The sequence below is a fragment of the Pristiophorus japonicus genome, chromosome 1, assembly GCF_044704955.1.
Source record: "Pristiophorus japonicus isolate sPriJap1 chromosome 1, sPriJap1.hap1, whole genome shotgun sequence".
NCBI classification, from domain to species: domain Eukaryota; kingdom Metazoa; phylum Chordata; class Chondrichthyes; family Pristiophoridae; genus Pristiophorus; species Pristiophorus japonicus.
Genome location: NC_091977.1, coordinates 1090462 through 1234640, shown reverse-complemented (window position 1 = coordinate 1234640; position 144179 = coordinate 1090462). Strand labels below are relative to the sequence as shown.

At 49.3% G+C, this 144179-nt stretch overlaps 1 protein-coding gene and 2 non-coding genes across 4 annotated transcripts; 2 read left to right on the top strand and 1 right to left on the bottom strand.

Annotated features, from left to right (window-relative positions):
* Positions 1-31078: 31078 nt before the first annotated feature.
* On the top strand, positions 31079-102969 carry LOC139261888 (uncharacterized). 2 transcript variants are annotated; one of them, XM_070877095.1, is made up of 11 exons: positions 31079-31165; positions 38380-38489; positions 49348-49689; positions 53468-53737; positions 60546-60887; positions 60972-61235; positions 74530-74637; positions 93454-93531; positions 94569-94625; positions 99481-99524; positions 99665-102969. In XM_070877095.1, exons 2-11 carry the CDS (start codon positions 38402-38404, stop codon positions 99734-99736), a joined length of 1665 nt encoding a protein of 554 aa, XP_070733196.1. In that variant the 5' UTR covers positions 31079-31165; positions 38380-38401; the 3' UTR covers positions 99737-102969. The 2 variants fall into 2 exon arrangements, with proteins under 2 accessions (XP_070733196.1, XP_070733195.1); XM_070877094.1 differs by having other exon boundaries at positions 60966-61235.
* A 22418-nt stretch (positions 102970-125387) lies between these two features.
* LOC139278582 (U1 spliceosomal RNA) lies at positions 125388-125549 on the top strand. Its single transcript, XR_011596309.1, has one exon. It is a non-coding gene; the product is annotated as a U1 spliceosomal RNA (small nuclear RNA).
* Positions 125550-129451: 3902 nt separating this feature from the next.
* On the bottom strand, positions 129452-129614 carry LOC139278564 (U1 spliceosomal RNA). Its single transcript, XR_011596300.1, has one exon. It is a non-coding gene; the product is annotated as a U1 spliceosomal RNA (small nuclear RNA).
* Positions 129615-144179: the final 14565 nt, after the last annotated feature.

Here is a 144179-nt window from a genome sequence, read left to right as displayed (position 1 = left end):
ACTTCCTGGGCTACCAGGGATCCCAGTGCCATCTCCAAGTCAGCCTCTGCCTCTCTGGGGAAACTACTGCTTCTGTGGCCGTGACATGGGGTCCCCCTGTACTCGGACTTCCACCCCCGTCACCCTACCACTGACGTGCTTGTGTGTGGCGAATGATGCGATGTTGTCCCGCACGTAAGCCTGGTACTTGGCCGGGGTAGTATTGACCAATTGCTCTTGGTCATAACTCCCCTTCGGCTTCATGGGACACATGTTGCCTTTTCCTTCCCCTTTCCTTGGGATCACTGCAACTTCTTTCTCCTTATCGGCACCCACTGCTCCCCAAAGGTAGTGATTCCTCAAATCCACTATAATCCTGTGGGCTAACATAAAGTCGGCCCCAAGGACTCCTGACCCGGCTGTTCCCACTTTATTAGGACACACTCCTACCTATGGCTAACAGCCTGGACATCGCCCCCACCTGCTTGTTCCCGGTGAACCCCACCAGACTGAATGGAACCTTGCTGGACCAGAGTGTATCGGTCGGGTTATTCGCATGGATAACCGTGCTCGAAGCCCCGGTGTCCACCAAGTACTTCTCCTCTACCTTCTCCACCCCCATCCTCACGCATGGTCTGCTGCACTCATCGTACGTGAGTGAACACAGTTACTCAGGCTGGGTACGTGCTCGTCAGGGTGGTGGGATTACCGGAGCGGTCGGGATTTCCCTGCTCACGGCAGCATCAACCTTTCCCTGCTCCGGCACAAAAAATGTCCGAAGGGCGGCCAAAAGAACATCTGATTGTTCCGCGGTCGGTCCCTTCACCTCGACAGGTTTTGTCTTAGGCACTGGCAGGGGAAGCACCTCAGGCATTGGCGGACAGGCTCTGGCCCGTCTACAACAAGGCCACGGGTGGGCTGCTCAACAGAGCACAGTTGCGGGGGGGGGCCGAGAAACCATTGGCTCAGGACCGTCGTGGCAAACAGTTTGCTACGAATAAGGGTAAAAGCAGAGGCCCTGGTTTGATTAGGCCTTTGCCCTGCCCCCTCCTCGGGGCCGGGCTGTCTCTCCTCCAGTGTCCCGTCTTCCCACACCCGAAACACGTCCTAGCCTTCCCTGCACTAACCCGTTCTTGACGCCATTCCTTTTTACTAGCCTCACTGGCCTTTATTTCATGTACCTTACCCTTACTTGGTTTGACCTCCTCCTCTGAGCCGTATTCACAAAGTCCTCGGAGTCAAACCAGGGCCTGTGCTTTTACCCTGTGCTTTTACACTGTTTGCCATGACGGTCCTGAGCCAATGGTTTCTCAGTCCCCCCCACCCCCCCCCCACCCACGACTGTGCTCTGTCAAGCAGCCCACCCGTGGCCTTGTCGTAGACGGGCCAGAGCCTGTCCGCCAATGCCTGAGGTGCTTCCCCTGCCAGTTGCAGTGTCCTCTCTACCCTAGAGAACGGACTACCCTGGGTGTGATCCATGGCTCTCAGGATTTCCTCCCCGTTTGGTCTCGGCGGACAGGGCCTGATACAGTTTACCATCCAGGGAAAACAGCAACAGTTTGTGAGCCTCGGCCTCACTATACCCGTTAATCCCCCCAACCTGCTCCCCCTTGGTGAAGTGAACTGAGAGGTCCCCTTCTCTCTGTAACTTGGGTAACGATTGGGCGGTATCATACTCTGCAGCTGCGGTGTGGTGAATGGAACCACAAAATCGCCCGTTATACGCAGCGCCTGATATTCAGATCCATTGCAGTCAAGTATTTTTATATAATTGTGGCCAGTAATTATTCTTCCTTTTCTCTGTACGTCAGTAATTGTGAAATTCTGTCACCTTGTTCTCTATCCCTCTATTGCAGATTTAGATGGGCAGAGTTACACACTTTATCGGTCAGGCACAGTTCATAGTGAACTCTAGCTGATTTGCTCTGATTATTATAATAATTATTTTCACTCTGCATGGACCTGGAGGTCACTTTATTTTCTGAAACTAGCATCTGCTTCGAAATCTCAACTTGTCGATGTGAACAGGGCCTACTTTGGGAGTTGACGGGTGCCCACAGTGGGAAATTTTAATGGCAAGATCTTCAGTGTGAGGATTGTCTCTGTACTGTTTGGCGATGCAGGAGTTTACACATGTTCTCGGGACCATATAAAATGGTGACCATTAAACTAGTCAGAGTTAAAGGTAGGAGACAGAATTCTGCGGTTGTTTTCAATAACATAGAATGACAGCACATTCTTTTCTCCCTCGTGGTAATCTAGCTTTCCCATAAATACATCGATACTATTTGCCTCAACCACTGCTTGTGGGAGTGAGTTCCACAGTCTAACCACTTTCTGGGTAAGGGCGTTTAACCTCAGCTCCCTTTTGCATTTATTAGTGACGATCTTGTATTTATGGCCTCGAGCGCAAGTGTAAACATCTTCTCTGCGTCTCCCCTGTCAAATCTTTTCATCATCTTAAAGGCCTTCCTCAGGTCACCCCTGAGCCTGCTCCTTTCTCGAGGAAAGATCCTCAGCTTGTCCATCCTTTCCTGATGGGTATAACCTCCCAGTTCTGCGATCATTCTGTTCATTATTTTTTGCACCTTCTCCAGTGCCTCTATATCCTTTCTAACAATTTGGAGATGTGGGGACTGAAAGTGCCCCTTTCTTTAAACCTGTTAGCACCGGAGATCGGTGGCCACACTGCAGAGGGCAATGGCCGCCCATTTATTAAATTCCGCTCCTGCGGTAACCCGGCAGTGACCCCCCCCTCAAACCGCTCCGCTGCTGCCGATCCGTCCTAAGTGCATCATCAGAGTGCGCGCCGCCGATGTTCCTCCCTGACGGTGAAATTCCACCGTGAAAATCTTCCTCCCGCCGGCGGTGCCAAAAGCTGCTTTTCTCAGGCGGTGCAGTGAGGCTGTGGCCTTCTAAAATGGTGGTGCGGCTCCCATTAAAGGGGAGGGCGTGTATACCTTCACTCTCAAACAGAACCTTCCAAACATGGCGTCCAACTTAGACTCATTCGAGGCTGATCCTGAGGAAAGTTTTCCTCCAAGGGATGCCCTTGAACATAAGAAACAGGAGCAGGAGTAGGCCTTACGGCCCCTCGAGCCTTCAATAAGATCATGGCTGATCTGATCATGGACTCAGCTCCACTTCCCTGCCCGCTCCCCATAACCCATTATTCCCTTATCGTTTAAAAAACTCTATTTCTATTTAAATGTATTCAATGTCCCAGCTTCCACAGCTCTCTGAGTCAGCGAAGTCCACAGATTTACAATCCTCTGAGAGAAGAAATTTCTCCTCATCTCAGTTTTAAATGGGTGGCCCCTTATTCTAAGATCATGCCCCCTAGTTCTAGTCTCCCCCATCAATGGAAACATCCTCCCTGCATCCACCTTGTCAAGCCCCCTTATAATCTTATATGTTTCGATAAGATCATCTCTCCTTCTGAATTCCAATGAGTAGAGGCCCAACCTACTCAACCTTGCCTCATAAGTCAACCGCCTCATCCCCGGAATCAACCGAGTAAACCTTCTCTGAACTGCCTCCAAAGCAACTATATCCTTTCGTAAATATGGAAAGTGTTGTGTATCTGTAAAGCATGCACTCCCATGTTCTGCCACCAGGGAGCGCATCCCCTGAAATCCCAAGGGATCCCAGCATCCCTTGGAAGCACGATATATAAGCCGGCCCCTAAGGCCTGTTACTCTGGAGTGACTTAATAAAGATTGATGTCACTGTTACTTTAACCTCCCTGTGTGCAGTCTCATCTGTGTTAGGAACACAACAACTGGCGACGTATACACGAATCCAACGCAAAGATGCAGCAAATTGTGGGCATCCTGGAGAAGTTCTCAGAGGGTGAGGACTGGGAAGCCTATGTCGAACGGTTAGACCAGTACTTTGTAGCCAATGAGCTGGACGGAGAAGGAAGCGCTGCAAAAAGGAGAGTGGTCCTCCTCACGGTCTGTGGGGCACCGACCTACAGCCTCATGAAGAATCTTCTGGCTCATGTGAAACCCACAGATAAGTCGTATGAGGAGCTGTGTACACTGGTTCAGGAGCATCTTAACCCGAGGGAGAGCATGCTGATGACGAGGTATCGGTTCGAGACGTACCAGCGATTTGAAGGTCAGGAAGTGGCGAGCTACGTTGCTGAGCTAAGACGACTTGCAGGACAATGTGAGATTAATGGCTACCTGAAGCAAATGCTCAGAGACCTTTTCGCACTGTGCATTGGCCACGAGACCATCCTATGAAAACTTTTGATTGTCGAGACACCGAGCCTCAGTAAGGCCATTGCGATAGCACAGGCGTTTATGTCCACCAGTGATAACAGCAAACAAATCTCTCAGCACACAAGTGCTAGCAATGTTCATAAATTAACTGGAACTGTGTTTGCGAGCAGAAATGTACAGGGCAGAAACCACGAGTCTGCAACTGCCAGCAGCCCTCAGGTGACCCAGGAGACTCAAAGTCCGCAACAAAGGATGAATGCAAGGCGATTCACCTTATTGGCATTGTGGAGGCTTCCATTCAGCCTATTCATGCCACTTCAAAGGGTATGTTTGCAAGAGCTGTGGAACAATTGGGCACCTGCAATGAGCTTGCAGATGAGCTGCAAGCTCTGCAAAACCTGCTAACCACCACATGGCAGAGGAAGATCGGTCCATGGTGGATCAAAGCAATTTCGAGCCTCAGAGAAAATAGGCAGATGCTGAAGTACACGGGGTGCACACATTTTCGACGAAATGTCCACCTATAATGCTAAATGTAAAATTGAATAGTTTACCCGTAGCCATGGAACTGGACACTGGCGCTAGCCAATCCATCATGAGTAAAAAGATGTTTGAGAGACTGTGGTGTAACAAGGCACTCAGACCAGCCCTGAGCCCCATCCACACGAAACTGAGAACGTACACCAAAGAGCTTATCACTCTCCTGGGCAGCGCCATGGTCAAGATCATCTACGAGGGCACGGTGCACGAACTGCCATTCTGGATTGTCCCAGGAGATGGCCCCACACTGCTTGGAAGGAGCTGGCTGGGCAAAATCCGCTGGAACTGGGATGACATCCGAGCGCTATCACATGTCGATGAAGCCTCATGTATCCAGGTTGTTAACAAATTTCCTTCCCTTTTTTAGCCAGGCATTGGAAACTTTTCCGCGGCGAAGGAGCGGATCCACTTGGTTCCAGAGGCACGACCCATTCACCACAAGGCGCGAGTGGTACCTCACATGATGAGGGAGAGAATGGAAATCGAGCTGCACAGGCTGCAACGCGAGGGCATCATCTCCCCAGTGTAATTCAGTGAGTGGGCCAGCCCGATTGTTCCAGTACTCAAAAATGATGGCACGATCAGGATTTGCGGTGATTATAAAGTAACTATTAATCGTTTCTCGCTACAGGACCAGTACGCGCTACCTAAGGCAGACGACCTATTTGCGACGCTGGCAGGAGGCAAGACGTTCACCAAGCTTGACCTGACTTCGGCCTACATGACGCAGGAGCTGGAGGAGTCTTTGAAGGGCCTCACTTGCATCAACACGCACAAGGGACTGTTGATCTACAACAGATGCCCGTTTGGAATTCGGTCGGCTGCAGCGATCTTCCAGTGAAACATGGAGAGCCTACTCAAGTCGGTACCACGCACGGTGATTTTTCAGGATGACATATTGGTCATGGGTCGTGACACCGTCGAGCACCAACAAAACCTGGAGGAGGTCCTCCAGCGACTGGATCGCGTAGGGCTGCGGCTGAAGAGGTCGAAATGAGTCTTCATGGCAACATAAGTAGAGTTTTTGGAGAGAAAGATCGCGGCGGACGGCATTCTGCCCACAAACACCAAGGAGGAGGCTATCAGGAATGTGCCCAGGCCACAGAACGTCACGGAGTTGCGGTCATTCCTGGGACTCCTCAACTATTTTGGTAACTTCCTACCGGGGTTAAGCACCCTCTTAGAGCCCCTACATGTGTTATTGCATAAAGGTGAGAAATGGTTATGGGGAAAAAACCAAGTAGTTGCTTTTGAGAAAGCCAGAAGCATTTTATGCTCCAACAAGCTGCTTGTATTGTATAAAAGACTTGTGCTAACATGTGATGCATCGTCGTACGGAGTCAGGTGTCTATTACAAAAAGCTAGCATTGCGGGGAGGTTGCAACCTGTTGCCTATGCCTCCAGGAGCTTGTCTAAGGCCGAGAGGGCCGACAGCATGATTCAGAAAGAGGCATTAGCGTGTGTGTTTGGGGTAAAGAAAAAGCATCAGAACCTGTTTGGCCTCAAATTTGAGCTGGAAACCGATCACAAGCCCCTCATATCCCTGTTCAGTGAAAACAAGGGGACAAATACTAATGCCTCAGCCCGCATACAAAGGTGGGCACTCGCACTATCAGCATATAACTATACCATCCACCACAGGCCAGGCACCGAGAACTGTGCGGATGCTCTCAGTTGGCAATCATTGCCCACCACGGAAAATGGCGCAGCCTGCAAACTTGTTGATGTTGGCACAGCCCGCAGACTTATTGATGGTCATGGAAGCATTTGAAAATGATAAATCATCTGTCACGGCCCGCTAGATTAGGACTTGGACCAGCCAAGATCCTCTGCTGTCCCTAGTAAAAAACTGTGTATTGCATGGGAGCTGGGCCAGCATCCCCGTTGAAATGCAAGAACTAATCAAGCTGTTCCAGCGGCGAAAGGACAGGCTATCCATTCAGGCAGGCTGCCTGTTGTGGGGTAACTATGTAGTGCTACCAAAAAGGGGCAGGGAGACTTTCATCTCGGATCTCCACAGCACACACCTGGGTTTGTAACGATGAAAGCGCTAACCAGATCCCATGTGTAGTGGCTGGTATCGACTCGGACTTAGAGTCCTGTGTACGGCAATGCAATGTGTGTGCTCAGTTCAGCAACGCGCCCAGAGAGGCACCACTAAGTTTGTGGTCCTGGCTCTCCAGACCAAGGTCGAGGACCCATGTCGACTATGTGGACCCGTTTCTCGGTAAAATGTTCCTGGTGGTGGTGGATGCTTTTTCAAAATGGATTGAATGTGAAATAATATTGGGAAGCACCGCCACCGCCACCATTGAAAGCCTGAGGGCCATGTTTGCCACCCACGGCCTGCCTGACATACTGGTCAGTGACAACGGGCCATGTTTCACCAGTGCAGAATTTAAAGAAATCATGACCCACAATGGGTTCAAACATGTCACCTCAGCCCCGTTTAAACCAGCCTCCAATGGACAGGCAGAGCGGGCAGTACAAACAATCAAACAGAGCCTTAAACGAGTCACAAAAAACTCACTCCAAACCCGCCTGTCCCGAGTACTGCTCAGCTACAGCACCAGACCCCACTCGCTCACAAGGGTGCCCCCGGCTGAGCTATTCATGAAAAGGATACTTAAAACCAGACTCTCGCTGGTTCACCCCAACCTGCATGATCAGGTAGAGAGCAGGCGGCAGCAACAAAATGTAAACGATGGTCGCGCCCACTGTGTCACGGGAAATTGATCTGAATGACCCTGTGTATGTGCTAAACTATGGACATGGTCCCAAGTGGATCGCAGGCACTGTGATAGCTAAAGAAGGGAGTAGGGTGTTTGTAGTCAAACTAGACAATGGACAAATTTGCAGAAAGCACTTGGACCAAACGAGGCTGTGATTCACAGACTGCCCTGAACAACCCACAGCAGACACCACCTTTTTCGAGCCCACAACACACACCCAAAGAATCAACGACACCACCACGGACCAAGAAATCAAACCCGTCACACCCAACAGCTCAGCAAGGCCAGGCTCACCCAGCAGCCCTGCAGGGCCAACAACACGCCAGCCCAGCGAGGTCACAGCCAACACACCAGAACAGACATTTGTACCGAGGCGGTCCACCAGGGAAAGAAAAGCTCCCGACCGCCTCAACTTGTAAATAGTTTTCACTTTGACTTTGGGGGGGGGAGTGATGTTGTGTATCTGTAAAGCATGCACTCCCATGTTCCGCCACCAGGGAGCGCATCCCCTGAAGTCCCAAGGGATCCCAGCATCCCTTGGGAGCACTGCACACAAGCCGACCCCTAATGCCTGTTACTCACTCTGGAGTGTCTTAATAAAGACTGAGGTCACTGTTACTTTAACCTCCCTGTGTGCAGTCTCATCTGTGTTAGGAACACAATAGAAACCAAATGATTTCCATTTGAACTCTCTCTAACTTCAGACTGTTTGCCTGCCTGACTCGGACTCAGACTTAAATTCTGACTTCCTCTTGGATTTGTTTCCAGTACATTGGATGTCGGATATGCTACAGGTACCTTACTTGTATCAAAACTATCTGATGAGTCAGAAATGATCGAATCATTCCCACCTTCAACTACTTTCACGTCTGTAGGTAAAATATGATCATTGTGAACAAACAGCTGACTTGGGTTCCTGATGTTAGAGCCATCTTGCAGCTTGTGTGTGTTTGTGAGTTGTACTGGAGATATAACAGGACGCACTGTCGCTGCCGCAGTGTTTTTGTTGTCGGCCTACTGCCATGTCGGGTCGACAATTATGTCCCCGGGTTCGGCCGGGCCAACGGCCGGGCACACACCCCCCTCCCCCTCCTTGGGTGCCAGGCCGTTGGCCCGGCCAGAACCCTCCCTGGTGGCCCAGTGGACCAAACTGTAAAGATCGCGGAGGCTCGCCCCTTTAAGTGAAGTGGAGAGCCGTGGTGACATGGCGCAGTGATGACCTCATCAGTGCTACGCTGATGATTAATAGCACCCGCCCCCAACTTCCGCCCCTCTGGTGTCACTCACAGCCACATATCTGCCCCCATTATGACCAAATTCCGGTCCGCCGAAAAAAAAACAAAGATCGGAATTTCGCTCAACAGGCTACCGCATCCACCGCGGCGGTGAAACCACGGGAAACGGGGTGCCGGGCAATTTCACCCCCCAGAATTATTCACAGAATTCCAAGTGTGGTCCAACCAAGGTTCTGTACGATTTAACATACATTTTCTGCTTTGCAATTCTATCCCTCTAGAAACGAACCCCAGTGCTGTGTTTGCTTTTCCTTTGCCTTATTAATGGTCATTGCTACTTTTAGTGATTTGTGAATCAGTACCCCCAGAATCCACTGTTCCTCCAACACATTTAGACACTTATTACCCAAGGAGAATGTGGCCTCTTTATCCTTCCCACCAAAATGTACCACCTCACACTTCTCTACATTGAAGTTCACTTGCCAATTACATGCACATTCTGCAAGTTTATTAATGTCTTCCAGGCGCAGTCTTAAATTCGGAGTCATTCGCAAATTTTGAAATTGTACAATGATAAAGTCATTGTATAAAATCTAAATGATTTTCCTGTTTCCACAGTCACAGCTGAAGCATCTGATGCAGTGACTGAGGGAGACACCGTTACCCTGACCTGCTCTGTCTCTGATGTCACTCAATCAATGAGACTGGTTTGGATCAGTAGTGACAGAAAAATTGTTGGAGAGAAAATGTTTAAGGACCAGAAGCAGGAAGAGGATTTGTTACGGCTGATTATTCAGAAAACCGATAGAGACAGACAGAACAGGACATGTGTTTTGTTTCATCAAAACTCGCCCCAGGTTTTAATTCCATATCTGAAGGTGGACAGTAAGTGTCTCAGGTTTTGCTCTTTGTAACCTCTATAGAAAACTCTTGTTCACTTACTGCTCTTTTGTTATGAGAACATCTTATTTTTCACAAATAAAAACAGAAAATGCTGGAAATACTCAGCAGGTCAGGCAGCATCTGTGGAGAGAGACAGAGAGTTAACGTTTCAAGTCGATGACCTTTGATCAGAACTGCAAAACGTTAAGAGATATTATGATTTGAAGCATGTGCCTGGTCAGGGGAGGAAAGAACAAAAGGTCGGGTCTGTGAAAGGGTGGAAGACAGGTCTGATTCAATGACAAAAGGTCTAATTGTAGAAAGCAAATGGAGATGGTAAAGGGACTAGTAAAGAAACAAATGATGGGCCATTCCTGAGGAAGCATTATCGAGGATGTAATGTATCTTACATTATTATATATAACTGTAGCCTAACATGCTATACATGACTGTAATAAGATATGACCTGTAACCACCAGCATATCTTACCACCAGGGGTGCACTTGCAAGAGACAGGTATATAAGGACAGGTCTCAGGCAAGTGCAGCATTCCAGAGCTGTGAAATAAAGGTGCAGGTCCAGAGTGACCTTGACTTCACTACATGCCTCGTGTGAATCTGTACTGAGGGGACAGGACTTTACAGTGGTGACGGGTTACGGGATTACAGAATCCACAGAATGGCGAACAACGGATCAGATGAAAAGTACAATGCGGGAGACAATTGGGAGGACTTTATAGAAAGGCTCCAGCAAAGCTTTGTAACCAAAGACTGGTTAGGCGACGATAATGCAGACAAGAGAAGAGCCCATCTCTTGACCAGCTGTGGCTCGAAAACATACGCTTTAATGAAGGATCTGTTGGCACCCGAGAAACCAGCAAGCAAGTCGTTTGAAGAATTGAGCACACTGGTAAGAGACCACCTGAAGCCAGCGAGCAGCCTACACATGGCCAGACACAGGTTCTACAACTACAGACGCTGTGTGGGCCAGAGCATACCCGACTTCGTGGCGGAACTTCAGAGGTTGGCTAGTTTATGTGAGTTCTCCGATGAACTGAGGAGAGAAATGCTGAGAGACTTTTTCATTGAAGGAATAGGCCATGCAGGCATATTCCGAAAGCTCATAGAGACCAAGAACCTGACCTTAGAGGCAGCAGCACTGGTTGCACAGACATTCTTGGTCGGGGAAGAAGAAACGAGGTTAATTTACAATGCACGTATGACAACTAAAGAAATATTGGAACAAGAAGTTCACAGCACTAAACAAGCTGCTACCCCCACACACAGACAAAACCAGGAGAACAGGCTCTCGACAGCAGGCAGAAGCCATCAAGGGCCACAGGAACGGCCGTTCACACCTCATCAACCCACAATGCGAGCAATCAACTACAAACTGAGAGAAGCTCAAGAGAGATCAGCCAGACGCAGCTCATTCTTTGGGAACACTTTGAACAATGGAACAGGTCTGTGTTGGAGGTGTGGGGGTGGGCACTCGGCAAGGGGATGTCGATTTCAGCAGGCTGTTTGCAGAAATTGTGAATATACAGGGCATTTGGCCTGCATGTGCAAAAAAACGGCAGCTCGGCTGGTATACGAATGGGATGGGTCGGAAAGCGGACCAGAAGATGGTGGGGACAGAACCCGGGACACCGGTGTACAGCGGGTCAACACGATCAATGGCTGCTGCTCCTACAACAGGACGCCTCCTGTAATGATGAGGGTCCTACTCAACGGGATATCTGTCAACGTGGAGCTGGATACGGGAGCGAGTCAATCTCTCATGGGGGCTCAACAATTTGAACAACTGTGGCCGCATAAAAGAGACAGACCAAAACTCACAAGGGTCGACCAAACTAAGGACCGATACCAAAGAAATCGTACCAGTCCTCGGCAGCGCCATGCTCTCTGTCACACACAAAGGGACAGTGAACCGACTTCCCCTGTGGATTGTCCCCGGAGACCCCCCAGCACTGCTGGGGAGAAGCTGGCTGGCAAAACTAAACTGGGAATGGGATGATGTCCATGCCATGTCATTAGAGGAATGGACCTCCTGCTCAACAGTTATAAAGCGATTTGAACATCTCTTTCAGCCAGGTGTGGGCACTTTCAAAGGGGCTAAAGTCAAAATCTACATCACACAGGATGCTGGACCGGTCCATCACAAGGCCAGAGCTGTAACCTATGTGATGAGGGAAAAGATTGAACACGAACTGGACAGGCTTCTGCGGGAAGGCATTATATCACCTGTGGAATTTAGCGACTGGGCAAGTCCCATCGTCCCAGTCATGAAGCCTGATGGATCCGTACGAATCTGTGGGGACTACAAATCTACCATAAACAGAGTCTCCCTACAGGACCAGCACCCGCTGTCCAGAGCGGAGGACTTATTTGCCACATTGGCTGGAGGTAAACTTTTCTCAAAATTAGACCTCACATCTGCGTATATGAGGCAAGAATTGACCGAGGAATCCAAGCTACTCACCACCATCAACACACATCGAGGCCTTTTCATGTACAATCGATGCCCATTCGGCATCAGGTCGGCAGCTGCCATATTCCAGCGCAACATGGAGAGTCTGCTCAAGTCCATCCCGGGGACGGTTGTATTTCAAGATGACATACTTATCACGGGCAGGGACACCGACTCCCATCTCCGTAATTTGGAGGAAGTACTAAAGCGGTTGGATCGGGTAGGCCTACGAGTCAAGAAATCCAAGTGCCTGTTTCTCGCACCCGAGGTTGAATTTTTGGGCAGAAGGATTGCCGCTGATGGAATCCGCCCAACAGAGTCCAAAACAAGCAATTCACCTGGCACCCAGGCCCCAGAATGTCTCAGAACAGCGCGCCTTTCTCGGGCTACTCAATTATTTTGGGAACTTTATGCAGAACTTAAGCACGCTGCTGGAGCCTCTCCACATGCTACTCAGGAAGGGGTGCGATTGGTTTTGGGGGGACGCCCAGGAATGTGCCTTCAATAAGGCACGCAACCTTCTGTGTTCCAACAATGTTTTGACTTTCTTTGACCCAGGTAAAAAGCTAGTTCTCGCATGCGATGCGTCAGCATATGGGGTCAGGTGCGTTTTGCAACATGTCAATAGTGCAGGCAAATTACAACCCATAGCTTATGCCTCCAGGTCACTTTCACGGGCGGAGCGCAGATACGAAATGGTGGAGAAGGAGGCGCTCGCATGCGTGTACAGTGTCAAAAAGATGCACCAATACCTTTTCGGGGCCAAGTTCGCGTTAGAAACCGACCACAAGCCCCTCACGTCCCTCCTATCTGAGAGCAAGGCAATAAACGCCAATGCCTCGGCGCGAATTCAACGATGGGCACTCATGCTGGCGTCCTACGACTATACCATAAGGCACAGATCAGGCACAGACAACTGTGCCGACGCGCTCAGCAGGCTACCCCTGGCGACCACGGAAGGGTCTGATGAACAGGACTGTGAGATAGTCATGGCAATCAATGCCTTTGAGTCCACAGGTTCGCCCATGACGGCTCGCCAAATCAGAGCCTGGACGGCCAGCGACCCCACGTTATCTTTAGTAAAAAGATGTGTCCTAACCGGTGACTGGGCAGAGGCTCGCGATGCCTGCCCCGAGGAATTAAAACTCTTTCACAGGAGCATGCATGAACTATCACTTCAAGCAGACTGCCTGATGTGGGGCAGCTGAGTAGTCATGCCTCTGCAAGGCAGAGCGGCATTTGTCTGGGAGCTCCACCGCGAGCACCCGGGGATCGTTCTCATGAAGGCCATAGCCAGATCCCACGTCTGGTGGCCTGGTATTGACGCGGACTTGGAGCCCGGCGTCCGAAGGTGCACCATTTGTGCCCAACTCAGTAATGCCCCCAGGGAGGCTCCACTGAGCCCCTGGCCCAGGCCTACCAAACCGTGGTCGCGGGTGCACGTAGACTATGCGGGCCCATTCATGGGCAAAATGTTCCTCGTAGTTGTAGATGCATTTTCAAAGTGGATCGAATGCACCAATTTAAACTCGAGCACAAGCTCCACCACTGTGAAGAGCCTCGCAACCATGTTTGCAACGCACGGAATCCCTGACATATTAGTCAGTGACAATGGTCCGTGCTTCACCAGCGCAAAATTCCAAGACATTATAATTGACCACGGCATAAATCATGTCAAGACGGCACCGTTCAAGCCGGCCTCCAACGGCCAGGTGGAGAGAGCAGTGCAAATCATTAAACAAGGCATGCTTAAAATCCAAGGTCCTACGCTGCAGGGTCGCCTGTCGCGACTGCTGCTGGCATACAGATCTCGTCCGCACTCACTGACTGGGATCCCCCCCACGCAACTGTTGATGAAAAGGACTTTAAAAACAAGGCTCTCATTAATCCTCCCAGTCATGCACGAAATCGTTGAGGCAAAGCGCCGTAAGCTGACTGAGTACCATAACAGAAATTCGATGGGGAGATGGAATGAGATAGGGGACAAAATGTTTGTACTAAGCTATGGCAGGGGTCCCCAATGGCTTGCAGGGACAGTAAAGGGCAAGGAAGGAAACAGGCTACTGGTAGTACAAATGGACAATGGCAAAACCTGCCGGAGGCATGTAGACCAAGTCAAAAGCAGATTTACCAACAACACTGCGGAACCAGAGGCAGACTACAATGTGGAACTCGCACCACACCTGGTGGACAGACAGAAGGAACAACCTGAGGAAAGGACAATCCCAACAGACAGCCCAGGCGAGTCAACAACAATCACACCAATCGAAACAGACAGCCCAGGCGAGATAACAGCAACCACACCCAAAGAAAAACAGACACCAAGGCAAACAACTGAACCACAACTCAGACGCTCCACGCGAGAGCATAGACCTCCTGAGAGACTGAACTTATAAAGACAATAAGACCTTGGGGGAGGGTGATGTCATGTATCTTACATTATTATATATAACTGTATCCTAACATGCTATACATGACTGTAATAAGATATGACCTGTTACCACCAGCATACCTTACCACCAGGGGTGCACTTGCAAGAGACAGGTATATAAGGACAGGTCTCAGGCAAGTACAGCATTCCAGAGCTGTGAAATAAAGATGCAGGTCCAGAGTGACCTTGACTTCACTACATGCCTCGTGTGAATATGTACTGAGGGGACAGGACTTTACAGAGGATTCATTCTTGTTCATGACCAGGAAGATATTGTACAAATTTTCTTTCCTAATTCTCTGCCAGATTTCTCCTCTTCCCTCTTCTCCTCCCATGTTGGGGTAGATCCTGACTTTGTGCGACAGTGTAAAATGGGTGATAACAAGTTGGCAGCCCGTTTTATACCTCTCTCTCCATTGTTATTCCCATCCATTTTACACTATCGCACTGAGTCAGGATCTAACCTGCTGAGTGCAGTTCTCATTTAAATAGCCACTATTCAAGTATAAGCCTAGACAGTGAGAATTTTTCACCTATTGTACAGCGGGAAGCATCACAGCTGAACCAGACCCTTTACTTACCAGTCATCTGCCCACATCTCCTTCCCAGAAGGAATCACCAGATTGAAACCAGGAACTAGAACCCTGTGTGATTTTCCCCCTGTCCCTAACTGAAGGGCACTGAGGACAGTTGTAACTCCAACGTTCCTGAGTGAGGTCAGTGAACTTGGATCAGGAATGAAACCGAGGGCCCTCTGCTCTGTATGGTTCAATGGTGAATCAGGCAGTAGGTTTATCCACTGGGTCATCAGGGCAGCCTATTTTGTGAAGAAGTTAATCTATAAACTAAATGTGAAATCGATATTTATTCTGACAGATGATTACACTTTTAAACAGACCAATGTTGGGCTTTTCCAATCATCATTATCCTGGCAGTGGTGCTGTGTCTGAGAAAGTGCAAGGTTGCAGGTAAGATCTGGAAATTGCTGCAAACTATTTCAGGTTTCAAACATGTAATAAAATGTGAATGTGGCACATGATTCCAAAAATTAGGAATGACAATTATATCCTTGTTTATAAATTAAATGATACAATCCACTCGGATTCGATAAACAGATGTGTTTGTGTTTCTATGTGTCAAATATTCTAGGAATGCAAAAGTTGCTGAACTGCTCGAATGATGGGAGTTCTATACTAAGCAATGCAACTGGTCACAGATCAATAACAGCAACAACAACCTGCGTTAATATAGCACCTGTAATGTAGTAAAACCTCCCAAGGTACATCACAGAAGTGTTAACAAAAAATTTGAAACCAATTTGGTTCCGCAGGGCTCAGTACTGGGTCCCTTGCTTTTTGTGGTATATAGCAATGATTTAGATTTGAATATAGGGAGTATGATTAAGAAGTTTGCAGATAACAGTAAAATTGGTTGATATTGAAGAGGCCACAGCTGGAGTACTGCATGCAGATCTGGTCGCCGTATTATAGGAAGGATGTGATTGCACTAGAGAGGGTACAGAGGAGATTTACTAGGATGCTGCCTGGAATGGAGAATCTTAGTTGTGAGGACAGATTGGATAGGCTGGGTTTGTTCTCATGGGAACAGAGGAGGTTGAGAGGAGACGTCATCGAGGTATACAAAATATTGAGGGGCCTGGACATGGTGGATAGTAAGGGTCTACTTCCATTGGTGGAGAGGTTTATTACGAGGGGGCATAGTTTTAAGGTGGTTGGTGGAAGGTTTAGAGGGGATTTGAGGGGGGAGCTTCTTTATACAGAGGGTTGTGGGGATCTGGAACTCGCTGCCTGGAAGAGTGGTGGATGCAGAAACCCTCACTACTTTTAAGAGATGGTTGGATGGGCGCTTGAAGTGCAGTAACCTGCAGGGTTACGGACCTAGAGTTGGTAATTGAGATTAGACTGGATGACCTCTTGTTGTACGGCTCAGATATAATGGTAAGTACTGCAGGGAATCGAATACGGCCAGGGTGATCTCCTGGTCTAGTTTCAATCACCTGGATGAGTCGGTGAGGAATTTTCCCAGATTTTTTCTCCCTAAATTGGCCTGGATTTTTATCTGTTCTTTGCCTATCCCAGGAGATCACATGGCTCCGGTTGGGGTGGAGTGTAGAATGTTTCAGTATAAGGGGTGTTGCAGTTGTGTGAGGCGGACTGGTTGGGCTGGGTGCTCTTTGCCTTTCCGTCATTGTTCACAGGTTTATATGTAACCTTCAGGGCTGCTGACCGAGGGCCGTGTGGCTCTTTGTCGGCCGGTGAGGACACGATGGACCGAAATGGTCTTCTTCTGCGCTGTAAATTTCTATGTTTCTATGTTTCTAAGCCATATGAGAAGATATTAGATATTAGCACAAGTGACCAAAAGGTTGATCGATGAGGTCGGACCTGAGGAGCGTAGTAAAGGAGGAGAGAGACACAGCGAGGTGGAGATGTTTGGGGAGTGAATTCCAGAGCTCAGTGTTGAGGCAGCTGAAGGTACATCCGCCAACATTGGAGCGATGCAAATCGGGGATATGCAAGAAGCCTGAATTGGAGGGTGCAGAGATCTCAGAGGGTTATAGGGCTGGAAGAGATTACTAAGATTGGGAGGGGCGAAGCCATGGAGGCAATTCAAAACAAGGAGAATATTAAAATGGCAATGTAGCCAGACGATTATCGGTTACAAGGGCAGATGAGTGTTGTGGATATTTTCTCAGTTGTCTTGGAAACCAGGGGAAACATAATTTGGGACAGTTAGTAAGTTGGGTGGATTTTGCAATGGAACCCTTTATACATGGTCTACAGGAGGAATGGGTTTAATGGGCCGAATGATCTTGTTAGTGACGGTCACTCCAACCCCTCCTCCCCCCGCTAGTGAGGGGTCACTCCAACCCGTCCCCTCCCCCGCTAGTGAGGGGTCACTCCAACCCCTCCTCCCCCCGCTAGTGAGGGGTCACTCCAACCCCCCCTCCCCCCGCTAGTGAGGGGTCACTCCGACCCTCTCCCCCCCCGGTGAGTGATGGTCACTCCACCCTACCCCCACTCTCTCCCCCCTCCCCCTGGCTAGTGATGGTCACTCCGACACCCCCCCTCCCCCACTAGTGATGGTCACTCCGACACCCCCCCTCCCCCGCTAGTGATGGTCACTCCACCCTACCCCCACTCTCTCCCCCCTCTCTCCGCTGGTGACAGTCACTCTGTCCTGCCCCTCCCCCCGCTAGTGATGGTCACTCTGCCCCGCCCCCACTCACGCCCCTCTCCTGACACCAGCACCACTCCAACCGGAAATATAAACCAAAGGGCTTAAAATCGGCGGAATGTCCGCCCTATGCATTCGGGTGGACACAGCAGCTAAAAAATGGTAGGTGTGCCCGTTTCGGGCTAGTCCACAAGACACCATCACTTCCTCAGGCACTTCACAACCAATGACTTACATTTGAAGTGTAGTCACTGTTGTTATCGAGGCAAACGTAGCAATCCAATTGATCCAGTGAAGATCCTGCAACAGTAAATGAGATGAATGATCATGTGCTCTGTTTCTTGGTGCTGTTGGTTGTTGGTCTTGCAGGCTGGGACTGCGCAGGCCATGGCCATTCCGAATGTACTCGGGAACAGTGGGTCTAGTGAGAAGGAGGAACTGAAAGATATCCTTATTAGGCGGGAAATTGTGTTCGGGAAATTGATGGGATTAAAGGCCGATAAATCCCCGGGTCCTGATAGTCTGCATCCCAGAGTACTTAAGGAAGTGGCCCTAGAAATAGTGGATGCATTGGTGATAATTTTCCAACAATCTATCGACTCTGGATCAGTTCCTATGGACTGGAGGGTAGAAAATGTAACACCACTTTTTAAAAAAGGAGGGAGAGAGAAAGCGGGTAATTATAGACCAGTTAGCCTGACATCAGTAGTGGGGAAAATGTTTTGGAATCAATCATTAAGGATGAAATAGCAGCCCAGTTGGAAAGCAGTGACAGGATTGGACCGAGTCAGCATGGATTTATGAAAGGGAAATCATGCTTGACGAACCTTCTAGAATTTTTTGAGGATGTAACTAGCAGAGTGGACAAGGGATGTGATGTATTTGGACTTTCAAAAGGCTTTTGACAAGGTCCCGCAAAAGAGATTGATGTGCAATGCCAAAGTGCATGGTATTGGGGGTAATGTATTGACGTGGATAGAGAACTGGTTGGTAGAGAGTTGGGATAAACGGGTCCTTTTCAGAATGGCAGGCAGTGACTAGTGGAGTGCCGCAAGGCCCAGTGCTGGGACCCCAGCTCTTTACAATAAACATTAACGATTTAGATGAAGGAATAGAGTGTAACACCTCCAAGTTTGCGGATGACACTAAGCTGGGTGGCAGTGTGAGTTGTGAGGAGGACAGTAAGAGGCTGCAGGGTGACTTGGACAGGTTAGGTGAGTGGGCAAATGCATGGCAGATGCAATATAATGTGGATAAATGTGAGATTATCCATATTGGAGGCAAAAACACGACAGAATATTATCTGAATGGCGGCAGATTAGGAAAAGGGGAGGTGCAACGAGACCTGGGTGTCATGGTTCATCTTCATCAGTCACTGAAAGTGGGCATGCAGGTACAGCAGGCGGTAAAGAAGGCAAATGGTATGTTGGCCTTCATAGATAGGGGATTTGAATATAGGAGCAGGGAGGACTTAATGCAGTTGTACAGGGCCTTGGTGAGGCCTCACCTTGAATATTGTGTTCAGTTTTGGTCTCCTAGTCTGAGGAAGGACGTTCTTGCTATTGAAGGAGTGCAGCGAAGGTTCACAAGACTGATTCCATGGATGGCTGGGTTGTCATATGAGGAGAGACTGGATCAACTGGGCCTTTATTCATTGGAGTTTAGAAGGATGAGAGGGGATCTCATAGAAACTAATAAGATTCTGATGGGACTGGACAGGTTAGATGTGGGAAGAATGTTCCCGATGTTGGGGAAGTCCAGAACCAGGGGACATAGTCTCAGGATAGGGGGTAGGCCATTTAGGACTGAGATGAGGAGAAACTTCTTCACTCAGAGAATTGTTAACCTGTGGAATTCCCTGCCGCAGAGAGTTGTTGAGGCCAGTTCATTGGATATATTCAAGAGGGAGTTAGATATGGCCCTTACAGCTGAAGGGATCAAGGGGTATGGAGAGAAAGCAGGAAAGGGGTACTGAAGGAATGATCAGCCATGATCTTATTGAATGGTGGTGCAGGCTCGAAGGGCCTACTCCTGCACCTATTTTCTATGTTTCTATGACAAGGTGGATGCAGAGAGGATGTTTCCACTGATGGGGGAGACTAGAACTAGGGGGCATTGTTTCAGAATAAGGGGCCGCCCATTTAAAACTGAGATGAGGAGGAATTTCTTCTCTCAGAGGGTGTAAATCTGTGGAATTCTGTGCCCCAGAGAGCTGTGGAGGCTGGGTCATTGAATATATTTAAGGGGGAGATAGACAGATTTTTGAGCGACAAGAGAATAAAGGGTTATGGGGAGCGGGCAGGGGAGTGGAGCTAAGTCCATGATCAGATCAGCCATGATTGTATTAAACGGTGGAGCAGGCTCGAGGGGCCAGGTGGCCTACTCATGCTTCTATTTCTTATGTTGTTATGTGGAGGTAAGGCTCTGTCTAGAGCAGTTTTCTGTTTTCCAGGGGATAAGGTAGCTGATCTCCAGGATCGTGTACATAAACTGATGAAAGGTGAGTGTAAAGATACTGTAATAGGCTTACATATTGGAACTGACGATATTATGGATAGAAGACCATTGGTTTTGCAGGATACCTACAAAAGCCTCATTAATGTCCTTCAGCAAAGGGGTGCGAGGGCAATAGTCTCTGGGCTATTACCGGCCATGTCCCGATCGATGGAGAGGAATACCCGGATCGTGGGATTCAACATCTGGCTTCGGGATCTCTGCAAAAAGAAGCTTCACTTCGATAATTGGGAGCTGTTCGCTGGGCAAGGCAAGTTGTTTCGAAGGGACGGTCTCCATCTTAACTTCGTGGGAGCACAAAGGCTGGCAGAGGATATTGAGCATGTGTTCAGAAAGCATTTAAACTAAGTCAGAATGGGGAGAGTGGCGATAAGTTCAAAGTTAGTAATAACTACATACATGCTAAGCAGAAAGATGAACCAGGTAGGGAACAAATAATGAATAACTTTAAGAAATTTGATGGAGACCTTTAAATTGCTTTGCTGTAAATGCACGGAGTGTTAGCAGCAAATGCTGTGGTGAGGAATTTAAACGTATCGTGTATTTCTGAGACATGGCTGGATGACAATGATAGGTCAGACATTCACCTAAAGGGCTACGAGGGTTTGAGAAAGGATAGGGTGGGTCAGAGGGGAGGTGGGGTTGCTATTTTTATCAGTGAGAATCTAACAGCTAGACAGAGACTTGATATTGTCTGATCAGGCTCAGCTGGAGCTATCTGGGTTCCAGTGGACCAAGCTCACGGGCAGGGATTAATTATCGGTAATTGTTATAGTCCCCCGGGTCAGACACTTGAACGTGACGAATTATTATGGAAACGGATCACTGATGTTTTTAATATAAAATGCCACCTTTGTCTGGTGGGTGATTTTAATTTTCTGCCATTCAGTGGCACCATGGTTTACCTGCTGCTGAGGTGGGAAGTGCAGCTGGAAAATGTATTGAACATTTACAGGACTGTTTCCTGAATCAACATGTGAATGAAGTAACTGGGGAAAACCATAGATTGAATCTGGTGTTCAGTCGTGAGCCTGACCTTGTATCAGGTCTCCGTATGGGGGAACATCTGGGCAACAGTGATCACATTATACATCCCAATTGGCCGGGAGAACCAAAGGGACTGAGAACCTGCAACTCAGACCACATTTCAGAAGGGCAACCTTCTCCAAAATGGCAGAGGTCGTGCAACAGGTAAATGGGCCAACCCTCCTCGTGGTGAAGCGTCCGATGTTGAATATAAATGGAAAGTTTTTAAGAATAAGATTAAAAATGTGGAAAACAAACATGTACCCAAGATCTAAAGGTGGAAATGTGGTAAGAAAAGGCCCAGGTGGCCGACTGACTCTGTACAAAGACAAATAAGATGTAAACAGAAATGTTTTTATGAACTAAAGAAATTTAACACTCAACTAAATAGGGTTGATTACAAAGAACAACTAAAGAAAACTAAGGCTGCTATTAGATCAGCAAAAAGGCTGATGGAAAAAAGGATTGTAGACAACTGTGGCAGTAATGGGAAGAGCTTGTTTAGTTATGTGAAGAGTCAGAGAACTATCAAAGACTGTATTGGGCCACTGAAGGGTGTTCAAGGACATCATCATCATCACAGGCACTCCCTCGTATCGAGGATGACTTGCTTCCACGCCAAAAAGGGATGAGTGCACAGGTGTTTCAATGAAGGACCGAATATTCCAGGTCCCAGACTCTATGTTGAAGGGTGGAAGATGTCTGTTTGTGGATTTTTTTAACGTGGGGTGACCGTTGCACACCAGCCACCACACGGGCTTGACAGAGCGAGGTCTTGGTCCAGTGGCAAGGATGAACCAAGATGACTGGAGATCAGCTCTGCTGCACGGACCCAGTGTGCACACATATCACAGTGTGAGCTGGGCCATGCTGCCCCTGGGCCCTCGCCTCTTCTGGGCCCCGAACTCTCGCCTCTCCTGGGCCCCGATCACATCGCTCCACAATCTCTCGCTGCTCCTTTGCCCCAACCTCACCGCTCCTGCTGTACCTGCCCACGCTCCAATCAGCAACCTGGACCTTGGTGATGTCCAATCCAGTCATCCTCTCCACAGCCGTCACTCTCCAGCCCGCGCTGTACCTTGAGGCGGTACGCTCCGCGCTGCTCCTTTGAAGGCCCCGACCTGTTGATGGTCCTTGCAGGTCGGGGCCGCTGTGCAGAATGCCGGATCGGGCCGCACATTCAAAGACAGGTTACTAATGACTCACTGAGTATGGCGGAAAAATTGAATGAGTAATTTGTATCAGTATGCACCTTGGAAGATCATGCTCAAATATTAGACATTAATAATACTAGTTTTATCAGTAACATTCGCAGAGATAAGCACATCTGTAATGGATCCGTTGCTAAGGATCATGGCCTGCATGTCGCCGTGGAGCAGGTGAAGGATGTTGGAAAACTTTTGGGGGCATCCGAAATGGAGGAGGACGTTCCATAGATTCTCGCGGTTGACATAGAAACATAGAAATGAGGTGCAGGAATCGGCCATTCGGCCCTTCGAGCCTGCACTGCCATTCAATAAAATCATGGCTGATCATTCAACCTCAGTACCCCTTTCCTGCTTTCTCTCCATACCCCTTGATCCCTTTAGCCGTAAGGGCCAGATCTAACTCCCTTTTCAATATATCTATCAAACTGGCCTCAACAGTTTTCTGCGGTCGAGAATTCCACACGTTAACCACTCTCTGAGTGAAGACGTTTTTCCTCATCTCGGTCTAAATGGCTTACCCCTTATCCTTAGACGGTGACACCTGGTTCTGGAACTCCCCAGCAACGGGAACATTCTTCCCACCTCTAACCTGTCTAATCCCGTCAGAATTGTATATATTTCTATGAGGATATATTTCTTCTAAACTCCAGTGGAAACAAACCCAGTTGATCCAGTCACTCCTCATATGTCAGTCCTGCCATCCCGGGAATCAATCTGGTGAACCACCGCTGTACTCCCTCAATAGCAATAACGTCCTTCCTCAGATTAGGAGACCAAAACTGAACACAATATTCCAGGTGTGGCCTCACCAAGGCTCTGTACGACTGCAGTAAGACCTCTCTGCTCCTATACTCAAATCCTCTAGCTATGAAGGCCAACATGCCATTTGCCTTCCTCACCACCTGCTGTACCTGCATGCCAACTTTCAATGACTGATGTACCATGACACCCAGGTCTCGTTGCACCTCCCCATTTCCTAATCTGTCACCATTCAGATAATATTCTGTCTTCCTGTTTTTGCCACCAAAGTGGATAACCTCACATTTATCCACATTATACTGCATCTGCCACGCCCACTCACCTAACCTGTCCAAGTCCCCCGGAGCCTTTTAGCGTGCTCCTCACAGCTCACACCATCACCCAGCTTGGTGTCATCTGCAAACTTGGAAATATTACACTCAATTCCTTCATCTAAATCATTGATGTATATTGTAAATAGCTGAGGTCCCAGCACTGAACCCTGCGGCCATTCTGAAAAGGATCTGTTTATTCTGACTCTCTGCTTTCTGTCTGCCAACCAGTTCTCAATTCACGTCAATACATTACCCCCAATACCATGTGCCTTAATTTTGCACACTAATCTTTTGTGTGGGACCTTGTCAACAGCCTTTTGAAAGTCCAAATACACCACATCCACTGGTTCTCCCTTGTCCACTCAACTAGTTACATCCTCAAAAAATTCTAGAAGATTTATCAAGCATGATTTCCCCTTCATAAATCCATGCTGACTTGGACCGATCCTGTCACTGCTTTCCAAATGCGCTACTATTCGATCTTTAATGATTGATTCCAACATTATCCTCACCAGCGATGTCAGGCTGACCGGTCTATAATTGCCCGCTTTCTCTCTCCCTCCTTTTTTAAAAAATGGTGTTACATTAGCTACCCTCCAGTCCATAGGAACTGATCCAGAATCAATAGAATGTTGGAAAATGATCACCAAAGCAGTCACTATTATTTCTGGGGCCACTTCCTTAAGTACTCTGGAATGCAGCCTATCAGGCCCTGGGGATTTATTGGCCTTCAATCCCATCAATTTCCCGAACACAATTTCCTGACTAATAACGATTTCCTTCAGTTCCTCTTTTTCGCTACACCCTCGAACCCCGAGGATTTCCAGAAGGTTATTTGTGTCTTGCTTAGTGAAGACAGATCCAAAGTATTTGTTCAATTTGTCTGCCATTTCTTTGTTCCTCATTATAAATTCACCTGATTGTGTCTGCAAAGGACCGATGTTGGTCTTCACTAATCTTTTTCCCTTCACACATCTATAGAAGCTTTTGCAGTCAGTTTTTATGTTCCATGCAAGCTTCCTCTCACTTTATTTTCCCCCTCCTAATTAGACCCTTTGCCCTCTTCTGCTGAATTCTAAATTTCTCCCAGTCCTCAGGTTTGCTGATTTTTCTGGCCAATTTATATGCCTCTTCCTTGGATTTAACACTATCCTTAATTTCCCTTGTTAGCCATGATTGAGCTACCTTCCCCTTTTTATTTTTACTCCAGACAGGAATGTACAATTGTTGAAGTTCATCCAAGTAATCTATAAATGTCTGCCATTGCCTATCCACTGTCAACCCTTTAAGTATCATTTGCCAGTCTATCCTAGCCAAGGCCTTTGTAAGCTGAAAAAGGCCAGGTATAGGGCGCTGAGCACTTCGAGTCTCAATGCAGAGAGCGTGCAGAAATCAAGCGCAGCCAGCAGAAAGAGCGTGCGGTAAACCAGTCCCACCTACCCCTTCCCTCAACAACTATCTGTCCCACCTGTGACAGGGACTGTGGTTCTCGTATTGGACTGTTCAGCCACTGAAGAACTGACTTGAGGAGTGGAAGCAAGTCTTCCTCGATTCCGAGGGACTGCCTATGATGATGATGATGATGAGATAAGCATGTTGTTTTAGAAAGAACAGGGCTCCTCAGGGCTCATATATCACAAACATTGAGAGGGTTCTGATAGCTCTGCTGTTTCTGTTTCTGTGAGGTGGATGGCTGCTGTATAATGGGTTTTACATTGAGAGAGAGAGAAAGGTGGATGACCTGACTCGGTCCCCACCCCGTAATGTGTAGCCACACGTAGGGGATTTATTACAGAACAATAACATCTCCAGCGGAGACTCTCCCCTTCCCGTATCTTCAGTGCACCATCGCATCTCAAAGCACATTGATGTTCTCCATCTTCCCTCAGCTTCGGTCGTGGCCAGTGTTGTCCCGGCAACCATAAGGCTCCGTATCATGGTCTGTGGGAAACACCATCAGTGTAGTATTTACTCTTTGGCAGTTTTTAACTGATCAATGTGAACAATGTCTTGTACTTAACGCCCTTGAACCTCCAACCATCCAACTCAGAGGCGAGAGTGTGACCACGGAGCGCAGGTCACTTGATGGTCCTTATATGAAATATTTTAACCCAGATCAGAGGTTTATTTGGTAAGTTTTAATTATAACTCAGAATACACAAATGAATAGTCACTAACTCAAATTGTGAACAGGCTCCTTGAGCCTATTAACTGCCGTTCAATTAGATTATATCTGATCTCTCGATATACTCCATTCACCCACCGTTGCTCCATATCCCTTGATACATTTACGCAACAAAGATCTTCCATCCTCAGCCTTGAACATTTCAATTGTCGCAGCATCCACAAACTATTGGGGCAGTGAGTTCCACATTTTCACCAGCCTGTGTGTAAAGAGGGTTTGCTCGCTGTAACATACGTTTTACAAATGATGCCCCTTCAGCACAGGAAGTGCTGCAGACAGGTTTCAGAGAAAAGCCAGCAACTCAGCCTGGCCATAAACAGACCACATTAGTTCTGTTCACAGATTGTGAAAGTCTGGGTGTATTCTGTAACATCAGCACGGAGTACAATGGAGGATGTACGAGGAAAGTGGAACGTTTTAAACACAAATAATTTCCCCAATTTCCCAACTTGTGAACCCGTCGTCATGGTGACTGACGTCCTGCTCCCCTCCCCTTCCCCCACACATCCTCCCCTACACTCCCCCTCCCCCCACACTCCGCCTCTCCCACACTCCCCCTCCCCCCACACTCCCCCTCCCCCAACACTCCCCCTCTCCCACACACCCCACACTCCCCTTCCCCACCATACACACTTCCCCTCCCCCACACTCCCCCTCCCCCACACTGCACCCACACTCCCCCTCCCCCACCACACACACTTCCCCTCCCCCACACTCACCCCACACTCCCCCTCCCCACCACACACACTCCCCCTCCCCCACACTGCCCCCACACTCCCCCTCCCCCACCAGACACACTTCCCCTCCCCTCCCCCCCACGCCCTACCCCTCCCCCCACACACTCCCCCTCCCCCCCCATGCCCTCCCCCTCCCCCCACACACTCCCCCTCCCCCCCCCACGCCCTCCCCTCCCCCCACACACTCCCCCTCCCCCCCACGCCCTCCCGCTCCCCGCACACACTCACCCTCCCCCACACTGCCCCCACACACTCCCCTCTCCCTCCCCCCCACACACTCCCCCTCCCCCCCGCACGCCCTCCCCTCCCCCCACACACTCCCCCTCCCCCCCGCACGCCCTCCCCCTCCCCCCCACACACTCCCCCTCCCCCCCCACGCCCTCCCCCTCCCCCCACACACTCCCCCCACCCCCCGTGTTACTGCCTGCCCGTACATCTGATGGGCAGCTCCTTCTCCACACACTTGAATGTAACTGGAAAATGATGCCTGAGACCAGGTGGACTGATGTTCCTGGTGTTTTTTTGGTATTTGCTTCTAAATTAATCCAATTGAAAGGAAATCAGACCCACAGCAATGTGGTTGACCTTAACTGCCCTCTGCAATCACAGCGCAAGACCCTCAGTTGTAACAAACCGCTACGAAAAACAAGAAGAATAAAACTGGACGGACCACCCAGCATTGACCTCGGTACCTGCTTCACACACGACAACGGCCCACCCAGCCCAGCCCACCCGGCAAAGTCCTCCTCACCCACATCTGGGGACGTGGTAAAATTGGGAGAGCAACAGCCTGACATACTCATACTTACACAATCATACCTTTCAACCAATGTCCCAGACTCCTCCATCACCATCCCAGCGGCAGGACAGACCCACCCGAGGTGGTGGCTCAGTGGTATACAGTGTAGAGGGAGTGGCCCTGGGAGTCCTCAACATTGACTCCGGACCCCATGAGGTCTCATGGCTTCAGGTCAAACATGGACACAGAAACCTCCTGCTGATTCCCACCTACCGCCCTCCCTCAGTTGATGAATCAGTTCTCCTCCATGTTCAACACCACTTGGTAGAAGCACTGAGGGTAGCAAGGGCACAGAATGTACTCTGGGTGGGGGACTTCAATGTCCATCACCAGGAGTGGCTCGGTAGCACCACTACTGACCGAACTGGCCGAGTCCTGAAGGACATAGCTGACAGACTGGGCCTGCGGCAGGTGGTGAGAGAACCAACACGAGAGAGCAACGTACTTGACCTTGTCCTCACCAATCTACCTGTCACAGATGCATCTGTCCATGACAGCATTGGTAGCAGTGACCACCACACAGTCATTGTGGAGACAAAGTCCCGTCTTCACACTGAGGACACTCTCCGTCGTGTTGTGTGGCACTGCCACCGTGCTCAATGGGATAGATTCAGAACAGACCTAGAAGGGCAAATCTGGTCATCCCTGAGGGGCTGTGGGCCATCAGCAGCAGCAGAATTGTATTCCACCACAATCTGTAACCTCATGGCCCGACACATCCCTCACTCTACCATTACCATCGAGCCAGGAGACCAATCCTGGTTCAATGAGGAGTGTAAAGAGCATGCCAGGAGCAGCACCAGACAAACCTAAAAATGAGGTGCCAACCTGGAGAATCTGCAACACAGGACTACATACATGCTACACAGCAGAAGCAGCATGCTATAGACAGAGCTAAGCGATCCCACAATCAACGGATCAGATCAAAGCTCTGCAGTCTTGCCACATCCAGACGTGAATTCATGGAGCCTCCTCCTCCCATTAGTTGTTTAGTGGTGGACCATTAAACAACTAATGGGAGGAGGAGGCTCCACGAATATCCCCATCCTCAATGATGGCGGAAACCAGCTGTGAGCGTAAAAGACAAGGCTGAAGCCTTTGCAACCGTCTTCAGCCAGAAGTACTGAGTGGCTTTCTGCTGAGGTCCCCACCATCACAGAAGCCGGTCTTCAGCCAACTCGATTCACTCCATGTGACACCAAGAAATGGCTTAGTGCACGGGATACAGCAAAGGCTATGGGCCTCGACAACAGCCCGGCTGTTGCGTTGAACACATGCTCCAGAACTAGTCTCGCCTCTAGCCAAGCTGTTCCAGTACAGCTACAACACTGGCGTGTACCTGACAATGTGGAAAACTGCCCAGGTATGTCCTGCCCACAAAAAGCAGGACAAATCCAATCCGGCCAATTACCGCCCCATCGGTCTCCTCTCAAACAAGTGTGGCAGCAAGGAGCCCTAGTAATGAAGTCAATGGGAATCAGGGGGAAAACTCTCCACTGGCTGGAGACATACCCAGCACAAAGGAAGATGGTTGTGGTGGTTGGAGTTCAATCATCCCTGACCCAGGACATCGCTGCAGGAGTTCCTCGGGGCAGTGTCTTAGGCCCAACCATCTTCAGCTGTTTCATCAATGACCTTCCCTCCATCATAAGGTCAGAAGTGGGGGATGTTCGCTGCTGACTGCACAGTGTTCAGTTCCATTCACAACTCCTCAGATAATGAAGCAGTCCATGCCTGCATACAACAAGATCTGGATAGCATTCAGGCTTGGGCTGATAAGTGGCAAGTAACATTCATGCCACACAAGTGCCAGGCAATGACTACCGAGAGTCTAACCACTGCCACTTAACATTCAATAGCATTACCATCACCGAATCCCCCACCTTCAACATCCTAGGTATCACCATTGACCAGAAACTTAACCGGACCAGCCACATAAATACTGTGGCAACAAGAGCGGGTCAGTGGCTGAGTATTCTGTGGCAAGTGTCTCACCTCCTGACTCCCCAAAGCCTTTCCACCATCTACAAGGCACAAGTCAGGAGTGTGATGGAATACTCCCCACTTGCCTGGATGAGTGCAGCTCCAACAACACTCGAGAAGCTCGACACCATCCAGGACAAAGCAGCCGCTTGATTGGCTCCCCATCCACTACCTTCAACACTCACTCCCTCCACCACCGGCGCCCCCTGGCTGCAGTGTGTACCATCTACAAGATGCACTGCAGCAACTCGCCAAGGCTTCTTCAGCAGCACCTCCCAAACCCGGGACCTCTACCACCTAGAAGGACAAGGGCAGCAGGCGTATGGGAACACCACCACCTCCACGTTCCCCTCCCAGTCACACATCATCCTGATTTGGAAACATATTGCTTTTCCTTCATCGTCGCTGGGTCACAATCCTGGAACTCCCTCCCTAACAGCACTGTGGGAGCACCTTCACCACACGGACTGCAGCGGTTCAGGAAGGCAGCTCACCACCACCTTCTCAAGGGGCAGTTAGTGATGGGCAATAAATGCCGGCCTTGGCAGCAACGCCCACATCCTGTGAACAAATAAAAAAAACATTATTTCGTGTAGATGAGACTAATTTTTTACTTTTAATTTTCACTTTAACAATAAATAGCAACAGGACCCAAAAGTGTAAAGACTGACAATAAGAGCTATGTGCAGAGAATGAGGGTAAACCAGTATTTCTGTGCCTGCCCCACACCAGCCATTCTGGACAGCAGCCTGGCTCCCATGAAGGTGAGCGCTGGGCTCAGGATTCCCTCAGACCCATTCCACTGCCCCCTGCTCATTCTTCCCGTTTGTTTTACTTTCTCAATCCCTCCTCTCTCTGGGAATGTATCGGATTCTCTCTTCATCCCCTGTCTACCATCTGATTCAATGGTCTTCCCTGTTATCTGATCCCATCACTAATATCCTTTCAGTGAAAACATTCTCCCTGCCCTCGCTTCCTATGCAGAACTTAATTTGTCTCACCCGGTATGTCGCCCCTCATCATACGGAGCAACTTGTACGGATCAATTCTGTCTGCTCTCTAAGGATCTTGAACATTTCCGTCTGACAATCTCCAGGTGTGACTTCCTGAACCTTTCCTGATAAATTACACTCCTGATCTCCAAATCATCTTTCTTGCTCATCTCTGTAATCCTCTATCGGTAATAATATCCTTCCTGTTATTGGGTGACCAAAGATGTACACAGCAGTGCAGAAAGGGTTCCACTCATTGTCTGATAGATTTGTGGCTGTAAGATTTCAGTCCTTCTGAATCTGGTTATAATGTTCCTGATTTGCCCTCTCTCATTTTCTGCTATCTGGAGCCGTCATCTCCCGATCCTTATCACCAGGAGTGGATCGAGGGGGAATCACAGATTAACCTGACAGGTCTGATGGAATCACCCAAACGTGCGAATGAACCCATCCCTGGGATTTGGGGCGGGGTCAGTGTTTATGGCTAGAGATGGCCAGGAGATCTGCTCTGTCCCTGTTCTGTCGTGGGGCTGGAACCCCTGAATTTCAACCCTGGCACTTCATGGTAAACACTCCTTTCATTATCAAACAGCAGCTTCTCCCATTTACCATGAGCTCTGCCATTTGAGATCCTCCAGTAACATTTAAATGACCAAGACTAACCCCTTTGCCTCCCACCCCTAAATGTTTTTGAGCTTGATAAGTTCCCATTTTGAGCTGCCCTGTGTTTTATTTATTGAGCCAATATTCTATCTCAGCTCGAACAGGCACAGCACCAATGATGTCTGACCCCTGAGCTGAAAGGGAAGAGGAATCTTGCCTGTCCTGTGCTTTCACAAGAGACTACGTCAGTTACTTTGTGCAGAGTAATGACTGAGACCTCAGAGTGTTGTGTATCGCTGGGAGCTTTGCTGCTCCGTCTCTGGACTCCTTCACTGGTCTCTTCCCACAAGGTAGGCAATCTTACTGCAATCATACTTCTTTTCAAAGGATTGATGTAAATGTGGTTTCAATAACTGATCCCATTTGGGCATTGCTCAAAGACCTTGTCCCTTGTTGATCTTTCACTCTTTCAGGTCACTTCCTCTGTTGCACCCTGTTCCTCTTTAGACTAAACACGGGCATCAAGTGCTTATTTATTTGGTTTGTCTCATTTTTCATAAAGCTCCAAGAAGGAGGTTTCTTACAACTAACTGACGGCCAACTTTTGTCTAAAATTAGGGTCTTAAATCTGACCAAAGCAAATTACGTAGGTATGAGGGGCGAGTGGGCTGAGGTAGATTGGGAAACGACTTTAAAAGATTTGATGGTAGTAAAGCAATGGCAAACATTTAAAGAAATAATTCACAACGAATATAAATTCGCTTAAGGAATAAAATCCCTACGGGAAACGTAGTCCAACCGTGGCTAACAAGGGAAGTTAAAGATAGTATTAGATTAAAGGAAGAGGCTTATAATGTTGCCTAAAGGAGAAGTAAGCCTGAGGGTTGGGAGGATTTTAGAATTCAGTAAGGAGGACCAAGTAAAAATAATAACAATTTTAGGCATTGCTCAACCGAGAGTCAATGTAGGTCAGTGAGCACAGCGGGTGATGGGTGAGCAGGACTTGGTGCGAGTTAGGACACGGTCAGTGAGCACAGGGGGTGATGGGTGAGCAGGACTTAAACATAGAAACATAGAAAATAGGTGCAGGAGTCGGCCATTCGGCCCTTCGAGCCTGCACCACCATTCAATGAGTTCATGGCTGAACATGCAACTTCAGTACCCCATTCCTGCTTTCTCACCATACCCCTTGATCCCCCGAGTAGTAAGGACAACATCTAACTCCTTTTGAATATATTTAGTGAATTGGCCTCAACAACTTTCTGTGGTAGAGAATTCCACAGGTTCACCACTCTCTGGGTGAAGAAGTTTCTCCTCATCTCGGTCCTTATCCTTAGACTGTGACCCCTGGTTCTGGACTTCCCCAACATTGGGAACATTCTTCCTGCATCTAACCTGTCTAAACCTGTCAGAATTTTAAACGTTTCTATGAGATTCCCTCTCATTCTTCTGAACGCCAGTGAATACAAGCCCAGTTGATCCAGTCTATCTTGATATGTCAGTCCCGCCATCCCGGGAATCAGTCTGGTGAACCTTCGCTGCACTCCCTCAATAGCAAGAATGTCCTTCCTCAAGTTAGGAAACCAAAACTGTACACAATACTCCAGGTGTGGCCTCACCAAGGCCCTGTACAACTGTAGAAACACCTCCCTGCCCCTGTATTCAAATCCCCTCGCTATGAAGGCCAACAAGCCATTTGCTTTCTTAACCGCCTGCTGTACCTGCATGCCAACCTTCAATGACTGATGTACCATGACACCCAGGTCTTGTTGCACCTCCCCTTTTCCAAATCTGTCACCATTCAGATAATAGTCTGTCTCTCTGTTTTTACCACCAAAGTGGATAACCTCACATTTATCCACATTATACTTCATCTGCCATGCATTTGCCCACTCACCTAACCTATCCAAGTCACTCTGCAGCCTCATAGCATCCTCCTCGCAGCTCACACTGCCACCCAACTTAGTGTCATCCGCAAATTTGGAGATACTACATTTAATCCCCTCGTCGAAATCATTAATGTACAATGTAAACAGCTGGGGCCCCAGCACAGAACCTTGCAGTACCCCACTAGTCACTGCCTGCCATTCTGATAAGTAACCATTTACTCCTACTCTTTGCTTCCTGTCTGACAACCAGTTCTCAATCCATGTCAGCACACTACCCCCAATCCCATGTGCTTTAACTTTGCACATTAATTTCTTGTGTGGGACCTTGTCGAAAGCCTTCTGAAAGTCCAAATATACCACATCAACTCGTTCTCCCTTGTCCACTCTACTGGAAACATCCTCAAAAAATTCCAGAAGATTTGTCAAGCATGATTTCCCTTTCACAAATCCATGCTGACTTGGACCTATCATGTCACCTCTTTCCAAATGCGCTGCTGTAATATCCTTAATAATTGATTCCATCATTTTACCCACTGCTGATGTCAGGTTGACCGGTCTATAATTCCCTGTTTTCTCTCTCCCTCCTTTTTTGAAAAAGTGGGGTTACATTGGTTACAATGGTGCGAGTTAGGACACGGGTCAGCAGAGTGTGTGATGGGTGAGCAGGACTTGGTGCGAGTTAGGACACAGGTCAGTGAGCACAGTGTGTGATGGGTGAGCGGGACTTGGTGTGAGTTAGGACACAGGTCAGTGAGCACAGGAGGTGATGGGTGAACGGGACTTGGTGTGAGTTAGGACACAGGTCAGTGAGCACAGGGGGTGATGGGTGAACGGGTCTTGGTGTGAGTTAGGACACGGGTCAGCACGGGGTGATGGGTGAGTGGGACTTGGTGCGAGTTAGGACACAGGTCAGTGAGCACAGAGGGTGATGGGTGAATGGGTCTTGGTGTGAGTTAGGTCACAGGCAGCGAGCACAGTGGGTGATGGGTGATCGGGACTTGGTGCGAGTTAGGACATGGGTCAGCGAGCACAGGGGGTGATGGGTGATTGGGACTTGGTGCGAGGTAGGACATGGGTCAGCGAGCACAGGGGGTGATGGTTGATTGGGACTTGGTGCGAGTTAGGACAGGGGTCAGCGAGCACAGGGGGTGAAAGGTGAGCGGATTCGATGCGAGTTAGGACACGGGTCAGCACAGTGGCTGATAGGTGAGTGGGACTTGGTGCGAGTTAGGACACGGCAGCAGACTTTTGGATGAATTTATGGAGCACAGGACGTGGGATGCCAGCCAGGAGTGTGTTGAAATAGTCAAGTCTAGAGGTAACAAAGGCATGGATGAGGGCTTCAGCAGTAGATGAGCTGAGATAGGGGTGGAGTTGGGCGATGTTACGGAGGTGGAAATAGATGGACTCAGTGATAGCACGTTCAACTGTATGAGGGACACCACCACCAGCGCTATTTAAAAGTATCATAAACTACTTGCGGGTTAGTTGGTGGATTATTTCTTCTGTAAGTTGCTGAAATTCTATGGTTTGGATGTTTTCCATACTGGTTAAAAGTTTCAATATTCCACATGGAGCGGTCTGTCTGGTGCTGAATTACATTTTGGTAACGTAAAGGCTTGTGCACAAACCAGTTGCTTCCAGGCATAAGTGGCCTAGTAGGGTTTCCTCTTGGCTTTGAGCATGACTGGGAGAGTGAGCAGAGGCCACGCAGAGCAGTACATCTGCTGGAAGAGGGAGGAGGAGGGAGGAGGAGGGGGTTAAGTGTGCTCAGCAGGAGGCCATATCCACAGAGAGCCTTCAGGGAGCAGGTCTGTTGATGAACAAACTCCTGGAGTGTTGTGATGCCCTGGAAAGTCCTTTGAACATTGGTAACTACGGCCACGATGGCAGCAGTCTGAGGATCCAATGACCACACGCTGAGATTGCCTGACAACAGTCTGAGGATCCAATGACCACAAGCTGAGATTGACTGACAACAGTCTGAGGATCCAATGACCACACGCTGAGATTGCCTGACAACAGTCTGAGCTGCCAATGACCACACGCTGAGATTGCCTGACAACAGTCTGAGGATCCAATGACCACACGCTGAGATTGCCTGACAACAGTCTGAGCTGCCAATGACCACACGCTGAGATTGCCTGACAACAGTCTGAGGATCCAATGACCACACGCTGAGATTGCCTGACAACAGTCTGAGGATCCAATGACCACAAGCTGAGATTGACTGACAACAGTCTGAGGATCCAATGACCACACGCTGAGATTGCCTGACAACAGTCTGAGGATCCAATGACCACAAGCTGAGATTGCCAGACAACAGTCTGAGGATCCAATGACCACAAGCTGAGATTGCCTGACAATAGTCTGAGGATCCAATGACCACAAGCTGAGATTGCCAGACAACAGTCTGAGGATCCAATGACCACAAGCTGAGATTGCCTGACAACAGTCTGAGCTGCCAATGACCACAAGCTGAGATTGCCTGACAACAGTCTGAGGATCCAATGACCACAAGCTGAGATTACCTGACAACAGTCTGAGGATCCAATGACCACAAGCTGAGATTGCCTGACAACAGTCTGAGGATCCAATGACCACAAGCTGAGATTGCCTGACAACAGTCTGAGGATCCAATGACCACAAGCTGAGATTGCCTGACAACAGTCTGAGGATCCAATGACCACACGCTGAGATTGCCTGACAACAGTCTGAGGATCCAATGACCACACGCTGAGATTGCCTGACAACAGTCTGAGGATCCAATGACCACACGCTGAGATTGCCTGACAACAGTCTGAGGATCCAATGACCACACGCTGAGATTGCCTGACAACAGTCTGAGCTTCCTCTGCAACACTCAGACTTTGGGTGGGTGCTGCTTGTGTTGCAATGGATGCTGGGACATCGGCCATCAGACGCTGCGTCCTGGTTGGTTCCACAGGTGTGCTGCTGGAGGTAGCCACCCGTTCCATGTTGGAAATGATGGGCTCCAAGCTCTGCACAAAGCCCTGTGCCAAGTTAGTGCCTGAGTTGTCCATGCTCCTTAACATTGAAGGTAGGCTTCTGGCAGGCTTTCCGGTGTGTCCACCCAGCAGCCTCTGGTGTAGCCTGGCCCATCGAAGTCATTAGCTGAGTCCTCTATATCAGAACTAGTGCGTGACCTCAACCTGCGGCGAGCTGCTACCTGAGCTGTCATTTCCCCCTGCCCTGGCTGCAGCGCACTTGTGCCCAGTGTCTCACCGTGTGCAGATCCCACCTCTTTCCTCTCGCAATTACACACAATGTCAGTATGTGAGCTGGTGGCTGCGACTGTGAAACCCAGTGACGGTGTGTCTTCCTGCTCTGCCTCCACTGTCTGGGCAGCTCGTAGTTCCTGGCTATTTCAAATGAAAAGTGACACGTGAAGGGTTGTGGTGAGGGGCGAGGAGAAAGTAAGAAGTGCTTGTTTACACCATCTGCAGCTTCTCAGTCAGAAGAGATTGTGGGATGGGACAGAGGTGGGATGAGAGAAGGAGGATTAGGAATGTGGATACCCTTATCTTCAATGGTCTCAGCCCCGCTGGTGGCCACGGCCTCAACAATGGCCCTTCCCAAAATGGCCAGCATCGTATCTCCATAGAGGTTCCAACATGCAGACACGCCTCACCCTCTCCGGTTAGTCCCTGCTGCATCCGGTTCTGCATTACCTTCTCCACCGAGAAAGATGGAAGTGTGTCAGTGAGTATTGTGCAATCTGTCCGGGTGATGTGACTGACATGGTTGAATAGCTGCCTGTGTGTGCAAGCTGTGAGATGTAGGTTGGAGGCTTGCAAAAGTGCTAAGTGTGTGAGGGTGAGGTGAAACACATGAATGTTTGGGTTGAGTCCTGATTGATAGAGATTAGAACGCTCTATCACGTTCTCAGGGGTTATTCAATTTAACCCCTACTGCCTTTCAAGAATTCTGTTTGGAAATATTTAAACGGAAGGATTACTTCCCATTTACAGTTATCTGGGCCTTGACAGTTCAGTGAAGGATGTAAATGTGGTTAATGCGAAACAGTGACACTAAGATAACTATCTACTGCTTTGGGTCTCTCACATGACCAAAGTCAGGACCAATTAAACAAGCCCACCACCATTTCACTATTGTCCGACATTTCAAAGATTCATAAGAAAACATTTTAGCTCGTGTTTCGGAGTTGGTATTCTACGTTTTATTTGTAACACGAAATATAAAAATGATTAGTTTCACCTAACTTTCTGACACAAGACTCTGTATATAAGGTGTCAGCCGTGGCTCAGTGGAACACTCTCACAGATACGTTTGTGCATCTTTAAGGGAAAATTGGATAAATATTTGAAGCGGTGTAAGATTTAGGGCTGTGAGAGAGTGGGGCAGTGGGATTAGTTTTTGGATTGTTCGAGCAAAGTGTTGGCACAGACACAACGGGACAACTTCCTCTGATGTAATCTTCAATGTCTCTATAGAAAGGAGTGACACCATTGAAGAATATAGTGAGCAATTATCATTGTATCCATCAGAGAGAACCGAATCCTGGAGCGAATCAGTTACTTGTATAGATTCTGCCTGAGATGTAGAGAACAAGAAATGCTGCTGAGAGAATAAGCACAAAGTGGGAGATCTTGTACAAGGAATGGTGTCTCTTCAGCTTCACTCCAACCCAGTTCCACACACGCACACACGTGTATGTGCATGCACACACGCATTAGAGAGAAAGAACTGGTACTTATATACTGTGCTTGAAATCAAGACAGCATTTAACCAAGTGAGGCAGTAAGGAGCCCCTGTAAAACTGGTATCAGTGGGAATGAGCGACGACGATGGTTGTGACAATTTCAAGCCAATCATCTCAACCCTATGACATCGCTGCCCACCATATTGGAAGGTTAGGGATCCAGCTTGTGCCCAAAAAATGGGCGCTGCCCCATCGAGTTTCTAGGCCTGAGTCTCAGCCTCAAGACAGCTTCCAACTCCAGGCTGCTGATTTGATACAACCTTATTTACAAAGAGTTTCATTGGTCACTGCAGAGAGCACCAACCTGAGGGAAGGCTGCCAAATAGATCACACAACTGAGGTGCAAAATGTAGCGGTGGTCAGGTGTGATGGAACTAAGTTACCTCTGATTTGGCTCAGTGTTAGTGATAGTCACACCAAGACTTTCCTTTTGCTAACTAGTTCTTTTAACCCCAATCCCGACCAGTAGTTTATGTTTTACATCAGTTTGTGAGATGGTATCCTGTAATACCTTTTTGCCGGGGTGCATAACGGCCTGGTAAAAGTCTTTCAAATATATTTTATTAATAATTCTTCTCGGGATATGGGCGTCGCTGGTAAGGCAGGCATTTTTGCCCATCTCTATTTGCCCTTGAGAAGGTGGTGATGGGCCGCCTTCTTGAACCGCTGCAGTCCGTGTGGCAAAGATATTCCTACAATGCCCTTAGGGAGGGAGTTCAAGAATATAGACAGGGTGACATGTGACTTGGAGGGGAACTTGGAGGCGATGGTGTTCCCATGCGTGAGGAAATCATTTGGTAAGCTGTTTTATCCGTTTTATTTTTCTTCACAGTCCGAAGTGTTAAACATATTGAAGAAATGTGCCTCAGTTTTACGTCTGGTGGTTTTCTGGTACTATATATATCTGTATCTATGTGTGTATTTCTTACAGGGAAAGAGAGTGAATCTGTGAAATGAGTCGACGATTTGTCTGCAGCAAAATGCCAGCTGGTTTGATGTTCAGTTTCTGTGTGTTTCTCCTTCCGTCTGTTCTCACACACAGTAAGTGTCTTATTTCCACCAATCACAGTTTTACTGTATCACTGTTTAATGAATTCATTCAGCGGGTATTCAGGAAGTACGTAAGGTCTATGGCCTCAAATTTCCCCAATGCCGTTTTTTTAGCGTATTGCCAGAGTTACGCCTCAACTCCAAAAAAATAAGTAGCAAGTTTCCCCGGTCTATTGTTTGAAATTGGGGCCACGCAGCCTGCCCTGTATCTTCAGGGGGTGGAGCCTAATGTCTGCGCCGAAAAAACAATGTCCCCCTTCTGCGCATGCGTGAAAAAAATGGATGTTTTTGACGTGATTGCTGTGGGCGCGCATGCACAGGACAGCTCGCGGTCTGCTCTCGGCCATTTGTAAAGGACCAGTTGGGTGTGAGAACTTTAATTCTCATTGGAAAAATCCGAGCTGCAATACAAGATGCAACGCGGCACAAGGACCTAGAATTCCTTACAGGGTGAAGTGGAGGCACTAGTTACTGTGATTGAGGCCAGATGGCATGAGCTGGACACCAGCAGAGGTCACATAAAAGTTTCACCAAAAGAAATGAAGAAACGCTGGAACCAACTTGCAGAAGATTACTGTGCAATGCTGACCACCCCGAGGTCTGGAGGTCGGTGCAGAGAGAAGTGGCAGGACCTTGGTCAAGTAGTCAGTGTAAGTAATATTTTCATTTATTCAATGGAATTGCAATTGTAAATGTGACCAGCTGCATGTCCCACACAGCAGAAAGACACCCTTCCTAAAAAGTTATGTTTTCATCTTTGCAGAGGAAGCTGGCACACAACAAAAGGGAAAGAACTCGAACAGGAGGAGCCTGGTAAACCTGCACCCACCGACACCCTTGGAAGAGAGGCTCACTGCTTTGATGGTCCTGCCTGGAGAAAAGCAATCACCACGACACAAGCTGGGCCCACACTCGAGGGAGAGGGTAAGTCCTACAAATTCCACAGTCTGCCTTTGCTAAATGTTAAGTACCGCGCGGGCTAGCCACGCTTCGGTTCATGGGGATGTCTCTATCAGCTACACTTCAGTTGATGCAATGTGCTATCATTCATCGTGGTCCTTCAAATCAGCCTGCTGCCTGCACTGTGTGAGCCTCCTCATACCCCCCACCCTGGCCCCTCCTCTGCTGCTAACCATTTGTCTGTTCTGTTATATTTTGCAGAACTTGAGGCCAACCTTGACGATGCAGAAGATTGAGACACGGACAAGCCAATCCCATCTTCCCGACCAAGAGCATGAGGGTGAGGGGGAGGGGTTGTACTCACTCTGGAGGAGGTGCAGGTGTCCCCCATTGAGGTGCCATCCCCTTTCCTGAGTGGTACGAGTGTTGCTGGGACATTCCATGGGTTCCCACAGTCCGAGGCTGTGGGTCCCAGTGGGATGCAGAGAGCCACACCCAGGGCCCCACTGTCCGAGGCTGCGGGTCCCAGTGGGATGAAGTGAGCCACAGCCAGGGTGAGGAGGGGAAGGAGAGCTCGACAGCGCTCTCCTCAGGTGCAGGATCTAACAGATGTGGTTCAGATGATGGCAAAAGAATGTGGAGAGCATTGACCTTACACGATCACTCCTGGACACCAATAGTGGGATGGGTGATGAGGTATCAGGACTGTCGGGAGAAGTAACAACACTCTCAGGAGAAATGGAAACACTGCGGGAACATGAGGGAGGGAGTTTTGCAGGTGGCTGATACATTGTCGGTGAACGTGAGGGAGGGAATGTCACAGGTAGTTGACACAATGTTAGTGAACATGAGGGAGGGAATGTCACAGGTAGTTGACACACTGTTAGTGAACATGAGGGAGGGAATGTCACAGGTCGTTGACACACTGTTAGTGAACATGAGGGAGGGAATGTCACAGGTAGGTGACACACTGTTAGTGAACATGAGGGAGGGAATGTCACAGGTAGGTGACACACTGTTAGTGAACATGAGGGAGGAATGTCACAGGTAGGTGACACACTGTTAGTGAACATGAGGGAGGGAATGTCACAGGTAGGTGACACACTGTTAGTGAACATGAGGGAGGGAATGTTGCAGGTAGGTGACACACTGTTAGTGAACATGAGGGAGGGAATGTTGCAGGTAGGTGAGACGCAGTCGGGGCACATGAGGGAGGGAATGTCGGAGTTAGCTGCTGCAATAGGGGAACGCGCTCAGACCCTGCGCCCATTGACAGAATCAGTTGCCACTCCCACTCCAATCCCCAGACCAGCCTCTGAAGGGGCCCAAGTCGGGCCTTCTACATTACCGCCCCTCCCCCCCCGACCCCCCCATCAAGAAGTGCACAATATCCGAGATGTTCGAAAGAATAAGCTTGGTACCAACCCAAGAAACGATGCGTGTCACCAACACCAAGTACAGCGGGCGGTCTGAGAATAAGGTGGAGGAGAGATGGGTGCTGCCTTTCTTTGCTGCTGCTGTTCTTTTTATTATTGCTGTTACTGTTGTCACTGTTCTCAAATTAAACATTTTTGTAAGTTATATAAATTTACAAGTTTCAAAGTTTCAAAGTGATCTTAAAGCTTTTAATGATCTTAGAGTTTGAAGTGATCTTAGATTTGTCAGCAATGTTAAAGTTTGTCAGTGATCTTAACTGAAAACTTTAAAGTTTGATACAAGAATATTTTTATTAAAGGTAAGTACAAACAAATGTTTGTTAAACTTTTGAATAAAATATATTTTAAATTATAACTGAATCATTGCCATTATTTGTTCCATTACTAACACAAGATTTTGAAGTAAACAAGAATCATTTCCATGATTTGTTCCATTAACACAATTAACATTACGGAATAGTTGCCGCTGAGCCCTCGGCAGCAAAGTGTTCATGGATGAGCTGCTGGTGCAAGGCTCGAGCAATCGTTAAAGGGGCACGAAGGCCCGCTCTCCTCCGCCATCGTACTCTGGGTTCAGGTAGTTGCATGGCTTCCTCGTCCTCCTCCTCCTCCTCCTCCTCCTCCTCGTCCTCCTCCTCCTCCTCCTCCTCCTCCTCCTCCTCGTCCTCGTCCTCGTCCTCCTCCTCCTCCTCCTCCTCCTCCTCGTCCTCCTCCTCCTCCTCCTTCTCCTCCTCCTCCTCCTCCTCGTCCTCCTCCTCCTCCTCCTCCTCCTCCTCCTCCTCCTCCTCCTTCTCCTCCTCCTCCTCCTCCTCGTCCTCCTCCTCCTCCTCTTCCTCCTCCTCCTCCTCCTCCTCCTTCTCCTCCTCCTCCTCCTCCTCGTCCTCCTCCTCCTCCTCCTCCTCCTCCTCCTCCTCCTCCTCCTCCTCCTTCTCCTCCTCCTCCTCCTCCTCGTCCTCCTCCTCCTCCTCTTCCTCCTCCTCCTCCTCATCTGCAGCTTCCTCATCATCATCAGCCACTCTCACCTCAGGTGGGTCTTCACTACCAGCTGCTGCTGCCTCATGACTAAGTTATGCAGCATGCAGCACACAACAGTGAACTGACCGACAATCTCAGGGGAGTACAGCAAGTAGCCTCCAGAATGGTCCAGGCATCGGAAACACTGTTTCAAGATGCCAATGGTCCTCTCTATTATGCTGTGCGTCGCAATGTGCGACATGTTGTATTCCCGGTCAGCTTCCGTCCGGGTTATACGCAAGGGCATCATGAGCCAGGTGGCAGGCCGTACCCTTTGTCTCCCAGTAGTCAGCTCTGCCCTTCTGGCTGCTGCTGAAACATGGTAGATATAGCGCTCTTGCATTGGATGAACGTATCATGGGTGCTCCCAGGGTATCTTGCATCAACTGACATGATGCGATTCATGTCGTCACACATGAGTTGCACATTAATGGAGTGGAAGCCTTTTCTGTTCCTGTACAACTCGCATTCCTCCCAAGATGCATGCAAGGCGATGTGGGTACAATCAATGCCGCCTTGTACCCTTGGGAAGCCAGCAATCCTGGAGAAGCCCACAGCCCTTTCTCGCATTGCCTGGGTGGACATGTAGTCATTCCTCCGGGCATATACTGCAGCAGTCACCTGCCGAATGCAGACATGTGTTGCATGTTGAGAAATGGTGCACACATCCCCAGTTGTAGCTGGAAACGATCCAGATGCATAGAATGAAAGTGCAGCTGGAACCTTCACTTCAACTGACAAAGCAATCCTCCTGACGCTTCTAGGTTGCAGGTCTGCTTTCACTAACTCACAGATCTCAGTTACAACTTTTTTGTGGAAATGCAGCCTTCTGACACAGTCTGCATCACTCAGGTGCAGGTACTAACACCTGTCTCAATATACCCGAGGTGGGTAAGGCCTCCTGCCCATCATCCTACATGTTCTGAGGTTCCTCACACGATGGCGTCGAATCAATTGTCTCCTCCGCAGCACCATCATGCAGCAGGCTTGCACGTAGTATGGCATTGTCACTATTGCCCCCATGATTAAATTGTACCTTTGCAAGAAGCTCAAAACGACAGGCAGGACAAGTTTCTTTGTTGTCTCGCTCCCCAAGGTCAATGTCCCAGTATGGACCACACCCAGGTCTGAGCATGTGCAATGGGTTTGCATAGATCGGGAACCTCCCCCCGCTGGATTTATTTGATGCAGAGTGACATAGTGTAAGGGTTCTCATCCCTTCAGTTCAGATTCCACACCCCCCGCCACCCCCCAGCCCACCCCGCTGGGCTTTTCGAGCCGAGCCCCGAGCCCCTGTGTGCGGGCGAGGGACTGATTCTGCCGGTTGACGCTCCGACCCTCGAGCCCGGTTTGGAGATGTCCGGTGGGGGCGTGGCACTTTAAAAATTATCCAAACTTAAAGAATTGCACGAAAGCTCCATTCTCTGCATCTTCAGTTGGACAAATGAAGCCCGATGATGTGTATTTATGTGTTCGTGACTCCCTCCAAAACTTCACCGAAACACAACGGTGTTTTTCTGCGTTGATTTTTTGACGTGCGCTGGTTTTTTGTAAGTGCCCAGAAGGTTTTTTAGGAGTGGTCACATTCGCTGTCCTCGGAGAAATGGAAGTTGGCCAAACTTGCATAATTGTGTAAAAATGACACAGACATCAGGTTACTATGTCTCAAACAAACCGTAACTAACTGAGTTACGCTGGCACACAATCTTTGGGGAAACTTGGACTTTAAAATTTAGGTCAAAAAAACGGCACAAATCACTGGGGAAAATTGAGACCCATAATTTTCATGTCCCTGCTCCTTTAGAATCAGAGACTCATCGGGGCTGAAATTGGGGAGCACCCCGTGTGGGCTGTTAACTTTTAAAAGTTTAAAAAATTAGTTCCAAACGCAAATGATTTCAAACTTTTACAACATTTTCCGTTTGCCCAGTGGGCAGTAAGGTTCCACTTCCTTCCTGGAGCGCGATGGGCAGCGGGCAGGGGGAGGGGTCACTGGCCTGGGGAGCACACTGGGCACTGGGGGGCACACTGGGCACTGGGGGGCACACTGGGCACTGGGGGGCACACTGGGCCGGGGGGGTAGCGGGGGGGGGGCACTGATCTGGTGGGGGGTGCACACTGTGCCGGGGGGGTAGCGGGGGGGGGGACTGATCTGGTGGGGGGGGCACACTGGGCCGGGGGGGTAGCGGGGGGGGTCACTGAGTGGAGCCGTGGAGCAGAGACCTTGCAGAAAGCAACGGTCCCAATACCGACCCTGGGGAACACCACTGTGTACCGACCCTGGGTAGCACCACTGTGTACCGACCCTGGGGTACACCACTGTGTACCGACCCTGGGGAACACCACTGTATACCGACCCTGGGGAACACCACTGTGTACCGACCCTGGGGAACACCACTGTGTACCGTTCCTGGGGAACACCACTGTGTACCGACCCTGGGGAACACCACTGTGTACCGAACCTGGGGAACACCACTGTGTACCTACCCTGGGGAACGACACTGTGTACCGATCCTGGGGAAAATCATGGTGGACCGACCCGAGAGAACACCATTGTGTACCGTTCCTGGGGAACACCACTGTGTACCGACCCTGGGGAACAACACTGTGTACCCACCCTGGTGAACACCACTGTGTACCATTCCTGGGGAACTACACTGTGTACCGATCCTGGGGAACACCACTGTGTAGCGACCCTGGGGTACACCACTGTGTACCGACCCTGGGTAGCACCACTGTGTACCGACCCTGGGGTACACCACTGTGTACCGACCCTGGGGAACACCACTGTATACCGACCCTGGGGAACACCACTGTGTACCGACCCTGGGGAACACCACTGTGTACCGTTCCTGGGGAACACCACTGTGTACCGACCCTGGGGAACACCACTGTGTACCGAACCTGGGGAACACCACTGTGTACCTACCCTGGGGAACGACACTGTGTACCGATCCTGGGGAAAATCATGGTGGACCGACCCGAGAGAACACCATTGTGTACCGTTCCTGGGGAACACCACTGTGTACCGACCCTGGGGAACAACACTGTGTACCCACCCTGGTGAACACCACTGTGTACCATTCCTGGGGAACTACACTATGTACCGATCCTGGGGAACACCACTGTGTACCGACCCTGGGGAACACCACTGTGTACCATTCCTGGGGAACACCACTGTGTACTGACCCTGGGGAACAACACTGAGTACCGACCCTGGGGAACGACACTGTGTAACGATCCTGGGGTACACCACTGTGTACCGACCCTGGGGAACACCACTGTGTACCGACCCTGGGGAACACCACTGTGTACCTCCCTCCAGTGCGATAAACAACTGTTGAGTTGATCTTCTCCCTGCAGATGGTCAGTAAATGTTTAGGGACCAGTATCGCCCCCCCAGAGGTAACAACGGGAGGTGCTGAGGAGGCCAATTCCTCGACCTCTGTGTTTAAACTTCACTGTGTATACATTGAGCATGGAACACTTTTATTTTTGCTAACTGTGATGTGAATTGCTATTTAATCTAGAGTCACAGATACTTGGAATTTGTCACTTCAGCTAAGTTCATTTATGAACAAGTAAATTTTAAAATGGTAACAATGGGGATTGTACTGTTACCCTTGAGTATCCAATAATATTTGTTTACTGCTGTGCTTAGAGTGAAGGCACCTCATGAATCAAAGGTGAAAGTGCAGTTCTGTGATTGGTAGTGATGGACTATTGACTGAATGATGTGACCACTGTCACCAGAGGCCACCTGGAAGTATCGGAATACATTAACCTGAAGTACATTTGTCACTGTCACAGCCACAGTTGACCAGGAGTTGTAACAGTAACATGGGGGTACTGGTGCATGAAACACAAAAGGATAGTAGGTAGGTACAGCAAGTGATCAGGAAGGCCAATGGTATCTTGGCCTTTATTGCAAAGGGGGTGGAATATAAAAGCAGGGAAGTCTTGCTACAGTTATACAGGGTATTGGTGAGGTCACACCTGGAATACTGCGTGCAGTTTTGGTTTCCATATTTTTACGAAAGAATATGCTTGCTTTGGAGGCAGTTCAGAGAAGGTTCACTGGGTTGATTCCGGTGATGAGGGGGTTGACTTATGAGGAAAGGTTGAGTAGGTTGGGCCTCTACTCATTGGAATTCAGAAGAATGAGAGGTGATCTTATCGAAACGTATAAGATTATGAGGGGGCTTGACAAGGTGGATGCAGAGAGGATGTTTCCACTGATGGGGGAGACCAGAACTAGGGGGCATGATCTTAGAATAAGGGGCCATCCATTTAAAACTGAGATGAGGAGAAATTTCTTCTCTCAGAGGGTTGTAAATCTGTAGGATTCACTGCCTTGGAGAGCTGTGGAAGCTGGGACATTGAATAAATTTAAGACAGAGATAGACAGTTTCTTAACTGATAAGGGAATAAGGGGTTATGGGGAGTGGGCGGGGAAGTGGAGCTGAGTCCATGATCGGATCAGCCATGATTTTATTGAATGGCGGAGCAGGCTCGAGGGGTCGTATGGCCTACTCCTGCTCCTATTTCTTATGTTCTTATATTCATAGTGGTTATGTTACTGGGCCAGTAATCCAGAGGCCTGGACTAATGATCCAGAGGCCAGAGTTCAAATCCCACCACGGCAACTGGGGAATAAAATATTCAGTGAGTTAAAATCTGGAATGAAAAGCTATTATCAGTTATGGTTACCATGAAACTATCTGATTGCTATAATCCCCATCTGGTTCACTAATGCCCTACCCGGTCTGGCCTACATGTGACTCCAGACCCACAGCAATGTGATTGACTTTGAACTGCCCTCTGCGGTTCAGGAAGGCGGCTTACCATCAGCTTCTCACGGGCAATTAGGGAGGGCCACTAAAGGGTGGCCTTGGCAGTGATGCTCATATCACAAGAATTAATTCAAAAAAACATTTTTACAATTGCTGAAGTACAGAGAAAAGGAATAATCACTGGCCACAATGATCTAACAATACTTTGGGGGAAAGCTTGCCCTGTGCCCTGATTGGGGCAGTAAGTTTCTGGGGCCAGGACTTTCAGCGCCCGGAATTGCCCCACACAGGAAGTGGAACACAATCTCACGCGCTGCACTTCCTTTGGGGGTGGGACCCGGAGCACTATTGGGGAACTGAAGGAAGCTCTATGTGGATGCTCCACACAGTGCTGACACACTTCAACGCCTCTCCCCTTGCTCTCTGCAAGGCCTCAGATGTGGTTGACCCTTAACTGCCCTCTGCAATCACATAGCAAGCCACTCAGTTGTAACAAACCGCAATGAAAAACAATAATAAGAATAAAACCGGACGGACCATCCGACATCGACCTTGGCACTGGCTTCGGGCACGATAACGGCCCACCCAGCCCAGCTCACCCGGCAAAGTCCTCCTCACCAATGTCTGGGGACTTGTGGTAAAATTGGGAGAGCTGTCCCACTGACCAGTCAAGCAACAGCCTGACATACTCATACTCACACAATCATACCGTTCAGACAATGTCCCAGACTCCTCCATCACCATCCCACCGGCAGGACAGACCCACCCGAGGTGGTGGCTCAGTGGTATACAGTGCGGAGGGAGTGGCCCTGGGAGTCCTCAACATTGACTCCGGACCCCATGGGGTCTCATGGCTTCAGGTCAAACATGGACACAGAAACCTCCTGCTGATTCCCACCTACCGCCCTCCCTCAGCTGATGAATCAGTTCTCCTCCATGTTCAACACCACTTGGTAGAAGCACTGAGGGTAGCAAGGGCACAGAATGTACTCTGGGTGGGGGACTTCAATGTCCATCACCAGGAGTGGCTCGGTAGCACCACTACTGACCGAACTGGCCGAGTCCTGAAGGACATAGCTCCCAGACTGGGCCTGCGGCAGGTGGTGAGAGAACCAACATGAGAGAGCAACCTACTTGACCTTGTCCTCACCAATCTACCTGTCACAGATGCTTCTGTCCATGACAGCATTGGTAGCAGTGACCACCACACAGTCATTGTGGAGGCAAAGTCCCATCTTCACACTGAGGACACCCTCCATCGTGTTGTGTGGAACTACCACCGTGCTCAATGGGATAGATTCAGAACAGATCTAGAAGATCAAATCTGGTCATCCCTGAGGCGCTGTGGGCCATCAGCAGCAGCAGAATTGTATTCCACCACAATCTGTAACCTCATGGCCCGACATATCCCTCACTCTACTGTTACCATCGAGCCAGGGGACCAACCCTGGTTCAATGAGGAGTGGAGAAGAGCATGCCAGGAGCAGCACCAGGCGTACTTGAAAATGAAGTGCCAACCTGGAGAATCTGCAACACAAGACTACATACATGCTACACAGCAGAAACAGCATGCTATAGACAGAGCTAAGCGATCCCACAATCAACGGACCAGATCAAAGCTCTGCAGTTCTGCCACATCCAGTCATGAATGTAACAACTGGAGGAGGAGTCTCCATGAATATCCCCATCCTCAACGATGGCGGAACCCAGCACGTGAGTGCAAAAGACAAGGCTGAAGCGTTTACAACCATCTTCAGCCAGAAGTGCCGAGTGGATGATCCATATTGGCCTCCACCTGAGGTCCCAACAATTACAGAAGCCAGACTTCAGCCAAGTCGATTCACTCCACGTGATACCAAGAAACGGCTGAGCGCACTGGATACAGCAAAGGCTATAGGTCCCAACAGCATCCTGACTGTTGTGCTGAAGACTTGTGCTCCAGAACTAGCCGCGTCTCTCGCCAAGCTGTTCCAGTACAGCTACCACACTGGCATCGACCTGACAATGTGGGAAACTGCCCAGGTAAGTCCTGTCCACAAATGGAGGACAAATCCAATCTGGCCAATTACAGCCCGATCAGACGACTCTCAAGGCTTCTTCGGCAGCAACTCGCAAACCCGCGACCTCTACCACCTCGATAGACAAGTGCAGGAGGCACATGGGAACACCACCACCTCCACGTTCCCCTCCGAGTCACACACCATCCTGACTTGAAATATATCGGCCGTTCATTCATCGTCGCTGGATCACAATCCTGGAACTCCCTCCCGAACAGCACTGTGGGAGCACCTTCACCACACGGACTGCAGCGGTTCAAGAAGGCGGCTCACCACCACCTTCTCAAGGGGCAGTTAGTGATGGACAATAAATGTCGGGCTTGGCAGTGACGATCACATCCCATGAATACATTTTTTTAAGATATTTGGAGCCTTTATATCCTGTAACCTGGAATGAACTATTTCCTCTCTTTTTATGTTGATAATTGTAGTAATGCTGTATGTTTTTATAACTCTAGTAATGGATACACTGAATGTATAATGGAATTGTTCTGTTTTTCTCTGTAATAGTGACTGCAGTGAAGGTAACATGATCAGTTAAATATACAAATATGACTGTAAATAAATGAACTAATAAATAATTACTAACATTGGATTAAGGAATTGTGATTTGATATCAAAGTGCTGACATTGTTTCTTTTTCCAACAGGAAACACCAATCATATTTATTTTTTAGATGAGAGAGCTGACATTCGATTAAAAGGACCAGACAATCCTGGGGATGGCCCTGTTGTCTGGGAATGGAAAGCACACTCAGGGCAAGTAATGCAGCAGCTGCTAACTTTTCACAAGAGGAGTTCGGGCTGGTGGGACGCACAATGGAATGATCAGACTGGAGATCAGGACTTGTACAGTAAAGTACGGCAGGATTCTGGTACCATCAATCTAAGAATTTACAATCCCACATTTAAACTTGCGGGATCATTCATCTTAACTCAAACACAGCCGAGTAATAAAACCCTGAAACTGTACGAACTATTTGGGATCAAAGGTGAGTGGGACAAAGAGCAGAAAAAGGTCAACAAAACGATTCTCGGTAAATAATTTCACATGTAATGATGAGAGATTGCCAGGACCACGTGAGATTGATATCACCCAGTGCAGAGAGCAGCTCTCATTAAACAGGGGAAAGATTTTGTTCGTTGTTTCTCCTGAAATAGTCAACATGAGTAAAAATGTGTTGATAATTTCACCAGAAATAGCAAACGGAGGAATCTAGCCCACAGAGAGTATTATGGTCTGTACACTGACGCACTCTCTGTAAGATAGAAACATAGAAACATAGAAAATAGGTGCAGGAGTAGGCCATTTGACCCTTCGAGCCTGCACCACCATTCAAGATCATGGCTGATCATTCACCTCAGTACCCCTTTCCTGATTTCTCTCCATATGCCTTGATCCCTTTAGCCGTAAGCGTCATATCTAACTCCCTCTTGAATATATCCAATGAACTGGCATCAACAACTCTCTGCGGCAGGGAATTCCACTCACCTAACCTGTCCAAGTCACCCTGCAGCCTCGTAGCGTCCTCCCACCTACCCAGCTTAGTGTCATCTGCAAACTTGGAGATATTACACTCAATTCTTTCATCCAATTCATTGATGTATATTGTAAAGAGCTGGGGTCCCAGCACTGAGCCCTGCGGCACTCCACTAGTCACTGCCTGACATTCTGAAAAAGACCCGTTTATCCTGACTCTCTGCTTCCTGTCTGCCAACCAATAGGTCACTGTAGTAATAGGCCTCAGCACTGTGGGACAGGTATACGATGGGCCAGTATCACTGCTCCTGATTGGTGCCCACTGAACCCGTTAGATGTGGCACTTGGTTCAGGTCCCAGAGGATGTGGGGTGTCTGTGGAACTTGTGCTCTGCCAAAGAGTTAACGCCTTCAGGAAAGCGGGAAGGAACATGACAGAGAAAAATAGGTATATTGTGTCAATTCAATAATATTTAAAATCTTTAGTGTAAATAAATCAAAATCTTTAAATGGTGCCAACAAAAGATGTTGCTGAACAGCTTCACATCCTGGTTGATTGATGGGTGGAACATCTAAATGAGGCGAAGGTCACCGTCAAATGAACTTGACACAAAATATCATCCTATCCTGAAATATCATCATGGACAAAATATGATCGTGACGGTACTGTCCCTGGACCATTACATAGGAATACATCGGATATCATCATCATAGGCGGTCCTCGAAACGCCAAAAAAAGGACGAGTTCACAAGTGTTTCAATGAAGGACCTAATATTCCCGATCCCGAACTCCATGTTGAAGGGTGGAAGATGTCAGTGCGTGGATTTTTTAACGTGGGGTGACCGTTGCACACCAGCCACCACACGGACTTGACAGAGCTAGGTCTTGGTCCAGTGGCAAGGATTACCCAAGACAACTGGAGACCTGCTCTGCTGCACGGGCCTAGTGCGCACACATATCGCAGTGTGGGCTGGACCGTGCTGCCCCTGGGCCCCTGGCCCTGAACTCATGCCTCCCCTGGGCCCCGATCACCTCCCTCCACAGTCTCTCACAGCTCCTTCACCCCGACCTCGCTGCTCCTGCTGTATCTGCCCACGCTCCAATCACTGACCTGGACCTTGATGACTTCACTCTTGGTTGCCGTCGCCCTCCTGCACCAGCTCGCGCAGTACCTTGCCGTGGTATGCAGCCACACTGCCCATGGCCATCGCTCACTGCTCCTTTTATGGCCTGACCTGCCGCTGATGTTCCCTCGCAGGTCGGGGTCTCCACACTGCCCATGGCCATCGCTCACTGCTCCTTTTATGGCCCGACCTGCCGCTGATGTTCCCTCGCAGGTCGGGGTCTCCACACTGCCCATGGCCATCGCTCACTGCTCCTTTTATGGCCCGACCTGCCGCTGATGTTCCCTCGCAGGTCGGGGTCTCCACACTGCCCATGGCCATCGCTCGCTGCTCCTTTTATGGCCCCGAGGGGTCACTAAGGGGTTTCGGAAACATAGAATGAGCCATTGATCTCCAACCACTAAATTGATTGTTAATATCAAACATCCATCTGCCCCCTGTGGTTGTATGGTGGCTATATATCAGTTACAGATAGAGTATCCCTTCCACTTCTGCAATACCGCCCGACTCTTCCCCTACTCCAGCCTATCTGCCGCTAAAACTCTCATTCGTGTATTTGTCACCTCCAGACTTGACTATTGCAATGTTTTCCTGGCCGGCATCACACCCTCTACCCTCTGTAAACTTCAGCTTGTTCAAAACTCTGATGTCCAAATTCTATCCAACACCAAGTTCCACTCATCCATCACCCTTGTTCTTGAGGACCTACATTGGTTCCGGATCCCACAATTAATCTAATTGAAGATTATCATCCCTGTGTTTAAATCCTTTCATGGCTTCACCCTTAGGTCACTGTAACCTTCCCTAACCATGCAACCCATCCCTTCCATGCCCCATAACTGCATTCCTCTAACTCTCGCCTCTTGTAAATCCCCTCCTTCATCTCACCATCGGTGACCATGCCTTCAGCTATCGGATATACAGAACATAAACAGGCCATTCGGCCCAACCAGTCCAGTTTATGCTCCACTGGATCCTCCTCCCGTCTTACCTCATCTAAATCTATCAGCATAACCCTCCATTCCCTTCTCCCTCATAAGCTTATCCAGCCTCCCCTTAAATACATCGATACTATTCACTTCAACCCCTCCCTGTGGTAGTGAGTTCCACATTCTCACCACTCTCTGGGTAAAGAAGTTTCTTCTGAATTACCCATTGGATTTCTTGGGTGACTATCTTATATTGGTGGCCTCTAGTTCTGCTCTTCCCCACAAGTGGAAACTCTCTCTCTGTATCTACTCGATCAACACCATTCATCATTTTAAAGACCATTATCAGGTCACTCCTCAGCCTACTCTATTCAATAGACAAGAGAAAAGAAAATTGTTCCTGAGGTGTTGGCCCAAACTGCACCAGCACGAGTTGACCATGATAGAAAGTCCACCCATTTACACGTGTTAGTGGCACTCATGGTACATTGTGCGTGGTACATGGGGAATGCCACATGGGTCGGGCACCAGTGTGTTGGGTGCCAGCACCGAATGGATGCCACCATTATATTTGCCTGGCATTGGAAATAAAGTCCCTGTTGAAGATTTGATTTTTACTTGTTATGTTGTCGGTGGGACTGAACGTCAGGGTGAACATTTTTAGAACAAGTGTCTCCTGAAGTTCCATTCCTCGTGGAGGCTCAATGATTGGAGCTCTGCTCAGGAGCATTCTGGGAGCACACTCATTTAAATAATGTCTGGGACTGTAATGACCTTTGAGGTGGGTTTTGTGAACAGGCTCCCAGTGCATGTGTTGGCTGGTCTTACTGCAGTGTGCTCGGCCCATAGAGAACTGAGTAGGACTGGAGCCCTCTCCATGTCTGATAATATGGTGCTACATTTCCAGCACACCCTCCTCTGGTGAGTTTCTTCACCTGACCATCCCCAAATACCATCCATACTGTGTAACCTTGACCTGACCCCGGATACTCCAGCAGGGTCAGGGGTAAAGTTCATCGACCCCACTCTGCCTCACTTACATTGGTGGAGCAGGACCGAGAGATTTCGGGCCCAATATTTTACTGATTAAAATGCACTGTGTGTAACCTGGCCTGACTCTTTAATGCAGCAAGTTACAAGTATTGATAATGGGCACATTCTACTGTCAGTTAGAACCTAATCATTGGATTGTACATGTCACGACGTACACTAAATCTTATTGATCTGTTTTTCACAGTTGAGAGAAGTCCACAGAGAGCTGTGGTGGGCAGTGACGTTACACTCAGCTGTACCATCTCCAAACTCTCAGATACAGTCAGTCTTCAATGGAAACCCAGAGATTCATCTCAGCAGGACAGGAGGAACACTGATCAGATCCGACTAAATAACACAGTCTATCTGATAGTCAGACACGTTGCAGTAGAGGATCAGGAGTTGTACACGTGTGAAGTGCAGGAAAATGGATCCAGTATTCTCACAGGAAAAGCACATTTCTCTGTGGCCAACAGTAAGTGCAGTTACCTCACAGTGGATATTAAAGAGTTACTAATATAAAACTGTTACATATAAAGTGGAACCATACATTACAACCATCAGCACCATGCCCACAGTCAGCATGTGGGGGCCTGGTGCACATATCAGCATTGAACACAAACTGGCCTCTCTCCCCTCAATGTCACTTCTAACCCAGTTCTGCTGCTATTGGAAGTGATTCCAGGCGCTGCATACTCTCAGCTTCAAATAAGCATTGAGCCAGGAGCAGGATTAAGGGAAGAGGGAAGGGCAGGGAATCAGTGGCCATGAACGGGAGAGGGAAGGATGGAAATGTTGGGAATGTAGAGGAGAGATGGTGGGCAGGGGGAAACGACAAAGGCTGGGAGTGGGGCTTTGGGGGAGGGAGAGAGGAAAAGCTGGGAGTGGGGCTTTGGAACAGAAGATAAGAACGTGTATTTGTGTGAAGTGTAGAAAAAATACTCTTATTAAAATAGCATCAAAACTATTGATGTGGATCTGGGTAAGCCCAGAACTACCTTACAGTAGATATTAAAGAGTTACTGAAATAACACTGTTCCACACAATGTCCAGGGAGCACAGAGACATCAGATGCTTTTACTACAGACTGGGCTGTATTTTCTCTTTGGAACATTGGTGTAAATATAACATTGCAATACACTGGGCAAATATCAACAACCAGATCTTGTTGGATTGGATAATAAATAGCTAAAGGGTTAAAGGTGAACAGAAACATTCTCACACAGCTCATCAGTGACCATAACACAGAGACAATTATTTTCTAAATATGGTTCACTTTACTCACTGCACAGGCACAGAATTACAGTCCAGCCCTGACTGACTACTCAGTGCTCTCCCAATACACACACATAGGGGACAATACTGAGTGACTTTGGTTGAACATCATTGGTCGTACCAGAAGTGTACAAACAGTTATGGTGCTGTGTGGTCGTTAGCATCTGATATCAATAGATTGGGAGTGGAGGGAGGGTGGGTGGTTATAATGTGGCCGGTTCTGTACAGGTAACTGAATGGGGAACCACTTCACCAGCTGTTGAGAGGCAAGTGGAGGAGAGTGACAAGGCTGCAGTCAATGTTGGTTTATCTTGTCTAGAATTGTTAAAGTAAATGAAGCAGTTCAACACTGGAAGGTAGAAAATCTGAATTGCAGCGTTTTTTTAATAAATGGTACCGGAGATAAAACAAAAACAGAAAATGCTTTCAGTAACAGCACCTTGAAGAAAGAAATAAAACGATGCTTCACTGAGGAAGAATGAAGTGGACATCGGTATTAGTGAGAAAGAGAGGTGACTGAAAGCTTGGTCAGAGATAGGTTTTCAGTGTGTGTGTAGACAAAGTAGGAGGTTTTAGTGTGGGAGAGAATGTGGATGGGTCATTTTGACTTTGTGCAATAGTAAGTTATCTTTGTGAGATGTAAAATGTGTTTCCAATTCACTACCAGCTGTTTTACACTATCACATAATAGAGCTCAACCTGGTGGACTACTGATCCACCTAGTGGACTACTGTGGTAATGTAACTACTCACGTATATACAATAAAAGCATCATGTGACAAGGTCACCTGACAAGTTCCAGTACAGCCATCTTGTGTATGTGTGTGTTTGTGATGTTGTAAGGAAGATATCACATTGGCGATGTAGGATGGGATTTCTGGATTCCCGAGCTGAAATTTTTTTGGTGGCTGTTCCAGCCAACCAGCAGAGAGACTTTGAGAGGTTCTTTGATTTGCAACACAACTAAAAATCCAAGGTAAATTTCAAGCACACTGTTAACATTGCCAGAGTCCAGATGGCCACACCTATGGGAATAATAGGGTGCTTGGGTGAGTTCCATCCTGACTGAGAGACTTTCGAGCATACATGGAGTGGCTAGAAATGTTTTTCACCGCGAAAAGTATCATCGAGGTCCCCGATGATGAAAACCGTAACCGGGTGGTGTTAGAAAGAAAACGGGCTATTTTCCTGACTTAATCAGGCCTGGAGGTGGATGCAACCCTGAAAAATGTGCTTGTTCCTGACAAGACAAAGGGCCCGCCACTGACGGAGATTGTTAGCACGACAGTCCTGAGCCCCTGGAAGTTGCTGAAAGTTAATGTTTTGGAATATGAAATCAATTCATTGACGAGAGTATCAGTGAGTACATTGTAGCTTTAAAAAAGCTTCCCATTCACTGTCATTTCGTAAACTTTCAGGACCAAGCATTGCGTGACCACATTGTTTGTGGAATGAAAAATAAAGCAATCAGAAGAAAGTTGTTGACAACCCCTAACTTGACTTTTGATTTAGCTTGTAAGACAGCTATGTCGATGGGTATGGCAGACCAATATTCCCGAGAATTTCACGCCATTTCCAGTCTTCAGACAACCGAAGTGACTCGGCTTCAGGCTAGAAGTAAAAGGCAGTTGGACCTCAAGGCCTCTGCAACTGACCAAGGTAACAGCGCATTGAAGTCATGCTATCGGTGATTGGGACAACACATCGCTCAAAATTGTACGTATGTGAAGGCAGAGTGTTTCTTCTGCAAGAAAACTGGATATCTTGCGAAGGCATGCCGACTGAAGGGTAAACTGCTGTTTTATGCTATAAGTAGAAATCACCAGAGATTATGTAGCATTGAACAGAAGCCTCAGGATGAGGAGGTTCTGAAGACACACGTCATCAGGAGCACAACGGTACCTAACAATAATTCATGAAGTATCGTCATCCAAGTAGACGTTGCAGGAACCAGGATACCCATGGAAATCAACACTGGTGCATCCGTGAGCGTAGTACTGGAATTGTTATATCTCGACAAGTTGAGTGATTTTTCACTGGAAAAGTCAAACATAGAACTGCGAGGCTACTCAGGAGAGCAAATCCCTGTGGTAGGATGTATCACCGTACCGGTAAAATACAAGGATCAGTTTCAGAGCTTACCTCTCTTAGTCATAGCAGGAGACAAGCCTTAATAGGTAGAAATAGGTGGGGATCATTGAAACTGGATTGGAGTGAGATTTTTTGAGTTGAAACGAGATTTGCATCGAAGGATGATGTCATCAAACAGTATCCAAAGGTGTCCGTGAAACAGGCAGTGCAATCCTAGGTTTCAAGGTGAATGTCAGGGTACAGAAGAATGCTTGACCAGTTTACTGCAAGCCATATCCCATGCCATACGAACTCAAAGAGAAAGTTGGTCAAGTACTCAAAAGACTAGAAACTGAGAACATTATCTCTAAAGTAGACCTAATTATTGGGCTATACCCATTGTTGTTGTACCTAAGTCAGATGGTAATGCTGATGCTATGTCCAGGTTGCCATCCCCATCACAAGTTACACCCAATGAGGAAGAAGTGTTCTATTTTTCATACATTGATCAGTTGCCTGTCACAGCTGAAGAGCTTGGTAGAGCTACTAAGCATGACTCAGTTATGTCAAAGGTGTATGATTGTATAGCAAATGGCTGGCCAAACCAGATATCAGAGGAAGATATTCATCCATACTTCGTCCATAGGAATGAATTATCAGTCGATAAAGATTTATCATGTGGGTGCAAGAGTAGTTATCCCAAATAAGTTCAGGTCCAAGTTGTTAGGAGATCTTCATGACCAGCACCTGGGAATGTGCCTGACCAAGAGTTTTGCACACAGTTACTTATGGTGGCCAGGTCTAGATAAAGATACAGAGTGCATCATCAGTCAGTGTACAATATGTCAATCGGTAAGCAAGATACCACCATCAGTACCATTACAGCCATAGAAATGGCCTCCCAGGGTGTGGCAAAAGTTACAAGTAGATTTTGCTGAGCTAGAAGGACAACAATTGTTCATTGTGATTGATAATCATTCGAAATGGGTAGAAGTATTTCCGATGCAGAAAATAACAACAAATAAAATAATAGACAATTTGCAAAGATTGTTTTCTTCATATGGTGTCCCAGAAGAAATTGTTTCTGATAATGGGCCGCAATTTTGTTTAGAAGAATTTTCACAGTTCATGAGCAGGAACAGTGTGAAACATACCAAGGTTCCACCATACCATCCTGCTTCAAATGGTGCACCGAGTGCACAGTACAAATTGTAAAACCCTGTCCTCAACAAGCAAATATTGGATCCAAATCCAAAGAAATGGCAGTTGTCATTGGATCACAAACTAGCAAATGTTCTGATTATGTATCGTAATACTCCTGATACAACTACTGGTAGAACACCAGCAGAATTGTTTCTCAAACGACAACCACGAATCAGGTTCTCGTTGTTGAAGCCAAACTTGGCACAGTTAGTAGAAGAGAAACAACTAAGACAGAAAAAGAATCATGATAGAGGTAAAATAAGAGAGAGAAGTGTGAAATTAAATCAGAAGGTGAGAGTGAAGAACCATCACCATAATTGGTTAAAATGGTTACCAGGAAGCGTAGTGAGGATATGCGACTCTCGAACATATTTGGACAAGATGTTTGATCATGGAAAGGTTAGGTTTGTTCACATTGACCATATTTTACCTACAGATGTGGAAGGAGTTGAAAGTTGGAATGATTCGATTATTTCTGATGAGACAGATAGTCTTATTACAAGTAGAGTACCAGTAGCAAATCCTACATCAGATGTTCTAGAAACAAGTCCAAAAGAAAGTCAGAATTTAAGTCTGAGTCTGAGTCAGGCAGACAGATAGTCTGAAGTTGTAGAGAGTCAAAATGTAGATCAAGGGTTGCCCTTGAAGAAAAACTCTCCTCAGGCTCAGCCTAGAATGAGTTTAAGTTCGACATCAAGTTTGGAAAGATCTGTTCGAGAGTGAAAGTATCCTCTTCGAAACAGAAAACAAGTGGTAAAGTTTGATTTGTAAAAATGGAAAAATAAGTCTATATTTGTTGTGTTTAACCATGCAAATTATGTATGGTGATTGTTTAGAAACATAGGAAATAGGTGCAGGAGTAGGCCATTCGGCCCTTCGAGCCTGCACCACCATTCAATATGATCATGGCTGATCATACAACTTCAGTACCCCATCCTGCTTTCTCTCCATACCCCTTGATCCCTTTAGCCGTAAGGGCCACACCTAACTCCCTTTTGAATATATCTAACGAACTGGCCTCAACAACTCTCTGCGGTAGAGAATTCCACAGGTTCACCACTCTCTGGGTGAAGAAATTCCTCCTCATCTCGGTCCTAAATGGTTGCCCCTTATCCTTAGACTGTGACCCCTGGTTCTGGACTTCCCCAACATCGGGAACATTCTTCCTGCATCTAACCTGTCCAGTCCTGTCAGAATTTTATATGTTTCTATGAGATCCCCCTCATTCTTTTAAATTCCAATGAATATAAGCCTAGTCGATCCGATAAGATTACTGCACAAGAGATTACTCCAGAAGATTAAGGGGTGTGGAATTTGGAGGAGGATAGCAAACTGGATTAAAAGGAAGGTGAAAAAAAAAGTAGGGGTTAAAGGCAATGTATTTTTATTTGTTCCCAATGATGTGGGCGTCGCTGGCAAGGCCGGCATTTATTGCCCATTCCTAATTGCCCTCAAAGTTGGCGATGAGCCGCCTTCTTGAACCGCTGCAGTCCGTGTGGTGAAGGTGTTCCCACAGTGCTGTTGGGGAGGGAGTTCCAGGATTTTGACCCAGCGATGATGAAGGAACGGCCGATATATTCCCATGTCGGGATGGTGTGTGACTGGGAGGGGAACGTTGAGGTGGTGGTGTTCCCATGTGCCTGCTGCCCTTATCCTTCTGGGAAGTAGAGGTCGCGGGTTTGGGAGGTGATTTTGGAGAAGCCTTGGCGAGTTTCTGCAGTGCATCTTGTAGATGGTACACACTGCAGCCACGGTGCGCCGGTGGTGGAGGGAGTGAATGTTTAACGTGGTGTATGGGGTGCCAATCAAATGGGTGCTTTGTCCTGGATGGTGTCGAGCTTCTTGAGTGTTGTTGGAGCTGCATTGTTATGATTACTTCTTCATTAAGAAGGGAGAAGTGTAATAGAGCTCCACTTAGTGGACTACTGTGGTAATGCAACTTCTCATGCAAATTCAATACAAGCATCATGTGACAAGACATAACAAGTTCCTGTCGAGCCATCTTGTGCATGTGTGTGTCTGTGATGTGGTAAGGCAGATATCACATTCACTATCACCTCTTTTACACTATCGCACAAGGCCAAATTACCCCCATGTTTTTGAAAGAAAGTATCGTGATTGCCCCTTGGACAATAAGGAAAGGTTTGCCAATTTTCCCATCTTGTCAACTGCCAAGTTGTATTGCAAAAGCAATTAAAATGACTCTGGGTTAGTCTTGCTGAGAAAATGTGAAGGCTTTAGTGGAAATAGTGAAAGAAATATCAGGAGAAAGAAAGAAAGCAACAAAGAAAGAATAGAAAAGGCACAGGTATAAAGTCTGTGCAGAATGTTCAATACAGAAGGAGACAGATGCTCACTGTGAATGAACCACTCCACTGAATACAAACTGAGTATCGTGAGCAGGTTATTGGTGAGTAAGGGCTGCTTGATAGCTCTGTTGACGACACCTTCCATCACTTTGCTGAAGATTGAGAGTAGACTGAAGGGGCGGTAATTGGCTGGATTGGATTTGTCCTGCTTTTTGATTGTAGGACATACCTGGGCAGTTTTCCACATTGTCGGGTAGATCCCAGTGTTGTAGCTGTACTGGGACAGCTTGGCGAGAGGCGTGGCTAGTTATGATAATCAAAACACAAAATAGTTTTATATAATTTTTGCCAATAATTATTCTGGCTTTTCTCTCTACCTTAGAAACTGTTAAATTCTAACACGTTGTTCTCTGTCTCTCTATCACAGATTTATATCAAGAGAGTTACACACTTTATCGGTCAGGCACAGATCGCAGTGAACTCGACCTGATTTGCTATTCTGTTGCCTCTACTTACAATGCTGCTGCATGGACCTGGAGCTCACATCATCTTCCAAATCAGGAGAAAAAAATAGCAACTGCTTCGAAATCTCAGCCTATCGATGTGAACAGGACCGACTTTGGGAGTCGACTGGTGCCCACAGTGGGACATTTTAATGGCAGGACCTTCAGTGTGAGGATTGTCCCTGTACTGTTTGACGATGCAGGAGTTTACACATGTTCTCTGGGATCAAGTAAATTTGTGACCATTAAACTAATCACAGTTAAAGGTAGGACACAGAATGTTGCTGGTGTTTTCAATGATAAAGTCATTGTGTAAAAGCTGAATGATTTTCCTGTTTCCACAGTCACAGCTGAACCATCTGATGCAGAGACTGAGGGAGACACCGTTACCCCGACCTGCTCTGTGTCTGATGTCACTGAACCAATGAGACTGGTTTGGATCAATAGTGACGGCAGAACTGTTGGAGAGAAAACATTGAATGGACGGAATGGGGAAGAGAAATCATTGCGACTGATTATTCAGAAAGCTGACAGAGGCAGAGGGAACTGGATATGTGCTGTGTTTTATCAAAACCAGCCCCAGGTTTTAGTCCCGTACTATCTGGAGCCCAGTGGTAAGTGACTCAGGGTTTGCTCTTTAATCTTATAATCTCCACAGGAAATTCTTGTCACTTATTGTTCTTGTTGCCAGGAGTAACCCCTCCTTTATATCCTGTGTGTGAAGCTGTACAGTGGTTCAGAGCCTCAGGAAATCTACCCTGAGATAACTCAGCACAGCCTGGGATCGAGCGAGGAACTTTCCTGGTCTGTGTGCCTCAACTACGCTCTTGGTAAACTCACTGAGACAGGACAAGCATTTAAGTTTGACAATCCAGTGGTACAGAAGTCATTTCTGTTGGTTTTCTGACACAGAATCAATCAGAATGCTCCGAAAAATCAGAGCAAATAATTCCCAGCTGCAAATATTGCAATTGGAAGTCTTCCCAAAGCCCATCTTGGAGAGCACGCCCATCAGGTACGTGTGCGATATCCTGTCAAAGGCCTTCTCCTGGTCCAAGCTGATTAAACAGGTGTCCACCCTCCTGTCCCGCACGTAGGCGATCGTATCCCTGAGTAGCGCCAGGCTATCAGAGATCTTCCTGCCGGGGACAGTGCAGGTCTGGTCCGGGTGGATCACCAGCTCCAGAGCAGACTTGACCCTGTTGGCGATGACCTTTGACAGGATCTTGTAGTCCACATTGAGCAGCGAGATGGGCTGCCAGTTTTTGAATTCCTCCCTCTCCCGCTTCTGCTTGTAGATGAGGGTGATGATGCGTTTCCTCATTGATTCTGACATGCTGCCGGCCAGAAGCATACCCCCGTACACTTCCAGCAGGTCTGGGCCTATCCAGTCCCACAGAGCCCAATACAACTCGACCGGTAAGCCGTCGCTTCCGGGAGTTTTACTCGTCGCGAGGGACCGGACGGCCTTTGTCAGATCGTCCAGAGTTAGCGGGTGGTCCAGACTCTCCCGCTCGCTGTCGTCTAAGACCTCTGAGATAGACGATAGGAAGGACGGGAGGCCACACGGTCTGTGGGCTTGACGTCGTACAGCCCGGCATAGAAGGATTTGCTGATCCTCAGCATGTCGGGCTGTGAAGACGTCACAGAACCATCTTCTTCCTTTAGGCTGGTGATCACAGAGCTCCCCGTGTGTACCTTTTTGGAAGAAGAAACGCGAACACGTCTCATCCTGCTCGACGGAGCGGACTCTGGAGCGGAAGATGATTTTGGAGGACTCTGAGGCAAGGAGCGAGACTTGCTGGCCCTTCACCTCTTGGAGTCCCTCCGCGACATCAACCCCCATCGACTGCAGCAGGAACAGGTTTTGCATACTCTTCTGGAGTTGGGACAATTCCCTCTGTCTCCCTCTCGCCTCCTGAACACCTTTGAGGATGAAGAGCCTCTTGATGTTTGTCTTGATTGTTTCCTACCAGTGCATCGGGGAATCACAGAGGGGTTTTACAGTTCTCCAACCTTTGTAATCCCTCTTGATTCCTCAATGTTTTCCGGAGTCAACAGTTTCATGTTGAGCTTCCATATCCCCCTGCCAACTTTCTGGTTTTCCTGTGGGAGGCAGTCGGCCAGTAGGAGGCAGTGGTCAGAGAAGAACACCGGCGTGACGTATGTGGATCGACCTTGAGCGTGTGGGACACAAACAGGAAGTCTATTCTGGAATGGACGGACCCGTCTGGTCTCGACCAGGTGTATCTGCGCGGTGCTCCGTCTGCAGGGTTGCTGAAGACATCGCACAGCTTGGCATCTTTTACCGCGTCCATCAGGAGTCTGGACGTGGTGTCCAGTTTGCTGTCAGCTCTGCTGGATCGTCCAGCCACATCGATGGTACAGTTGGAGTCACTGCCCAGAACGACCGGCCTGGATGTCGCCAGCAGCAGTGGGAGCTGCTGGAGGAGGAACAGTCGCTGGCTTCTGAGATGCGAGGCATACACGTTAATTAGCCTTAGAGGAACATTTTTATACAATACATCTGCTACGAGGAGGCGGCCGCCCACCACCTCCTTAACTTCGGTGATGGTGAAGTGACCTCCCCGCAGCAGAATGCCCAGGCCGGAGGAACGGCAATCGTTGCCTCCTGACCAGACGGATGGTCCATTGCGACCACTGCCGGTAACTGCTGAAGTGCGGCAGGCCACACTCCGGCAAGAACAGCAGGTCTGCCTTGACCTTGGCGAGGTACCCCAAGGTGGAAACACATCGCGTAGATGACTTAATGCTACGCACGTTAATGGATGCTATCTTTAAACCCATTTTTAAATTGGTGATTACAATCCAAACATTACATTTCAAACACACAGTCCTTTGGCCCTGTGGCCTGTTCCCGTATACATAGGTTAACTTTAAACTTTTCTACTGCACCTTGGCTGAGATATGGGTTGTCCTCTGCCTTGGGGATGGTTTGACCAGGGGACACCAGCAGTATGGACGGGGGACCTCCATGTTAACTGGGCTGCCCTTGCCTGGTGTTGGTTGTTCCTTGTGTGCATCCCCTGTGATGTCGTCGCTCCCAGAGATCCGGAGCGGGGGTGTATCTGTCACTTCATCGCTCCCAGAGATCCGGAGCGGGGGTGTATCTGTCACTTCATCGCTCCCAGAGATCCGGAGCGGGGGTGTATCTGTCACTTTGTCGCTCCCAGAGATCCGGAGCGGGGGTGTATCTGTCACTTTGTCGCTCCCAGAGATCCGGAGCGGGGGTGTATCTGTCACTTCGTCGCTCCCAGAGATCCGGAGCGGGGGTGCATCTGTCACTTCATCGCTCCCAGAGATCCGGAGCGGGGGTGTATCTGTCACTTCATCGCTCCCAGAGATCCGGAGCGGGGGGCATCTGTCACTTCATCGCTCCCAGAGATCCGGAGCGGGGGGCATCTGTCACTTCATCGCTCCCAGAGATCCGGAGCGGGGGTGCATCTGTCACTTCATCACTCCCAGAGATCCGGAGCGGGGGGGTATCTGTCACTTCGTCACTCCCAGAGATCCGGAGCGGGGGGGTATCTGTCACTTCGTCACTCCCAGAGATCCGGAGCGGGGGGCATCTGTCACTTCGTCACTCCCAGAGATCCGGAGCGGGGGGTATTGGTGACATCACTGCTCCCAGGGTCCCGGAGCTGGACTGCGCTGGTCACATTGGTGTTTTGCCCCTTCTGCTGGTGGTAGTGGGGGCTTTTGCCTCGCCCTTCGTCATCGGGTGAGCTGCAGCCACTGCTGTCCGTCGTGGACAGTAGCTGTCTTTTGCCTCTCGTTTCTGCAGGAGGCCTCTTTTCCCTTGACTTGTGGGCCGCCTTCTTCTTCATCTTGATGAGCTGCCATTCCTGTTTTCCTTCTGCTCCTGCTCCCTCCTCTTCCATGGACTCGGTGTCTCGGGGGGAATTTCACTGCTGGGTGTTAGTGTCTGGCGGCTTGCTGTGGCAGACTGCCCTTCCTCCTCTCGGTCAGTGTCGACTAGGGCAGTGGTTTGTTCGCACGGTGTGTTGGGAGGGAGGGCGGTGTCGGTCTCCTCTGGAGCATTGTGTTCCTCAGCTTTCTCCTCACGTGTCACCATGTTCTTTGCCGCCTGCGCAGAGCTGACATTGTGCTTGGGGCAGGCCTTGTACAGATCTCCAGCCTGACCACAAAGGTTGCAGCACTTGGTCTCCTTACAGTCCTTTGTCTGGTGGCCTTCCTTCTTGCAGTTGCAGCAGATGACAGTTGTGCAGCTTGCCACCACGTGGCCTGCCTTCCCGCAGGTCCGGCACACGTTGGGTTGTCCGGCGTACACCATGTAGCCCCGACTTCCTCCGATGGTGAAGCTGGAGGGAGGGTGCAGGATGGTTCCGCTGGCGTCCACTTTCATGGTGACCTGGATCTGGCACTTGCTGGTCTATATCCCGTGGAGGTCTTTCAGGTCGATGCTGTTTCCTGCCCCATCGACATACCTGGCGAGGAATGTCAGCACATCAATGACCGGGATGTGGGGGTTGTACATCTGCACTGTGATAGTGCGTCTTCTCTGCGACGGGAGGATGAACAGTGGTTCCCAAGTCAGCATTGACCGCAGTGGTTCACTCACCTCCTTCAATCCCCTCAGGAACTTCAGGCATTGGGTGACGTTTCTGAAGGTCACATCAAAGTAACCTCTCTTCGGGATGTCCTGCAAGGTGAAGACATCAGCGACTTTCATGCCACAGGTTCCAAGCAGGACTTTCTTCACGAAGAGGTCCCGGTGCATCGTTGTCTGTCCTTCCACTTTCTTCACCCTCACTCGGATGGTGTTTCGGACGCCCTGGTTCACCGCTCGGTTGGCCACCATCCATTTGCAGATTCCTCCTTTCAGCTTGTGTTTTGGCCGAAGCCTTCAATCTTTCGTGGTGCCAGTCCGGCACCTTGGCTGACCGTTGGTCGTTCGACGTGCAGATTTCTACAATTGGTGCTTGTCCCGAGCAAAAAGACCAGACCCAGCCAAACTGGAAAGATGAGTTTCTGCAATTAGTCAATTAGCACATGAATGGCCAATCCACAGAGAGTGCCACTGAGCAGCAACACTTCAAAGCACTCAGCTCCCAAAAGGGACTGCCTATGATGATGATCCCTCCTTTTTTTTAAATTTCAAAATGTACTTTATTGATATAAAAATGTGCACAATACATTGGAGGCAGTTCAGTACATTTGGATGTGGTCAGTAATTCCATACAATACATTTGGGTGCTGACGGCAGTTCAGTTCAATACATTTGCTTGCTTTACATTTCGAGGTATATTTCAGTACAATCCAGGATACATTGTAATACAGTCATCATATTACTTTACTAGTGACACTATACGGTACACGGAATGGGTGAGGGTACAGTTACATTTCTTTGCAACATACATTACTAAACAGAACTTGCATTATACATGGCACTACACAGGTGTTTTCAGATCATGGTGCTCTATGTATACAACAAGTTTACAAGTACAGCCCGAGGGGAGTTTTATACTGATTCCTGCCCCTTGGTTTACCGTGGTGGAAGGGCTTTAAACTGTGGCCCTTCCCCACCGTGCCTTTGCGGCGACTGCACCAATTGTTAGTGTGACCCTCAGCACGTACTCCTGGATCTTGGATTGTGCCAGTCTGCAACACGCAGACGTGGACATCTCCTTGCTCTGGAAGACCAGCAAGTTTCGGGAAGACCAAAGTGCGTCTTTCACTGAGTTGATGGCCCTCCAGCAGCAGATGATGTCTGTCTCGGTGTGTGTCCCTGGGAACAGCCCGTAGAGCACAGGGTCCTGTGTTACCTCGATGAACCTCGACAGCAACCACTGTATCTCCATCCAGACCTGCCTTGCAAAGGCGCAATCCCGAAGGAGATGGATGACTGTCTCGTCCGCACCACAGCCAACTCTGGGGCAGAGGGCCGTGTCTCTGAAACCCCGGCTGTGCATGAAGGATCTGACGGGTAGGGCCCTCCTCACCGCCAACCAAGCCACACCTTGGTGCTTGTGTGAAAGCTCTGGCGATGAGACGTTCTGCCAGACGAGTTCGACAGTCTGCTCGGGCTTGTGCACTGTGAGATCAAAAGCAGGAAATTCAAGGCTGCAAATCCACTGGCCCTCCTTATAATGTATGTAAATGAGCTAATTTGGGAACACCACAGGCAGATTGTGGGAAGGGACATTCCCGGGGATTAACGTTGGTATGAAAATTAAACAACTTCTTCTGCATTTCACTGTCAGAAACATTTACACTGGGAGTGTGGAATTGCTGAGTTTACTCTCAGTCAGTGAGCACTGGTTGGGAGGTCCCCCTCAGGTACAAATCTCTTCACTTGTGCAGCCTTCTGTAAGCAGGTAGAGAAGAGACATTTTCTGGTATTGTGAGCAGAGACAGTGCCACCCTAGACCGAGCCTAACATCCACCGTTTGTGAGTCTGTGAACACGCAGTGTGCAGATATCTTGTGTTGGCAGTGTGCTCGGGTGTACAGTGTTTCTGTGTATTTGCAAAGTGGGTGAACAGTTGTCAGAGAGCTGTACATTTTCCCACCTTGATGCCCCATTAAACTTGCAGTGAAGTGCTGACAGCCTGTGTTGGAAGGTCAGATTGTAAAAGGAGGCAAAGTGTAAGCACAGTTACCATAGCAACCCTTGGGCGATTAGTGAATGTCTTCCTCCTCGGATCACGAAGCAGTGTGTAAGATGGGGGAGAGGAGGGAGCAGAGGAGCCACAGGCTGCCTAGATTTTGGTCAAAACGTTCCATTAACTCATTGCACAACAACAATAACACAACAACTTGTATTTATAGAGCGCCTTTAACGTAGTGAAACATCCCAAGGTGCTTCATAGGAATATTATGAGACAAATATTTGACACCGAGCTGCATAAGTAGAAATCACGGCAGGGGACCAAAAGCTTGGTCAGAGGTATGTTTTAAGAAGTGTTTTGAAGGAGGAAAGAGAGCTAGAGAGGCGGGGAGGTTTAGGCAGGGAGTTCCAGAGCTTGGGGTCTAGACAACAGAAGGCATGGCCACCAATGGTGGAGCGATTCTAATCAGGGCTGTTCAAGAGGGCAGAAATAGAGGAGCGCAGACATCTCGGGGGATGGGGGGCGGGGGGTGAGGGGCTGGAGGAGATTACAGAGATCGGGAGGGGCGAGACCATGGAGGGATTTGAAAACAAGGATGACAATTTTGAAACCGAGATGTTGCTTAACTGGGAGCCAATGTAGGTCAGCGAGCACAGAGGGTGATGGGTGAGTGGGACTTGGTGCGAGTTAGGACACGGACAGTCGAGTTTAGGATCATCTCTAGTTTACGTAGGGTAGAATGTGAGAGGCCAGCCAAGAGTGCTTTGGAATAGTGAAGTCTAGAGGCAACAAAGGCAAGGATGAGGGTTTCAGCAGTGGTTATCATGGCCAACAGTGGAGGCTGTGGGAAGGGAGGTCTGAAGAGGTAGTACAGTATGTGGTAGAGGAGGAGAGTTTGCAGGGGTCCAGCATGAACCTGGAGTGTTGGGGATATTTGGTCACAGGGCGATGCCATGAAAAGGTCCAGAATGTGCTGCCAACCCTCTGGAGGGTAAGAAAGCCCACCTAAAGTTCTGGAGTTTTTCTCTGCCCTGGTACATAGATAGACTAGATACCTGTGGAAAAGCAAAAACATAGATGAGGTTGAAAAAAGCAGCTGGTTGTTTCCGAATATAATGTTCCTTCCTTTTCCTAATCTACATGTTGCGTCTCGGTGACATCATGCACGGGGTCACTGCCCGTGTGTTGAGGACACCCAGCTCTCCCACTCCACTATTTCCCCTGACTGCCGTGACTACCTTTGATCTTCAGCCTTCAGCCAGAGTCTGGAAATACCACAAAACTTTCCTCCTCTTCATTTCTCCGCGCTGCTTTAAAAACATTCTCCTATTTTTTTTAATATTGAGTCTCATCTCCTAATTTTCATATCGAGGTTGGATGAAACCCTCCGAGATCTCTGCTCTCCTACAATGTTGGCATTTTGTGCAAGCCTGATTTTCATTGCTTCACAATCGGCGGGTGTGGCTTCAGCTGCCTATGCCCTGAGCTCTGGAATTCCCTCTCTGTCATGTATGTACTTTTGGGCTCACTAGCCACCAGATGGCGTCACTGTTGGAGGCCATTGGGCTGCATGCGCGTGTGTGCAGCCCAAGTATAAAAGGCCAGCCATTTTGTATATGAGTCACTTTGGCCTTAATAAAGCAGAGCCAAGGTCATACCTCTTGGAGTTACACAGTACTCAGTCTAACAGTTATTGCATACACAACACTCTCTAAGGCCAGAATTTCTATCAGGAGGTTGGGTGGGAGAGGGGGGTGCTAGAAGCTGATAACTTAATGGTTTTCCTTGCATGCAGTGTTGCTATGTGGCTATTTAGATGCTCAGTTCAGTCGATTCTCCCCTTAAATGTTTGGGAACATTTTTCTTTTGGTATCCCATCTCTTGCACCATATCGTGTGGAAAATGCTAGAATCTATTATTAAGGACGTGGTAACGCCATTTAGAAAATAATAATAGGAGTGGCAGATTCAACAAGGATTTATGAAAGGGAAATCATATTTGACAAATCTGTTGGAATTCTTTGAGGTTGTAACCAGTAGAATAGATAAGGGCGGACCAGTGGATGTGGTATATTTGGATTTTCAGAAGGCATTTGATAAGGTGCCACACAAGAGGTTATTAAACAAAATTAGGGTTCATAGGACTGGGGGTCATTTTTTAAATTCCTGGGATGTGGGCGTCGCTGGCAAGGCCGGCATTTATTGCCCATCCCCAATCGCCCTTGAGAAGGTGGTGGTGAGCCGCCTTCTTGAACCGCTGCAGTCTGTGTGGTGAAGGTACTCCCACAGTGCTGTTAGGGAGGGAGTTCCAGGATTGTGACACAGCGATGATGAAGGAACGGCCGATATATTTCCAAGTCAGTATGGTGCGTGACTCGGAGGGAAACTTGGAGGTGTAGGAATAAACGGGTCATTTTCGGGTTGGCAGGCAGTAACTAGTGGGGTACCGCAAGGATCAGTGCTTGGGCCCCAGTTATTCACAATCCATGTCAATGATTTGGATGAGGGGACAAAATGTAATTTATGTAAGTTTGCTGATGATACAAAGCTCGGTGGGAATCTAAGTTGTGAGGAGGATACAAAGAGGCTTCAAGGGGATATAGAAGGCTGGGCAAGAACATGGCAAATGGAATATAATGTGGAGAAATGTGAAGTTATCCACTTTGGTAGGAAAAATAAAAAAACAGAGTATTTTTTAAATGGTGTGAGATTGGGAAATGTTGGTGCTCTTGTACACGAATCACTGAAAGTTAATATGCAAGTACAGCAAGCAATTAAGAAAGCAAATGGTATGTTGGCCTTTATTATATAAGGATTTGGGTATAAGACTAAAGACATCTTACTGCAATTATATCGGGTCCTGGTGAGACCACACCTGGAGTATTGTGCACAGTTTTGATCTTTTTACCGAAGGAAGGATATACTTGCTGTAGAGGGAGTGCAACGAAGGTTCACCAGACTGATCCCTGGGATGGGGGGATTGTCCTATGAGGAGACCTTGAATAAACTAGGCCTATATTCTCTAGAGTTTAGAAGAATGAGAGGGGATCTCATTGAAACATATACAATTCTAACAGGGCTTGACAGGGTAGATGCAGGTAGGATGTTTCCCAGGCTGGAGAGTCTAGAACCAGGGGTCACAGTCTCAGAATAAGGGGTCGGTCATTTAGGACTGAGCTGAGGAGAAATATCTTCACTCAGAGGGTGGTGAATCTTTGGAATTCTCTACCCCAGAGGGCTGTGGAGGCTCAGTCGCTGAGTATATTCAAGGCAGTGATCGATCGATTGTTGGATATTAAGGAAATGAAGGGATATGGGGACAGTGCAGCAAAGTGGAGTTGAGGCATGATCGACTCTCGAGGGACTGAATGGCCTACTCCTGCTCCTAAACCTTATGTTCTAGGATCTACCTGAGACAGTGTGGACAGTCTCTACCAAAGGTGCCCTCCAACCTGCCACAGGGAGGTGCATGAGGTGAGTTGTTGCCGCTGCATTTTTTCATCCTCCCTGGGGAATGCTCATCCACACTTTTCCCACCTTCTGAAACTTGGACTGAGATTGTATGTTTGGGTTGTGACACATCGTGGTCACAATCTCATTCCATGGTCGTGTCTTGCTGCTCTAATATACATTGTCAGGCCATACCTGAGGGAGCACTGTCATGGATTAATTATTGCTCAAAATTATAGCCAGGAAGATATTGTACAAATTTTCTGTCAAAATTATCTGTCTGTTTCTCCTCTTTCCTCTTCACCTCCCATGTTGGGGTAGATCTTCATAGAATCATAGAAATTTACAGCACGGAAGGAGGCCATTCGGCCCATCGTGTCCGCGCCGGCTGACCAAGAGCTACCCAACCTAATCCCACTTTCCAGCTCTTGGTCCGTAGCCCTGAAGGTTACGGCACTTCAAGTGTATGCCCAAGTACTTTTTAAATGTGGTGAGGGTTTCTGCCTCTACCACCCTTTCAGACAGTGAGTTCCAGACCCCACTACCCTCTGGGTGATAACATTTCCCCTCAAATCCCCTCGAAACCAATTACTTTAAATCTATGCCCCCTGGTTGTTGACCCCTCTGCTAAGGGGAATAGATTTTTCCTATGCACTCTATCTAAGACCCTCATAAGTTTATACATCTCAATCAGGTCTCCCCTCAGCCTCCTCTGTTCTAAAGAAAACAGACCCGGCCTATACAATCTTTCCTCATAGCTAACATTCTCCAGTCTAGGAATCAGCCTCGTAAATCTCCTCTGTACCCTCTCTGTGGCAATCACATCTTTCCTGTAATGTGGTAACCAGAAATGCACATAGCACTCCAGCTGTGTCCAAACTAGTGTTTTATACAGTTCAAGCATAACCCCTCTGCTCTTATATTCTATGCCTTGGCTAATAAAGGCAAATATTCTGTATGACTGTCCCTGATTAATCTATGTCTTTCTCAATGAAGATTTATTCTGTCCCTCAGTATTTTCTCCAATAATTTTCCCACCACCGAGGTTAGGCTGACTGGCCTGTAATTACTCGGTCTATCCCTTTCTCCCTTTTAAATAAGGGTACCACATTAGCAGTCCTCCAGTCCTCTGGCACCTCACCTGTGGCCAGAGAGGATTGGAAAATGATAGTCAGAGCCTCTGCTGTTTCTCTTAACAGCCTGGGATACATTTCATCCGGGCCTGGGGAGTTATCCACTTTCAAAGCTGCTAAACCCCTTAATACTTCCTCTCTCACGATGTTTATTTCATCTAATATTTCACACTCCTCCTCTCCGAATGCAATGTCTGCATCGCCCCTCTCTTTTGTGAAAACAGACGCAAAATATTAATTAAGAACCAAACCCAGGTCTTCCGCCTCCACACACAGATTACCCTCATGGTTCCTAATAGGCCCTCCCCTTTCTTTAGTTATCCCCTTACTCTTAATGTATTTATAAAACATCTTTGGATTTTCCTTGATTTTACTTGTCAAAATGTTTTCAAGGTCTCTCTTGGCTTTCCTAATTTCCTTTTTAATGTCACCCCTGCACTTCTTATGCTCCTCGATGGTTTCTGCAGTATAGAGCCCTCGGTATCTGTCATAAGCCTCCCTTTTATTCTTTATCCTACCCTGTATGGCCCTTGAAATTCAGGGGGCTCTAGATTTGTTAGCCCCACCCTTTTTCTTTAAGGGAACATACTTGCTCTGAACCCTCAGGATCTCCTCCTTGAATGCCTCCCACTGCTCTGTCACTGATTTACCTCCCAGGAGCTGTTTCCAGTCCACTGTGGCTAAATCACCTCTCAGCTCAGTAAAATTGGCTTTCCTCCAATTAAGAACTTTTATTCCTGGTCTATCTTTGTCCTTTTCCATAACTACCCTAAATCTAACTTAATTATGATCACTAGCACCAAAATGCTCTCCCACTGATACACCTTCCAGCTGCAAAAGCAGAAGGCATTTGACAAGGTGCCACATAAAAGGTTACTACACAAGATAAAAATTCACGGGTTTGGGGGTAATATATTAACATGGATAGAGGATTGGCTAACAACAGAAAACAGAGAGTTGGGATAAATGGTTCATTCTCTGATTGGCAATCAGTAACTAGTGGGGTGCCGCAGGGATCAGTGCTGGGACCCCAACTATTTACAATCTATATTAATGACTTGGAAGAAGGGACTGAGTGTAACGTAGCCAAGTTTGCTGATGATACAAAGATGGGAGGAAAAGCAATGTGTGAGGAGGACACAAAAAATCTGCAAAAGGACATAATCAGGCTAAGTGAGTGGGCAAAAATTTGGCAGATGGAGTATAATGTTGGCAAGTGTGAGGTCATGCACTTTGGCAGAAAAAATCAAAGAGCAAGTTATTATTTAAATGGAGAAAGATTGCAAAGTGCTGCAGTGCAGCGGTACCTGGGGGTAATTGTGTATGAAACACAAAAGGATAGTATGCAGGTACAGCATGTGATCAGGAAGGCCAATCGAATCTTGGCCTTTATTGCAAAGGGGATGGAGTGTAAGAGCAGGGAAGTCTTGCTAAAGCTATACAGGGTATTGGTGAGGCCACACCTGGAATACTGCGTGCAGTTTTGGTTTCCATGTTTAGGAAAGGATATACTTGCTTTGGAGGCAGTTCAGAGAAGGTTCACTAGATTGATTCCAGGGATGAGGGGGTTGACTTATGAGGAAAAGTTGAGTAGGTTGGGCCTTTACTCATTGGAATTCAGAAGAATGAGAGGTGATCTTATTGAAACGTATAAGATGATGAGGTGGCTTGACAAGGTGGATGCAGAGAGGATGTTTCCACTGATAGGGGAGACTAGAACTTGGGGGCATAATCTTAGAATAAGAGGCCGCCCATTTAAAACTGAGATGAGGAGGAATTTCTTCTCTCAGAGGGTTGTAAATCTATGGAATTCACTGCCTCAGAGAGCTGTGGAAGCTGGGACATTGAATAAGGGGTTTTGGGGAGCGGGCTGGGCAGTGGACCTGAGTCCATGATTGGATCAGCCATGATTGTATTAAATGGCGGAGCAGGCTCGAGGGGCCGTATGGCCTACTCCTGCTCCTATTCCTTATGTTCCTATTATTCCCTAGAACAAATCCAGAACTGCCCCCTCCCTTGTTGGGCTTGCGACATACTGGCTAAATACGTTCTCCTGAATGCATTTTAGGAATCCCGCACCCTCCATACCTATCACATTACATCTATCCCAGCTAATATTAGGGTAGTTGAAATCCCCTTCGATTACAGCCCTATAGTTTTTGCACTTCTCAGAAATTTGCCGACATATTTGCTTTTCTATCTCCCTCTGACTACTTGGGGATCGATAGTATACACCCAGCAGTGTGATCGCCTCTTTTTTGTTCTTCATTTCAACCCATATGGCCTCATTTAATGATCCCTCTGACATATCATCCCCCTCACAGCTGTAATTATTTCTTTAATCAATACTGTGACTCTCCCTCCTTTTCCCCTCTCTATCCCGTCTGGAAACCCTGTAACTGGGAATGTTGAGCTGCCATACCTGCCCTTCTTTCAGCCATGTCTCAGTAATAGCGATAATGTCGGACTCCCAAGTGTCTATCTGTGCTGTCAGCTCACCTGCCTTATTCCCCAGACTCCTTGCATTGAAGTATATACCATGTAGCACGGCCAAACTCCATTGTTGTCTATTTTCTCTTCGTTTCCAGGAATGAAACCGAGGGCCCTCTGCTCTGTATGGTTCAATGGTGAATCAGGCAGTAGGTTTATCCACTGGGTCATTGGGGCAGCCTATTTTTGTTTAAGAAGTTAATCTATAAACTAAACGTGAAATCTATGCTTATTCTTCTGCCAGATGATTACACTTTTAAACACACCAATGTGGTTATTTTCGGGAGTCTGGCTCTTCTCCTCGTCATTGTCCTGACAGTGGTGCTGTGTCTGAGAAAACGCAAGGTTGCAGGTAAGATCTGGAAATTGCTGCAAACTATTTCAGGTTTCATACATGTGATAAAATGTGAATGTGGCACATGATTCCAAAAATTAGGAATGACAATTATATCCTTGTTTGAAATTGATAATTTAATCCATTAGGATTAGATTAACCAATGTGTTTGCATTTCTATGTGTCAAATATTCTCGGGAGGCAATAGTTCCTGAACTGGCCAGAATGATAGGAGTTCAAGACTGGGTTATCCAACTGGTCACAGATAAATAACAACAACAACTTGCATTAATATAGTGCCTTTAATGTATTAAAATCTCAAAAGGCACTTCACAGAAGCAGTATAAAATAAAATTTGATACTCAGCCTGTTGTGGAATGTTACAAAGATACTCAACACAAGTCTGTTTTGGAGAAAAGAATTGTTTATTATAAAGTACTCGATCAAGGGAGAGACAGCTTCTACACAAGTTTAGTAACTCGGTGACCCAAACCAGCCGTTCTCTTCGAACAATCATCGGGTTACTGTTTTTATACAGTCAAAATACATACAAAATCATGAAGTTCCACGCGGAGGCTTTCCATTTGTTGTTTCCCTGCCGCATCACAAAGTTTCGACTAACTACTATGATTACAAATATTAATTGGGTAATACAATTATATTGACAGCAAGCTTCATTACCTCCCCTGTGCGCCTTTTATCTGATCAGTTACGTGCTACATCATTACTTTTCTATGGTTAAGCAATTCCTGTGAAAGTACTTTTTCCCAGACCTATTTGTCCTTGGCCAAATCTTCTGTTAATAAACAGACAAAGCTGGGGTGTTTATCGATATCTCGTGTAATTCTGTCTATGCTAGGACATCTGCCAAATACTCCCTTCTCGAGAGTTATACGTTCTGGTCCCACGCTCAATTTAAGCTTAGCCACAAACTTTTTAGAAATACTAAATGATTTTTAATTCCTTCAGATCCACACAAGGAGATATTGGGATAGATGACAAAAAGCTTAGTCAAAGAGGTCGGTTTTAAGGAGCATCTTAACTCAAGATAGGCAGTTGGCACGGCGGAGAGGTTTGAGGAGGAAGTGCCAATGCTTAAGGTCTGGGCACGGCGCCATGATGCAGAGATGATCATTGGGGATACGCAAGCGGCCAGAATTGGAGGAGTGCAGAGATCGCGGAGGTTGTAGGGCTGGGGGAGTTTACCGATGTAGAGGGGGCGAGGCCATGGAGGGATTTGCAAACAAGGATGAGAACTTTAAAATCAAGGCATTGCCAGACTGGACATTGTATCGGTTACAAGATTTGACGGGTATTCTGGATATTTTCTGTTATCTTTGAAACCAGGGGAAACATAATTTGGGATATTTAGTAAGTTGGTTGGATTTCACAATAGGACCATCTGCACATGGTCTGCCGGAGGAATGGGTTTAATGGGCTGAATGGTCCTCATATTATCTTTGGCACTTATTTTGGTTATATCTGGTAATGAAAAGATTTGTATGGCACTGGAATAAACCAATATATTATAATATTCTCTCTAGCTCTGTTCATTTTCTGAAGTTTATCCAGGAGATGTAGAATGTTGCCTTGAATAATGTTGATTATGTCCTCGAGTTTTTCATGAAATGTGTGGATGGGCACATTTGTAGAGAAGAAGATTGGGCCCAACAGTGAGGCTCCAGGTTCACACATGACGGCCGGTTGCTCAGTTGAACAGGTCCCCTGGTGAGAAAGTGGAAGCACACAGGGGTCGAGATTGGTTATGGCCGTTTTTGGAGCGGTGTCACCGCCTGAGTGCTGATTTTAGTGCCGGACGTTAGGCGCAGCCTCAGAGTCCTCAGTTCAGTTTTTACACCCAAGGATGAGAGAGCAGCACCAACAAGTGGCGTTGTACACTGATCCTCGAACAGGAGCTCAGCAGGCCGACTGAATCTCTCATCGGGAGGCTGCCAACATGCTAGAGAAAAAAGGGAAGAAAAAATCACTCACACTTCTACGATCCACACACACACACTTTGTCACTCTTAAAACTAATGAAAACACGCAGAAACGAATAAAGATTCTGCCCGAGATCCACTCGTTTATGACCACCTTTTCCTGGCTGTACAGCCGCCTCCTGTTACACCAGCCGTACAAAGCAAATCTCGCGACAGAGGCGACAGAGGGATTGTACGCTGGATGATGTCACCTCGGGGGTGATGTTGGCTGGTGTAGCATTGCCTCTGGCACCTCTGTCAAAGAGCCGACTGAATTTAGGATGCAGCGTCGATGCCGCTTACTGTCGAAGGAAGTCCTTTGCCACCCGTTAGTCACCTAACACCGGGTGTTAACAGGCAGCGTTATCAAGCAAGTTTCACCCTGTTGTGTTCATACTCCGTTTGTTTGTTACACGAACCCTCACTAGGCAGGCATTAGGACCCTGCAGGAGATATTCACATACTGCTGTAAACATGCTGGTTCATGCTGGTTTGGGGACAACCATTTTGGGAGTTGCTTTAAAGGGCACAGTTAAGTTACATTACTCCTGTTTCAGTTAGTCTGTTATTTATGTACACAACATAGTTTGGTGACGAGGATGTGTTATGTATCTGGACTTGTATATATTCTGTACAGCCACCAGAGGGCTCATTCCCCAGAGTCCCAAGGGATCTGATAATCCCTCAGAAGCACAGGTATTTAAGAGTGCTTCACAGGTTGGAGAGGCACTCTGGAGACCTGCAATAAAAGGCTAAGGTCACACTTTACTTTGAGCTCACAGTGTTCAGTCTGACTCTTTCTCCATACACCACAACTGTCAACGAGACACAGATAGCGAACCCAAAGATGCAGAGAACAGTGGGCATCCTGGAGAAATTCTCGGAGGGAGATGATTGGGAAATTTTTGTGGAGCGACTCGACCAATACTTCGTGGCCAACGAGCTAGATGGGGAAGGGAGCGCTGCCAAACATAGAACGATCCTCCTCACCCTCTGTGGGGCACCAACGTATGGTCTCAGGAAGAATCTGCTCACTCCAGCGAAACCCGCAGAAAAATCGTACGATGATTTGTGCACACTGGTCCGAGAGCATTTGAACCCGAAGGAAAGCGTTCTGATGGCGAGGTACCGGTTCTACACCTACAAAAGGTCTGAAGGCCAGGAAGTTATGTCGCCGAGCTTAGACGTCTTGCAGAACATTGTGAATTTGAAGGACATTTGGAGCAGATGCTCAGAGACTTTTTCTTACTTGGCATTGGCCACGAAATCATACTTCCCAAACATTTGACTGTAGAGACCCCAACCTTGAGTAAGGCCATAGCGATAGCCCAGGTGTTCATTGCCACCAGTGACAATACGAAGCAAATCTCTCAGCACACAAGTGCTGCTCCAAGTACTGTGAACAAAGTGATGTTGTTTTCGAATTGTAACGGACAGGGCAGGTCACACTTACCTGCTGCTACACGTCCGCAGATGTCTCAGAGTTCACCATCAAGGGTGATGAATGCAAGGCCATTAACTCCTTGTTGGCGCTGCGGGGGTGATCAGCGTTTTCATTCATGCTGATTCAAAGGATACATTTGCAAGGGCTGTGGAACAATGGGACACCTCTAACGAGTGTGCAGGCGAGCTGCTCGGCCTGCTAAACCTGCAAACCACCACGTTGCAGAGGAGGACAGATCCACTGAGGGTCACGATGAAACAGAACCTCTGATAGAGGAGGCAGAGGTACATGGGGTGCACACATTCACCACGATTTGTCCCCCGATAATGCTGAATGTTGAACTAAATGGACTCCCGGTGTCAATGGAGCTGGACAGGGGCGCGAGCCAGTCCATCATGGGCAAAAAGACTTTTGGAAGATTGTGGTGCAACAAGGCCTCAAGGCAAGTCTTAATTCCAATTCGCACGAAACTAAGAAAGTACACGAAAGAACTGATTCCTGTAATCGGCAGTGATACCGTAAAGGTCTCCTACGATGGAGCGGTGCACAAGCTACCACTCTGGGTGGTACCGGGCGATGGTCCCACGCTGCTCAGCAGGAGCTGGCTGGGAAAGATACGCTGGAACAGGGACGACATCCGAGCGCTATCGCCCGCTGACGACACTTCGTGTGCACAGGTCTTAAACAAATTTCCTTCGCTGTTCGAACCAGGCATCGGAAAATTCCAAGGAACAAAAGTGCAGATCCACCTAATTCTGGGGGCGCGACCCATCCATCACAAGGCGAGAGCAGTACCGTACATGATGAGAGAAAGGGTAGAGATCGAGCTAGACCGGCTGCAAAGAGAGGGGATCATTTCCCCGATCGAGTTCAGCGAGTGGGTCAGTCCTATTGTCCCAGTCCTCAAGAGAGACGGCACCGTCAGAATCTGTGGCGATTACAAAGTAACCATCAATCATTTCTCCCTGCAGGACCAATACCCACGACCAAAAGCCGACCTCTTTGCAACGCTGGCGGGAGGAAAGACGTTCACGAAGCTGGATCTGACTTCAGTCTACATGACGCAGGAACTGGAGGAATCATCGAAGGCCCTCACCTGCATCAACACGCACAAAGGTCTTTTTGTTTATAACAGATGCCCATTTGGAATCCGATCAGCGGCGGCGATATTTCAGAGAAACATGGAAAGTTTACTGAAGTCAGTCCCGCACACCGTGGTCTTCCAGGATGACATCTTGGTCACAGGTTGGAACACAGTCGAGCACCTGCAGAACCTGGAGGAGGTTATTATCGGCTCAACCACGTGGGACTCAGGTGAAGTGCGTTTTCCCGGCACCTGAAGTGGAGTTCTTTGGAAGGAGGATTGTGGCGGATGGCATCAGGCCCACCAATGCGAAGACGGAGGCAATCGAGAACACACCGAGACCACAGAACGTGACGGAGCTGCAGTCGTTTCTGGGACTCCTGAACTACTTTGGTAACTTCTTAGCGTGTCTCAGCACACTGCTAGAACCACAACCTGTCTGACTACGAAAAGGGGGCGAATGGGTTTGGGGCAAAAGCCAAGAAAATGCCTTTGTAAAAGCAAGAAAATTGTTATGCTCAAACAAATTGCTTGTGTTGTATGATCCAGTAAGCGTTTGGTACTAGCATGTGATGCGTCGTCATATGGTGTCGGGTGTGTATTGCAACAAGCTAATGATTTCGGGAAACTGCAACCGGTTGCTTATGCATCCAGGAGTCTGTCTAAGGCCGAGAGAGCCGACAGCATGATTAAAAAAGAAGCATTAGCGTGTGTCTATGGGGTAAAGAAAATGCATCAATACCTGTTTGGGCTAAAATTTGAATTGGAAACTGACCATAAGCCACTTATATCCCTGTTTTCCGAGAGCAAAGGGATAAATACCAACGCATTGGCCAGAGATGGGCTCTCATGTTGTCCACATAAAACTACACCATCTGCCACAGGCCAGACACAGAAAACTGCGCCGATGCTCTCAGTAGGCTGCCATTGCCCACCACGGGGGTAGAAATGGCGCAGCCCGCAGATCTAGCCATGGTTTTGGAGTGTGAGCAATCACCCGTCACTGCCCAGCAGATCAAAACCTGGACAAGCCAGGACCCCTTATTATCCCTAGTCAAAAGCTGTGTGCCTCATGGGAGCTGGTCCAGTGTCCCAGTGGAATTGCAGGAAGAGATAAAGCCGTTCCAACGGCGCAAAGATGAAATGTCTATACAGGTAGACTGCCTTCTGTGGGGCAATCGAGTCGTGGTCCCCAAGAAGGGCAGAGACACCTTCATCAATGACCTCCACAGTACCCACTCAGGCATCGCAATGATGAAAGCGATAGCCAGATCCCACATGTGGTGGCCGGCATCGATGCGGACTTAGAATCCTGCGTTCACAGATGTAATACGCGCTCGCAGTTAAGCAATGTACCCAGCTAAGTTTATGGTCTTGGCCCTCCAAACCGTGATCAAGGATACACGTCGACTATGCAGGCCCGTTTTTGGGTAAAATGTTCCTTGTGGTTGTAGACCATGAGTCCATTTGAGTCCAAGTGGATTGAATGTGAGATAATGCCGGCCAGCACGTCCACTACCACCACTGAAAGCCTGCGGGCCATGTTTGCCACCCATGGCTTACCTGATGTCCTGGTGAGCGACAATGGGCCATGTTTTACCAGTGCTAAGTTCAAAGAATTTATGACCTGTAACGGGATCAAACATGTCATATCTGCCCCGCTTAAACCAGTGTCCAATAGTCAGCCTGAGAGAGCATTGCAAGGCTTGAAGAGGGTAATTGAAGGCTCACTGCAGACTCATCTATCCCGAGTCCTGCTTAGCTACCGCACGAGACCACACTCACTCACTGGGATACCACCTGCTGAACTGCTCATGAAAAGTGCATTTAAGACAAGGCTCTCGTTTGTTCACCCTGATCTACATGAACAGGTAGAGAGCAGGCAGCTTCAACAAAGTACATACCATGGTAGTGCAAATGTGTCACGCGAGATTGAAGTCAATGATGCTGTATTTTTATTAAATTACGGGCAAGGTCCCAAGTGGCTTCCCGGCACTGTCGTGGCCAAAGAGGGGAGCAGGGTGTTTCGGGTCAAACTTTCAAATGGACTCATTCACCGGAAACATTTGGACCAAATCAAACTCAGATTCACGGACTACCCTGAGCAACCCACCTTGGACCCTGCCTTTTTTGATCCCCCAACATACACACCAGTGGCAACCAGCACCATGGCTGACCACGAAGCAGAACCCATCATCCACAGCACCCCAGCGAGGGACTCAACAACACCAGCCTTCACACCGAGACGATCAACCAGGGCAAGAAGGGCCCCAGATCGACTCACATTGTAAATAATTACACGATTAACTTTAGGGGGGAATGTTGTTATGTATCTGGACTTGGATATACTCTGTACAGCCACCAGGGGGCTCATTCTCCGGAGTTCCAAGGGATCCCATAATCCCTTGGGAGCACAGGTATTTAAGGTGGCTTCACAGGTTGGAGAGGCACTCTGGAGACCTGCAATAAAAGACTAAGGTCACACATTACTTCGAGCTCACAGTGTTCAGTCTGACTCTTTCTCCATACACTACAGGATGAATCAAATTAACCTCCCTACGCCCCAACCCACTGACCCCGCCTTGCCTCTCCACACCCGGGGACCCTCCAATCCCGTGGCCGAGATGGATAAAACGTTTTTCGACCTACATCACGGTGAGTGGGTTAGACGGTGACAACGCAACACCAGCTCACCACCGTGCAATACTTATCCACTGCCTCTGCACCGAAGGCCAACGCATCTTTGGCCAAATCGAAGACACGGAGTCCTACGACAAAGCGGTAAGCACCCGAGAGAAATATTTTTGGCCGAGGAAAAGTATCATGATGGAAAGATTCCATTTTCGTCAAAGGGGGCAAGAGAACGGTGAACCAATCAAACAGCACATCATTTCATTAACTGAACTGATCGCTACGTGTAACTTTGGAGCATCACCGAGGAAATGATCAGGGATCAAATGATTGAGAAAACAACGATCTCCCGCATTCGGGAACGCTTGCTAATGGAAGGTGACAAATTGCCATTTGACAAAGCAACTAATTTGGCCATCCAAATCGAATCAGCGTTTTCCGATTCAAAAGTGATCAGATCCCCTGCTCCCCCTGTGCAGTCGACCAGTTACAGCCCATGTGCAAGTCATTCGTCCAAAGTGGGAATCACAGCAGAGACCCAGGGCTAGTAATAAGCCACCCACTATGGATCACGGGCTTAACTTCCACTGCTTTAACTGTGGAGACAAATCACATGCAGCAAAGAGTCCTAACTGCCCTGCACGTGGGAAGAGATGCTCTGCATGTGGTAAAATGAACCATTTTGCTCGTGTCTGTCGCTCATCGCAGCATATTCTACAGGTGGATAACTCCAATAATGATGAACCCAGTATGGTTTACACCGTTAGTGACATTTCGCAAATCGGTTTGGGCAAACTCAAGGACTGTGATGTAAACATTGACGGCACGCCCATCTGCCTCCTCATTGACCTTGGAGCCAAAGTCCCCATTTTGAGCGAGGCTGTGTACAAAACCCACTTCACGCACTGTCAACTGCAGCCCGCAACTTCCACTCTACATGGGCACTCCGACTCCAAAATTGAGGTACTTGGGGTCATATATGTCCCGATATACTACAAGGGCATAACATTGGAGAACTTTTCCTTTCATGTCGTGAAGGGACGAAGCATCATGGGTGTTGACCTTTTTGACAAGCTTGGGTTCAAAGTTTACGACCCAACCGACACACCTGTATACACGGTGGACTTTGACAAGCAGTATCCCTCAATTTTCACAGGGTTTGGAGTGACAACAAAATTCTGCCGTTGTCCCTGCATTGACCCTTCCGTCAAACCAGTTACGCAGTGACTTCGCCGTCTCCCATTCACGGTTTGTGACCAAGTATCCGCAGAATTAATGCGACTCGAATCTCAGGGAATCATTGAGATCATCGACTCCTCACCCTGGAGCTCGAACTTAGTCATTGCTTGGTGTAAACATGGGGAGATTCGCCTATACATCGACCTGAAAAAGGTCAACAAGGCCATCATCCCCGACAAGTATCCTCTTCCTACCATCGTCGAACTGTCTTCAGAATTCCACGGCTCAATAGTTTTTATGAAACTCGACATGCGCCGCAGTTACCTGCAAATACCCCTAGCGGAGGACAGCAAACTGCTCACGGTATTCACGACACATGATGGTCTGTATCAGTATCGACGCATGCCCTACGGACTATCTTCTGCACCAAGTGCATTTCAGAAGATTGTCACTACTATGCTAGCAGGCATAGAGGGAGTCCTCAATCTGCTTGACGATATCGCAGTCCATGGACGGACAATGGAAGAACATGACCAGCAACTTCACACATTTATGGCTAGACTTGCTACACATAACATTACACTTCATGCCAATAAATAATGTACATTCGCTGCTGGAGAAATAAACTTTCTGGGCTACAGAGTCACAGCACAACATTGAGGCGATCCAGCGAATGCAGGAGGCTACCAATGTCGAAGAACTTTCATCATCCTCGGCACTTGCAACTTCTATCTGAAGTTGGTCCCGCACTACGCGCACATTGCCGAACCACTTCTCAAGTTGCTGTGCAAGGACATCCCTTGGGAATGGACAGATCCCCAGGCTCAGGCATTCACCACTCTTAAGGGGAAAATCACATCCCCTCCTATCCTTGCACACTTTGATCCGAATGCCACTACATATGTCACCATAGATGCATCAGGCACCACCATGGGTGCTGTGCTCTGGCAATGGATTGAGGGCCTGGAACATCCAGTCGCATTCGCCTCTCACACGCTCTCGTCTGCAGAACGTAAATACTCTACAGGAGAACGCGAAGCACTCGCTTGCATCTACGCATGTGAACGCTGGCACATCTACCACTATGGCAGGAAATTTACCCTCCGTACAGATCACCAAGCACTAACTACGCTACTCGCTACAACTGGATCTGGGCACAGACCACTACGGATCAGCCGATGGTCAGATCGCCTTCATCAGTATAACTTTGATGTCCAGTACATTGCTGGCAGTCACAACCACGTAGCTGACATGTTCAGCCGCTCAACACCTGCTTCAGACTCTGGTGCTGACTTGTTCACAGATGACGACACACATGTCACGTTGATCATCACTCAGTCCATCGCAAATCTTTTCTCCTGCGACAAATTCGAAGGCCTTTGTGAGGTCAAAGAAAGCCATGTACAGAGGTTGATGCTGCTCTCTACATTTTTCTTGGATTTTTCACGTGGTGAAGATCATGTCCGTTGTGTCCCTTAGTGGGTGGAATCCACATTGCGACTCTGGGAGGAGTTCTTCAGCCACTGGGAGGAGATGATTGAGGAGGATTCTTGTGATGGTTTTCCCTGTGGCAGACAGCAGGAAAGCTCTTGTTTAATTACCGCAGTCGGACTTGTCTCCTTTCTTTAATATGGTCACGATTATGGTGTCTCTGTGATCCCCTGGCATGCTCTCCTCCTTCCAGGTCAGAGAGAGGAGTTCATGGATTTGTGCCAAGAGTACTTCTCTGCCATGTTTTAGTGCTTCAGCGTGGATTCCAGCTGCTCCCGAGGCCTTGTTGTTCCTCAGTTGTCGGATGGCCTTTTCAACCTCGTGCCGGGCTGGGGTTTTATTGAGATGGTGACGGGTGACATGCTGCGGGATGGAGTCAAGGACACTCAGGTCAAAGACAGAGTTTTGGTTGAGAAGATCCTCGAAGTGCTCCTTCCAGCGGGCATTGACCTTTCTAACCTCTCCTTGACTCTCAGTGGTATTGGACCTTGAGTGCTTGGGCCGTAGGTGGACTTGATGGCGCTAAAAATTCCATGCACCTCGTGATTATCGGTTACATGCTGGATCTCTCGCGCTTTTTCCAGCCACTGTTTATTCTTTAGGTCGTGAGATTTTCATTGGACCTCGGCCTTCAGTTGTCTGTAAGTCTGCTTTCTTTCACTCCAATTGTGGAGTTGTTTCAATTCAAAAATGCCTTGTATTTGCGGTTTATTAGCTCCTGGATCTCCTGATCGTTCTTGACAAATCTTCTGGAATTTTTTGAGAATGTAACTAGCAGAGTGAACAAGGGAGAACCAGTGGATGTGGTGTATTTGGACTTTCAAAAGGCCTTTGATAAGGTCCCACATAAGAGATTGGTGTGCAAAATCAAAACATATGGTATTGGGTGTTAATGTTCTGGCATGGATAGAGAATTGGTTTGCAGACAAGAAGCAGAGAGTCGGGATAAACGGGTTCTTTTCGGAATGGGAGGCAGTGACTAGTGGAGTGCCGCAGGGCTCAGTGCTGGGACCCCAGCTCTTTACAATATACATTAATGATTTGGATGAAGGAATTGAGTGTAACATCTCCAAGTTTGCAGATTACACTAAACTGGGTGGCGGTATGAGCTGTGAGGGGGATGCTAAGAGGCTGCAGGGTGATTTGGACAGGTTAGGTGAGTGGGCAAATGCATGGCAGATGCAGTATAATGTCGATAAATGTGAGGTTATCCACTTTGGGGGCAAAAACACGAAGGCAGAATATTATCTGAATGACGGCAGATTAGGAAAAGGGGAGGTGCAACGAGACCTAGGTATCATGGTTCATCAGTCATTGAAGGTTGGCATGCAGGTACAGCAGGCGGTGAAGAACGCAAATGGCATGTTGGCCTTCATAGCTAGGGGATTTGAGTATAGGAGCAGGGAGGTCTTACTGCAGTTGCACAGGGCCTTGGTGAGGCCTCACCTGGAATATTGTGTTCAGTTTTGATCTCCTAATCTGAGGAAGCACGTTCTTGCTATTGAGCAAGTGCAGTGAAGGTTCACCAGACTGATTCCAGGGATGGCTGGACTGTCTTATGAGGAGAGACTGGATCAACTGGGCATTTATACACTGGAGTTTAGAAGGATGCGAGGGGATCTCATAGAAACGTATAAGATTCTGACTGGACTGGACAGGTTAGATGCGGGAAGAATGTTCTTGATGTTGGGGAAGTCCAGAACCGGGGACACAGTCTTAGGATAAGGGGCAGGCCATTTAGGACTGAGATGAGGAGAAACTTTTTCACTCAGAGAGTTGTTAACCTGTGGAATTCCCTGCCGCAGAGAGTTGTTGATGCCAGTTCACTGGATATATTCAAGAGGGAGTTAGATATGGCCCTTACGGCTAAAGGGATCAAGGGGTATGGAGAGAAAGCAGGAAAGTGGTACTGAGGGAATGATCAGCCATGATCTTATTGAATGGTGGTGCAGGCTCGAAGGGCCGAATGGCCTACTCCTGCACCTATTTTCTATGCTTTCTATGTTCTCATCGAACCAGTCTAGATGTTTTCTGGTAGAGTGACCGAGTGTCACTTCTCAGGTGCTAATTATGGTGGACTTGAGGACAGACCAGGCACTGTGGACACTCTGCGGCTCCGGTTCATTGGAAGTCGTCAGGTTGTCTATGAGATGTTGGCTGACTCGGGCTTTCTTTGTCGGGTCTTTGAGTGTTTCAGCGTTGATCCTCTTGCGGCAGTCATTCTGTTGCCACAGCATTTTGAGGCTACATTGATGGACATCACCGAGCGGTTTAGGCAGTGGTCCGTCCAGCAGCTCCTGTCATGGCGCGAGTGATGTGCACACCCTTGCGATCCCTCGCTCGAACGATGATGTAGTCGAGCAGATACCAGTGCTTGGAGCGAAGGTGTTGCCAGGAGGCCTTGTAGTTACGAAACAAGGTGTTTGTTATAACAAGCCCATGTTCTGAGCATTTTGTCAGGAGGCAGATACCATTGGAATTGGTTTTCTCTACCCATTCCCTGCCACTCACCCCTCCCCAGAGCTCTGTGTCCTTTCCAACTCTGGCATTGAAGTCGCCAAGGAGGATCAGCTTGTCGCCCGTTGGGAGTCGGGACAGGGATTGTTCAAGGCTGGAGTAGAATTCCTCATCAGTAGCTTCCAGGTTTGGGACATATGCACTGATGACCGTAGCACACTGGTTCTGGGTTAGGGTGAGCCGAAGGGCTATGGGGTGTTTGTTTATCCTGTAGGGGGAGTCTCTGAGACGGCCCACTAGCTCATTTTTGATGGCGAAGCCAACCCTTACTACTAGGGGGATCAAGGAGTATGGCGAGAAAGCAGGAAGGGGGTACTGAAGTAGAATGTTCAGCCATGAACTCATTGAATGACGGTGCAGGCTAGAAGGGCCGAATGGCCTACTCCTGCACCTATTTTCTATGTTTCTATGAAACAGCATTCTTCTTCTGGTTTGCCTTTCAAGAAGAAAGTGTATCCAGCACCTTGTTCCTTGAGCTGACCTTCTCCTGCCCGACGCGTCTTGCTCAGGGTCTTTTTTAATTTCAAAATATACTTTATTCATATAAAATCTGTACAGTACATTCAAAAGCAGTTCAGTACGTTTAGCTGTGGTCAGCAATCCCATACACTACATTTGGGTGCTGACGGCAGTTCCGTTCGATATATTTCCTTGCTTTTCAGTCCAAGTACAATTCGGTCCAATACGGGATACATTGTAGTACATTCAACAAATTACATTACGTGTGTCACGATACAGGACACGGAATGGGTGACGGTACATTGACATTTTTCCTTTCCAACGTGCATCACGAAACAGACCTTGCATTATACATGGCACTACACAGGTGTTTTCAGTACATGGTGCTCTATGTATACAACAAGTTTACAAGTACAGCCCGAGGGGAGTTTTATACTGATTCCAGCCCCTGGGTTTACCGTGGTGGAAGGACTTTAAACTGTGGCCCTTCCCCACCGTGCCTTTGCGGCGACTGCACCAATTGTTAGTGTGACCCTCAGCACGTACTCCTGGATCTTGGATTGTGCCAGTCTGCAACACACAGACGTGGACATCTCCTTGCTCTGGAAGACCAGCAAGTTTCGGGAAGACCAAAGTGTGTCTTTCACTGAGTTGATGGCCCTCCAGCAGCTGATGATGTCTGTCTACGGTGTGTGTCCCTGGGAACAGCCCGTAGAGCACAGAGTCCTGTGTTACGGAGCTGCTTGGGATGAACCTCGACAGCAACCACTGCATCTCCATCCAGACCTGCCTTGCAAAGGGGCAATCCCAAAGGAGATGGATGACAGTCTCGTCCGCACCACAGCCAACTCTGGGGCAGAGGGCCGTGTCTCTGAAACCCCGGCTGTGTATGAAGGATCTGACGGGTAGGGCCCTCCTCACCACCAACCAAGCTACACCTTGGTGCTTGTGTGAAAGCTCTGGCGATGAGACATTCTTCCAAACGAGTTCGACAGTCTGCTCGGGGAACCACCCGACAGGGTCCACCCTCTCCTTCTTTCATAGGGCGTCCAGGGCCTTACGTACCGACCACTGATTTATGGCCTTGTGGTCAAAGGGGTTTTTGCACATCTTGCTCAGGGCGGTGATGTCGATGGCGTAGTGTCTGAGTTCCCGGGTAATGATAGTAATACGACGTAAGTCGTGGAGTACGGATGGTGGCGGCCCAACGAACAGGTGTCCCAACGAACAGGTGTCCCAATGAACAGGTGTCCCAACAAACAGCTGTCCCAACAAACAGGTGTCCCAACAAACAGGTGTCCCAACAAACAGGTGTCCCAATGAACAGGTGGCCCAACAAACAGGTGTCCCAACAAACAGGTGTCCCAACGAACAGGTGTCCCAACAAACAGGTGTCCCAACAAACAGGTGTCCCAACAAACAGGTGTCCCAATGAACAGGTGTCCCAACGAACAGGTGTCCCAACAAACAGGTGTCCCAACGAACAGGTGTCCCAACGAACAGGTGTCCCAACAAACAGGTGTCCCAACGAACAGGTGTCCCAACGAACAGGTGTCCCAACAAACAGGTGTCCCAACGAACAGGTGTCCCAACGAACAGGTGGCCCAACAAACAGGTGTCCCAACGAACAGGTGTCCCAACGAACAGGTGTCCCAACGAACAGGTGTCCCAACAAACAGGTGTCCCAACGAACAGGTGTCCCAACGAACAGGTGTCCCAACGACGACATCCGGCGGCAAGGTACGAGAATCCAGTAAAAAATGTAGCGCCGGGGGCCATGGGTGGTGATAATCGGCGGGTGGCAGGAATTGGAGAATCGGCGAGCGGCAAGGAGCGGAGAATCGGCGAGCGGCAAGGAGCGGAGAATCGGCGAGCGGCAAGGAGCGGAGGATCGGCTGGATCGGCAAGGAGCGGAGAATCGGCGATCGGCAAGGAGCGGAGGATCAGCGAGCGGCAAGGAGCGGAGGATCGGCTGGATCGGCAAGGAGCGGAGGATCTGCGGGCGGCAAGGATTGCCAACAGGGAGGTGGGGACCCAGGGAAGGCTCAGCATGGACCAGCAGCGAGGTCGGGACACGAGGCCAGAATATGCGTGGTCACTAGTAAAGAACTAACGGCCAAAGCGTGAGCGGCTGGAGAGAGCGGAGAAGTGCAGGAGACCAGTGCGCTGGAGATGCAGCCTCGGGGCCCAGGGCACAATGTCAGTATTTTATGGACAAATTCACAAGCTGCTCCAAGATGCCTTCACCTACACTGCGATCTCTGAAAAGCAGAGCGAGAGGACCTGAGGGAGGGAGGAAGGGAGGCAGGGGCTCAGTAGGAATGTAGGCCAGACCCACAGTAGGAGTATGTTTGTGTCTATGTACTAGGCCCATGTAGCGGAGCCTGGTCTCCAGTCGTGTTTGATCCCATTGCCACTGGACCAAGACATCGCTCTGTCAAGCCCGTGTGGCGGCTGGTGTGCAGTGGCCACCACACGTTAAAAAAATCATCGCACAGGCATCTTCCACCCTTTACAATGAAGTTCGGGATCTGGAACATCAGGACCCTCATGGACAACCCCAACAGTGACAGACCGAACGTCATACTTCTATCATTGTCTTGAACATAATCAAGGACTGAGCCTCCACAGCCCTCTAAGCTAGTGAATTCCAAAGATTCACCACCCTCTGAGTGAAGAAATTCCTCCTCATCTCAGTTCTAAATGGCCGACCCCTTATTCAGAGACTGTTACCCCTGGTTCTCGACTCCCCAGCACGGGGGAAACATCCTCCCTGCATCTACCTTATCAAGCCCTGTAAGAATGTTGTACGTTTCAATGACATCACCTCTCATTCTTCTAAACTCTAGAGAATACAGGCCTAGTCTACTCAATCTCCCCATCCCAGGAATCAGTCTGGTGAACCTTCGTCGCACTCCCTCTATGGCAAGTATATCCTTCCTTAGGTAATAGATCAAAACTGTACACAATACTCCAGTTGCGGTCTCACCAGGGCCCTATATCATTGCAGTAAGACGTCTTAATCTTATACTCAAATCCTCTTACAATAAAGGGCAACATACCGTTTGCTTTTTTAATTTCTTGCTGTACCTGCATGTTAACTTTCAGTGATTTGTGTACCAGGACACCCAGGTCCCTCTGAACACCAACATTTCCCAATCTCTCACTGTTTAAAAAATATTTTTCTATGTTTCCTACCAAAGTGGATAACTTCACTTTTCTCCACAATATATCCCATTTGCCATGTTCTTGCCCACTCACTCAGCCTGTCTGTATATCCGCTTGAAGCCTCTTTGAATCCTCCTTACAACTTACATTCCCACCGAGCTTTGTATCTTCAGCAAACTTGGGTATATAACATTTAGTCTTCTCATCTAAATCATTGATATAGATTGTGAAGAGCTGGGGCCCAGCACCGATCCTTGCGGTACTCCACTAGTTACAGTCTGCCAACCCGAAAATGGCACGTTTATTCCTACTCCCTGTTTTCTGACGGTTAATCAATCTTCAATCCATTCCAGTATATAATCCACAATACCATGAGCACTAATCTTGTTTAGTAACCTCTTGTGTGGCAACTTATCGAATGTCTTCTGAAATCCAAATACACCACATCCACTGGTTCCCCCTCATCTATTCTGCGAGATACAACCTCAAAAAACTCAACAGATTTGTCAAACATGAATTCCATTTCTTAAATCAAAGTTGCCTTTCCCCAATCCTATTAATATTTTCTAAGTGCCCTGTTTCCACATCCTTAATAATAGATTCTATCATTTTCCCTCCGACTGATGTCAGGTTAACTGGTCTGTAGTTCCCCGCTTTCTCTCTCCTTCCTTTCTTAAAAAGTAGGGTTACTTCCATAGATTCTCATTGGATCTTTGGTTCTCCACTCCAGGGAGGTTTTTTACATCTTCTTCTGTGAGAATATGGACACAAAGTATTTGCTTATTTTCTCTGTCATTTCCATATTCCCCATTATAATTTCTCCTGTCTCAGCCTATAAGGGACCCACATTTACTTTCACTAACCTTTTCCTTTTTACATACCTATAGAAGCTTTTACAGTCTGCTTTTATGTCTCTTGCCAGTTTACTCACATTCTATTTTCCCTTTCTTCGCCAATTTCTTGGTCCTCCTTTGCTGAATTTTAAAACCCTCGTAATCCTCAGGCTTACTGCTCTTTTTGGCAACATTATAAGCCTCATCCTTTGATCGAATACTATCTTTAACTTCTCTTGTTAGCCACAGTTGGACCACTTTTCCTGTGGGGTTTTTGTGCCTTAAAGGAATGTGTGTTTGTTGTAAATGATGTATTAGTTCTTTAAATGTCAGCCATTGCTTGTTTACTGTCATACCTTTTAATGTCATTTCCCAATCTATCTTAGCCAACTCATAGAAACATAGAAACATAGAAAATAGGTGCAGGAGTCGGCCATTCGGCCCTTCGAGCCTGCAGCACCATTCGATAAGATCATGGCTGATCATTCCCTCAGTACCCGCCCCTCATACCTACGTGGTTTGCTTTGTTTAGATTGAAGACCCTAGTTTCGGATTTAACTAAATCACAATGAAACTTAATATAAAATTCTATCATATTATGTTCACTCTTCCCTAAAGGCCCCTTTACTACAAGGTTATTAATTAACCCTTTCTCATTGCACAAACTATAAACATTCAGAAATCACATCACACAACAATGCAACCTGCATTAGTTTAAATCTCACTTATAGTTAGCCATGTATCTCAATTCATCATCATCTCATCCCTGGAACCAGGATGACTTGCTTCCACATGAGTTCACTGATGTTTCAATGAAGGACCCGATGTTCCAGTCCTGATCTCCAATTGAGGGGGTGGAAGATGCCTGTGTGTAAATTTTTTTAACGTGTGGTGACGTTGTACATCAGGCACCACACGGTCTTGACAGAGCTAGGTCTTTATCCAGTGGCAAGGGTTAACCAGGACGACTGGAGACCTGCTCTGCTGCACAGACCTAGTGCGCACACATATCGCAGTGTGGGCTTGGCCCGTGTTGCCCCTGGGCCCTCGGCTCTTCTGGGCCCCGTATCCTCATTTGCCGTACCTCAGCCATGATGGTCCAGGCCCCAGCGCTCCAGCTCTATAGCCCCGACCTGTGGTGATGTTCTCACACAGGTCGGGACAGCCCATGATGGTCCAGGCCCCGGTGCTCCAGCTCTATAGCCCCGACCTGTGGTGATGTTCTCACACAGGTCGGGACAGCCCATGATGGTCCAGGCCCCAGCGCTCCAGCTCTATAGCCCCGACCTGTGGTGATGTTCTCACACAGGTCGGGACAGCCCATGATGTTCCAGGGCCCAGTGCTCCAGCTCTGTAGCCCCGACCTGTGGTGATGTTCTCACACAGGTCGGGACAGCCCATGATGTTCCAGGGCCCAGTGCTCCAGCTCTATTTATAGCCCCGACCTGTGGTGATGTTCTCACACAGGTCGGGACAGCCCATGATGTTCCAGGCCCCGGTGCTCCAGCTCTATTTATAACCCCGACCTGTGGTGATGTTCTCACACAGGTCGGGACAGCCCATGATGTTCCAGGGCCCAGTGCTCCAGCTCTATTTATAAACCCGACCTGCGGTGATGTTCTCACACAGGTCGGGACAGCCCATGATGTTCCAGGGCCCAGTGCTCCAGCTCTATTTATAACCCCGACCTGTGGTGGTATTCTCACTACTTTATATTCTGATTAATAGCTGTATTTTGAGTCCTCTTCCCCTCCAAAAGCGTGGTCACACATTTACTAAACTATCATGCTACAACCCTTAAATACCTCGAGCACACGTCACAAATACTCCAGTGTTTCTAAATCCACTCGTAACATCTAATGCCAAAGATTCAGTATAACGTGAATATCTTTTCTAGGCAATATTGCTTTCTCTGAAGGACTGATCCCACTTTGCTGATCATTCCAATATATCTCATTCGCAATGGAGAAGCTTTTGTAGAAATACCTGATACAGCTTTCTGAAAATCAGGCCATGCTAATGTCTTCATCATAAAAATATATTTTCCAGGTGTTACCGAGATGCCGGTGCCTGAGACAAGTCGTGTGGCTGAAAATACAACTGTCAATAGAAAGGCAAAAGTAGACGGTGAGCAGATGAATCATATTATGTGGTTCTCTCTGTGTAGGGATTGTTAACATAGCAACTGTCAGAGTTCATAAAATGTTGTTTCTAGTTTCATACTTTGGCTCAGGAGCTCTCCAGATATGTAATGTTAGACTCTGAAATACTTGAACAATCTTCAGTAAAATAGATCTTTGTGATGCTGGTCCACTATAAAAGGTTTCACGCACAATACAGAAACCTATTTATTCAGTCACTTTACTGATTGTGTATATCACAAGTTTGCAATAGGAATGGCTGTTTAGAAACAATATGAATCACTAAAAGAAAGTAAACAAGTAGCAACAAGTGCGGATGTCAGGATCCCGCTCAGTTTGAGACTCCACATGATCCGAGAGCTTCCCAACACTTCATATCCAGGCTCACACATGAAGCACCAACATTTGAGTTATAGACTGGAGGGCTGTCAGGCCTTGTGGACCCAGAGCCCAGTGAGAGTCAGGAGAGGTGGGAGAAAAGAGAATCAAATGGGAAAAGTCCTGATCCGTGAGCAATGCTTTTCATTTAACTTGTTTAGTAAATCTGCAGCCACAGAACCACTTTGTTCATTCTCCAATTTATGAGTCAACTTGTCATTTTGGGGGCAGGAACTTGTGGGTTCAAGCCCCACTTCAGACTTTCACAGAATCATAGAATGGTTACAGCACAGGGGGCCATTCGGCCCATCGAGCCCGTACTCTTCACTGACACTTCAGGGGATTGCTGCATTTTCAAAAGTGCTGCCTTTCAGTTAAGACCTTTTTTGGTGAATGTTAAAGATATAATTGTATCTATTGATGGTGAGCAGGGTGTTGTCCTGACATAATTCTTCCCTCAACCAACACCACCACAAGAGATGAACTGGTTGTTATCTCATTTCCTGCTTGTGGGACCTTGAATGGTGTTTGTTTACCTGACAACAGGACTTCCACTTTAACAGTGATCATTACTTGCTTTGGGATATGGCCAGCCGCGATATATATATCGATGCAAATTCTTTATCTCCATCTTATTCTCTGCAGACACAGAAAGAGAAGATATTCATTACGGATCCATCGCTTTTCAGACAAGTTCACCAGGTAATGAAACCCAATATTGCTATTTTTTTCTCTCAGTTTTGTGTTCTTCAAGGTGAGGAATGTTAATGCTGGGTAATAAAACTCGTTGCTGCCTCTGTTTTTTCCCCGGAGGGGCGGTAATGGCGGCAGAAAGCATTTCCGAGCCGGGGGCCAGCATCCAGCGCCCTGCCGGGACATTCGGTGTCAGGTACCCGGCGGGCGGGGGAGGGGCAGTACGGCCTGGGGGAGGTGAGCCGTGTGTGTGTGTGGGGGGGGGGGGCCCGGGGGGAGGTGAGCCGTGTGTGTGTGTGTGTGGGGGGGGGCAGTACGGCCCGGGGGAGGTGAGCCGTGTGTGTGTGTGGGGCGGGGGGCCCGTGGGAGGTGAGTCGTGTGTGTGTGGGGGGGGGGGGGCCCGGGGGAGGTGAGTCGTGTGTGTGTGGGGGGGGGGGGGCCCGGGGGAGGTGAGCCGTGTGTGTGGGGGGGGGGGGCGGAGGGCAGTATGGCCCGGGGGAGGTGAGCCGTGTGTGTGTGTGTGTGGGGGGGGGCAGTACGGCCTGGGGGAGGTGAGCCGTGTGTGTGTGTGCGTGTGGGGGGGGCAGTACGGCCCGGGGGTGGTGAGCCGTGTGTGTGTGTGTGGGGGGGGGCAGTACGGCCCGGGGGAGGTGAGCCGTGTGTGTGTGTGTGGGGGGGGGCAGTACGGCCCGGGGGAGGTGAGCCGTGTGTGTGGGGGGGGGGGGCGGAGGGCAGTATGGCCCGGGGGAGGTGAGCCGTGTGTGTGTGTGGGCGGGGGGGGGTGCCCGGGGGAGGTGAGCCGGTGTGTGTAGGGGGGGGGCGGAGGGCAGTATGGCCCGGGGGGAGGTGAGCCGTGTGTGTGGGGAGTGGGTGGTGGGGGGTGGCAGTACCAAGGAGTGAGGTCGGGGCCCAGGAGTGAGGTCGGGGCCCAGGAGTGAGGTCGGGGCCCAGGAGTGAGGTCGGTTCCCAGGAGTGAGGTCGGGGCCCAGGAGTGAGGTCGGGGCCCAGGAGTGAGGTCGGTTCCCAGGAGTGAGGTCAGGGCCCAGGAGTGAGGTTGGGGCCCAGGAGTGAGGTCGGGGCCCAGGAGTGAGGTCGGGGCTCAGGAGTGAGTTCGGGGCCCAGGAGTGAGGTCAGGGCCCAGGAGTGAGGTCGGGGCCCAGGAGTGAGGTCGGGGCCCAGGAGTGAGGTCGGGGCCCAGGAGTGAGGTCGGTTCCCAGGAGTGAGGTCGGGGCCCAGGAGTGAGGTCGGGGCCCAGGAGTGAGGTCGGTTCCCAGGAGTGAGGTCAGGGCCCAGGAGTGAGGTTGGGGCCCAGGAGTGAGGTCGGGGCCCAGGAGTGAGGTCGGGGCTCAGGAGTGAGTTCGGGGCCCAGGAGTGAGGTCAGGGCCCAGGAGTGAGGTCGGGGCCCAGGAGTGAGGTCGGGGCTCAGGAGCGAGGTCGGGGCCCAGGAGTGAGGTCGGGGCCCAGGAGAGAGGTCGGGGCCCAGGAGTGAGGTCGGGGCCCAGGAGTGAGGTCGGGGCCCAGGAGTGAGGTCGGGGCCCAGGAGTGAGGTCGGGGCCCAGGATTGAGGTCGGGCCTAGGAGTGAGGTCGGGGCCCAGGAGTGAGGTCGAGGCCCAGGAGTGAGGTCGGGGCCCAGGAGTGAGGTCGGGCCTAGGAGTGAGGTCAGGGCCCAGGAGTGAGGTCGGGGCCCAGGAGCCGGGTCGGGAGGGGTGAGGTCAGGGCCCAGGAGTCAGGTCAGGGTCCAGGAGCCAGGTCGGGAGGGGTGAGGTCGGGGCCCAGGAGTGAGGTCGGGGCTCAGGAGCCGGGTCGGGAGGGGTGAGGTCGGGCCCCAGGAGTGAGGTCAGGGCCCAGGAGTGAGGTCGGGGCCCAGGAGTGAGGTCGGTGCCCAGGAGTGAGGTCGGGGCCCAGGAGCGAGGTCGGGGCCCAGGAGCGAGGTCAGGGCCCTGGAGTGAGGTCAGGGCCCAGGAGTGAGGTCGGGGCCCAGGAGAGCGGTCAGGGCCCAGGAGTCAGGTCAGGGCCCAGGAGCCGGGTCGGGAGGGGTGAGGTCGGGGCCCAGGAGTGAGGTCGGGGCTCAGGAGCCAGGTCGGGAGGGGTGAGGTCGGGGCCCAGGAGTGAGGTCAGGGCCCAGGAGTGAGGTCAGGGCCCAGGAGTGAGGTCAGGGCCCAGGAGTGAGGTCGGGCCCAGGAGTGAGGTCAGGGCCCAGGAGCCGGGTCGGGAGGGGTGAGTTCGGGGCCCAGGAGTGAGGTCGGGCCCAGGAGTGAGGTCAGGGCCCAGGAGTGAGGTCGGGCCCAGGAGTGAGGTCAGGGCCCAGGAGCCGGGTCGGGAGGGGTGAGGTCGGGGCCCAGGAGCCAGGTCGGGGCCCAGGAGTGAGGTCGGTGCCCAGGAGTGAGGTCGGGGCCCAGGAGCGAGGTCGGGGCCCAGGAGTGAGGTCGGGGCCCAGGTGAGAGGTCAGGGCCCAGGAGTGAGGGTAGGGCCCAGGAGTGAGGTCGGGGCCCAGGAGTGAGGTCGGGGCCCAGGAGTGAGGTCGGGGCCCAGGAGTGAGGTCAGGGCCCAGGAATGAGGGTAGGGCCCAGGAGTGAGGTCGGGGCCCAGGAGTGAGGTCGGGGCCCAGGAGTGAGGTCGGGGCCCAGGAGTGAGGTCGGGGCCCAGGAGTGAGGTCAGGGCCCAGGAGTGAGGTCGGGGCCCAGGAGTGAGGTCGGGGCCCAGGAGTGAGGTCGGGGCCCAGGAGTGAGGTCAGGGCCCAGGAATGAGGGTAGGGCCCAGGAGTGAGGTCGGGGCCCAGAAGCCGGGTCGGGGCCCAGGAGTGAGGTCAGGGCCCAGGAGTGAGGTATGGCCCAGGAGAGAGGTCGGGGCCGAGGAGTGAGGTCAGGGCCCAGGAGTGAGGTCGGGCCCAGGAGCCGGGTCGGCCAGTGTGGTGGCTGGTGTTAAAATGAAGTTTGGGACCTGGAATGTCAGGACCTCATAGACAACCCCAACAGCGACAGACCTGAATGCCGTACTGCTATCGTTGCCCAGGAACTCAAACGCTTCGACATAGACATCGCTGCCCTTAGCGAGACTCAGTGGGCAGGGGAAGGTCAACTCAAAGAACAAGGTGGTGGCTACACCTTCTTCTGGAAAGGGAAGCCAGAAGAAGATCACCGCCTCCATGGGGTTGGCTTCATCATAAAAAACGAGCTGGTGGGCCGTCTCAGAGACTCCCCCTGCGGGATTAGTGAACGTCTCATGACCCTTCGGCTCACCCTAGCCTGGAACCAGTGCGCTATGTCATCAGTGCGTTCGCCCCAACACTGGAAGCTACAGACAAGACCAAAGAAGAATTCTCGTCCAGCCTCGAACAATCCCTGTCCCAAGTCCCACCGGGCGACAAGCTGATCCTTCTCGCCGAATTTCACACCAGGGTCGGAAAGGACACAGACCTCTGGGGAGGAGTGATCGGGAGAGAAGGGGTAGGGAAAACCAACTCCAGCGGTACCCTCCACCTGGCGAAATGGTCAAAGCATGGTCTTGTCATCACCAACACCCTGTTCGGTCAGAGAGACAAGTACAAGGCCTCCTGACAACACCCTCGCTCCAAGCACTGGCATCTGCTCGACTACATCATCGTCTTAGCGAGGGATCGCAAGGATGTGCGCATCACCCGCGCCATGACAGGAGCTGACAACTGCTGGACGGACCACCGTCTAATCCGCTCAGTCATTTCCATCAATGTAGCCCCAAAACAGCGGCAGCAACAGAAACAATGCCGCAGGAAAATCAACGCTGGAGCACTCAAAGATCCTGCGAAGAAAGCCCTATTCAGCCAGCGCCTCACAACCAACCTGACGACTTCCAGTGACCCAGAAATGCAGAATGTCCAGAGTGCCTGGTCTGCCCTCACCTGGGACAGCACCGGACCGAGATAGCAGTGGGTCATGTAATCTCCCAACAATCACAGAAGGAGCTTTGTTCATTAATGACCACCCCTGTGGCTCACTGTGTAAATGCAGGGCTCAGTGTGGATCTGAGTCATACAGAGGACAACTGGGTTCACTGTCAATCACTGTCTTGCTGATCATTGGCTGTCCCAGTGAAATGCAGTAAGTTGGCCCAGAATTCCCGGTTTCTTCTTCGTGGGCGTTCGACTACCAATAGGACAGAAGATGCGCACTTACCTTTTGGTCGAATGCCCGCCAGAGATCCCGGACTTGAGGTCTCCTCTTCTTGCGCAACGGAGTGTGCTCACATCGGGACGTGCGCAGGCCGGGAGCTGGAGTCACATGGCTCTGGGCAGCCAATCAGGTAAAGTATATTCCCATTATTATGAATGAGAACCCTCCCCAAAACACTAATATGCAATAATAAAAGTTATTATTATAAAATATTAAAAACATATTTTTATTAATTTAATTTTAAATTATTTATGTATTTTAAAAATATTTTTCCAATTTTTAAAAAAGTTTTTAAAATTATAGTTTAAAATAAACTTACTGTAGTGGGGAGGGTTTTAACAATAATACGTATTTTTAAAATGTTATTTTACAATGTGTTTGTGTGTTTTAAAACTCTTATGCCTGTAACAGTGGGCTATGCACCTGGTTTTATCAGGCGCGAGAGTTTTGAGGATATTTGCCGGGAAAGATATGGGTAAATCCCACAATCCTGCCCGTACAAATATCCTCGCTCCCGAGATGTGCGAGATCTGTCAAGCAAGAAACTTGACAGATCGGAAAAGCCGGTCTCAGCGCATTGCGTATTGCGTAGACGCTCCGTACGGACTCAGGGAGTCCGGGATTTCCGGGCCATTGGTTCACCGTTAGTCAGGTTTTATTGTTAGAGCAATCGATCAATGTCATCCTTTAATTGTGATATTTGCAATTATCACAGGGTCCAGACACGGTACGCAGTGCAATAAACAATCTTCAGATCCTGTAAGTATATCAATCCCTATTGGTGAAATCACACAACCGACAATATTAATAACGGCAACAAATTTGTAAAGTTGTTATCTGATGTTAAGAGATGCAATAATAGATCACATTATTATAAATGGTTAATTTCTCTCTTGCAGAACCTGGCTCCTTCAAAGGAAGATGGTTCATCTGTCATCTATGCACAAATAGCACAAGCAGACTATACATGAGTTGCACAGGACAGAGAGGAAGAGCTTGGAGTTCGATATGTGGAACATAACATTTTGGGAATTTATATTTTTACCTGAGAACAGATATGGAGCTTTCTTCCTGGTATCTGCTCTGATTTATCACAATCATTGCAGCACGCTTTTCAAACATGAACATAACTTATGAATGATAACTTGCAATAGAAATGGTTCTTTTAACATTGCTTCAACAACGCTTCTGCAGACGCTATGTAAACACAAACATCGGCTACATTATGGAAATTAATTGGATGTTGCACGTAATTTTGTTGCCCACTCAATTAATATCTCAGAAGTGTAATAACCAACAATGATGATTCAACTGCGCAATGTATTGCTTAAGCTCAAATTTTTCTGTTCCCGACTGGGTTAATTTGGATAAATTCATCCCATTAACAGCCACCAGCATTGAATTAGTTCACTCAACAATGCATCGACTGCTGTTATCCTTATTTACTAGTGTCAGTTCCATCTAATGCGGCCATTTTTCACCACACCCCGACTAAAAACTCAAAATTAAAAATCGACTTTTTATGTCGAATTACTTTTATACGGGGCCTGAAATTGCTGGAGGCTCCTGCCCCTGATGGAAGTGCAGGGGATGGGATTTCCCATTGTCAGCATGGCCCAGCGTTGACCCTGTCCCGAGGGCCTGTGGCCCCACAGGGTGGCTGGCAGTACAGAGGGGCAGCTTCCCACTCTCGGGGTGCCGGCCCCTACAGACAAGGGTAGGTTTTATTCAAGATGATCCTCAGATTGCTCCATTTTTAATGTAAATAAAATCAATGTCCATTTTCACTCTAGAATTTAAAATTCTGAAAAATGGTCAAAAAATTAAATCTTGTGCCTTCGAAACTGGTGCTCTCCTAAAACTTTCATAAACTTCTGACTTTTCTCGTTCACGATGAGTAATAATTTTGGGTGCACTTTGCAGCATAAATGACCACACACATTGTACACTCACATTCAGGGTGGCTTGGGAGTTGTTGGTCTTTCTGATTGTGTGGCAACTTTCTTTTGAAGCTGTTGCTTAGCTTTTAGTCAATGGCAGTGTATTTATATCTTGACTTCAACACGTTGAGGATGTGGGTAAGAGGCAGAATGAGTCAGATGGCAAATCTGTACCTTAGGAGGAACAAGGAGAAAAGCTCAGAGAAGCATTGACTACAACAGTATGGTTAATATAGCACGACAAGAAATGTTGCAAAGGGAGATCCATCTGGTCCATGCAAGACTTTGGTTGAAGTGAAATCAAGATTTCCCATCAATGCCTGAAGAATGATTCCTACTTCTGATAAGACTGTGTTCCCACAATCCAGGTCTGTACCATGTACATGTTATTCTCGCAGGCTGGTGTAAACTGACTCTGCCCCAAAATAGATGGCCGCTGTAAATAATGGCCGATGAGCTGTGAGGATAAGGAGTTGGAGTGAAAGTGAAGTGAGACACAGGCCAGTCATAACTTTAACAACATCTCCTTTAATGCGAAAAAATCAGTGAATGATTTAACAATTTACCCAAGGGAAACACAAGTGTTGTAGACATGTGACTCTGGTTAATTTTAAATTGAAGCATGTTTCTAACAGGCGGGGCGAGCCTCAAAACCCTCCCCCACACCTCAAACCCCTCCCCCATACCTCAACCCCCTCTCCCACACCTCAAACCCCTCTCCCATACCTCAACCCCCTCTCCCACACCTCAAACCCCTCTCCCATATCTCAACCCCCTCCCCCACATCTCAAACCCCTCTCCCATACCTCAACCCCCTCTCCCACACCTCAAACCCCTCTCCCATACCTCAACCCCCTCTCCCACACCTCAAACCCCTCTCCCATACCTCAACCCCCTCTCCCACACCTCAAACCCCTCTCCCATACCTCAACCCCCTCTCCCACACCTCAAACCGCTCTCCCATATCTTAACACCCTCCCCCACATCTCAAACCCCTCTCCCATACCTCAAACCCCTCCCCCACACCTCAAACCCCTCTCCCATACCTCAACCCCCTCTCCCACATCTCAAAACCCTCCCCCACACCTCAAACCCCTCTCCCATACCTCAACCCCCTCCCCCACATCTTAAACCGCTCCCCCATACCTCAAACCCCTCTCCCACATCTCAAACCCCTCCCCCATACCTCAAACCCCACTCCCACAGCTCAAACCCCACCCCCACAGCTCAAATCCCACCCCCACAGCTCAAACCCGTCCCTCACACTTCAACCTCCCCCCCACACACACCCCTCCCCATACCAAAAACCCCTCCCCCACTCCCCACCTCAAACCCCTCACCCACGCTCACCCCTCCCGCACACCTCAACCCCCTCCTTAGCTCCTACCCCTCCCCATGCCTCAAACACTTCCCCCACCACTGCCCACACTCGGGCAATTTTAACCTCTGGGCCTCATTTACATCTCACCAGCCAGCTGCCCCCCAGCAATGGGGGAGGGGCTGCCCTCCGGCAATGGGGGAGGGGCTGCCCTCCGGCAATGGGGGAGGGGCTGCCCCCCGGCAATGGGGGAGGGGCTGCCCCCTGGCAATGGAGGAGGGGCTGCCCCCCAGCAGGTGAAGATTGTGTGGCCTAGAGGCAACCCACTGGCACTGAACAAAGTTGCAAGGGAGGGATGGCAGGGGTTCCGTGGGGTATAACGGGTTCAAACGGCAGAGCCCAGGACATCAGAGGCCTAGACCTGACTCCTAAAGATAAGTTAAAATTGATTAATTTGAGGCTTTCGCTTCTTCCCCAAGAAGGTTTACTGAGTGGAGTTGCTGCAATCAGTTACCAGTTAAAATGCCATCATGTCCTAACGGCAGGCTCTTGATTTGCAAATAGTGAGACAACTCCCACTCCAGGTACCTGGGCGTTACCTAAGAAACAGCCCAGTTAAGGTGGGAGCATGTGGGATTGGAGCGACAACACAACACGACGGTCTGAGGGGCAATTTTAATGACATTGCCCAGTAGCTGCTGGACAGGGGGTTAATGTCACCCCCTTATTTTCGAGAGGAACATTCCCAGAAAGTTACGATTTGATCAAGTCTTTATTTGGTGCATTGCCTGATAGTTTGAAGCCAACTGTAATTCTACCTTTTAAGCCAAACATAATTTCTCCAGAGTTTCAGATATTGTAAATATATGAGAGTAATAGTGACTTCAATAAACTTTACAGGTGCAGTAAATCTGACCCTGGGTACAGGCCGCTTGTGTGAACTGAATCTTTTACATCACACACCGATAGAAAGAGCTGGTCCTTTTAAAGAACTGTCATATCTTCAGGTTATTTCGATCGTCAATGAAGCACTTTGTGAACTGAGGGAAAGAGGCCGTTAATGGGCCCACAGCCAGAAAACAATGGGGGAGAAAGTGGACATGGCTGAGGACACACAAGGGGCAGAATGGTGTTTGCCGACTGTTATACAACACGCCCGATTGTTGTATTGAAGTCAATGGAACTGAAAAAATACCACGGAGGCTGGAAATTGGGAATACAAACAATGCTGGAAATACTCAGCGGGTCAGGCAGCGTCTGTGAAGAGAGAAACAGATAATGTTTCAGGTCGATGATCTCTCTGCAGAACTGACTATCGGGCGGAGAGTATCCCAGATGAACGATGTGATATCGACTAATTTACATTCCTGCCCTCGTCCAATTGCACCCCCAACCTGTTTTAGTGATGTTTGCTGAGCAACAAATGTGGACCACAATAACTCTGCTGCTAATATAGGTCACTGCCCTCTATATCGAATCAGTGGCGATATTGGACGACTTTTTCTGCTTTTGCATTCGCCAATCTGTGATTTCTGTTGTGTGTTTTCACTTTAATAGTAAGAAAGTCAGAGGCTGTGAGCACAGAGTGGAAAGCACAGGCCAATCGGTCATGGCTTTGAGTATCCCAAATTCTGCACCAGCTCAATTAAAACAACACTTTTTTTTGTAGAATTATGCAAAGTTAAGAGAGACTTTAAGTGGACTATCCATCCAAAAGCAAAGCATCAGTAATGAAAACATGAAGCATTGAGGAGAAATGTTCACTCAGAGGATGGTGAATCTTTGGAATTCTCTACCCCAGAGGGCTGTGGAGGCTTAGTCGTTGAGTATATTCAAGACCGAGATCAATAGAGTTGTGGCTATTAAGGGAATCAAGGGATATGGGGATAGAGCAGGCAAGTGGAGTTGAGGCAGAAGACCAGTCATGATCTCATTGAATGGGGGAGGGAATTGGTGGGCCCAATGGCACATGTTGTCTGGGTACATGTTGTCCTTGTGGTTCCTCGAAACCTTTATCCCCTGTTTTGATAGTGTCCACCGCCGTCCCATTGACGGACTTTCCTTTCAATCAGGGATATGATATATCCCTGAATATCGATGACTTCTTTTGGCACAAAACAGAAGTCGATGATCGTGATAGGCAGCGGGTAATTCCCCCACCGTCATGTTGATCGCCGTGGTGCTCACATACCATCCTCCCTTTCCTTGTGAGGCAGCAGTCGTTTCGGAGTCCAGTGTCAGCGGTGTGACACTCAACACACATCCTACTGTTCTGTTATGTCTGTGATGTGCTTATGAATGACTCCACGAGGCAATGTGTTGTACTCAAACTGTAGTGACCTTGGTCCTTTATCCGTAACTCCAGAGTGAGGCACATGCATTGTGGGCAGCCTTTTATACAGCCTCTGCCACCAGGGCAGGAAACCCTGGTCTCCACCAGTTGCACCCTCTAGTGGTGCCAGCATAGTATAGACACAGTGTAAACCTTATTGTCAGTATATTAGGTAAACAAGCCTCCAACTGATGCAACTATACAGTGACTACACAGAGAGTATATCTATAGTCTGCATATATAACATCACTCTCCCCCAAGTCCTTTGTGCCAATTACCTTTGCACTATATGCTCTGGCTGAGCTCTCCCCAGACATAAGTGCCAATAGCCCTTGCACCTTGGCTGTGCTTTGGCTTGGCTCTCTCCCTGTTAACCCCAAGTCCTTTTGCCACAACGTTGGGTAGTGGGTGTCCGGCCAGTTCCCAGCGCTGTCCCAGCGGGCCTGGAGTGGGCTGGTTTGAGCCGGAGCAGGATCCGTGGTCCGGACTGTAACGTAGAACGGGGACTCAGGCCTGCCGTTGTTGCTGCCGGTGTCGCGAGGTGTGGATGTCTGAGGCAATCGGCGGGCAGGGGGTGGGGGGGCACTCGGTGCCCAACAGCTGCCGCGGGAGCCCGGCCGCTGCCATCTTGGATGTGTTGGAAGCCGCCGCGGGGACGCAGGAATGTCGACACAGATTACTGCTGTCAAGGTACAGCACGAGCTGGTGCAGGAGGGTGACGGCAGTGAAGAGGGACATCATCAAGGTCCAGGTCGGTGATTGCAGCGTGGGCAGGTACATCAGGAGCAGCAAGGTCGGGGCGAAGGAGCGGCGAGAGAGCGTGGAGCAACGTGATCGGGGCCCAGGAGAGGCGCGAGTTCAGGGCCAGAAGAGGCGAGGGCCCAGGAGCAGCACGGACCAGCCCACACTGCGATATGTGTGCACTAGGCCCGTGCAGCAGAGCAGGTCTCCAGTCTCCCTGGCTAATCCTTGCCACTGGACCAAGACCTCACTCTGTCAAGCCCCGTGTGGTGGCTGGTGTGCAACGGTCACCCCACGTTAAAAAAATCCACGTACAGGCATCTTCCACCCTTCAGGATGTAGTTCGGGATCGGGAATATTAGGTCCTTCATTGAAACACCTGTGAACTCATCCCTTTTTTGGCGTGGAAGCAAGTCATCCTCGTTTCGAGGGACTGCCTGTGATGATGGGTTAGTGATGACCAGTTTGGATGGTTCGATGATACTGTGGAGGTTCCAGTGGGTTCTGGGTGTGATCCACATGTGTGTGTGTCCCTGGCTATATACATCCATTCCCCCCGCACAGCGAGATCATGCAGCTGGCCCGTTACATTAACATACAGGATCAGACACAGTGCAAGTACAAAGAAAGGAAGAAAAAGAAACAGTTTGTATTGTGACACCTTGGTTCAGTGACTTACATTTGTTACGTTTTACGGTCATGCGCCAGGATTGGGTAGATTGCGTTCATGGTTCAGTCATGGTCAGTACTGAGGTATGTACAGGTATACGAGGACGCAGGTTCTAGAGCAACCGGACAGGGTCCTAGTCGTCTGATAGTGACACTGTGCCCCCTGCTAGCGGGGGGGCTTGGTTCTCTCACCTAGCCAGGACTCAGGGTCTTTACCGTTGCCTAGTGGTGGGCAGAGCCACAGATGTGTGTGGCCTCCCTGTCCTCCTTTGAGGTGCTGCAGAATCTTCTGCCTGCTCTCTCACGGTGTTGGGAACCTGGCTGTTCCAGGTCCCGTTTGGGGAACTCGCTGGATCTGACCTTTCACTCCCGGACATGGCCGAGGTAGGGACTGTGTCTGGGGGCTGCACCGTCTCCACCCGGGGGGTGGGCAATGGCAGCCGACTGCCTGTACTGGTGCCATTTCCGTTTCCGGGTCCCTGGCGAATGATGCCATTGGATGCCTGCAGCATGGGATCGGCTTGGGGCAGGGTATCAGGGTCAGTGCCTTCACCCTCCTGAGGTCACTGACCTATAACTTGTGGGGACACCTGGGGCAGGGCATCAGGATCAGTGCCTTCACCCTCCTGAGGTCACTGACCTATAACTTGTGGGGACACCTGGGGCAGGGTATCAGGATCAGTGTCTTCACCCTCCTGAGGTCACTGACCTATAACTTGTGGGGACACCTGGGGCAGGGCATCAGGGTCAGTGCCTTCACCCTCCTAAGGTCGCTGACCTATAACTTGTGGGGACACCTGGGGCAGGGCATCAGGGTCAGTGCCTTCACCCTCCTGAGGTCACTGACCTATAACTTGTGGGATAGACCTGGGGCAGGGCATCAGGGTCAGTGTCTTCACCCTCCTGAGGTCACTGACCTATAACTTGTGGGGACACCTGGGGCAGGGTATCAGGATCAGTGCCTCTACCCTCCTGAGGTCACTGACCTATAACTTGTGGGGACAACTGGGGCAGGGTATCAGGATCAGTGTCTTCACCCTCCTGAGGTCACTGACCTATAACTTGTGGGGACACCTGGGGCAGGGTATCAGGGTCAGTGCCTTCACCCTCCTGAGGTCACTGACCTATAACTTGTGGGATAGACCTGGGGCAGGGCATCAGGGTCAGTGCCTTCACCCTCCTAAGGTCGCTGACCTATAACTTGTGGGGACACCTGGGGCAGGGCATCAGGGTCAGTGCCTTCACCCTCCTGAGGTCACTGATCTATAACTTGTGGGGACACCTGGGGCAGGGCATCAGGATCAGTGCCTTTACCCTCCTGAGGTCACTGGCCTATAACTTGTGGGATAGACCTGGGGCAGGGTATCAGGATCAGTGCCTCTACCCTCCTGAGGTCACTGACCTATAACTTGTGGGGACACCTGGGGCAGGGTATCAGGATCAGTGCCTTTACCCTCCTGAATTCGCTTGCTTGCTACTTTTGGGGACACTCTGTTCCCGACATCTCACAACAACATTTAGTTCTTTATATTAGTAATGGTACCGATGCATTGATTGCCATGCATACAATGTCTCTTTAAGTTCAGTTGGTTGCAGGTTTCCTTTAAGAGAACCCTGCTGGCTTTACCCCAATCAGATCCTTTGTTGGACACCACGTGTTGGTCCCTCAGCGTTGCACCTCGTGGTCTGGCCGCGGACATCTTTTTTTTCAGCCACGCTGCCCCTCACTGCAGCAGGGACGCCATCTTGCCTCTGTCCTCGAGGTCGACTGCCTTGATCCTTCTCTCCCGCGATTCTGCCACAAAAGCTGGAAGCGTGCCTGTAAATTCGATCTTCCTCCCCAGGAGTCCTGCCACTGGAGCTGGGAAGGTACTTTTAGGTCGGTCCACGCAGCCGTGATGGACGGTCTGTGCCTCAGGTGCTGCACTGGTCTGTTCTCTGGTGCCTGGCCCAAGTGAAGGTGAGGTTTTGCTCTGCCTCTCAGCACGGGGGACATCAATTGCTGGAGTGAAGAGGTCTTCCCATTTCCACTGGATCTTCCCCATCCACCTTCTTCTGAGTAACGTTGGACCATCACCTGTAACAATCCACAGAGGTCACTTGTGCACCACGCCATTATGGATTACACTTACATCCGCACTACCCAGGACTGGGATCAGCTCCTTGGTGTAGGTGCACAACTTTTCCTGTACTGGAACCAGCTCGGGTCGTTTTTCAATCCATAGCCTCTCAAAGGCATCCTGGCTCATCACTGACTGGCTCGCTCCCGTGTCCACTTCCATGAAGAATAGAATGCCGTTTATCTCGACTTCCATCTTCACTGGAGGACAATCGGTGGTGCGGGTATACATTCCATACACTTCTTCTTGGGGCTGAGCTGCCTCTCTGGCCAAATCATCAGACTCCCCACTGGATTCAAAGTCATCTACCGACTCCTCAGCTAGACGATGAGTCGTATTTCTTTTATACATACGCTGGAGGTGGCCCTTCATGTTACAGGCTTTGCCGATATACTCAGCAAAACGACACTGGTGAGCCCTATGCTTTCCTCCACAACGCCAGCATGGTGCTACTCGATTAGCACCCCTCGGCAGACTCTGAGTCCTGGAACCCTGAGGTCTGTGCTCTCTGCCCTGGGCAGAGCTGCGTTCTACAGACTTGCCTGTGAAAGGCACCATTCTGTGTACAGTACTTGCCGGGTTTGAGACCCACAGGATGAATAATTTGCTTGGTGCTGCAGGTCGGGGTCATGAATGCCTGACTGATGCTGATGGCCTTCTGCAGGTTGACTGTGGTGTCGACAGATAATAGCTTGTGAAGGAGGCCCTCGTGGCCAATTCCTATAACGAAGATGTTTCGCAATGCTTGAGGTGCGTGCCAAAATCACACGGTGCCGCAAATCTCCTGAAGTAGGCAGCTTATTTTGCAATCTCCTGGCCCTCAGGTCTGCGGTGAGTGTAGAACCTGTGCCTGGCCGTGAGGATGCTCTGTTTTGGTTTTAGCTGGTCACGAATTAGTTCAATCAGCTCATTGTATGTCTTATCCTTGGCCTTCGTGTGTGCCAGCAAGTCCCTGATGAGGCGGTAGACCTCGGGCCCACAACTGGGCAGCAGTATAGCCTTGCGCTTCTCCGCCAATGTGTCCGTCTCCCCTGCCAGGTCGTTTGCCATGAAATATTGCTTGAGGCTTTCCGTGAAGGCATCCCAATCATCACCCTCTACAAAGTCTTTTAGTGTGTCAAAGGTAGCCATAATTGCATGAAATTCTGTATTCTCATCGCCAGTTGTTATGTCTGTGAATGACTCCACGAGGCAATGTGTTGTACTCAAACTGTAGTGACCTTGGTCCTTTATTTGTAACTCTAGAGTGAGGCACAAGCTTGGTGGGCAGCCTTTTATACTGTGCCCTGCACACCTGTACAGGTGACCCTCAGGTTTCCCACCACAATGCCATCTGGTGGACAGTCTCTGCCACAGGGGCAGGAAACCCCGGTCCCCACCAGTTGCACCCTCTAGTGGTGCCAGCATAGTATATACACAGTGTAAACCTTATTGAAAGTACATCAGATAACAAGTCCCCATCTTATGCAACTATACAGTGACTACACAGAGAGTCTGCATATATAACACTTCCAATAGTACAATTTCTCTTAAAGTTGCCTTTCTGTTACCTCCTCCCACTCCTTGTATGCTGATCGTTTCCTTGGTAAGGGGTAAGTCTCGATTAGTTATGGATATTGATGCTCCTGTGTCTATCAGCATCTCGCACTGCCGATCCTCTAACACTGCGCTAACAAACATTCTTGCGTCCTCTCTTTGTGATCCCACATCTTCACTGGGGGCCGGTAACCCCTATTGGGTGGCTGCCAACCGTAGCACACTTGTGATGTACTCGTTAGAAAGCGTCTCTTGTGGGGGGGTTGGCCGCGAAGGCCGCTGAGCTTCTCTAAGGAGCACTACCACTTCTCCCCTGGTCAGAGGTGGTCCTTCACCTGGGACTGCTCTAATCTGTCCGGGTCCCTGTCCTTCCCCCTCCCCCCTTAGCCCAGCATGTGCTCATTACCATTTCTCCCCTGGTCAGGGGTGGTCCTTCACCTGGGACTGCTCTAATCTGTCCTGGTCCCTGTCCTTCCCCCTTCCCCCTTAGCCCAGCATGTGCTCACTACCACTTCTCCCCTGGTCAGAGGTGGTCCTTCACCTGGGACTGCTCTAATCTGTCCGGGTCCCTGTCCTTCCCCCCCTCCCCCCTTAGCCCAGCATATCCTCACTACCACTTCTCCCCTGGTCAGAGGTGGTCCTTCACCTGGGGCTGCTCTAATCTGTCCGGGTCCCTGTCCTTCCCCCTCCCCCCTTAGCCCAGCATATCCTCACTGCCACTTCTCCCCTGGTCAGAGGTGGTCCTTCACCTGGGACTGCTCTAATCTGTCTTGGTCCCTGTCCTTCCCCCTCGCCCCTTAGCCCAGCATGTGCTCACTACCATTTCTCCCCTGGTCAGAGGTGGTCCTTCACCTGGGACTGCTCTAATCTGTCCTGGTCCCTGTCCTTCCCCCTCCCCCCTTAGCCCAGCATGTGCTCACTACCACTTCTCCCCTGGTCAGAGGTGGTCCTTCACCTGGGACTGCTCTAATCTGTCCGGGTCCCTGTCCTTCCTCCTCCCCCCTTAGCCCAGCATATCCTCACTGTGTGGCCTAGTTTGTCACAGTTCTGGCACTCTGGCCTTGATTGTCCACCCCTCCCTTGAGCCCCTTTTTTCTGCTGGCACTCTCTACTAAAGTGGCTTTCTTTTCCACAATTAAAACACGTCAAGGGGGCTTACTCATTCCTTCCACAGCTGCTGCCACTGCAGCCACATGTGCTTCTATCGCTGCTACTTTCCTTTTCTGAGTAGCATCCAACTCAGATGCCCATCTGGACAAGTGGTCATAGTTTGGCCTTGTGACTAGCCCTGTTTATAATACGTCGAGGTGTGCAGTACTCAACCCGTCTTTGTATATTTTCAGGAATACTTGATTATCCCTGGTGGGGCTCAGTATTCCCGAATACGCTGGGAAGTTCAACCATTTTCGCTCTGCATAGTCCTGTGCGGACTCCCCTTGTTTTGAGTGACCCCCCCATGATTATTCCCCAGTTTATGGGTATTGTTCCTGCTACCCGAGTTAGGTCTGCTTTAAACGCCTGATATTCTGCCTCCGATTGGCAACAGTGGGGGTTATCATCGCACACCAAGTGCCGTCCCTGTCTCGTTGTCCCAGCTGTTGCCACATTTCTTCAGTCATTTTTGCTCTTACTAACGCTTCCACATCGCGGTTGTGAAGGCTGAGCATATTCTTATTTCCCGTATTTTCTGCCAAAACTCTTCAGTACTTCGTCTCCTCTCTAACTTGGGTAACATTTGTAATAACTTCAATGTGTCCCCGGGTGTCAGTGACACAGAGGTGGTTTTTATCCGAGGCACCACGGCGGGTATTGTGGGTGTGCCCGGGTTGCCTCCGGCAGCTGGTACCGCTGGGACAGCTGGGTACAGATTCTACCCAGATCGGGGCTGCCTGTACCTTCTGGTATGGGGGAGGCCCACCTTCTCGTCCCCAATCGTCACAGTCTGGATTATATTTGTGATCCTCATTGGCCAACTCATCCCACTCTGGTCCCCCACTATTCTCGATTTCTTCACTCAGTGGGGGATATATTGTGGGGCAGTGGGGCAGTGGGTCAGTGGCGCTGTTGGTCGCCCAGTTACTGCGGAACATTTTCTACCATTCCTGCTGCTTACTTCTGCCTCTTCCATCTTTTTTATTTTAGCTTTTAGTTCCTGTATTATCTTATCCTTTCTTTCCATCTCTTTATTTTTTTTCCAATAGCAGGCTAATATTACCATATGAGCCTGGTCCCCTTTATTTCTTGGCTGGCACTCCCACCACTTTGCCTGCCTCTCCGGTGGGTCATCTGGTTGCCATCCCTTTTTCTTCATTCCCTCAATTAATTTCATGTTTTATCTGCTAGCATGTTCCCGACAGATCCCTCGGTCCCCAGTCATATTCACCGGCCATTTCCAAGATCGCTAAGGGGCTGCCTTTCCCTTAGTGGGCTACTCTTGTACCTCCATCGTGTCTCCTGACCAATACTTGTTCACTAGTACTGCACCCCGGTTGACCATGTTAGAGCCTACTCACACCCCAAACCATCCTTATTCCTTGGTCTCCATCCTCTCCGTGGCTCATTTATTTCTTCTTTCTACAGATTTCCTCCTTTCCCATAAACAGTGTAACAGCTCTAACTTGTAGCTGGTATTTAAAACTTACTCACCCCAACAGCTGCCACATCGTTTCGGGTCAGCGAGTCTGTATCCTGCCGACTACGCCAATTGATGGGGAGAATCGCCCTTGTCCTCTCTTAACAAGCCCGGATCCAACAGACGGATTCCTTGGATAAGTTTCAATTACATTAATTCCAACACGTGAAGGGGGAGCATCTCACTTCTCAGCCCCTGAGAGAGGATCACCATCGAGCTGTTCAAATTGCACCTTAATTATACAGGGTTTAGCACATGGGTGTCCTCGTGGGCAGACCTTAACAGTGACGTGATTGGTTCTATCAACGCATGATCAAATACCCATTTGTTCCCTCTTTCCAGGTGTCACTCGCCTTATATGGTTATATGGTTCTATTAGTTCCTCTTTGGATGTTCTTTATTGCTGCCTTGAGCCCGAGGTCAACGAGTGGTCATCTTGTATACGTCTGGTTCTAAGCATACCTTTTGTTGAGCCAGCTCAGGGCCTGCATAATAGCCAGATAACATCCTTGATATTCAATCTTGTTCTTGCACCAATTAGTCCTACTCCTTGTTCACTCGGAGCGGGTGCAGGACATTCTGAAAAGGGAGGGTGAACAGCCAGTTGTCATGGTGCACATTGGTACCAATGATATAGGTAAAAAAAGGGATGAGGTCCTATGAGACGAATTTAAGGAGCTAGGAGCTAAATTAAAACATAGGACCTCAAAAGTAGTAATCTCGGGATTGCTACCAGTGCCATGTACTCGTCAGAGTAGGAATTGCAGGATAGCTCAGATGAATACGTGGCTTGAGCAGTGGTGTAGCAGGGAGGGATTCAAATTCCTGGGGCATTGGAACCGGTTCTGGGGGAGGTGGGACCAGTACAAACCGGACGGTCTGCACCTGGGCAGGACCGGAACCAATGTCCGATGGGGAGTGTTTGCTAGTGCTGTTGGGGGAGAGTTAAACTAATATGGCAGGGGGATGGGAACCGATGGAGGGAGACAGAGGGAAACAAAATGGAGACAAAAGCATAAGACAGAAAGGAGATGACTAAAAGTGGAGGGCAGAGAAACCCAAGGCAAAAAACAAAAAGGGCCACTGTACAGCAAAATTCTAAAGGGGCAAAGTGTATTAAAAAGGTAAGCATGAAAGCTCGGTGCGTCAATGCAAGGAGTATTCGGAACCCAGGATAGGGCTCTGAGCTGGTTAGAGTGGGTGAGAACTCAGATGAACAGGACCCCAAGAAAGAATGCAAAGGCAGGAGGCAACAGAGCAGAGTAGCACTGGGGTAAGTGTAAACCACAAGTAGTAGTGATGTTGGGGAGGGCATCAAACAGGAAATTAGGGGTGCGTGCAATAAAGGTGCAGCAGTTATAATGGGTGACTTTAATATGCACATAGATTGGGCTAACCAAACTGGAAGCAATACGGTGGAGGAGGATTTTCTGGAGTGCATAAGGGATGGTTTTTTAGACCAATATGTCGAGGAACCAACTAGGGGGGGAGGCCATCTTAGACTGGGTGTTATGTAATGAGAAAGGATTAATTAGCAATCTCGTTGTGCGAGGCCCCTTGGGGAAGAGTGACCATAATATGGTGGAATTCTGCATTAGGATGGAGAATGAAACAATTAATTCAGAGACCATGGTCCAGAACTTAAAGAAGGCTAACTTTGAAGGTATGAGGCGTGAATTGGCTGAGATGGATTGGCGAATGATACTTAAGGGGTTGACTGTGGATGGGCAATGGCAGACATTTAGAGACCGCATGGATGAACTACAACAATTGTACATTCCTGTCTGGCATAGAAATAAAAAAGGGAAGGTGGCTCAACCGTGGCTATCAAGGGAAATCAGGGATAGTATTAAAGCCAAGGAAGTGGCATACAAATTGGCCAGAAATAGCAGCGAACCTGGGGACTGGGAGAAATTTAGAACTCAGCAGAGGAGGACAAAGGGTTTGATTAGGGCAGGGAAAATGGAGTATGAGAAGAAGCTTGCAGGGAACATTAAGACGGATTGCAAAAGTTTCTATAGATATGTAAAGAGAAAAAGGTTAGTAAAGACAAACGTAGGTCCCCTGCAGTCAGAATCAGGGGAAGTCATAACGGGGAACAAAGAAATGGCGGACCAATTGAACAAGTACTTTGGTTCGGTATTCACGAAGGAGGACACGAACAACCTTCCGGTTATAAAAGGGGTCGGGGGGTCTAGTAAGGAGGAGGAACTGAGGGAAATCCTTATTAGCCGGGAAATTGTGTTGGGGAAATTGATGGGATTGAAGGCCGATAAATCCCCAGGGCCTGATGGACTGCATCCCAGAGTACTTAAGGAGGTGGCCTTGGAAATAGTGGATGCGTTGACAGTCATTTTCCAACATTCCATTGACTCTGGATCAGTTCCAATGGAGTGGAGGGTAGCCAATGTAACCCCACTTTTTAAAAAAGGAGGGAGAGAGAAAACAGGGAATTATAGACCGGTCAGCCTGACATCGGTAGTGGGTAAAATGATGGAATCAATTATTAAGGATGTCATAGCAGTGCATTTGGAAAGAGGTGACATGATAGGTCCAAGTCAGCATGGATTTGTGAAAGGGAAATCATGCTTGACAAATCTTCTGGAATTTTTTGAGGATGTTTCCAGTAGAGTGGATAAGGGAGAACCAGTTGATGTGGTATATTTGGACTTTCAGAAGGCGTTCGACAAGGTCCCACACAAGAGATTGATGTGCAAAGTTAGAGCACATGGGATTGGGGGTAGTGTGCTGACATGGATTGAGAACTGGTTGTCAGACAGGAAGCAAAGAGTAGGAGTAAATGGGTACTTTTCAGAATGGCAGGCAGTGACTAGTGGGGTACCGCAAGGTTCTGTGCTGGGGCCCCAGCTGTTTACACTGTACATTAATGATTTAGATGAGGGGATTAAATGTAGTATCTCCAAATTTGCGGATGACACTAAGTTGGGTGGCAGTGTGAGCTGCGAGGAGGATGCTGTGAGGCTGCAGAGCGACTTGGATAGGTTAGGTGAGTGGGCAAATGCATGGCAGATGAAGTATAATGTGGATAAATGTGAGGTTATCCACTTTGGTGGTAAAAACAGAGAGACAGACTATTATCTGAATGGTGACAGATTAGGAAAAGGGGAGGTGCAAAGAGACCTGGGTGTCATGGTACATCAGTCATTGAAGGTTGGCATGCAGGTGCAGCAGGCGGTTAAGAAAGCAAATGGCATGTTGGCCTTCATAGCAAGGGGATTTGAGTACAGGGGCAGGGAGGTGTTGCTACAGTTGTACAGGGCATTGGTGAGGCCACACCTGGAGTATTGTGTACAGTTTTGGTCTCCTAACCTGAGGAAGGACATTCTTGCTATTGAGGGAGTGCAGCGAAGGTTCACCAGACTGATTCCCAGGATGGCGGGACTGACCTATCAAGAAAGACTGGATCAACTGGGCTTGTATTCACTGGAGTTCAGAAGAATGAGAGGGGACCTCATAGAAACATATAAAATTCTGACGGGGTTAGACAGGTTAGATGCAGGAAGAATGTTCCCAATGTTGGGGAAGTCCAGAACCAGGGGTCACAGTCTAAGGATAAGGGGTAAGCCATTTAGGACCGAGATGCGGAGGAACTTCTTCACCCAGAGAGTGGTGAACCTGTGGAATTCTCTACCACAGAAAGTTGTTGAGGCCAATTCATTAAATACATTCAAAAAGGAGTTAGATGAGGTCCTTACTGCTAGGGGGATCAAGGGGTACGGCGAGAAAGCAGGAATGGGGTACTGAAGTTGAATGTTCAGCCATGAACTCATTGAATGGCGGTGCAGGCTAGAAGGGCCGAATGGCCTACTCCTGCACCTATTTTCTATGTTTCTATGTTTCTAAGGTGATAGGAAGGGACAATATGAATGAATATAAAGGGGCTGCAGGAGGGGTCAAAACTAAAAATCATGGTTTCAAAACTAGTATTAAAACACTCTACTGAAATGCACGCAGCATTCGAAATAAAGTAAATGAGTTGACGGCACAAATCATTACAAATGGGTATGATTTGGTGGCCATTACAGAAACGTGGTTGCAGGGTGGCCAAGACTGGGAATTAAACATACAGGGGTATCTGACAATTCGGAAGGATAGACAAGAAGGGAAAGGAGGTGGGGTAGCTCTGTTAATAAAGGATGATATCAGGGCAGTTGTGAGAGACGATATTGGCTCCAATGAACAAAATGTTGAATCATTGTGGGTGGAGATTTGAGATAGTAAGAGGAAAAAGTCACTGGTGGGCGTAGTTTATAGGCCCCCAAATAATAACTTCACGGTGGGGCGGGCAATAATCAAGGGAATAATGGAGGCATGTGAAAAAGGAACGACAGTAATCATGGAGGATTTTAACCTACATATCGATTGGTCAAATCAAATCGCACGGGGTAGCCTGGAGGAGGAATTCATAGAATGCATACGGGATTGTTTCTTAGAACAGTATGTTACAGAACCTACAAGGGAGCAAGCTATCTTAGATCTGGTCCTGTGTAATGAGACAGGAATAATAAATGATCTCCTGGTAAAAGATCCTCTCGGAATGAGTGATCACAGTATGGTTGAATTTGTAATACAGGTTGAGGGTGAGGAAGTTGTGTCAGAAACGAGCGTACTATGCTTAAACAAACGGGACTACAGTGGGATGAGGGCAGAGTTGGGTAAAGTAGACTGGAAACACAGACTAAATGGTGGCACAATTGAGGAACAGTGGAGGACTTTTAAGGAGCTCTTTCATAGGGCTCAACAAAAATATATTCCAGTGAAAAAGAAGGGCGGTAAGAGAAGGGATAACCAGCCGTGGATAACGAAGGAAATAAAGGAGAGTATCAAATTAAAAACCAATGCGTATAAGGTGGCCAAGGTTAGTGGGAAACTAGAAGATTGGGAAAATTTTAAACAACAGCAAAGAATGACTAAGAAAGCAATAAAGAAAGAAAAGATAGATTATGAAAGTAAACTTGCGCAAAGCATAAAAACAGAGAGTAAAAGCTTTTACCAATATGTAAAACGGAAAAGAGTGACTAAAGTAAATGTTGGTCCCTTAGAAGATGAGAAGGGGGATTTAATAATGGGAAATGTGGAAATGGCTGAGACCTTAAACAATTATTTTGCTTCGGTCTTCACAGTGGAAGACACAAAAACCATGCCAAAAATTGCTGGTCATGGGAATGTGGGAAGGGAGGACCTTGAGACAATCACTATCACTAGGGGGGTAGTGCTGGACAGGCTAATGAGACTCAAGGTAGACAAGTCTCCTGGTACTGATGAAATGCATCCCAGGGTATTAAAAGAGATGGCAGAAGTTATAGCAGATGCATTCGTTATAATCTACCAAAATTCTCTGGACTCTGGGGAGGTACCAGCGGATTGGAAAGCAGCTAATGTAACACCTCTGTTTAAAAAAGGAGGCAGAGAAAAGGCAGGTAACTATAAGCCGGTTAGTTTAACATCTGTAGTGGGGAAAATGCTTGAAGCTATCATTAAAGAATAAATAGTGGGACATCTAGATAGGAAAAGTGCAATCAAGCAGACGCAACATGGATTCATGAAGCGGAAATCATGTTTAACTAATTTACTGGAATTCTTTGAGGATATAACGAGCATGGTGGATAGAGGTGTACCGATGGATGTGGTGTATTTCAAAAGGCATTCGATAAGGTTACTGTTGAAGATAAAGGTATGCAGAGTCAGAGGAAATGTATTAGCATGGATAGAGAATTGGCTGGCCAACAGAAAGCAGAGAGTCGGGATAAATGGGTCCTTTTCAGGTTGGAAATCGGTGGTTAGTGGTGTGCCACAGGGATCGGTGCTGGGACCACAACTGTTACCAATATACATAGATGACCTGGAAGAGGGGACAGAGTGTAGTGTAACAAAATTTGCAGATGACACAAAGATTAGTGGGAAAGCGGGTTGTGTAGAGGACACAGAGAGGCTGCAAAGAGATTTGGATAGGTTAAGCGAATGGGCTAAGGTTTGGCAGATGGAATACAATGTCGGAAAATGTGAGGTCATCCACCTTGGAAACAAAAACAGTAAAAGGGAATATTATTTGAATGGGGAGAAATTACAACATGCTGCGGTGCAGAGGGGCCTGGGGGTCCTTGTGCATGAATCCCAAAAAGTTAGTTTGCAGGTGGAGCAGGTAATCAGGAAGGCGAATGGAATGTTGGCCTTCATTGCGAGAGGGATGGAGTACAAAAGCAGGGAGGTCCTGCTGCAACTGTACAGGGTATTGGTGAGGCCGCACCTGGAGCACTGCATACAGTTTTGGTCACCTTACTTAAGGAAGGTTATACTAGCTTTGGAGGGGGTACAGAGACGATTCACGAGGCTGATTCCAGAGATGAGGGGGTTACCTTATGATGATAGATTGAGTAGATTGGGTCTTTACTCGTTGGAGATCAGAAGGATGAGGGGTGATCTTATAGAAACATTTAAAATAATGAAAGAGATAGACAAGATAGAGGCAGAGAGGTTGTTTCCACAGGTCGGGGAGACTAGAACTAGGGGGCACAGCCTCAAAATACGGGGGAGCCAATTTAAAACCGAGTTGAGAAGGAATTTCTTCTCCCAGAGGGTTGTGAATCTGTGGAATTCTCTGCCCAAGGAAGCAGTTGAGGCTAGCTCATTGAATGTATTCAAGTCACAGATAGATAGATTTTTAACCAATAAGGGAATTAAGGGTTATGGGGAGCGGGCGGGTAAGTGGATCTGAGTCCACGGCCAGATCAGCCATGATCTTGTTGAATGGCGGAGCAGGCTCGAGGGGCTAGATGGCCTACACCTGTTCCTAATTCTTATGTTCTTATGTTCTTATGTTCCTCTGTTTTTCCCCAAAGACTTGCCATTTCATTTCCTTCAAGTATTATCCAAATTCCCTCTTCAATGTCACTATTGTATTTGCTTTCTCCGACCTTTCAGGATGTGATTCCAGGTCAGAATAATTTTCTGCAAAACATGTTTTCATTCTGTCACCTCTGGGTCTTTTCCCAATGTTCTTCAATCTGTGTCCTTGGGTTACCAACCCTTCTGCCACTGAAATCAGTTTTTCCACATTTACTCAACAACAACTGTATTTATATTGCACCTTTAACGTAGTAAAATGTCCCATACAAGACTCCCAAAAAAGGCCCTCTACTCTGAGCTCCAACACAGCAAGCAAGTCCCAGGAGGGCAGAGAAAATGCTTCAAGGACATCCCCAAAGCCTCCTTGAAAAAATGTACCATCCGCACCGACTGTTGGGAATCCCTGGCCCTCGGCCCACTCAGAGTGGAGAAGCAGCATTGGGGAATGTGCCGAACACTTTGAGTCTCTTTGTCGGAACCACCACCTGCTCCACCTGGGACAGAGTCTGTAGATCCACATTGGACTCAACAGCCAGCTTCGAACTCATGTTAGTGTGGAAGGTAGTCATCCTCGACAGCGAGGGGCTGTCTAACAACAACTTTAATTTATATAGTGCCTTTAACGTAGTTAAACATCCCAAGGTGCTTCACAGCAGTGTTATAGACAAAACAGATAGATTGGACACCGAGCCACAAAAGGAGAAATAACGGCAGATGGTCAAAAGCTTGGTTAAAGAGAGCGGTTTAAAGGAGCGTCTTGAAGGAGGAAAGAGAGGTGGAGAGGTTTAGGGAGGGAGTTCCAGAGCTTGGGGCCCAGGCAACAGAAGGCACGGCCACTGATGGGTGAGCAATTATAGTCAGGGATGCTCAAGCGGGCAGAATTTGAGGAGCACAGACACCTCGGGGGTGTTGTGGGGCTGAAGGAGATTACAGAGATAGGGAGGGGCGAGGGCCATGGAGGGATTTGTAAACAAGGATGAGAATTTTGATATCAAGGTGTTGCTTCACTGGGAGCCAATGTAGGTCAGCGAGCACAGGGAGTGATGGGTGAGTGGGACTTGGTGCGAGTTAGGACACGGGGCAGTGAGCACAGGGGGTGATGGGTGATCGAGACTGGGTGCAAGTTAGGACACGGGGCAGTGAGCACAGGGGGTGATGGGTGATCGGGACTTGGTGCAAGTTAGGACACGGGGCAGTGAGCACAGGGGCTGATGGGTGATCGGGACTTGGTGTGAGTTAGGACACGGGTCAGCGAGCACAGGGGGTGATGGGTGATCGGGACTTGGTGCAAGTTAGGACACGGGGCAGTGAGCACAGTGGGTGATGGGTGATCGAGACTTGGTGCGAGTTAGGACACGGGGCAGTGAGCACAGGGGGTGATGGGTGATCGGGACTTGGTGCGAGTTAGGACACGGGTCAGTGAGCACAGGGGGTGTGGGTGATCGGGACTTGGTGTGAGTTAGGACACGGGGCAGTGAGCACAGTGGGTGATGGGTGATTGGGACTTGGTGCGAGTTAGGACACGGGGCAGTGAGCACAGTGGGTGATGGGTGATTGGGACTTGGTGTGAGTTAGGACACGGGGCAGTGAGCACAGTGGGTGATGGGTGATCGGGACTGGGTGTGAGTTAGGACACGGGGCAGCGAGCACAGTGGGTGATGGGTGATCGGGACTTGGTGCGAGTTAGGACACGGGGCAGTGAGCACAGGGAGTGATGGGTGATCGGGACTTGGTGCGAGTTAGGACACGGGGAACAGTGGGTGATGGGTGATCGGGACTGGGTGTGAGTTAGGACACGGGGCAGCGAGCACAGGGGGTGATGGGTGATCGGGACTTGGTGCGAGTTAGGACACGGGGCAGCGAGCACAGGGGGTGATGGGTGATCGGGACTTGGTGCGAGTTAGGTCATGGGGCAGCGAGCACAGCGGGTGATGGGTGATCGAGACTTGGTGCGTGTTAGGACACGGGGCAGTGAGCACAGGGGGTGATGGGTGATCGGGACTGGGTGCGAGTTAGGACACGGGGCAGTGAGCACAGGGAGTGATGGGTGATCGAGACTTGGTGTGAGTTAGGACACGGGGCAGTGAGCACAGGGGGTGATGGGTGATCGGGACTGGGTGTGAGTTAGGACACGGGGCAGTGAGCACAGGGAGTGATGGGTGATCGGGACTTGGTGCGAGTTAGGACACGGGGAACAGTGGGTGATGGGTGATCGGGACTGGGTGTGAGTTAGGACACGGGGCAGCGAGCACAGGGGGTGATGGGTGATCGGGACTTGGTGCGAGTTAGGACACGGGGCAGCGAGCACAGGGGGTGATGGGTGATCGGGACTTGGTGCGAGTTAGGTCATGGGGCAGCGAGCACAGCGGGTGATGGGTGATCGAGACTTGGTGCGTGTTAGGACACGGGGCAGTGAGCACAGGGGGTGATGGGTGATCGGGACTGGGTGCGAGTTAGGACACGGGGCAGTGAGCACAGGGAGTGATGGGTGATCGAGACTTGGTGTGAGTTAGGACACGGGGCAGTGAGCACAGGGGGTGATGGGTGATCGGGACTGGGTGTGAGTTAGGACACGGGGCAGTGAGCACAGGGGGTGATGGGTGAGTGGGACTGGGTGCGAGTTAGGACACGGGGCAGTGAGCACAGGGGGTGATGGGTGATCGGGACTGGGTGCGAGTTAGGACACGGGGCCGTGAGCACAGGGGGTGATGGGTGATCGGGACTGGATGCGAGTTAGGACACGTGGCAGTGAGCACAGGGGGTGATGGGTGAGTGGGACTGGGTGCGAGTTAGGACACGGGGCAGTGAGCACAGGGGGTGATGGGTGATCGGGACTGGGTGCGAGTTAGGACACGGGGCACAGTGGGTGATGGGTGATCGGGACTTGGTGTGAGTTAGGACACGGGGCAGTGAGCACAGTGGGTGATGGGTGATCGGGACTTGGTGTGAGTTAGGACACGGGGCAGTGAGCACATCGGGTGATGGGTGATCGAGACTTGGTGTGAGTTAGGACACGGGGCAGTGAGCACAGGGGGTGATGGGTGATCGGGACTTGGTGCGAGTTAGGACACGGGGCAGTGAGCACAGGGGGTGATGGGTGATCGGGACTGGGTGTGAGTTAGGACACGGGGCAGTGAGCACAGGGGGTGATGGGTGATCGGGACTTGGTGTGAGTTAGGACACGGGGCAGTGAGCACAGTGGGTGATGGGTGATCGGGACTTGGTGTGAGTTAGGACACGGGGCAGTGAGCACAGCGGGTGATGGGTGATCGAGACTTGGTGTGAGTTAGGACACGGGGCAGTGAGCACAGGGGGTGATGGGTGGTCGGGACTTGGTGCGAGTTAGGACACGGGGCAGTGAGCACAGGGGGTGATGGGTGAGTGGGACTGGGTGCGAGTTAGGACACGGGGCAGTGAGCACAGGGGGTGATGGGTGATCGGGACTGGGTGCGAGTTAGGACAAGGGGCACAGTGGGTGATGGGTGATCGGGACTTGGTGTGAGTTAGGACACGGGGCAGTGAGCACAGTGGGTGATGGGTGATCGGGGCTTGGTGTGAGTTAGGACACGGGGCAGTGAGCACAGCGGGTGATGGGTGAGCGAGACTTGGTGTGAGTTAGGACACGGGGCAGTGAGCACAGGGGGTGATGGGTGATCGGGACTTGGTGCGAGTTAGGACACGGGGCAGTGAGCACAGGGGGTGATGGGTGAGTGGGACTTGGTGCGAGTTAGGACACGGGGCAGCGAGCACAGGGAGTGATGGGTGATCGAGACTTGGTACGAGTTAGGACACGGGGCAGCAAGCACAGTGGGTGATGGGTGATCGGGACTGGGTGTGAGTTAGGACACGGGGCAGTGAGCACAGGGGGTGATGGGTGATCGGGACTTGGTGCGAGTTAGGACACAGGGCAGTGAGCACAAGGGGTGATGGGTGAGTGGGACTGGGTGCGAGCTAGGACACGGGGCAGCGAGCACAGTGGGTGATGGGTGAGTGGGACTGGGTGTGAGTTAGGACACGGGGCAGCGAGCACAGTGGGTGATGGGTGATCGGGACTGGGTGTGAGTTAGGACACGGGGCAGCGAGCACAGGGGGTGATGGGTGATCGGGACTGGGTGTGAGTTAGGACACGGGGCAGCGAGCACAGGGGGTGATGGGTGATCGGGACTTGGTGCGAGTTAGGACATGGGGCAGCGAGCACAGGGGGTGATGGGTGATCGAGACTTGGTGCGAGTTAGGCCACGGGGCAGTGAGCACAGGGGGTGATGGGTGATCGGGACTGGGTGCGAATTAGGGCACGGGGCAGTGAGCACAGGGAGTGATGGGTGATCGAGACTTGGTGTGAGTTAGGACACGGGGCAGTGAGCACAGGGGGTGATGGGTGATCGGGACTGGGTGTGAGTTAGGACACGGGGCAGTGAGCACAGGGGGTGATGGGTGAGTGGGACTGGGTGCGAGTTAAGACACGGGGCAGTGAGCACAGGGGGTGATGGGTGATCGGGACTGGGTGCGAGTTAGGACACGGGGCAGTGAGCACAGGGTGTGATGGGCGAGTGGGACTGGGTGCGAGTTAGGACACGGGGCAGTGAGCACAGGGGGTGATGCGTGATCGGGACTGGGTGCGAGTTAGGACACGGGGCACAGTGGGTGATGGGTGATCGGGACTTGGTGTGAGTTAGGACACGGGGCAGTGAGCCCAGTGGGTGATGGGTGATCGGGACTGGGTGTGAGTTAGGACACGGGGCAGTGAGCACAGGGGGTTATGGGTGATCGGGACTGGGTGTGAGTTAGGACACGGGGCAGTGAGCACAGGGGGTGATGGGTGATCGGGACTGGGTGTGAGTTAGGACACGGGGCAGCGAGCACAGTGGGTGATGGGTGATCGAGACTTGGTGCGAGTTAGGACACGGAGCAGTGAGCACAGGGAATGATGGGTGATCGGGAATGGGTGTGAGTTAGGACACGGGGCAGTGAGCACAGGGAGTGATGGGTGATCGGGACTTGGTACGAGTTAGGACACGGGGCAGTGAGCACAGGGGGTGATGGGTGATCGGGACTGGGTGTGAGTTAGGACACGGGGTCAGCGAGCACAGTGGGTGATGGATGATCGGGACTTGGTACGAGTTAGGACACGGGGCAGTGAGCACATTGGGCGATGGGTGATCGAGACTTGGTGCGAGTTAGGACACGGGGCAGCGAGCACAGGGGGTGATGGGTGATCGGGACTGGTGTGAGTTAGGACACGGGGCAGTGAGCACAGGGGGTGATGGGTGATCGAGACTTGGTGCGAGTAAGGACACGGGGCTGTGAGCACAGGGAATGATGGGTGATCGGGACTTGGTACGAGTTAGGACACGGGGCAGCGAGCACAGGGAATGATGGGTGATCGGGACTTGGTACGAGTTAGGACACGGGGCAGTGAGCACAGGGGGTGATGGGTGATCGAGACTTGGTGTGAGTTAGGACACGGGGCAGTGAGCACAGTGGGTGATGGGTGAGTGGGACTGGGTGTGAGTTAGGACACGGGGCAGTGAGCACAGGGGGTGATGGGTGATCGAGACTTGGTGTGAGTTAGGACACGGGGCAGCGAGCACAGGGGGTGATGGGTGAGTGGGACTGGGTGTGAGTTAGGACACGGGGCAGCGAGCACAGAGGGTGATGGGTGATCGAGACTTGGTACGAGTTAGGACATGGGCTGCCGAGTTTTGGATGACCTCAAGTTTACGTGGTGTAGAATGTGGGAGGCCAGCCAGGAGTGCGTTTGTGTAGTCAAGTCTGGATGGAGATGCAGTGGTTGCTGTCGAGGTTCATCCCAAGCAGCTCCGTAACACAGGACTCTGTGCTCTACGGGCTGTTCCCAGGGTCACACACCGAGACAGACATCATCAGCTGCTGGAGGGCCATCAACTCAGTGAAAGACACACTTTGGTCTTGCCGAAACTTGCTGGTCTTCCAGAGCAAGGAGATGTCCACGTCTGCGTGTTGCAGACTGGCACAATCCAAGGTCCAGGAGTACGTGCTGAGGGTCACACTAACAATTGGTGCAGTCGCCGCAAAGGCACGGTGGGGAAGGGCCACAGTTTAAAGTCCTTCCACCACGGTAAACCCAGGGGCTGGAATCAGTATAAAACTCCCCTCGGCCTGTACTTGTAAACTTGTTGTATACATAGAGCACCATGATCTGAAAACACCTGTGTAGTGCCATGTATAATGCAAGTTCTGTTTAGTAATGTAAGTTGCAAAGAAATGTAACTTTACCCTCACCCATTCCGTGTACCGTATAGTGTCACTAGTAAAGTAATTTGATGACTGTATTACAATGTATCCTGGATTGTACTGAATTATACCTTGAAATGTAAAGCAAGAAAATGTATTGAACGGAACTGCCGTCAGCACCCAAATGTATTGTATGGAATTACTGACCACATCCAAATGTACTGAACTGCCTCCAATGTATTGTGCACATTTTTATATCAATCAAGTATATTTTGAAATGTAACAAAAAGGTGCTCCCAGGCTGAGGCTATCTCTCCCATTGCACTTGGGGTGTGGTGACTCCTGCGATGTCCCCAAATGTGGGATACTCGACTGCAGAATTTGTGGTAGTGGGGGACTGCGTTCGCTCTCCCCTGGCTTTACAATCAAAATCAGAATTTCAAATGCATCTATTGGCAAATTCAACATTTTGTTGATCAATCTCACGGTCTGTTTCAATTCCAGCTCTATTTTATTTCCAATAGAGGGAACTACAAAACCGGCCTTCCTCAGAAACACACAACACCATCCTGCACCTTTTCCTTCCACAGTCCCCCTGGTCCACCATCACTTCTTTCCTCACTAACATCACTTCCAACCTCACTCAGCACACCAATGTCGATCACCTGCACCACCTTTAAAACAACTCACCAGTCAGTCTATTCAAATGGCCCCATAAGTCATACCAACACTCACATTCAGTTCATCTCCACGCTCACATTTAGATTCATCTCTACAACTATCAAATGCCACATTTTACACAAAAAATCAACAATTATTCACACTTGCAACTCAGTCAGTCATAGGCAGTCCCTCGGAATCGAGGAGGACTTGCTTCCACTCCTGAAGTGAGTTCTTTGGTGACTGAACAGTCCAATACGAGAGCCACAGACTCTGTCACAGGTGGGACAGATAGTCGTTGAGGGAAGGGGTGGGTGGGACTGGTTTGCCGCATGCTCCTTGCACTGTCTGTGCTTGATTTCTGCATGCTCTCGGCGATGAGACTCGGATGTACTTCCTCCACTGAGGGCGGTCTTTGGCCAGGGACTCCCAGGTGTCAGTGGGGATGTTGCACTTTATCAGGGAGGCTTTGAGGGTGCCCTTGTAAAGTTTCCTCTGCCCACCTGTGGCTCATTTGCCGTGAAGGAGTTCCGAGTAGAGCGCTTGCTTTGGGAGTCTCGTGTCTGGCATGTGAACTATGTGGCCTGCCCAGCGGAGCTGGTCGAGTGTGGTCAGTGCTTCAATGCTGGGGATGTTGGCCTGGTTGAGGACGCTGATGTTGGTGCGTCTGTCCTCCCAGGGGATTTGTAGGATCTTGCGGAGACATCGTTGGTGGTATTTCTCCAGCGACTTGAGATGTCTACTGTACATGGTCCATGACTCTGAGCCATACAGGAGGGCGGGTATCACTGCAGCCCTGTCGACCATGAGCTTGGTGCAGGATGGTGTTGTGTGTTTCTGAGGAAGGCCGGTTTTGTAGTTCCCTCTATTGGAGGGCCTGGTCTTCAAACACTCTTTTCCTCAGACAACTCACACAACATCCAACAACATTTTCAGAGCAACATGCCAACTCTGCACTTTACCTCATAAGTATTAGTGTCAGGCAGTCCCTCATATGGAGGATGACCTGGTTCCACACCAAAAATAGATGAGTTCACAGGTGTTTCAATGAGGGACCTGACAATCTAGGTCTCGAACTACAACCTGAAGGGTGGAAGATGCCTGTGCGTGGATTCTTTTAACGTGAGGTGGCCGTTGCACACCAGCCACCACACGGGGCTTGTCAGAGCGAGGTCTTGATCCAGTGACAAGGGTTAACCAAGGCGACTGGAGACCTGCTCTGCTGCACAGACCTAGAGCGCACGCATGCTCCTAGTATCCATAGATCGCAGTGTGGGCTGGCCTGTGCTGCCCCTGGGCCCTCCCTCTCCTGGGCCCCGAACCCTCGCCTCTCCTGGGCCTCGAACCCTCGCCTCTCCTGGCCCCGAACCCTCGCCTCTCCTGGGCCCTGAACCCTCGCCTCTCCTGGGCCCCGAACCCTCGCCTCTCCTGGGCCCTGAACCCTCCCTCTCCTGGGCCCTGAACCCTCGCCTCTCCCGGGCCCTGAACCCTCGCCTCTCCTGGGCCCCGAACCCTCGCCTCTCCTGGGACCTGAACCCTCGCCTCTCCTGGGCCCTGAACCCTCGCCTCTCCAGGGTCCTGAACCCTCGTCTCTCCTGGGCCCTGAACCCTCGCCTCTCCTGGGCCCTGAACCCTCGCCTCTCCTGGGCCCCGAACCCTCGCCTCTCCTGGGCCTCGAACCCTCGCCTCTCCTGGGCCCCGAACCCTCGCCTCTCCTGGGCCTCGAACCCTCGCCTCTCCTGGGCCCCGAAGCCTCGCCTCTCCTGGGCCCCGAACCCTCGCCTCTCCTGGGCCCTGAACCCTCGCCTCTCCCGGGCCCTGAACCCTCGCCTCTCCTGGGCCCCGAAACCTCGCCTCTCCTGGGCCCCGATCACGATGCTCCTGGGCCCTGAACCCTCGCCTCTCCTGGGCCCCGAACCCTCCCTCTCCTGGGCCCAGAACCCTCGCCTCTCCTGGGCCCCGAACCCTCGCCTCTCCTGGGCCTCGAACCCTCGCCTCTCCTGGGCCCCGAACCCTCGCCTCTCCTGGGCCCCAAACCCTCGCCTCTCCTGGGCCTCGAACCCTTGCCTCTCCTGGGCCCCGAACCCTTGCCTCTCCTGGGCCTCGAACCCTCCCTCTCCTGGGCCCTGAACCCTTGCCTCTCCTGGGCCCCGAACCCTCCCTCTCCTGGGCCCCGATCTCTCACTGCTCCTCCACCCCAATCACAAATGGAACAGTCAGAAACAGGACATCAATTAGTCTCCTCTTATAGTGGAGACATCAAATATGAACACACTGTTATTTGAAATATCAAAATATTAAACTCCAGCCTAGTTGAAGGGTTATTGACATCAGCAGAAACAAACAGTAACTAACAGAATGAAGACAATTCAGTAGGATGTGAATAACAGCAGAATCCAAACCCTGCAGTCACTTGTGAACTCGTTGGTGTCTCAGCAGGTTGGATGACTGAGTGAATCCCTTCCCACACTCAGAGCAGGTGAACGGTCTCTCCCCAGTGTGAACTCGCTGGTGTGTAAGTAGTTTGATGGCTGTAAACTGCTTTGCGGTTGTCAAAGGCGCTATATAAATGCACCTCTTTCTTTTTCCACAACATTTTCAATCTTATACGACACAGCACAAGACGAGGCCATTCGGCCCATCCTATCTCTGACGGCCCTTTCAAAGGGCTATCCAATTCATCCCACTCCTCTCTTCTTTCCCCAAAGCCCTGACATTATTTATCCTTCAAGTATTATCCAAATTAACTTTTCAACATTACTGTTCAATGTGCTTCCACCATGTTTTCAGACAGCTCACAACAATTTGCTGCCTAATGTTGTTTTACCTGAAGTCGCTTCAGGCCGGCGGGGGAACATCCTTCTGTTGCCTCTGGTTCTTTGGCAAATTTTCTCCAATCTCTGTCCCCTGGTTAATGACCCTTGTGACACTGGAAAAAGTTAATCCTTATTTACTTATCAATTTATAATTTATATAGCGCCTTTAACGTAGTAAAACATTCCAAGGCACTTCACAGGAATGTTATCAAACAAAATTTGACACGAGCCACATAAGGAGATATTAGGACATGTGACCTAAAGTTTGGTCAAAGAACGAGGTTTCGAGGAGCGTGTTAAAGGAGGCGAGGTTTGGGGAGGGAATTCCAGTGTTTAGGGCCGAGGCAGCTGAAAGCAGGCCCACCAATAGGGGCTGTGCAAAAACGTGAAACTCCACTTAAAGCAAAGAAGGTGGAGTGAGATGAGCTACGGGAAACTGGTGAAATGGTTCCAGCACAGGGGGTGAATGTCACAGTCCTGGGAAATCCCTTGGGAAGTCTCACTGTGTGAGCTGATTTGTAGCAAAGCTTTGCAGGATGTATTGAGAGAGTGTTTGAGCAAATATTGCAGTGAGGCAGAAGTTGCAGCCTTGGGTTGCATATTGACCTTGAAAGTAAGGAAGTGTGTCGATGAGTAATTACTCTGGAGCCATTAAGGGCGGGAAAAATGTCTTGCAAATGCATGGCAGCTCTTGGTGCAGATAAAGTAACTGTTGGTGACGTGCGTGTGAAGAAAGCAGTTTCTATTGTCACAGATAAAGACAAACTAGGGAGTGAGAGCAGAGGATAAAGAAAGTGTAGAAGAGAGGCACTTTGCTGAAATCTAACTTTGAATTGTAAAGCCAGGGGAGAGTGCAGACACAGTCCCACACTACCACAAATGTTACAGTCGAGTATCCCACATTTGGGGACATCGCAGGCTCCAGCACACCCCAAGTGCAATGGTCTAGCCTCATCCTGGGAGCTTGTTTTTTGTTTCACAAATATACTTTATTCATATAAAAATATTCACAATACATTGTAAAATACCTTGTGGTCAGCAATTCCATACAATTCGATGGATGCTGACAGCAATTCCATACAATGCACTAGCGTACATTTCATTTCAAGGTACAGTTTAGTACAATCCGTAAATCATGTTACATGTAGTACTGAGCAAATAAGGGTATTACATGGAGCAGGTAAGGACAGGTTTACATTACATTTCGGGATACATTTCAACACCGATGACCAATCACGGTACAGGTAGCACTGTGCAGATGAAAGCAGTACACAGAACGGATGAGAATACATTTATATTTCTTTACAAGTTACTAAACAGTGCAGAACTTGCATTATACATGGCACTACACAGGTGTTTTCAGATCATGGTGCTCTATGTATACAACAAGTTTACAAGTACAGCCCGAGGGGAGTTTTATACTGATTCCATCCCCTGGGTTTACCGTGGTGGAAGGACTTTAAACTGTGGCCCTTCCCCACCGTGCCTTTGCGGCGACTGCACCAATTGTTAGTGTGACCCTCAGCACATACTCCTGGATCTTGGATTGTGCCAGTCTGCAACACGCAGACGTGGACATCTCCTTGCTCTGGAAGACCAGCAAGTTTCGGGAAGACCAAAGTGCGTCTTTCACTGAGTTGATGGCCCTCCAGCAGCAGATGATGTCTGTCTCGGTGTGTGTCCCTGGGAACAGCCCGTAGAGCACAGAGTCCTGTGTTACGGAGCTGCTTGGGATGAACCTCGACAGCAACCACTGCATCTCCATCCAGACCTGCCTTGCAAAGGGGCAATCCCGAAGGAGATGGATGACAGTCTCGTCCGCACCACAGCCAACTCTGGGGCAGAGGGCCGTGTCTCTGAAACCCCGGCTGTGTATGAAGGATCTGACGGGTAGGGCCCTTCTCACCGCCAACCAAGCTACGTCTTGGTGCTTGTGTGAAAGCTCTGGCGATGAGATGTTCTGCCAGACGAGTTCGACAGTCTGCTCGGGGAACCACCCAACAGGGTCCACCCTCTCCTTCTTCCGTAGGGCGTCCAGGACCTTGCGTGCCCACCACTGCTTTATGGCCTTGTGGTCAAAGGGGTTTTTCTTGAAAAACTTTCCCACGAAGGACAGGTGGACAGGCATGGTGCAACTGGTGGGAGCGTTTCGCGGCAGCGTGACCAGACCCATCCTTCGCAACGCCGGGGACAGGTAGACCCTCAGCACGTAGTGACACTTGGTGTTTGTGTACCGGGAGTCTGTGCACAGCTTGATGCAGCCGCACACAAAGGTGGCCATCAGGATAAGGGCCACGTTCGGAACATCCTTTCCTCCACTGTCCAGAGATTTGTACATCGTGTCTCTGTGGACATGGTCTATTTTGGATCTCCAGACAAAGTGGAAGACGGCCCGGGTGACTGCCACAGCACAGGAGCGTGAGATAGGCCAGACCTGTGCCACGTACAACACCGAGAGCACCTCACTTCTGATGACCAGGTTCTTTCCTGCGATGGAGAGGGAGTGCAGCTTCCACCATCCCAGTTATTGTTTCACTTTGGTGATACGCTCTTCCCAGTTTTTGGCGCATGCCCCGTCCGCTCCGAACCATATTCCCAACACCTTCAGGTAATCTGGCTTAACGGTGAATGGAATAAAGGATCGGTCGGCCCAGCTCCCAAAGAACATGGCCTCGCTTTTGCTGTGATTAACCTTTGCCCCCGAGGCCAGTTCAAACTGGTCGCAGATTGTGAGCAATCCGCAGACCGACTGTGGATCTGAGCAAAAGATGGTGACGTCGTCCATGTACAGGGAGATCTTGACCTGAGCACCTCCGCTGCCTGGGATCATCACCCCTCTAATGCCCGCATCCTTCCTGATGGACCCGGTAAAGGGTTCGATACAGCACACAAACAAGACAGAGGAGAGGGGACAGCCTTGCCTGACTCCAGACCTGATCGGAAAGCTTTCAGTTTCCCACCCGTTGATTAGAACTGTGCTACTGATGTCTGTGCAGAGCAGTTGGATCCAATTGTGGATACCCTCCCCAAAGCCCATCTTGGAGAGCACGTCCATCAGGTATGTGTGCGATATCCTGTCAAAGGCCTTCTCCAGGTCCAAGCTGATTAAACAGGTGTCCACCCTCCTGTCCCACACGTAGGCGATTGTATCCCTGAGTAGCGCGAGGCTATCAGAGATCTTCCTGCCGGGGACAGCTCAGGTCTGGTCCGGGTGGATCACCAGCTCCAGAGCAGACTTGACCCTGTTGGCGATGACCTTTGACAGGATCTTGTCGTTAACATTGAGCAGCGAGATAGGCCGCCAGTTTTTGATTTCCTCCCTCTCCCCCTTCAGAATGGCAGGCAGTGACTCGTGGGGTACCGCAAGGTTCAGTGCTGGGACCCAGCTATTTACAATGTATATTGCTGATTTAGACGAAGGAATTGAATGTAATATCTCCAAGTTTGCAGATGGCACTAAGCTGGGTGGTGGTGTGAGCTGTGAGGAGGATGCTAAGAGGCTGCAGGATGCATGGCAGATGCAGTATAATGTGAATAATTGTGAGGTTATCCACTTTGGTGGCAAAAACACGAAGGCTGAATATTATCTGAATGGCGGCAGATTAGTAAAAGGGGAGGTGCAATGAGACCTGGGTGTCATGGGACATCAGTCATTGAAAATTGGCTTGCAGGTACAGCAGGCAGTGAAGAAAGTAAATGGCATGTTGGCCTTCATAGATAGGGGATTTGAGTATAGGAGCAGGGAGGTCTTACTGCAGTTGTACAGGGCCTTGGTGAGGCCTCACCTGGAATATTGTGTTCAGTTTTGGTCTCCTAATCTGAGGAAGGACATTCTTGCTATTGAGGGAGTGCAGCAAAGGTTCACCAGACTGAATCCCGGGATGGCGGGACTGACATATGAGGAGAGACTGGATCGACTGGGCCTGTATTCACTGGAGTTTAGAAGAATGAGAGGGGATCTCATAGAAACATATAAAATTCTGACGGGACTAGGATAGGTTAGATGCAGGAAGAATGTTCCCGATGTTGGGGAAGTCCAGAACCAGGGGTCACAGTCTAAGGATAAGGGGTAAGCCATTTAGGAACGAGATGAGGAGAAACTTCTTCACTCAGAGAGTGGTGAACCTGTGGAATTCCCTGCCGCAGAGAGTTGTTGATGCCAGTTCATTGGATATATTCAAGAGGGAGTTAGATATAGCCCTTACGGCTAAAGGGATCAAGGGGTATGGAGAGAAAGCAGGAAGGGGTACTGAGGGAATGATCAGCCATGATTTTATTGAATGGTGGTGCAGGCTCGAAGGGCTGAATGGCCTACTCCTGCACCTATTTTCTATGTTTTGTTTAGCATGTGTTTATGGGGTAAAAATAATGCACCAGTACCTGTTTGGGTTTCGCTTCGAGCTGGAAACCGATCGCAAGCCGCTTATATCGTTGTTCTCTGAACACAAAGGTTTCAATACCAACGCATTGTCCTCCATCCAGAGGTGGATGCTGACATTATCTGCCTATGATTATGCCATTCGCCATAGACCAGGCACCAACAACTGCACTGACGCATTGAGCCGGTTACCGTTGCCCACACCAGAGGTGGAAATGCCAATGCCCGCAGAGCGACTCATGGTCATGGATGCCTTTGAGAGAGGAGGGTCGCCTGTCACTGCTCAACAAGTTAAGACCTGGACCAAGCAGGATCTGAACCTATCGGTTGTAAAACGTTGTGTTCTTAATGGGGACTGGTCGACCATCCCCAAGGAAATGGGTGATGAAACCAAACCGTACAGCCGTCGCAAAGATGAGCTTTCCATCCAGCCCGACTGTTTACTGTGGGGTAATCGTGTTGTAATGCCCAAGAAAGACAGGGCGAGATTTGTACGGGAGTTACATAGTACGCATCCCGGTATTGTCATGATGAAGACCATCGCCAGGTCCCATGTTTGGCATTGACTCGGACTTAGAGTCACGCGTGCATCAGTGCAGCACCTGCATGCAGTTAAGCAATGCCCCAAAGGAAGCTCCGCTCAGTCTGTGGTCATGGCCATCCAAACCGTGGTCTAGAATCCACATCGACTTTGTGGGCCCCTTCCTCGGTAAAATGTTTTTTGTGGTGGTGGATGCATACTCCAAATGGATGGAATGTGTGATCATATCATCCAGCACTTCCACTGCCACCATTGAGAAGCTGAGAGCCATGTTTGCCACACATGGTCTGCCAGACATCATTGTCAGCGACAACGGCCCGTGTTTCACGAGCCTGGAGTTTCAAGAGTTCATGAAACGCAATGGCATAAAACTCGTGAGGTCAGCCCCGTTCAAACCCGCGTCCAATGGTCAAGCGGAGCGGGTAGTTCAAACCATCAAGCAGAGCCTGAAACACGTAACTCACGGTTCCTTGCAGACACGCCTGTCACGCATACTGCTCAGTTACAGGACAAGGCCACACACACTCATCAGGTTCCCGCCTGCAGAACTATTGATGAAGAGAGGTCTCAAAACCAGGCTCTCTCTCGTCCATCCTAATCTTAACGATCATGTTGAAACCCGACGTCAACGCCAGCAGTGGTATCACGACCACGCTGCAGTGTCACGTGACATATCTGTAAATGACCCAGAGTATGTACTTAACCATGGTCAAGGGCCCAAGTGGCTCCTGGTCAATGTCACGGATCAGGAGGGTAACCGGGTGTATATGGTTAAGCTCAAGAATGGGCAGATGTGCAGGAAACACATTGATCAAGTCAAGCTAAGACACACTGACGAACCGGAACAGTTGGAAGAAGACACTGCGAGCTTGGACAACCAACTCACGTCCAGCCATCAGAAGAACCCACTGTGGTCAACGCCCAGCCCCAAGTCTTGAGAGACTCGGAATGCACTGGGATTGTACTGAGACGGTCAACGAGGGAGCGAAGGGCTCCGGACCATCTCCACTTGTAATATGGACTTGTGCCAAGAACTGGGGGGGTGAATGATGTACTGTATGTACATAAGGTCTGCCCACCACCAGAGGGCGCTACCATCGGAGGTCCGAGTGTCATAGGTACACCCGTGCTGGACCCGGTATATAAGCTGAACTTCTCCTTTGTATCTTCACTTCTGGAAGCTATTAAAGACTGACCAGGTTACACCTGATCGTTCGGGCTCAGAGAGGGGAAAGTGAGAGGGGATGGTGAAAACACGGCAAGGGCTGAGATTGGAAGAAGGGGTGGGATCAGAGGGAAGAAGGTTCCGGAAGGGCGTAGGTGTCCAAGAGTTGTTGAAGTTTACCATCCTTGACACCTGAAAGGAAGGAGAAAAGTTATTTGTTAAAGTGCCGGATGAGGCGAAGGATGAAATGGAACTGTGGACCAGGACAGCTGGGAGATCGAGTGAGTCGGTGCTGCTGTCCACAGCGGGTGTCCAGGGAGGCCTACAAGAGGCCCATCAGTCGGTGGGAGATCGTCGTCGGAGAGGAGGGGGAGCGGGTGTCCAGGGAGACCTACAAGAGGCCCATCAGTCGGTGGGAGTTCACCGTCGGAGAGGAGGGGGAGCGGGTGTCAGGGAGGCCTACAAGAGGCCCATCAGTTGGTGGGAGTTCACCGTCGGAGAGGAGGGGGAGCGGGTGTCAGGGAGGCCTACAAGAGGCCCATCAGTCGGTGGGAATTCACCGTCGGAGAGGAGGGGGAGCGGGTGTTGGGGAGACCTACAAGAGGCCCATCAGTCGGTGGGAGTTCACCGTCGGAGAGGAGGGGGAGCGGGTGTCCAGGGAGGCCTACAAGAGGCCCATCAGTCGGTGGGAGTTCACCGTCGGAGAGGAAGGGGAGCGGGTGTCGGGGAGACCTACAAGAGGCCCATCAGTCGGTGGGAGATCACCGTCGGAGAGGAGGGGGAGCGGGTGTCAGGGAGACCTACAAGAGGCCCATCAGTCGGTGGGAGATCACCGTCGGAGAGGAGGGGGAGCGGGTGTCAGGGAGACCTACAAGAGGCCCATCAGTCGGTGGGAGTTCACCGTCGGAGAGGAGGGGGAGCGGGTGTCAGGGAGACCTACAAGAGGCCCATCAGTCGGTGGGAGTTCACCGTCGGAGAGGAAGGGGAGCGGGTGTCGGGGAGACCTACAAGAGGCCCATCAGTCGGTGGGAGTTCACCGTCGGAGAGGAAGGGGAGCGGGTGTCAGGGAGACCTACAAGAGGCCCATCAGTCGGTGGGAGATCACCGTCGGAGAGGAGGGGGAGCGGGTGTCGGGGAGGCCTACAAGAGGCCCATCAGTCGGTGGGAGTTCACCGTCGGAGAGGAGGGGGAGCGGGTGTCAGGGAGACCTACAAGAGGCCCATCAGTCGGTGGGAGCTCACCGTCGGAGAGGAGGGGGAGCGGGTGTCAGGGAGACCTACAAGAGGCCCATCAGTCGGTGGGAGTTCACCGTCGGAGAGGAGGGGGAGCGGGTGTCAGGGAGACCTACAAGAGGCCCATCAGTCGGTGGGAGTTCACCGTCGGAGAGGAGGGGGAGCGGGTGTCAGGGAGACCTACAAGAGGCCCATCAGTCGGTGGGAGTTTGTCGTCGGAGAGGAGGGGGAGCGGGTGTCAGGGAGACCTACAAGAGGCCCATCAGTCGGTGGGAGCTCACCGTCGGAGAGGAGGGGGAGCGGGTGTCAGGGAGACCTACAAGAGGCCCATCAGTCGGTGGGAGATCGTCATCGGAGAGGAGGGGGAGCGGGTGTCAGGGAGACCTACAAGAGGCCCATCAGTCGGTGGGAGCTCACCGTCGGAGAGGAGGGGGAGCGGGTGTCGGGGAGACCTACAAGAGGCCCATCAGTCGGTGGGAGCTCACCGTCGGAGAGGAAGGGGAGCGGGTGTCAGGGAGACCTACAAGAGGCCCATCAGTCGGTGGGAGCTCACCGTCGGAGAGGAGGGGGAGCGGGTGTCAGGGAGACCTACAAGAGGCCCATCAGTCGGTGGGAGTTCACCGTCGGAGAGGAGGGGGAGCGGGTGTTGGGGAGACCTACAAGAGGCCGACTGGTGCAGCTGCAGCATGGAGAGAAGGCAAAAAAGAAGTCGAATGAAATAGAAGGGTGACCTCAGAGCCAAGGGGGTACGTGATTGGCTGGTGATTGGTGAGTAGTTTTTATTTTTCTTTTCTTTATCAGTAAGTAATCTTTTAGCATTGTTGTTGCCAAACTAAGTTAATCTAAGGGTTAAGTCACGGCAGGAGAGCTCGGGCACGTGTTATGCTCCTCCTGCACTATGTGGGAAGTCAGGGACACTTCCCGTGTCCCTGACGACTACATCCACCTGCAGCACCTGACAGACCGCATTGCGGCACCGGAGCTATGGGTGGATTTACTCTGGAGCATCCGCGATGCTGAGGATGTCGTGAATAGCATGCTTAGTGAGTTGGTCACACCGCAGGTAAAGGGTACACAGCCAGATAGTAAATGGGTGCCCAGCAGGAAGAGCAGTGCAAGGAAGGTAGTGCAGGGGTCTCCTGCGGTCATCCTCCTGCAAAATAGATACGGGGAGGGCAACAGCAGCCAAGTTCATGGCACTGTGGGTGGCTCTGCTGCACAGGAGGGCAGGAAAAAGGGTGGGGGAGCTATAGTGGTAGGGGATTCTATTGTAAGTGGGATAGATAGACGTTTCTGTGGCCGCAACCGAGATTCCAGGATGGTATGTTGCCTCCCTGGTGCAAGGGTCAAGGATGTCTCGGAGTGGGTGCAGGACATTTTGAAGAGGGAGGGTGAACAGCCAGTTGTCGTGGTGCATATCGGTAGCAAAGATAGAGGTAAAAAAACGGGATGAGGTCCTACAAGACGAATTTAAGGAGCTATGAGCTAAATTAAAAAGTAGGACCTCAAAAGTAGTAATCTCAGGATTGCTACCAGTGCCACATGCTAGTCAGAGTAGGAATCGCAGGATAGCTCAGATGAATACGTGGCTTGAGGAGTGGTGCACAAGGGAGGGATTCAAATTCCTGGGACATTGGAACCGGTTCTGGGGGAGGTGGGACCAGTACAAACCGGACGGTCTGCACCTGGGCAGGACCAGAAGAAATGTCCGAGGGGGAATGTTTGCTCGTGCTGTTGGGGAGGGGTTAAACTAATATGGCAGGGGGATGGGAACCTATGCAGGGAGACAGAGGGAAGTAGAATGGGGGCAGAAGCAAGAGATAGAAAGAAGAAAAGTAAAATTGGAGGGCAGAGAAACCTAAGGCAAAAAGCAAAAAGGGCCACATTACAGCAAAATTCTAAAGGGGCAAAGTGTGTTCGAAAGACAAGCCTGAAGGCTCTGTGCCTCAATGCGAGGAGTATTCGGAATAAGGTGGACGAATTAACTGTGCAGACAGCAGTTAACGGATATGATGTAATTGGCATCACGGAGACATGGCTCCAGGGTGACCAAGGCTGGGAACTCAACATCCAAGGCTATTCAACATTTAGGAAGGTTAGACAGAAAGGAAAAGGAGGTGGGGTGGCATTGTTGGTTAAAGAGGAAATTAATGCAATAGTAAGGAAGGACATTAGCCTGGATGATGTGGAATCGGTATGGGTGGAGCTGCGGAATACCAAAGGGCAGAAAACGCTAGTGGGAGTTGTGTACAGACCACCAAACAGTAGTAGTAACGTTGGGGACAGCATCAAACAAGAAATAAGGGATGTGTGCAATAAAGGTACAGCAGTTATAATGGGGAACTTTAATCTATATATTGATTGGGCTAACCAAACTGGTAGCAATACAGTGGAGGAGGATTTCCTGGAGTGTATTAGGGATGGTTTTCGAGACCAATATGTCGAGGAACCAACCAGAGAGCTGGCCATCCTAGACTGGGTGATGTGTAATGAGAAAGGACTAATTAGCAATCTTGTTGTGCGAGGCCCCTTGGGGAAGAGTGACCATAATATGGTAGAATTCTTTATTAAGATGGAGAGTGACACAGTTAATTCAGAGACTAGGGTCCTGAACTTAAGGAAAGGTAACTTTGATGGTATGAGGCGTGAATTGGCGAGAATATACTGGCGAGTGATACTTAAAAGGTTGACAGTGGATAGGCAATGGCAAACATTTAAAGATCACATGGATGAACTTCAACAATTGTACATCCCTGTCTGGAGTAAAAATAAAACGGGGAAGGTGGCTCAACCGTGGTTAACAAGGGAAATTAAAGAAGTGTTAAATCCAAGGAAGAGGCATATAAATTGGCCAGAAAAAGCAGCAAACCTGAGGACTGCGAGAATTTTATAATTCAGCAGAGGAGGACAAAGGGTTTAATTAGGAGGGGGAAAATAGAGTATGAGAGGAAGCTTGCTGGGAACCTAAAAATTGACTGCAAAAGCTTCTATAGATATGTGAAGAGAATAAGATTAGTGAAGACAAATGTAGGTCCCTTGCAGTCAGATTCAGGTGAATTTATAATGGGGAACAAAGAAATGGCGGACCAGTTAAACAAATACTTTGGTTCTGTCATCACGAAGGAAGACATAAATAACCCTCTGGAAATACTAGGGGACCGAGGATCTAGTGAGAAGGAGGAACGGAAGGAAATCCTTATTAGGTGGGAAATTGTGTTAGGGAAATTGATGGGATTGAAGGCCGATAAATCCCTGGGGCCTGATGGTTTGCATCCCAGAGGACTTAAGGAAGTGGCCCGAGAAATCATGTATGCATTGGTGATCATTTTCCAACAGTCGATCGACTCTGGATCGGTTCATATGGACTGGAAGCTCGCTAATGTAACACCATTTTTCAAGAAAGGAGGGAGAGAGAAAACGGGTAATTATAGACCGGTTAGCCTGACATCAGTAGTGGGGGAAATGTTGGAATCAATTATGAAAGATGAAATAGCAGCGCATTTGGAAAGCAGTGACAGGATCAGTCCCAGTCAGCATGGATATATGAAAGGGAAATCATGTTTGACAAATCTTCGAGAATTTTTTGAGGATGTAACTGGTAGAGTGGACAAGGGAGAACCAGTGGATGTGGTGTATTTGGACTTTCAAAAGGCTTTTGACAAGGTCCCACACAAGAAACTGGTGTGCAAAATTAAAGCACATGGTATTGGGGGTAATGTACTGACGTGGATAGAGAACTGGTTGGCAGACAGGAAGCAGAGAGTCGGGATAAACGGGTCCTTTTCAGAATGGGAGGCAGTGACTAGTGGGGTGCCGCAGGGCTCAGTGCTGGGACTCCAGCTATTTACAATAGACAATAATGATTTGGATGAGGGAATTGAGTGTAATATCTCTAAGTTTGCAGATGACACTAAACTGGGTGTCAGTGTGAGCTGTGAGGAGGATGCTTAAAGGCTGCAGGGTGACTTGGACAGGTTAGGTGAGTGGGCAAATGCATGGCAGATGCAGTATAATGTGGATAAATGTGAGGTTATCCACTTTGGTGGCAAAAACACGAAGGCTGAATATTATCTGAATGGCGGCAGATTAGGAAAAGGGGAGGTGCAACGAGACCTGGGTGTCATGGTACATCAGTCATTGAAAGTTGGCATGCAGGTACAGCAGGCAGTGAAGAAGGCAAATGGTATGTTGGCCGTCATAGCGAGAGGATTTGAGTATAGGAGCAGGGAGGTCTTACTGCAGTTGTATAGGGCCTTGGTGAGGCCTCACCTGGAATATTGTGTTCAGTTTTGGTCTCCTAATCTGAGGAAGGACGTTCTTACTATTGAGGGAGTGCAGCGAAGGTTCACCAGACTGATTCCCGGGATGGCAGGACTGACATATGAGGAGAGACTGGATCGACTGGGCCTGTATTCACTGGAGTTTAGAAGGATGCGAGGGGATCTCATAGAAACATATAAAATTCTGACGGGACTGGACAGGTTAGATGCAGGAAGAATGTTCCCGATGTTGGGGAAGTCCAGAACCAGGGGACACAGTCTGAGGATAAGGGGCAGACCATTTTGGATTGGGATGAGGAGAAACCTCTTCACTCAGAGAGTTGTTAACCTGTTGAATTCCCTGCCGCAGAGAGTTGTTGATGCCAGTTCATTGGATATATTCAAGAGGGAGTTAGATGTGGCCCTTACGGCTAAAGGGATCAAGGGTTATGGAGAGAAAGCAGGAAAGGGGTACTGAGGGAATGATCAGGCATGATCTTATTGAATGGTGGTGCAGGCTCGATGTTTCTATATTTCTATGTTTATATCTCTCCCAGTCCCCTGGATCTATACTTCTGTCTGCTCTTTTCTTTGCTTTGATGTTATGTCTCAGCTCTTTTATCGGTCAGGGCTGTTTTATTTGGTGAGAACATAAGAACATAAGAATTAGGAACAGGAGTAGGCCATCGAGCCCCTCGAGACTGCTCCGCCATTCAATAAGATCATGGCTGATCTGGCCGTGGACTCAGCTCCACTTACCCGCCCGCTCCCCGTAACCCTTAATTCCCTTATTGGTTAAAAATCTATCGACCTGTGACTTGAATACATTCAATGAGCTAGCCTCAACTGCTTCCTTGGGCAGAGAATTCCACAGATTCACAACCATCTGGGAGAAGAAATTCCTTCTCAACTCGGTTTTAAATTGGCTCCCCCGTATTTTGAGGCTGTGCCCCCTAGTTCTAGTCTCCTCGACCAATGGAAACAACCTCTCTGCCTCTATCTTGTCTATCCCTTTCATTATTTTAAATGTTTCTATAAGATCACCCCTCATCCTTCTGAACTCCAACGAGTAAAGACCTAGTCTACTCAATCTATCATCATAAGGTAACCCCCTCATCTCTGGAATCAGCCTAGTGAATTGTCTCTGTACCCCCTCCAAAGCCAGTATATCCTTCCTTAAGTAAGGTGACCAAAACTGCACGCAGTACTCCAGGTGCGGCCTTACCAATACCCTATACAGTTGCAGCAGGACCTCCCTGCTTTTGTACTCCATCCCTCTCGCAATGAAGGCCAACATTCCATTCACCTTCCTGATTACCTGCTGCACCTGCAAACTAACATTTTGGGATTCATGCACAAGGATCCCCAGGTCCCTCTGCACCGCAGCATGTTGTAATTTCTCCCCATTCAAATAATATTCCCTTTTACTGTTTTGTTTCCCAAGGTGGATGACCTCACACTTTTCGACATTGTATTCCATCTGCCAAACCTTAGCCCATTCGCTTAACCTATCCAAATCTCTTTGCAGCCTCTCTGTGTCCTCTACACAACCCGCTTTCCCACTAATCTTTGTGTCATCTGCAAATTTTGTTACACTACACTCTGTCCCCTCTTCCAGGTCATTTATGTATTTTGTAAACAGTTGTGGTCCCAGCACCGATCCCTGTGGCACACCACTAACCACCGATTTCCAACCCGAAAAGGACCCATTTATCCCGACTCTCTGCTTTCTGTTCGCCAGGCAATTCTCTATCCATGCTAATACATTTCCTCTGACTCTGCGTACCTTTATCTTCTGCAGTAAACTTTTGTGTGGCACCTTATCAAATGCCTTTTGGAAATCTAAATACACCACATCCATCGGGACACCTCTATCCACCATGCTCGTTGTATCCTCAAAGAATTCCAGTAAATTAGTTAAACATGATTTCCCCTTCATGAATCCATGCTGCGTCTGCTTGATTGCACGATTTCTATCTAACTGTCCCGCTATTTCTTCCTGAATAATAGTTTCAAACATTTTCCCCACTACAGATGTTAAACTAACCAGCCTATCGTTACCTGCCTTTTGTCTGCATCCTTTTTTAAACAGAGGCGTTACATTAGCTGCTTTCCAATCCGCTGGTACCTCCCCAGAGTCCAGAGAATTTTGGTAGATTATAACGAATGCATCTGCTATAAATTCCGCCATCTCTTTTAATACCCTGGGATGCATTTCATCAGGACCAGGGGACTTGTCTACCTTGAGTCCCATTAGCCTGTCCAGCACTACCCCACTAGTGATAGTGATTGTCTCAAGGTCCTCCCTTCCCACATTCCTGTGACCAGCAATTTTTGGCATGGTTTTTGTGTCTTCTACTGTGAAGACCGAAGCAAAATAATTGTTTAAGGTCTCAGCCATTTCCACATTTCCCATTATTAAATCCCCCTTCTCATCTCCTAAGGGAGCAACATTTACTTTAGTCACTCTTTTCCGTTTTATATATCTGTAAAAGCTTTTACTATCTGTTTTGGTAAGTAGTGCTCTTACCCCTAAGGGTTATATATCGTTTCTGCATTTAGCTAAATGATTTTTGAACATCTCCCACTGATCCTCCGTATTATTACCCTGTTATGTATGCAACCCGATGTAACAGCATTCTATCGCCACCAGAGGGTGTATCTGTTGGAGCACTGTATATAAGTAGGTCTCCCATGCTGTATCAACACTCTGGAGTTAGAATAAAGAGACTAAGGTCACACTTACTCACGTCCACTGTACTCAATCACGTTACTTTATTCTGGACATAACAACTGGCGACGAGATAACGAACCATCACGCGAAAATGCAGAGAACTGTTGGTATTCTGGAGAAATTCTCAGAAGGACATGATTAGGAGGCCTTCGTGGAGTGACTCGACCAATACTTCATGGCCAACGAGCTGGAAGGGAATGTGAATGCTGCCAAACGAAGGGCGATCCTCCTCACCGTCTGTGGGGCAACAGCCTATGGCCTCATGAAGAATCTTCTAGCTCTGGTGAAAGCAACAACCAAATCGTATGAAGAACTGTGTACGCTGGTCCGGGAGCACCGAAATCCGAAGGAGAGCGTTCTGATGGCAAGATATCTATTTTACACATGTCAACGGTTTGAAGGCCAGGAAGTGGCGGGCTACATCACCTTGCAGGACATTGTGAATTTGATGGATTCCTGGAGCAAATGCTAAGAGACCTTTTTGTGCTTGGCTTTGGCCATGAGGTTATCGTTCGCAAAGTATTGACTGCTGAAACACCGAACCTGAGTAAAGCCATAACGATAGCCCAGGCATTTATGTCCACCAGCGATAACACCAAACAAATTTCACAGCATAAAGATGTTTCGGCAAGTACTGTACACAAAGTAACATCGTTTTCAGGCAGGAATGCATATGGCAGAACGTACACGCCTGCAGCTGCATGACCTCAGATGACTGAGTCCGCCATCAATTGTTAATGCGAGGCAGTTAACACCTTGTTGGCGCTGCGGAGGTGATCATTGAGCCCATTAATGCCGCTTCAAACACTATGTGTGCAAAGCCTGTGGAACAATGGGACACCTCCAGCGAATGTGCAGACGAGATGCAAACCCTGCAGACCACCACGTTGCAGAGGAGGACTGATCCATGGTGGATCAAACTGAACTCGAGACTCAAACTGAGAAGGCCGAAGTGTACGGGGTACACACCTTCACCACGATAGGTCCACCGATCATGTTAAAAGTTGAACTGAACGGAATTGCAGTGTCTGTGGAATTGGACACGTATGAGAGTCAGTCCATCATGAGCAAAAAGGCCTTCGACAGGCTGTGGTGCAACAAGGCACACAGGCCCAAGCTGAGCTCCATTCACTCCAAGCTGAGAACTTACACTAAAGAGCTGATCCCCGTAATTGGCAGTGCAGCAGTAAAAGTCTCCTATGATGGAGCAGTGCATGAACTCCCACTATGGATAGTACCAGGTGATGACCCCACACTGTTC

Bases quoted from the DNA above. Each gene is read 5' to 3' on its own strand.
- LOC139261888 (XM_070877094.1), top strand. From the start codon at position 38,402: ATGAGTCGACGATTTGTCTGCAGCAAAATGCCAGCTGGTTTGATGTTC. The intron at 49,690-53,467 runs GTGAGTGGGACA...TGTTTTTCACAG, and splicing joins CGAACTATTTGGGATCAAAG to TTGAGAGAAGTCCACAGAGA. The intron at 61,236-74,529 runs GTAAGTGACTCA...TTCTTCTGCCAG, and splicing joins GTACTATCTGGAGCCCAGTG to ATGATTACACTTTTAAACAC.